This window comes from Paralichthys olivaceus, chromosome 2 (genome assembly GCF_024713975.1).
Source record: "Paralichthys olivaceus isolate ysfri-2021 chromosome 2, ASM2471397v2, whole genome shotgun sequence".
Lineage (NCBI taxonomy): Eukaryota > Metazoa > Chordata > Actinopteri > Pleuronectiformes > Paralichthyidae > Paralichthys > Paralichthys olivaceus.
In genome coordinates, this window is record NC_091094.1 from 212508 (window position 1) to 354248 (window position 141741).

The 141741-nt window shown below is 42.7% G+C and overlaps 11 protein-coding genes and 1 long non-coding RNA gene across 36 annotated transcripts in view; 6 read left to right on the top strand and 6 right to left on the bottom strand.

Moving 5' to 3' along the window:
* Positions 1-31728, top strand: part of grm7 (glutamate metabotropic receptor 7) — a 113872-nt gene extending 82144 nt beyond the window's left edge. For 3 of the 6 annotated variants that reach the window (XM_069531077.1, XM_069531092.1, XM_069531102.1), the window contains 3 exons: positions 9323-10258; positions 17701-17947; positions 20272-20916. In XM_069531077.1, coding sequence (XP_069387178.1) covers positions 9323-10258; positions 17701-17947; positions 20272-20312 — 1224 coding nt within the window. In that variant the 3' untranslated portion in view covers positions 20313-20916. Of the gene's footprint in view, positions 1-2140; positions 2526-9322; positions 10259-17700; positions 17948-19344; positions 19367-20271; positions 20917-31132 lie in introns of those variants that run through there. The other 3 variants (XM_069531086.1, XM_069531078.1, XM_069531107.1) reach the window with 3 other exon arrangements.
* Positions 31729-32552: 824 nt separating this feature from the next.
* On the bottom strand, positions 32553-87304 carry LOC109644829 (E3 ubiquitin-protein ligase RNF123). Of its 12 annotated transcripts, XM_069531007.1 has the most exons (42): positions 87171-87304; positions 85601-85710; positions 82772-82856; positions 80481-80560; positions 79479-79576; positions 79356-79410; positions 79116-79201; positions 78938-79024; positions 78719-78786; positions 78392-78517; positions 78124-78238; positions 77878-77982; positions 77121-77246; positions 76076-76168; positions 75263-75348; positions 75068-75191; positions 73283-73382; positions 73120-73181; positions 72850-72921; positions 72169-72289; positions 71832-71933; positions 69914-70014; positions 69574-69766; positions 69080-69225; positions 68441-68524; positions 68175-68318; positions 65703-65880; positions 65326-65400; positions 65135-65222; positions 64637-64724; positions 63427-63511; positions 61891-61917; positions 60559-60698; positions 60392-60448; positions 59784-59915; positions 59611-59686; positions 59435-59519; positions 44366-44589; positions 36675-36769; positions 35383-35468; positions 34718-34854; positions 34493-34537 (listed from the first exon to the last, which is right to left on the bottom strand). In XM_069531007.1, the coding sequence occupies exons 2-41, from the start codon at positions 85680-85682 to the stop codon at positions 34758-34760; spliced, it is 4074 nt and encodes a 1357-aa protein (XP_069387108.1). In that variant the 5' UTR covers positions 85683-85710; positions 87171-87304; the 3' UTR covers positions 34493-34537; positions 34718-34757. The 12 variants fall into 12 exon arrangements, with proteins under 12 accessions (XP_069387141.1, XP_069387162.1, XP_069387126.1 ...); XM_069531040.1 differs by having other exon boundaries at positions 32553-34854; positions 75296-75348; XM_069531061.1 differs by having other exon boundaries at positions 32553-34854; positions 68175-68282; positions 75068-75185; positions 75275-75348.
* LOC109645614 (amphoterin-induced protein 3-like) lies at positions 48632-54945 on the top strand. 2 transcript variants are annotated; one of them, XM_069531118.1, is made up of 2 exons: positions 48632-50195; positions 54761-54945. In XM_069531118.1, exons 1-2 carry the CDS (start codon positions 48765-48767, stop codon positions 54818-54820), a joined length of 1491 nt encoding a protein of 496 aa, XP_069387219.1. In that variant the 5' UTR covers positions 48632-48764; the 3' UTR covers positions 54821-54945. The 2 variants fall into 2 exon arrangements, with proteins under 2 accessions (XP_069387219.1, XP_019966795.2); XM_020111236.2 differs by lacking the exon at positions 54761-54945 and adding an exon at positions 54117-54287.
* A 1393-nt stretch (positions 87305-88697) lies between the features above and the next one.
* On the bottom strand, positions 88698-95892 carry aldh4a1 (aldehyde dehydrogenase 4 family, member A1). Its single transcript, XM_069531135.1, has 15 exons — positions 95582-95892; positions 93549-93642; positions 93309-93401; positions 93184-93231; positions 92256-92411; positions 91966-92115; positions 91784-91858; positions 91477-91664; positions 91286-91359; positions 90978-91174; positions 90789-90836; positions 90563-90715; positions 90338-90459; positions 89630-89748; positions 88698-89552 (listed from the first exon to the last, which is right to left on the bottom strand). Exons 1-15 carry the CDS (start codon positions 95620-95622, stop codon positions 89440-89442), a joined length of 1671 nt encoding a protein of 556 aa, XP_069387236.1. The 5' UTR covers positions 95623-95892; the 3' UTR covers positions 88698-89439.
* A 424-nt stretch (positions 95893-96316) lies between these two features.
* On the top strand, positions 96317-96887 carry LOC138411349 (uncharacterized). The gene is made up of 2 exons (XR_011243986.1): positions 96317-96452; positions 96663-96887. It is a non-coding gene; the product is annotated as an uncharacterized lncRNA (long non-coding RNA).
* A 3546-nt stretch (positions 96888-100433) lies between these two features.
* Positions 100434-104003, bottom strand: LOC109645585 (protein phosphatase 1 regulatory subunit 15B-like). Its single transcript, XM_020111203.2, has 2 exons — positions 101504-104003; positions 100434-101403 (listed from the first exon to the last, which is right to left on the bottom strand). Exons 1-2 carry the CDS (start codon positions 103265-103267, stop codon positions 101185-101187), a joined length of 1983 nt encoding a protein of 660 aa, XP_019966762.2. The 5' UTR covers positions 103268-104003; the 3' UTR covers positions 100434-101184.
* Positions 104004-114603: 10600 nt separating this feature from the next.
* snrpb (small nuclear ribonucleoprotein polypeptides B and B1) lies at positions 114604-118416 on the bottom strand. Its single transcript, XM_069514787.1, has 7 exons — positions 118255-118416; positions 117008-117159; positions 115585-115696; positions 115347-115499; positions 115144-115273; positions 114848-114973; positions 114604-114738 (listed from the first exon to the last, which is right to left on the bottom strand). The coding sequence occupies exons 1-7, from the start codon at positions 118255-118257 to the stop codon at positions 114698-114700; spliced, it is 717 nt and encodes a 238-aa protein (XP_069370888.1). The 5' UTR covers positions 118258-118416; the 3' UTR covers positions 114604-114697.
* Positions 117856-129676, top strand: LOC109647802 (E3 ubiquitin-protein ligase RNF182). 2 transcript variants are annotated; one of them, XM_069514767.1, is made up of 8 exons: positions 117856-117986; positions 122394-122667; positions 125826-125952; positions 127770-127923; positions 128126-128193; positions 128309-128423; positions 128552-128778; positions 128875-129676. In XM_069514767.1, exons 3-8 carry the CDS (start codon positions 125905-125907, stop codon positions 129055-129057), a joined length of 795 nt encoding a protein of 264 aa, XP_069370868.1. In that variant the 5' UTR covers positions 117856-117986; positions 122394-122667; positions 125826-125904; the 3' UTR covers positions 129058-129676. The 2 variants fall into 2 exon arrangements, with proteins under 2 accessions (XP_069370868.1, XP_069370872.1); XM_069514771.1 differs by having other exon boundaries at positions 128555-128778.
* Positions 129677-129823: 147 nt separating this feature from the next.
* LOC109646867 (regulator of G-protein signaling 9-binding protein) lies at positions 129824-133417 on the top strand. Its single transcript, XM_069514782.1, has 6 exons — positions 129824-130450; positions 130810-130879; positions 131027-131258; positions 131344-131541; positions 132415-132557; positions 132636-133417. Exons 3-6 carry the CDS (start codon positions 131057-131059, stop codon positions 132810-132812), a joined length of 720 nt encoding a protein of 239 aa, XP_069370883.1. The 5' UTR covers positions 129824-130450; positions 130810-130879; positions 131027-131056; the 3' UTR covers positions 132813-133417.
* A 505-nt stretch (positions 133418-133922) lies between these two features.
* ube2c (ubiquitin-conjugating enzyme E2C) lies at positions 133923-136705 on the bottom strand. 4 transcript variants are annotated; one of them, XM_069514796.1, is made up of 7 exons: positions 136574-136705; positions 135968-136092; positions 135280-135307; positions 135068-135154; positions 134678-134882; positions 134507-134566; positions 133923-134059 (listed from the first exon to the last, which is right to left on the bottom strand). In XM_069514796.1, exons 2-7 carry the CDS (start codon positions 136072-136074, stop codon positions 134022-134024), a joined length of 525 nt encoding a protein of 174 aa, XP_069370897.1. In that variant the 5' UTR covers positions 136075-136092; positions 136574-136705; the 3' UTR covers positions 133923-134021. The 4 variants fall into 4 exon arrangements, with proteins under 4 accessions (XP_069370897.1, XP_069370904.1, XP_069370911.1 ...); XM_069514803.1 differs by having other exon boundaries at positions 135968-136095; positions 136574-136699; XM_069514810.1 differs by having other exon boundaries at positions 136481-136633.
* Positions 136706-136754: 49 nt separating this feature from the next.
* On the top strand, positions 136755-138018 carry polr2j (RNA polymerase II subunit J). Of its 3 annotated transcripts, none has more exons than XM_069514822.1 (4): positions 136755-136894; positions 137013-137180; positions 137623-137731; positions 137849-138018. In XM_069514822.1, exons 2-4 carry the CDS (start codon positions 137038-137040, stop codon positions 137948-137950), a joined length of 354 nt encoding a protein of 117 aa, XP_069370923.1. In that variant the 5' UTR covers positions 136755-136894; positions 137013-137037; the 3' UTR covers positions 137951-138018. The 3 variants fall into 3 exon arrangements, with proteins under 3 accessions (XP_069370923.1, XP_069370931.1, XP_069370927.1); XM_069514830.1 differs by having other exon boundaries at positions 136796-136917; positions 137010-137180; XM_069514826.1 differs by having other exon boundaries at positions 136838-136940; positions 137010-137180.
* An 83-nt stretch (positions 138019-138101) lies between these two features.
* The window catches only part of LOC109648020 (deoxynucleotidyltransferase terminal-interacting protein 1), a 6133-nt gene continuing 2493 nt past the window's right edge, over positions 138102-141741 (bottom strand). For both annotated transcript variants that reach the window (XM_069514761.1, XM_069514752.1), the window contains 7 exons: positions 140492-140553; positions 140374-140416; positions 140144-140202; positions 139682-139742; positions 139434-139505; positions 138425-138480; positions 138102-138328 (listed from right to left, as the gene is read on the bottom strand). In XM_069514761.1, coding sequence (XP_069370862.1) covers positions 138220-138328; positions 138425-138480; positions 139434-139505; positions 139682-139742; positions 140144-140202; positions 140374-140416; positions 140492-140553 — 462 coding nt within the window. In that variant the 3' untranslated portion in view covers positions 138102-138219. The remainder of the gene's footprint in view (positions 138329-138424; positions 138481-139433; positions 139506-139681; positions 139743-140143; positions 140203-140373; positions 140417-140491; positions 140554-141741) is intronic.

A 141741-nucleotide genomic window follows, 5' to 3' on the forward strand; every position in this document is an offset into this window, starting at 1 on the left:
TGAGGTGGTCACGTCTGATGGTTTCTACATTTATTAAAGATCTGAGCCTCAGATGAAACCAACTTACCTGGACGGAGGAGAGTCGTCAGGCTGCTCGCTCTCTCTCTCTCTCTCTCTCTCTCTCGCTCTCTCCCTCACACACACACAGGCCACTGTTAGCTTAGCATTAGCCTCGGTGAGAGCTCCTCACGTGCACTGAAGCTTGTGCACTGTGTAGAGTTTTGTGTTGTCAAACACAGGAACAGAGAAACGTTGGATTATCTCTTCAAAGCTGCAGCAGGATCAAAGTGTTCATGTGATGATATGAGATTAAAGCTTCATCTAGAAAATGGTTCTTTGTCATGATGAGGTTTCATCTTCACACACGGACTGAAGCTGCTGCTTCATCATCCTGATGCTTTTCTGTCTCGTCATCTTCATTTAATGTCCAAAGTCTGGTCTCATCTGGTCTGGTTTGATCTGATCTGGTTTGATCTGGTCTGGTCTGGTTTGATCTGGTTTGATCTGGTTTGATCTGATCAGGTTTGATCTGATCTGATCTGGTCTGGTTTGATCTGGTTTGATCTGGTTTGATCTGATCTGGTCTGGTTTGATCTGATCAGGTTTGATCTGATCAGGTTTGATCTGATCAGGTTTGATCTGATCTGGTTTGATCTGGTTTGATCTGGTCTGATCTGATCTGATCATGTTTGATCTGGTTTGATCTGATCAGGTTTGATCTGGTTTGATCTGATCAGGTTTGATCTGATCTGGTCTGGTTTGATCTGGTTTGATCTGGTTTGACCTGATCAGGTTTGATCTGATCTGGTCTGGTTTGATCTGGTCTGGTTTGATCTGATCAGGTTTGATCTGATCTGGTCTGGTTTGATCTGATCAGGTTTGATCTGATCTGATCTGGTTTGATCTGGTTTGATCTGGTCTGATCTGATCAGGTCTGATCTGATCAGGTCTGATCTGATCTGATCATGTTTGATCTGGTTTGATCTGATCAGGTTTGATCTGATCTGGTCTGGTTTGATCTGATCTGGTCTGGTTTGATCTGGTTTGATCTGGTTTGATCTGATCTGGTCTGGTTTGATCTGATCAGGTTTGATCTGATCAGGTTTGATCTGATCTGATCAGGTTTGATCTGGTTTGATCTGATCTGGTCTGGTTTGATCTGATCAGGTTTGATCTGATCAGGTCTGATCTGATCAGGTCTGATCTGATCTGATCATGTTTGATCTGGTTTGATCTGATCAGGTTTGATCTGATCTGGTCTGGTTTGATCTGATCAGGTTTGATCTGATCTGGTCTGGTTTGATCTGATCAGGTTTGATCTGATCTGGTTTGATCTGATCTGGTTTGATCTGGTCTTTGTGCAGGTTCTCTTAAAAACTCCTTAAAAAGATATGAAAACACAGGTGTAGTCGGAAAATTGTGTTGTTTTCATTGTGTTTACAGAAGATTGTGTTGTTTTCATTGTGTTTACAGAAGATTGTGTTGTTTTCATTGTGTTTACAGAAGATTGTGTTGTTTTCATTGTGTTTACAGAAGGCTTCCCAAGGTGCACGGAAATATTTACAAAAATATAAAAACAGATCATTTTAAATCAAAACAGAAAAACCTCCTCTGTAAGCGGACTCAGACTCGGACTCGTACTCGTACTCGGACTCAGACTCAAACTCGTACTCGGACTCAGACTCCTACTCCTACTCCTACTCGTACTCGGACCCTAACCTTGACAAGGGCTTGAAGCTGCCCTTTTATACATTCAGCCCCTCCCACTGGGCTTAATTACCAATTTAAACAGTATCATGGGAAAAAACCAGCACATGGAAACGAAAACAACAAGTTCCAATGACTTTTATATGTCACAAAATATCTCACACTCTCACACACAAACACACACACACACACACACGCCAACATTCTCATGCTTCCTCTTTCAGTGCCTATCACTATTTAGTCTGGTCTGATTTTATCTCATCTCATCTTGTCACTGAGGAGAACTTTGGTTTTGTTGTTTGGTTAAAACAATGTTTCCTCCTGCTCCTCTTGCTCCTCCTCCTCCTGCTCATCCCATCCAGACCTCCTTTCATTCAGTATCTGTGCTTCTGGTTAATTCCAATCATCAGTTGTATTTTTATTTTTCTCGTAGTAAACGCCTCGTACATTATCCCGTCTCATTCCGGACGGTACGTGACCCCAGCTGGTTGAACCTGAGAGGACGTGTCCACACGTCTGTTGTTGTGATGACACCAGATACTTTAATAATGAGGGAAACTGAAGTCACATGATTCTCTGAGCATGTCAACCACATGTTCATTCACGTCACATGTGGTGACATCACATGTTCACTTGTGTTGTGGTTTTGTTTGTGTTTCATATATTTTGAGAAAACTCATTTTTTACAAATACACGGCCTGCACCATGTCATGTAACCGTGGTAGCACGATGGGTAACCCGCAAAAATGTTGTGTAACAGTTTAAAGACATCAAACGTAAAGTTAACGTGAAATAAACGGCAGCAGGTGAGAAGTTAAGTGTGTTTTTCTTTCTGGAGGAATCAGAAATTTAAATGATTGTTCAGTATTTCTAACATTTGATTGACCGAAAAGCAGCTGGACTGACTGTGATCAGCTCCTGTTCTTTCAAAATAAAAGCAGCTGGACTGACTGTGATCTGCTCCTGTTCTTTCAAAATAAAAGCAGCTGGACTGACTGTGATCAGCTCCTGTTCTTTCAAAGTAAAAGCAGCTGGACTGACTGTGATCACTGTGATACTGAAGAAACCTCAGAGAGAAGTTTTTTCTCCTGACAGACAGGATCTTCATATTTCCTGCACAGCTCAACATCTTCCTCACTTGAACATGAACGAATATGATTGTGAGGTATTGACTGAGGGATGTAAATACTGAGACAGACAGCTGGCGTCATAGTGGGACCGTGTCTGTCTTCAATCCACATGTCGGACTTTAGTGTAGGTAAACAAACAAGTTATCCCTGAACTTCGCTCAGAGAAGAGAGGGATGACAGAACAGATGAGAAGACAGAGACAGGATGTGACAGAGTCTCTAAATGTTAAAACTGAGAATATGAGTCGGCAGCAGGTGAAAGATGCACCACAGCTCAAAGACAAAGAGGAAGACAAAACAAAAACTCCAGGGATGCATCTGAACAGGTTTCATACATGAAGCTGGTTCATGTGAATATCTCACACCGTCATTAGTGTGAGTCTTAATTCAGCATTTAAATATTTACACACACTGTAGATCTCATGTTTAAAAAAACATTTTATAGTTAAAACATCAGTCCCATTTTTCAATACCTTTAAAAGCGTTGACGTCTTTTTTAAGATAATATCTCTGTGACCTTTCTGCAGAAACTGTCTCCTTATTCTGTCTCAGGGTTCAGATTTTGAAATGACAAATATTTCAAGTCTTCAAGTCTAAGTGGTGAAAGTCTCCAGAGGAATGAGGTGGACAGTGAAAGGTGAATGTGAGCCAGCGGCAGTGAAGGAGAAGATGGTTTCTCTCTTCTGCTGCAGCTACTTATCTGTAATGTCTCAGAAATCTGCAGCCGCTCGTCTTTCATGTGCCGGAGACACCGATGCTGATGGCTGCCGGGCCTCATTAGGAGTAATGAAATTTGACCTTGATCTCTGAGAGAGCGATCGCTCACAGCGGCTCGATGAGTCAGATGGAGAGAGGAGCAGCGATGGGTCATGTGACGGCGACGGTTCGACACCAGCAGCTCGTGAGCGGCAGCAGGTCCAGGATCAGCAGGAGAGTGAATGAAGAGTCTGTGTTCTACTGTGGCCTCAGCTTTAGATGATATACATTTTACATATTGTATTTATTTATAAATGTCTCACTTCATAGAAACTAACTGAACATGTTCAACTCCAGGTTGACAGATGGTCAGAGTCATGACTGCAGAGTGTAACTCTTTACCACCAGGGGGCATCTCTGTTATAACCAAAGACAGTGTGGTGCCGCAGTGAAGGATGATGGGAGTTGTAGTCTTATGTGTGTCATGTGAGACTTTGTGTTGAACGCAGCTTCATTAAATTCTCTTCATCAGAAGCAACTGTCCGACAGTGAAGAGGCAAAGTTTTCGGTCCCAGTCGAGCATGAGCTCTGGGTAGTGACCAAAGAACCACATCGCATACGTGGGATGAGGAGGTCGGAGGTGCTGCAGAAGGTCTGATCTGGATTCTCCTTCCATCTGAGGTGGTCTGGACTCAAAACTCTCTGGAGGGACTTCATATCCCATCAGGCCTGGAACCGACTCCTCAGCAGGAGGAGGTGGAAACGTTCCTGATCGAGCTGCTGCCGCCATTATCTGATGGATTTAAGTTGTGAGGTGTGATGTATCTGGAGTCGTTCTGCTCAGTCAGTTAACAAAGCGTCTGTAAACACAGATTCTTTCCTCTCCGACGATATACGAACAGAGACGGAACCATTTGTTTCAGAGACACATGGAGGATTGTTTGTCTTTCTGCAGTCTCACTGTGTCTCTGACAGGAGTTTGCGTTGTGTCTCAGGAATGCGACTGAAGAGGAATACAATTATTCAAATGGGGTTTTTTTCACCCACAACTGTAACTTTTCTTTGAAGGCAGATGAGAAGTGTGTTTTATTCAGATTTATTCAACACTGAAATGAGAGAACAAAGAAAGTCCATTGCTCACCTGTGGTGGGAAAACACTCGGCGCTGCCTCCCAGACAACGTACACAACCTTTTCATTATTTCCTTTTGAATAATCCTGAGTCACAGCAGGTCACGAACGACGCCAGCATTCAAGACTTAAATAAAGTTGGAATCAAAGAGCTGCTGTGAAGTATCGCTGATAAAACACAACTGAGGACACTTTGCTCTCAGCTTTAAATCAGTTTTAATCCTCGGTTCACAAAGACGTGAGTGTGTGTGTGTGTTTTATCTCTTCCTTTCAGAATGATCAGAGGGTTAAGAAGTCTGAAATTTAAACTCTCTTCTTGGTGCTGGTTTGTTGAATTGAACAGGCTTTAATATAAATGAATATAAATCCTGCATGAAGCCAAGTTTTATCATCATCATCTATTGTGTGTGTTAATCTGAGCTCAGCTGGCAGAAGGTACCTCAGACGTCTCCAGCCACACTGCTCAGCTCTCCCTGGGTAATCTTGAGTCGTTCCCAGGCCTGATGGGATATGTAGTCCCTCCAGCTCTTCCTGGTTCTTCCCTGTTGGATGTGAGCTCGAACCTCCTCAACTGGCCCCTGTCAGCAGGAAGGAGCTGCAGTTGTTCCCTGAGCTGCTGCAGATGAACTCCTCACGCTGTCTCTGAGGCTGAGCCCAGACACCCGATGGAGAAAACTTGTGTTTGTGATCTCATACGAGAGCTTCTACCCAGAGCTCGTGAGCACAGCTGAGGGTCAGAGCATTAGATCTACAGGTCTTACAGCTCAGCTCTGGCACAACGCCCACATGAACCTCCTGCATCTCACGCTGCATCTTAAAGTTAAACCCTTCACTTGGGGAAGAAACTCCCTAAACCACGAAGGATCAATCCACTGTTTGCTGACTCTCAAACTGCCCCAGTGCTCACTGGAGGTCACGGCCGGATGAAGCCAACAGCACGACATCAGCAGAAAACCAGGCTGAACGCTCTGCTTGCTGGTGCTGATGAGCAGGAACAGTGAACAACTAAAAACAAATCACACACTTCTATCCTCCAACAGAAAAACACTTTCATCAGGGCCACGAAGATAAAACCACAGATCGATAACACATAACAGTAAAACCAAGGTCAAATCAAACAGTATGAAATGAATAGCAACCAGCACTTTGACCTGAAACTGCTACTCAACCTATCGATACTGCTCAGACTCCAGAGAACACGTTCGTATCCAAGTTATTTCAGCTTCATTTCTGGAGGAATTCGTTTTCTAATAATCTTTATTTCGTCTTTATTTGCAGTCTATGAAAAATACACATTCACAGGTGGATTTAATTGTCCAATGAAAACTGAAGAGAAGACAAAGGTTGTTCACTGTGACATTTCAGAAATGTAACTTGGTTTCATAAGAAAACGTTTGTTTCTTGACCTTCGTGTTATTATTACATTTCATCAGATGATCGAGTCCAAACGAGTTGAAGGGAGATGATGCTGTTGCCATGGTGACGCTGTTGGTTCAGTGGGTTTTTCCTTCTGTTTCTCATTTGGTTCCCGTCACTTGAGCTGTTTTTTAATCTGCCGCCTTTCACTGCTTATTTCCTTTTTCTTTTAATGAATCAATTTAATCAGGGTCCACAGTCACTGAGTTAATGACCGAGACGACTCCGCGGAAAGAAGCTTTTATAATTAACAGAGTCGCTTAGTGGCGCTGCTGAACACGCTTTGATTCACATGTTACACACAGAACATGTTTGTGCTCCGTTAGCATTTAACCATAAACTCTTCAGCATTTGAATATGTATTAAACAGTTTCAGTGTTTAAGTTAAAGTTAAGTTAAGTTTAAGTTCTCCACCAGTTTCCTGCTGACATTTTAAAAACAAACCACTCGTTGATTAATTGTGAAAAAGAAGAATCAGTTATTAAAGTAGATGTGTGAATCAGCTGATGATGTCACTTCCTGGTGAAGAATGAAGATGGAGGAGAAAACCAGAAACAATTTGGACAAATGAAGCATGAAGCTTTTTTTTAGCTGTAAAATAATGAAGAAGCAGCTCCAGAGGCAGCGGAGGTGAAAACCCTGCATGGTAACCGTGGCAACAGAGCGTATATGCCACAGTTTCCTGTGAGTATTCATGTGGGGCTCCTGAAGGAGGAGGAGGAGCTAACTGAGAGAAAAACCCCCACACACCAAACTATCAATGAGATGAAACCTATTCCCACATGGGACCACGCAGAAATCCTGTTTCACAAAGAGGAAAACATGAGAGAAAACAAATGTGTGTCAGGACACTGGACACAACAAGAGAAGTGTTGTGTCTCTGCAGAGGGCGGATCAGAGGACATTGAAAGAGTCCACCTGAGACACATCACAGTGTGCGACACTTTATTGACAGTCTGGCAGCAGAGGAGGAGCAAAGGTCTGCACGGGACAGATAAGACAGAGAGGCTGACACAAACAGACAAAGAGAGAGGGATGAGGAGGAAGAGAAGCTTCTCCTCCTCCTCTCTCTGCTGCTCATCCTCTCCAAATAATCTGCTCTTCTTTACTTTGTCATCTCTGTTAATTCACTTCATCCTTTCTGTTGTCGAATCTGACGGCGATGATGGACACAAACATTCTATATCATCAATATCATTATTTTTAAATATGTCGACAGAAGAGAAGAACAAACTGCAACAACAGGCTCCGCCTCCGTGTTTGTTTTTATTCTGAAGTCACGATCATGTGAGTTTCTGTGAGTTCCTACGAGACGTCACCTCAGAAATCGTTAGGTTTGTGTTTCGTCCTTGATTGGACTGACTCGTTAGTTACAGTCAACAACACCAGCTCGTCCTCCGTCCTGCATCCTTTGTCCTTTTTTTATCTCCAGGGTGAAATATGCTTCACTGATATTTAATCAGTTTTAATATATTTAATATCTGTAATTATATAAAAACCAATTGAAACCTTTCCTGAATATTTTAACAGGAAAAAGATCATTTGGATTTTAACCCAGATCCTGATAATTAGAACTGAAAGGTCCCATTAAACTTGGATCTATATCTATCATGTGAACACACATTAACAGTTTTTCTTCTTGAATTGTTTGCGTGACGTCCGTCCTCATCTCAGCTGCAGCTGAGGAGGAAGATGTGGATTTAAGAGGAACCTGTTTTCTGAACTGTCCTCGAACACCTGAGTGAATTATTGAAGATGTTTCGTTTCCATCTGAATGATAAGTTGCATTCAACTTGATGCAGCTCTGTGCAGCGCCGCCCTAAAGTGATGCATGCTGGTCCTAACACAATGCATGCTGGTTAGAATCTGTGTCATCCTTCATGTCTGCGTTTAGCTGGGCTCAGTGTGAAGTGGACAGAAAGAGCGAGTGATGATGGATGTGTGGAAGCAGAGGCTGATGAATATGACGAGAAAAGAAATGAAGTAGAGGAAAGATATAGTCAGCCCTGATACTGATGGTGCCCAATTGTTCCCGGTCTCTCTCTCTCCATCTCATCTCTCTCTTCTCTCCCCCACTTTCCACCCATCTCTCCTTTCCTCCCCCCTTACTTTTCTTTCCTCACCCCAACCGGTCGAGGCAGATGACCGCCCACACTGAGCCTGGTTCTGCCAGAGGTGTCTCCCTGTTAATGAGGGAGTTTTTCCTCCACAGTCGCCTGTGCTTGCTCATTGTGGGAACTGTTGGGTTTCTCTATGTTAATATTGTTTTAAGGTCTTGACCTTTAAATGTAAAGTGCCTTGAGATAATGTAAATTATGAATTGGTGCTATATAAATAAAATTGAATTGAATTGAATTGAAAGAGTGGGCGGGGAAATGCTTCTCCTCTTCTTCAGAGTTGGCGTCCGGCCTGTCGGAGGAAGATCAGTCGACTGTGCAGAGTTAATGTTTTTGTTGAGGTTCTGAATTCTGGAGCGTTGGGCTGAGTCAGGCTGTTCACTGTGTGCAGCCCTTTATCCTCAGAGATCGCAGGTTATCTTCTTGGCTTGGTGGTGGCCTGCGTGGAGCCGGGGAGAGAGTGGCGATAACATCCTGATCAATCTGTGACTTTTCTCTGGAGCGCAGCCTCAAGCTCCTGCAGCCACAGACCGATGCAGGTCTTTGTAGATACTGTGTTTCAGGACGTCCTCTGGGTCACAGCAGCATTTTGAAATCCCTCCAGGTCCTTTAAAATCCTTCAAACACAAACCAGCTATCTGTCAAAATAATCAGCATCAATGCACAACTGGCTCTTTGGCTGCGGCTGCGCTCCGAGCTCTGAGCTTCGGGACGAGGAACTGTTGGCTCACACACTTTACAAATTCATATCATGTTTAAATACTCAGACTAATCAGAACAGTTCAATATACTTCAAATACTTTAACTCTATGTCATCTGTAATCTCTCCAGCTGCACTGTTCCAGATGTTTCTACAACATGTTCTTGAATCACTAAAGTCGAATCTTTCTGCTTTAAACCACATATGTAGTTTATATGTATATACACAACTACACACTAAATAAAGATGTAAAGGTAAACACACGTATGTTGCATCAGGTGTAAATGTGTTAATGTAGCTTTCACTGTCTTTGTTCTTTCTCTGCGTCGTTTACATGTGATCTTTGTTACATGTGGTAACTCCAGACTTTTTAATTCCCAGGTTGTCGTATAAATGAACCTTGGTTTGTGTCCATGTTGTCTCTGCAGATCGAGGACATGCAGTGGCCTCTGGGTGAGCAGGACGTCCCCAGCTCCGTCTGCAGCCTGCCCTGTAAAACCGGCGAGAGGAAGAAGGTGGTGAAGGGCATGGCGTGCTGCTGGCACTGCGAGCCCTGCGACGGTTACCAATACCAGTACAACGAGTTCACCTGTAAACTCTGCTCCTACAACACGAGGCCCAACGCCAACCGCACGTCCTGCCAGCCCATCCCCATCATCAAGCTGGAGTGGCACTCGCCCTGGGCGGTGATTCCAGTTTTCCTGGCGATGCTCGGCATCATTGCTACATTATTCGTCATGGCTACGTTCATACGGTACAACGACACGCCGATAGTCCGCGCATCGGGCCGGGAGCTGAGTTACGTTCTCCTCACCGGGATATTTCTGTGTTACATCATCACATTCCTCATGATCGCCAAGCCAGATGTTGGCGTGTGCTCGTTCAGAAGGATCTTTCTGGGTCTGGGGATGTGCATCAGCTACGCCGCCCTCCTCACCAAAACTAACCGCATCTACCGAATCTTCGAACAGGGGAAGAAGTCGGTGACGGCACCCAGGCTGATCAGCCCCACCTCACAGCTGGCGATCACCTCCAGTCTCATCTCCGTGCAGCTGCTGGGCGTGTTGATCTGGTTCGGGGTGGATCCGCCCAACATCATCATAGACTACGAAGAGCAGAAGACCATCAACCCAGATCTGGCTCGAGGCGTGCTGAAGTGTGACATCACAGATCTGCAGATCATCTGCTCGTTGGGTTACAGTATCTTACTGATGGTGACGTGTACTGTTTACGCCATAAAGACCCGCGGGGTCCCCGAGAACTTTAATGAGGCCAAGCCCATCGGCTTCACTATGTACACCACCTGCATCGTATGGTTGGCTTTTATACCCATCTTCTTTGGAACAGCACAGTCTGCAGAGAAGGTAAGACCTGAGGGATGGAGGATGGATGATGGAGGGATGATGGATGGTGGAGGATGGAGGAGAGATGATGGAGGATGGAGGGATGATGGATGGATGATGGAGGGATGATGGATGGATGATGGAGGAGAGATGATGGAGGATGGATGATGGAGGATGGAGGGATGATGGATGATGATGGATGATGGATGATGATGGATGATGGAGGGATGATGGATGATAGAAGATAGATGATAGATGATGGAGGATGGAGGGATGATGGATGATGATGGAGGGATGATGGATGATGATGGATGATAGAAGATAGATGATAGATGATGGATGATGGAGGGATGATGGATGATGATGGATGATGGATGATGATGGATGATGGAGGGATGATGGATGATAGAAGATAGATGATAGATGATGGAGGATGGAGGGATGATGGATGATGATGGATGATAGAAGATAGATGATAGATGATGGATGATGGAGGGATGATGGATGATGATGGATGATAGAAGATAGATGATAGATGATGGATGATGGAGGGATGATGGATGATAGAAGATAGATGATAGATGATAGATGATGGATGATGGAGGGATGATGGATGATAGAAGATAGATGATAGATGATGGATGATGGAGGGATGATGGATGATAGAAGATAGAAGATAGATGATAGATGATGGATGATGGAGGGATGATGGATGATGATGGATGATGGATGATGATGGATGATAGAAGATAGATGATAGATGATGGAGGATGGAGGGATGATGGATGATGATGGATGATAGAAGATAGATGATAGATGATGGATGATGGATGATGGATGATGGAGGGATGATGGATGATAGAAGATAGATGATAGATGATGGATGATGGATGATGGATGATGGAGGGATGATGGATGATGATGGATGATAGAAGATAGATGATAGATGATGGATGATAGATGATGGATGATGGAGGGATGATGGATGGATGATAGAAGATAGATGATAGATGATGGATGATGGAGGGATGATGGATGATGATGGATGATAGAAGATAGATGATAGATGATGGATGATGGAGGGATGATGGATGGATGATAGATGATGGATGATGGAGGGATGATGGATGATAGATGATGGAGGGATGATGCATGATAAATATTCAGTCGTGCAGTACTTATTCTCACCACAGCAGAGGAATAATGTTTTTAATGATGATTTCTTTCATCAGCTCTTTTCTCGCTCTGTGTTGTTTCCATGTGAATAATAATCACATTGACCGACACATGAACATGAGTCTGAGCTGCTGCCGGACTCCGTGTGTTCAGGTCAGTGAACACAGGTTCTTCATGTAGTCTCACAGTCGACCTGCAGCACTCGCATATTAAAATGAAAGAACCACGGCTGCGTTCATGCGAAGACTGCAGCTCCACTTTTCTAATGATGTCTGCAGGCGTCTCCGTGTTCAGAGCAGCGTGGACGCCACAGGAGGCTGATGAGAGAATCCTCATTATGTTCCTGTAAAACTCGGACGCCATGGTTACCATTTACACAAAACACAAATATTCACATGAGCCGATGAAGTATTTGATCATCTTCCTCGCCTCAAATGATTCAATTTAAAAATGACTGAGGTCTGCACAGAGCGTCTTCAGACTGAACTCCTCACGTCTCTGGATCTTCTCTGGAGGACAGTGAGACTCAGTTTGTCTGTCTCCTCCTTCACTCCTGTATAAAGTCTAAGTCCAGGAGAAGTGAGGACACAGCAGAGCGTCCTCCACTGATCCTCTGAGGGAGTGGGGGGGTGATGAGCTTCTAACACGTGACACAAACATGAAGAAACACAAACAAATGTCTCTGGAGACAAAGTGCTGACACACACGTAGAAGACAGACGAAGACGTGAAGACAGTTTGTGGTGATGAGAGCTGACGACGGTGTCAGGTGATGATCACATGATCACTTCCTGTCTGTCTGCTCCACCTCTCACCTGAAGAACGAGGAGGATCTGATGCTGAACGAGTCTGAGCAGAAACCTGCTGCTGAGTTGTTCAGCTGTGAAACATGAACTCTGGAGACGAGACTCTGGAGACGAGACTCTGGAGACGAGACTCTGGAGACAAGTCTCTGGAGACGAGACTCTGGAGACGAGACTCTGGAGACGAGACTCTGGAGACGAGACTCTGGAGACGAGACTCTGGATTCTACCTGGATCTCATGTGTGAAAACTGTCGTGACAACAGAGTCATGTGACACCAGGACGAGTCTGAGTTTGGAAGTCACGACTGAGACTCTGACTCAGATTCTGGTTCTGACGTGAAGACAGTGTTAACTCAGGTGTGTGTGTGTGTGTGTGTGTGTGTGTGTGTGTGTGAGGATGAGTACTCACATTAATTATTAATACTCAATAATATTTATTCCCCTTTACGTCCATGTTTACCTGCAGGCTCCTCCTCCTTCTAGCTCGTCCTCTCTGCCTTTGTTGGTGCGTCACTGCCCCCTGCAGGTCAGTGGAAGAGTTTCTGAGACGATCAACAGAATATAGATAGAAAATAAAAGAATTAAATCCAGATGTTGGATGTTGCTGTCGGACATTTTCTCTTTGTCCTCTCTCTCTTTTCTCCATCACACATGAGATGACACTGTCGCTCGACCACAGCTGTTTCCTTGATGCACATCTGTTTCCTCCCGAGCAGAAACATTTTCTCCTTCTGAGCAGATCTTGGATTTTCTCTTTAACTTAAATAAAAACACTGATGCTGTGAAAATACTCTGTTGTCAGCTGTGGCTCAGGAGAGAGCGGATAGAAGGTCGGTGGTTCGATCCCCAGGTCCTCTAGGTCACTGGTACATAGAGTCAGTGTTTGTCCTGCGAAGACTCGTTCACAACAACAGGAACATGTGGGGACGTTCAGGTGAGGGGTGGAGCCTGTAGAGCAGCAGGAGGCGGGACATGGCGTCTAAACTGTGTAAAGATCAGTGTTGTTGTTTACAGCTCGTCCACACGGCGTCGGCCCTCATCACCAAAACATCTGGAACCTCCTCGTCTTTCCAAGTGGACGTCTTCGTCTTCTACGTGTACGGCTCCTCTTCTTCATCCTGAGACATTTGTGTTCTTCAGAGACACGCCCACTCATTGAGAAGGTTCCAGATGTTTTCTCTCATGGACTCACTCTGACATACAGATGTTTTACTAGAGGCTGCAGGAGAAGATCCAGAACATGTCCAGAGACACTGACTCAGACATGTGTTCTCACATACAGAACATGTGAGGAACACGTCAGGAACACGTCTGTAACATGTCCTGACTTCAGTTCATGTCTGGAAACAGATAGTGTTTTTAGATGCACGTTGCTCTGACAGTTTCCTGTGACATCACTGAACAAACGGAACGCTTTGCTGCTCTTCATCAAAACACTCGTCTTCATCCAGACTCAAGTTGTTTCCCAGTGATGGTAAACAACAACTCCTGCACACCTTCCCAGCATGCATCTGACTAACCGCCGGCATCTTCTCCTCCCACTCTCTGTGGTTTGTGTCAACAGAGCAGAGTCATACTGAGCCCCCCCCCCCCCCCCCGCTCGGGGAACCCAGGGACGTCTAATTAATGGACTTTATTTACACCCACGTCCCGACGCCCACAGGGACGGTTTGAAACTCTTCAAACACACGAGAAGAAAAGACGAGAAGCTTTGAATCAGACGAACAGTTTGAAATCACATCAAACAGCTGATGGAAGTTTTACTGACGAGAAATCAACACATAGAAAAATAATAGAAAGAAATAATAGAAATAGATAAAAAATAGAAATAGATCATTAATAGAAATAGATCATGAATAGAAATAGATAAATAATAGAAATAGAAATAGATAAATAATAGAAATAGATAAATAATAGAAATAGATAAATAATAGAAATAGATCATGAATAGAAATAGATAAATAATAGAAATAGATAAATAATAGAAATAGATCATGAATAGAAATAGATAAATAATAGAAATAGAAATAGATAAATAATAGAAATAGATAAATAATAGAAATAGATCATGAATAGAAATAGATAAATAATAGAAATAGAAATAGATAAATAATGGAAATAGATAAATAATAGAAATAGATAAATCAAATCAAATCAAATCAAAGTTTATTGTCACATGCACCAAATAACTTAGCGTCATCAGAGCAGTGAAATTCTTGTGACCTGGCAGGCAACATCTACGCAGTAGACGGGAAATACAAGATAAAATAAAATAAAAAATATATATATATATAATAACATATGACATATAACATAGTAACATATAACATTTAACATAACATTTAACATATAACCTAGTGACATATAACATTTAACATAACATTTAACATTAACCTAGTAACATTTAACATTAACCTAGTAACATTTAACATAACATTTAACATTAACCTAGTAAATAACATTTAACATAACATTTAACATATAACATACAACATAGTAACATATAACTTTTAACATATAACATAGTACAACAGTTTAAATTTGAATTTAAATGAAGGGCTAGCAGCAGTTTACAGGGTGAAGGAGTGCGGGATATTAAATTAAGTATTAAATTAAATAATATATGTGTAGTAAGTGTAGTTGTATGAATGAATGAGTAATAGAAATAGATAATTAATAGAAATAGATAAATAATAGAAATAAATAAATAATAGAAATAGATAATTAATAGAAAAAGATCATTAATAGAAAATAGATAAAAAATATAAATAGATCATTAATAGAAAATAGATCAATAATAGAAATAGATAAATAATAGAAATAGAAATAGATAAATAATAGAAATAGAAATAGATAAATAATAGAAATAGAAATAGATAAATAATAGAAATAGAAATAGATAATTAATAGAAATAGAAAATAGATCATTAATAGAAATAGTTCATTAATAGAAAATAGATAAAAAATATAAATAGATCATAAATATAAATAGATCATTAACAGAAATAGATAAATAATAGAAATAAATAAATAATAGAAATAAATAAATAATAGAAATAAATAAATAACTCAGGGCCACGAGATCTGAATCTGTTGTTTACTAACAAGACGTGCTGACATACTCTGTCTCTGAGGACACAGACTGACTCTGAGGACGGACACTGTCTCTAAGGACACACTCTGTCTCTGAGGATACACACTGTCTCTAAGGACGTACTCTGTCTCTGAGGACACAGACTGACTCTGAGGACGGACACTGTCTCTAAGGACGTACTCTGTCTCTGAGGATACACACTGTCTCTAAGGACACTCTGTCTCTGAGGATACACTCTGTCTCTAAGGACACACTCTGTCTCTGAGGATACACTCTGTCTCTAAGGACAGACTCTGTCTCTGAGGATACACTGTCTCTAAGGACACACTCTGTCTCTGAGGATACACTCTGTCTCTAAGGACACACTCTGTCTCTGAGGACACACTCTGTCTCTGAGGACACAGACTGACTCTGAGGACGGACACTGTCTCTAAGGACACACTCTGTCTCTGAGGATACACTGTCTCTAAGGACACACTCTGTCTCTGAGGATACACTCTGTCTCTGAGGACAGACACTGTCTCTAAGGACACACTCTGTCTCTGAGGATACACACTGTCTCTAAGGACACACTCTGTCTCTGAGGATACACTCTGTCTCTGAGGATACACTCTGTCTCTGAGGACAGACACTGTCTCTAAGGACACACTCTGTCTCTGAGGATACACACTGTCTCTAAGGACACACTCTGTCTCTGAGGATACACACTGTCTCTAAGGACACACTCTGTCTCTGAGGATACACTCTGTCTCTAAGGACACACTCTGTCTCTGAGGATACACTCTGTCTCTAAGGACACACTCTGTCTCTGAGGATACACTCTGTCTCTGAGGACACACTCTGTCTCTGAGGACAGACACTGTCTCTAAGGACACACTCTGTCTCTGAGGATACACACTGTCTCTAAGGACACACTCTGTCTCTGAGGATACACTCTGTCTCTAAGGACACACTGTCTCTAAGGACACACTCTGTCTCTGAGGATACACTCTGTCTCTGAGGATACACGCTGTCTCTAAGGACACACTCTGTCTCTGAGGATACACTCTGTCTCTAAGGACACTCTGTCTCTAAGGACACACTCTGTCTCTGAGGATACACTCTGTCTCTGAGGACAGACACTGTCTCTGAGGATACACTCTGTCTCTAAGGACACACTCTGTCTCTTAGGATACACTCTGTCTCTAAGGACAGACTCTGTCTCTGAGGATACACTCTGTCTCTAAGGACAGACTCTGTCTCTGAGGACACACTCTGTCTCTGAGGACACACTCTGTCTCTGAGGACACACTCTGTCTCTGAGGACAGACACGGTCTCTGAGGACAGACACTGTCTCTGAGGATACACTCTGTCTCTGAGGACACACTCTGTCTCTGAGGACAGACACTGTCTCTGAGGATACACTCTGTCTCTAAGGACACACTCTGTCTCTAAGGACACTCTGTCTCTAAGGACACACTCTGTCTCTGAGGACACACTCTGTCTCTAAGGACAGACTCTGTCTCTGAGGACAGACTCTGTCTCTGAGGACAGACACTGTCTCTGAGGATACACTCTGTCTCTTAGGACACACTCTGTCTCTAAGGACACACTCTGTCTCTGAGGACACACTCTGTCTCTGAGGACAGACACTGTCTCTGAGGATACACTCTGTCTCTTAGGACACACTCTGTCTCTAGGACACTCTGTCTCTAAGGACACACTCTGTCTCTGAGGACACACTCTGTCTCTAAGGACACACTCTGTCTCTAAGGACACACTCTGTCTCTGAGGACAGACACTGTCTCTGAGGATACACTCTGTCTCTTAGGACACACTCTGTCTCTAAGGACACTCTGTCTCTAAGGACACACTCTGTCTCTGAGGACACACTCTGTCTCTAAGGACACACTCTGTCTCTAAGGACACACTCTGTCTCTGAGGACACACTCTGTCTCTAAGGACACACTCTGTCTCTGAGGACACACTCTGTCTCTGAGGACAGACACTGTCTCTTTATTTCACAGGATGAAGCTACTTAAAGGATCAAAGTACTAAAGTATGTGTGGTTCTCCTCCGCTAACACTCCCAGTACATCAGTATCAGTAAGTGAAGTACATGTAGACAGTCTGTGGTACTGTGAGTACTTTGCTCCTACGGGTCAGGTTGGTTCTGTTGAAGCTCCAGCAGCTGACAAAGGTTCATCCTCTGAGGAGAATCTAGATCTTTCAGAAACTCCTCAGAGGATCTTGTGGGTCTCTGAAGACCCTGGTCCTCCTCAGAGACTGGAACGATCCACTGAGAACATGGGATTGTGGAGTGGGCGGAGCTCTCCATCTCTCCTCCCTCTTTCCTCCCACCCTGTGTTGACTAATGGCCGGTGACAGTCTTGTCCTCTTCACGCTGCAGCTCTACATCCAGACAACCACGCTGACCATCTCCATGAACCTCAGTGCGTCCGTGGCCCTCGGGATGCTCTACGTGCCCAAAGTCTACGTCATCATCTTCCACCCAGAGCTCAACGTGCAGAAGAGGAAGCGCTCGTTTAAAGCCGTCGTCACGGTCGCCACCATGTCGTCCCGACTCTCCCATAAGGCGAGCGACCGGCCCAACGGTGAGGCCAAGACGGAGCTGTGTGAGAACGTGGACGCCAACAGTAAGTAGAGATCAAGCGTAATTAGTAATAATAAGTAATACAATTACTAATCATTGTAGTAAATACAATCTGTCCTATGGAGACATTTGTTTCCATGGTAACAACATTTAACCAGAACAAGACATTAATCTGAACCTTTCATTACATGATGACGTCACATGACCTGAGTTCAAGATTAAAAGTAACGGAGTTGAAGCTCTTGTTAAATAAAAAACACTTTGAAAAGTAAACGTTAGCTTCGTTTATTTAACGTTCAGGTTTCTGGGGTGAACGCTGGACGTAACGTCGACTCACCATCAGACTCTGTAACATGTAACATGTTTCCAATGTTTTATAACAACTCATCATCAGATTAGATTGATGCCATATTCAGATTATGGGTCTCCATGGAAACATAGCGACAGTGGAGGAGGTCGTGATGATGACATCATACAGACGCACGTAGTTTTTCACAAAAAGTTCCATAGTTCCAATCCATCATTTTTTTCTTGAACAGTTGGCTACACTGCCCCCCCCCCCAAAAAAAATGAACGCAGAGTATGGACAAAAGGTTCTGAGTGTTTCCATACATGTTGAATATAAATGAGATTTTGCCTGATGCTAACAGCTGTGTTAGCTCCAGGCTAATAAAGGTTCACTTTTCACACTGCAGCTAGCCGGCTGAGCTGTTAGCACTATGCTAAGTGCAGTGTGAATGACTGTGAGAGTCATAATTAATAACATTTTATTATATCATGTCTATTGACGATGAGAGGCTAGCTGTTTTAATGCTAAGCTAAGCTAACCACCTGCTGTGGCTTCATCTATCGAACACACATGAGAGGAGGAAAGATTTGAACGTTTCCTTTAAAAAAACAACTTTCCATGTTTCATTACTTGAACTGTTTATAACAAATATGTATGTTTGTGTTTAATCTATTTATTACGTTGCTCTTTAGAATGTGACTTTTCTTTAAACTCCTGAAGTGACTGTTCCGACAGACGTCAAACACACAAAGACTCTGGAGGCACGTTCACGTTCGAGAATTTAGTGACGTTCGTTTCCAGTCGAATTTGATTGTCGGGCTTGTGGACACGTGATGACATCACAGGAGCAGGATGGAGGCGTGTTTTATTTCGTCTGAAGAATCGTCTCCAGTTACTTCAGTTGTGTTGGATTCAATCCAGACTCTTTGATCACACCTCTTTGATCACACCTCTTTGATCACACTCAAACCCTCCATCGACATACATGATGAGTGAATTTTAATTTTTGGGTGAACTCTCGTTTATCTGAACTTCCCTGCGTGCTGAGTTTCCATGACAGGATTTTATAAAGCGTTCAAAAGGAAACAGATTCTACGTGAAAGTAGAAATAAGACGTTTATGATTCACTCAATCATGTTTTTCTCCGACAGGCTAATCTCATATTAATCTGAGGTAAGAAACATTAATCTTCTTCTGCTTCGTCGTCGCGAGTCCGACCTTCAATCCTCGTTCTGACGGGGGGGGGTATTAAATATAGTAAATATATAAAATATTCCTCCGCTGCTCTTTATCACCATCTTTCAAAAGGCTCATAACTTTTACATGAGGAGGAGGAGCTGTGTGAGAGAGAGCAAGCTGTTCCACTGTGGCGCTCCTACAGAGGGCGCTACAGTCAGACCAGATAATATGCTGGAAACATAACGGATGATCTGACTCCTCCACATCTGGAACTCACAGTTCTTTTTAAAGCTGCAGACGACTAAATGAATTCACCTGAAATTATTGGTTTTAATCTCAGTTATTTTAAGATGTTGGAACTTAAATCTTAAAACTGACGACAGTCATTTTGAATATCGTTGTTTTATATATACAAGAGATGACAACGCTTCTATCTTCTAATCTAATCTTCTTTCATCTTCGTTCACACAGTTTTTCATGTCCGATGATTAAATTCCAATTTTATAGGGGGACAGGGACGGGCTCAGGGGCGGGGACAAGGGTGGGGACAGGGACAGGGACGGGCTTGGGTCAGGGTCCGGGACCGGGGAGGTTACTCAGTTCCTCTGCGGTTCGGTCGGAGCGGTTTTCTTGAAAATATGAAGCTGATTCTGGGAATAAAATCAAAGTATTTAAAAATGTATTTTCCAACATATCTCAGGATTTCTTTCTGTTTCCTCCTCATTATGACGTCACATGACCTGCATGACGTCACATGACCTGCATGACGTCACATGACCTGCATGACGTCACATGACCTGCATGACATCACATCCTGTACTGCTTCTCCGTCCTCATTCAAACCTCATGGATAAACTGTCTTCTTCTTCTGTGACGCTGACGGTGTTTGTTCTGTTCAGGTCGAGCAGCGAAGACGAAGCCTAACGACCTCGTGATCTGACGACGTTCCTCCATCACAACCACGAACTGAGCGACAGGAGGAGGCGTCTGTTGAAGCAAAGGATCTTGTCAGTTATTTTCTTTTTCTGTCTCGTGTTTCACCACAGATGCTCAGACGCTGGAGCAAAGCATTGTGGGACACAGACGTTGACTTGATCATAAAAGCAGTGAGGGAGGAGGAGGAGTTTTTAAGAAGAGGAAGATGAGATGGTGGGAAATATTTGAGAAAGCATAAAATCAAACAGAATCTTTCTGTTTTGTTGCGACTGAGAACAACCGGCGGCGGACTCGTCTCATCACAGCATCGCTCACATGGCTCAGAATCGTCTGTGCGTCCTGACGTGACCTGACGTGACCTGACGTGACCTTCGTCCAGAGCCCGCCTCCTCTCGTTTCCTGACGTACTTCCAAACTGCAAGTTTTCCTACCCCCCCCCCGTCGACCCGTGTGCGTTCTTTTTGTTTTCTATGTCGTCTGACTTCAGTTGTTGATTTGAGTTGGTTTCGTTTTTTTATGATGTTGAAGATGAATCGATCGAGTTTCTTTCTTCTTGAATGCACATTTAGTTTGACTTATTTCATTAAAGCCATATTCTGAGATATCGAGGGCTTTGTTCACCTGTTGGAATCTGATTTTAATCACGTACACGTCATGTGACAAAAACATGAAAACACAGATTCTTAATCGCTTATATGTGATATGATATGATATGATATGATATGATATGATATGATATGATATGATATGATATGATATTCAATCAAAGAAAATATAGAAAGACCTCCTGATTGGTCCATCCTGCTTGCGATTGACTTTTACTCACATGTTGTTAAAAAGTATTATGTTGAATGGACGATGCTCGATATATGTATATATATATATATATATATATATATATATACGTGTGTATGTGTATAAACAAACAGATTCTTCATATATATATATATATACACACATACACACGAAACATCAGAGACTTGAATGGTCAGAAATCTTCATCTCAGTCACATGACGTGAAAAAAACAAACAGATTCTTCACGTGAACATGAATAAAAATTAAAAAAAATCAGTGTTTGTGTTTTAAAATCCTTTCGTTCAAATGTCTGTGGTCCCCACGTGTGTTCCTTCTCCACACACACACACACACACACACACACAGATGTCGACTCCTGCAGTGTTGTGTATGTGCCTGATGAAGATGATGAAGATGATGCTCGTTGTTGACGTCACTGATGTCACAGACACAACAGGAAGTGATGTGGAGGTTGTTGCATGCCTGATGTTTGATGTTGAAACAGAATCAGAAAAAAGTTTAAGAAACTGTCGCTTTGACTCGATTCCAGCGACAGTGTTTATTTCACATTTTCTTCCTCTTCTCTCGGCAGAATATGGCTTTGATTTGTTTTGTATTTTCCTGGAAACTACAGGAAATGGAGAAAAAGAAGAAGAATATATATTTAAAAAGAAAATACTTGTAAAAAAAGAAGCATGTATGTTTTCTACTGTTTGTACTCGGTATCTTCATGTTGCCCTTGCTGCTTCTGAGATTTCCATTTGGCCTCTCTTCTGTGGTGTCGTCCGAATGTATCCACATGAAATAAAAAGGTTTGGTTATTTTTTATATGTAAATCCTCTGCGGAAAAAGCTGTTTTATTATTTGTGGTATTTGTGTATTTGTGTCTTACTCATCGAAGCTTGAATGGCCTCGAGAATCATTTTATTTATTTCCTCCCTCGTTCCAACCATCAGTGTCTCTTTTGTACGAAATCATCATTTGCCTGAAAAAAACGTCTCGTCTCCGTTTTCTTTTTCCCAGTTTCTTTGCTCGAATCCAGATTTGACATGGTTTCTTTTGTGTTGGAATAAAAAATGCAAAAATGTGAAGTGGATGAGTGATTTCAGAAGATGAGGCTGTTTGATTGAATCTCATGAGGAAGGATCCTGAACGCAGCAAATCTAATATAATCAGCTGGATTATCTCAAACATCTGCTACAGGGAGACACGGTTCACGAGAGAAGACGGAGCTCGTCATCGAGGTGAAGAATTCACATGATCAGAGCGTGTGCACGGACATATGTGTAAAAGTAAAGTTCAAAACTTAAGGCTGTAAAGAAACATGATGGAGTCACAATGAAAGTACAAATACTTTAGTGTTACGTGTTTAAAATAGAAGTACATACAGAGTTGTGTTTGCAGGAAGATGGAGCCAGTTTGACTTTATCTTTTTATATTTTCATTAGTCTCAAACAGTAACACAGTCACTAACCAGTTCATAAATATAAAGAGTGGGGGGTTTGAATCTGAAGACGATGACTCAATGTCCAATCAGCGAAAAGTCGATTCAAATATTTGAAGGAGCTGCAGTTACCATGACAACACAATCATAATTATTATTGTTCTTGTTATTCTGCAATATGAAAGTTGCAGAATCAGTTTCCTGTTTTATTTACTTCTAAAAACACATCTTTATAAAAAATGTTTTATTATTTGTAATTTTCTTCCTCTTTTTCTCAGACTGATTTCAAACAGTTTGTTCTTAAACTTGAAAAGTATCAAACATATGAACTGCGTCTCAGTTCAGCAGATTAAAGATCAAACAACCTTCAGGTTCAACACACGTGTGTTTATATCGTCACGTGTCGTGTCGCTGTATGAAAGACGTGAATGATGAAATACTCTCAGGAAAGTCAAAATGCATCGAGGGACATGGAGTTAGTTTGTTTCAGACTTCGTGAGAATCCAGGAACATTTGAATCTTTACTGTCGCTCTCCCTCAGTCCTGCTGAGTCTATGTTGATGATGGAACATCCTCCGGGACACAGACTCTGCTCAAGGTTGATCGGGTCACGGTGTTTACCACGACGCCGCCTGAGGAGGGAAACTCACATTTACGCAGCGGCACCAGACTGGGAATCTGACATTCAACAGCCTGAAGCTGGTGATGAAGTTCAGTGAAGGACGACGACGCCACATCGACCGTCTCTTCTTCTGCAACATATAATCTGTCAGAGCTCATTCGGCTGTGTTCACGTCAGGATGGAGATGAGTTCCACCTCCTTCCTCCAGTGAAGTTAAAAAGTAAAAACCTGTGAAGCTCAGACAGCTTCGTTCAACAGAAACAATCTAGCGCCATCATCAGGTCAAATAACGAACTTACACCTGTAACTAAGATGTGATCAGTTTGATCACATGACTGTTTCTGCAAATTCAGTGAGGACGGATTGTGACGTGGATTTAAAACCAGACGTAAAGTAAAGCCTGAAACCTTCTGTGTAGTGACCAGCAGGGGGCGACTCCACTGGTAGTTGTTGTTGCTGTTGCTGCTGCTGCTGCTGCTGTTGTTGTTGTTGTTGTTGTTGTAGCTGTTGTTGTTGTTGTTGTTTTTGTTGTTGTTGTTCTTATTATTGTTGTTGTTGCTGTTGTTGTAATTGTAGTTGCTGCTGTTCTTGTAGCTGTTGTTGTTGTTGTTGTTGTTGTTGTTGTTGTTGTAGCTGTTGTTTTTGCTGTGGTTGTTGTTGTAGCTTTTGTTGTTATCGTGCTGTGGTTGCTCTAGTTATTGTTGTAGCTGTTGTTGTTGTTGTAGTTGCTGCTGTTCTTGCTGCTGCTGTTGTTGTTGTTGTTGTTATTGATGTTGTTTTTCTTATTATTGTTGTTGTTGCTGTTGTTGTAATTGTAGTTGCTGCTGTTGTTGTCGCTGTTGTTGTTGTTGTTGTTATTGTTGTTGTAGCTGTTGTTCTTGCTGTGGTTGTTGTTGCTGCTGTTGTTGTATCTTTTGTTGTTATCGTGCTGTTGTTGCTGTAGTTATTGTTGTTGCTGCTGTTGTTGTTGTTGTTGTTTTTGTTATTCTTGTTATTGTTCTTGCTGCTGTTTTTGTTGTTGTTGCTGTTGCTGTTGTAGCTGTTGTTGTTTTTGTTGTTCTTGCTGTGGTTGTTGTTGCTTCTGTTCTTGCTGCTGTTGTTGTTGTTATTGTTGTTATTGTTCTTGTTGCTGTTGTTTTTGTTATTCTTGTTATTGTTCTTGCTGCTGTTTTTGTTTTTGTTGTTGCTGCTGTTGCTGTTGTTGTTTTTGTTGTTCTTGCTGTGGTTGTTGTTGCTTCTGTTCTTGCTGCTGTTGTTGTTGTTATTGTTGTTATTGTTCTTGTTGCTGTTGTTATTGTTGTTGTTGTTTTTGTTGTTGTTGTTTTTGTTGTTCTTGCTGTGGTTGTTGTTGTTGTAGTTGCTTCTGTTCTTGCTGTTGTTGTTGTTGTTATTGTTGTTGTTATTGTTGTTGTTTTTGTTGCTGTTGTTGTTGTTTTTGTTGTTGCTTCTGTTCTTGTTGTTCTTGTTGTTGTTGCTGTTGTTCTTGTTGTTGTTTTTGTTATTGTTATTGTTCTTGTTGCTGTTGTTGTTGCTTTTATTCTTGTTATTGATGTTGCTGTTGTAGCTGTTGTTGTTGCTGTTGTTCTTGTTATTGATGTTGTTGTTGTTTTTGTTATTCTTGTTATTGTTCTTGCTTTTGTTGTTGTTGTTGTTGTTATTGTTGCTGTGGTTCTTGTTTTTGTTGCTGTTGATGTTGTTATTGTTTTTGTTGTTATTGTTGTTCTTATTCTTGTTATTGTTGTTGTTTTTGTTGTTCTTGTTGTTCTTGTTATTGTTCTTGTTGCTGTGGTTGTTGTTGTTCTTGTTGCTGTTGTTCTTGTTCTTGTTTTTGTTATTCTTGTTATTGTTCTTGCTGCTGTTGTTGTTGTTGTTGTTATTGTTATTGTTGCTGTGGTTCTTGTTCTTGTTGTTGTTATTGTTGTTCTTTTTATTGTTGCTTCTGTTCTCGTTATTCTTGTTATTGTTCTTGTTGCTGTTGTTCTTGTTATTGTTGTTGTTTTTGTTGTTCTTGTTGTTCTAGTTCTTGTTGTTGTTGTTCTTGTTGCTGTTGTTGTTCTTGTTGTTGTTGTTGTTTTTGTTGTTCTTGTTCTTGTTGCTGTTGTTCTTGTTGTAGTTGTTGTTGTTGTTATCGTTGTTGTTGTTCTTGTTGCTGTTGTTCTTGTTGTTGTTGTTGTTTTTGTTGTTCTTGTTATTGTTCTTGTTGCTGTTGTTCTTGTTGTTGTTTTTGTTGTTCTTGTTGTTCTTGTTATTGTTCTTGTTGCTGTGGTTGTTGTTGTTCTTGTTGCTGTTGTTCTTGTTCTTGTTTTTGTTATTCTTGTTATTGTTCTTGCTGCTGTTGTTGTTGTTGTTGTTATTGTTATTGTTGCTGTGGTTCTTGTTCTTGTTGTTGTTATTGTTGTTCTTTTTATTGTTGCTTCTGTTCTCGTTATTCTTGTTATTGTTCTTGTTGCTGTTGTTCTTGTTATTGTTGTTGTTTTTGTTGTTCTTGTTGTTCTAGTTCTTGTTGTTGTTGTTCTTGTTGCTGTTGTTGTTCTTGTTGTTGTTGTTGTTTTTGTTGTTCTTGTTCTTGTTGCTGTTGTTCTTGTTGTAGTTGTTGTTGTTGTTATCGTTGTTGTTGTTCTTGTTGCTGTTGTTCTTGTTGTTGTTGTTGTTTTTGTTGTTCTTGTTATTGTTCTTGTTGCTGTTGTTCTTGTTGTTGTTTTTGTTGTTCTTGTTATCGTTGTTGTTGTTCTTGTTGTTGTTTTTGTTGTTCTTGTTGTTCTAGTTCTTGTTGCTGTTGTTCTTGTTGTTATTGTTGTTGTTGTTTTTGTTGTTCTTGTTATCGTTGTTGTTGTTCTTGTTGTTGTTTTTGTTGTTCTTGTTGTTCTAGTTCTTGTTGCTGTTGTTCTTGTTATTCTTGTTATTGTTCTTGTTGCTGTTGTTCTTGTTGTTATTGTTTTTGTTGTTCTTGTTATCGTTGTTGTTGTTCTTGTTGTTGTTCTTGTTGTTCTAGTTCTTGTTGCTGTTGTTCTTGTTGTTGTTGTTCTTGTTGCTGTTGTTCTTGTTATTCTTGTTATTGTTCTTGTTGCTGTTGTTCTTGTTGTTGTTGTTGTTCTTGTTGCTGTTGTTGTTGTTGTTGTTGTTGTTGTTATCGTTGTTGTTGTTGTTGTTGTTGCTGTTGTTCTTCTTGTTGTTGTTGTTGTTGTTTTTGTTGTTCTTGTTATTGTTCTTGTTGTTCTTGTTGTTATTGTTGTTGTTGTTTTTGTTGTTCTTGTTATCGTTGTTGTTGTTCTTGTTGTTGTTTTTGTTGTTCTTGTTGTTCTAGTTCTTGTTGCTGTTGTTCTTGTTGTTGTTGTTCTTGTTATTCTTGTTATTGTTCTTGTTGCTGTTGTTCTTGTTGTTGTTGTTGTTCTTGTTGCTGTTGTTGTTGTTGTTGTTGTTATCGTTGTTGTTGTTGTTGTTCTTGTTATCGTTGTTGTTGTTCTTGTTGTTGTTCTTGTTGCTGTTGTTCTTGTTGTTGTTGTTGTTGTTGTTGTTCTTATTCTTGTTCTTGTTGTTGTTGCTGTTGTTCTTGTTATTGTTGTTGTTTTTGTTATTGTTATTGTTCTTGTTGCTGTTGTTGTTGCTTTTATTCTTGTTATTGATGTTGCTGTTGTAGCTGTTGTTGTTGCTGTTGTTCTTGTTATTGATGTTGTTGTTGTTTTTGTTATTCTTGTTATTGTTCTTGCTTTTGTTGTTGTTGTTGTTGTTATTGTTGCTGTGGTTCTTGTTTTTGTTGCTGTTGATGTTGTTATTGTTTTTGTTGTTCTTGTTGTTCTTATTCTTGTTATTGTTGTTGTTTTTGTTGTTCTTGTTGTTCTTGTTGTTCTTGTTATTGTTCTTGTTGCTGTGGTTGTTGTTGTTCTTGTTGCTGTTGTTCTTGTTCTTGTTTTTGTTATTCTTGTTATTGTTCTTGCTGCTGTTGTTGTTGTTGTTGTTATTGTTATTGTTGCTGTGGTTCTTGTTCTTGTTGTTGTTATTGTTGTTCTTTTTATTGTTGCTTCTGTTCTCGTTATTCTTGTTATTGTTCTTGTTGCTGTTGTTCTTGTTATTGTTGTTGTTTTTGTTGTTCTTGTTGTTCTAGTTCTTGTTGTTGTTGTTCTTGTTGCTGTTGTTGTTCTTGTTGTTGTTGTTGTTTTTGTTGTTCTTGTTCTTGTTGCTGTTGTTCTTGTTGTTGTTGTTGTTGTTATCGTTGTTGTTGTTCTTGTTGCTGTTGTTCTTGTTGTTGTTGTTGTTTTTGTTGTTCTTGTTATTGTTCTTGTTGCTGTTGTTCTTGTTGTTGTTTTTGTTGTTCTTGTTATCGTTGTTGTTGTTCTTGTTGTTGTTTTTGTTGTTCTTGTTGTTCTAGTTCTTGTTGCTGTTGTTCTTGTTGCTGTTGTTCTTGTTGTTATTGTTGTTGTTGTTTTTGTTGTTCTTGTTATCGTTGTTGTTGTTCTTGTTGTTGTTTTTGTTGTTCTTGTTGTTCTAGTTCTTGTTGCTGTTGTTCTTGTTGTTCTTGTTCTTGTTGCTGTTGTTCTTGTTATTCTTGTTATTGTTCTTGTTGCTGTTGTTCTTGTTGCTGTTGTTGTTGTAGTTGTTGTTGTTATCGTTGTTGTTGTTGTTGTTCTTGTTGTTGTTGCTGTTGTTCTTCTTGTTGTTGTTGTTGTTGTTTTTGCTGTTCTTGTTATTGTTCTTGTTGCTGTTGTTCTTGTTGTTATTGTTGTTGTTGTTTTTGTTGTTTTTGTTATCGTTGTTGTTGTTCTTGTTGTTGTTTTTGTTGTTCTTGTTGTTCTAGTTCTTGTTGCTGTTGTTCTTGTTGTTGTTGTTGTTGTTGTTGCTGTTGTTGTTGTTGTTGTTGTTGTTATCGTTGTTGTTGTTGTTCTTGTTCTTGTTATCGTTGTTGTTGTTCTTGTTGTTGTTGTTCTTGTTGTTGTTGTTGTTGTTGTTGCTGTTGTTGTTGTTGTTGTTGTTGTTATCGTTGTTGTTGTTGTTCTTGTTCTTGTTATCGTTGTTATTGTTCTTGTTGCTGTTGTTCTTGTTGTTGTTGTTGTTGTTGTTGCTGTTGTTGTTGTTGTTGTTGTTGTTATCGTTGTTGTTGTTGTTCTTGTTCTTGTTATCGTTGTTGTTGTTCTTGTTGTTGTTCTTGTTGCTGTTGTTCTTGTTGTTGTTGTTCTTGTTGTTGTTGTTGTTCTTGTTGCTGTTGTTCTTGTTGTTGTTGTTGTTCTTGTTATCGTTGTTGTTGTTCTTGTTGCTGTTGTTGTTTTTGTTGTTCTTGTTATTCTTGTTGCTGTTGTTAGGGTTAGGGTTATTGTTGTTCTTGTTGTTGTTGTTCTTGTTGTTCTTGTTGTTCTTGTTGTTGTTGTTCTTGTTGTTGTTGTTGTTGTTATTGTTGTTCTTGTTGTTGTTGTTGTTGTAGCTGTTGTTTTTGCTGTGGTTGTTGTTGTAGCTTTTGTTGTTATCGTGCTGTGGTTGCTCTAGTTATTGTTGTAGCTGTTGTTGTTGTTGTAGTTGCTGCTGTTCTTGCTGCTGCTGTTGTTGTTGTTGTTGTTATTGATGTTGTTTTTCTTATTATTGTTGTTGTTGCTGTTGTTGTAATTGTAGTTGCTGCTGTTGTTGTCGCTGTTGTTGTTGTTGTTGTTGTTGTTATTGTTGTTGTAGCTGTTGTTCTTGCTGTGGTTGTTGTTGCTGCTGTTGTTGTATCTTTTGTTGTTATCGTGCTGTTGTTGCTGTAGTTATTGTTGTTGCTGCTGTTGTTGTTGTTGTTGTTTTTGTTATTCTTGTTATTGTTCTTGCTGCTGTTTTTGTTGTTGTTGCTGTTGCTGTTGTTGTTTTTGTTGTTGTTGTAGCTGTTGTTTTTGCTGTGGTTGTTGTTGTAGCTTTTGTTGTTATCGTGCTGTGGTTGCTCTAGTTATTGTTGTAGCTGTTGTTGTTGTTGTAGTTGCTGCTGTTCTTGCTGCTGCTGTTGTTGTTGTTGTTGTTATTGATGTTGTTTTTCTTATTATTGTTGTTGTTGCTGTTGTTGTAATTGTAGTTGCTGCTGTTGTTGTCGCTGTTGTTGTTGTTGTTGTTGTTGTTATTGTTGTTGTAGCTGTTGTTCTTGCTGTGGTTGTTGTTGCTGCTGTTGTTGTATCTTTTGTTGTTATCGTGCTGTTGTTGCTGTAGTTATTGTTGTTGCTGCTGTTGTTGTTGTTGTTGTTTTTGTTATTCTTGTTATTGTTCTTGCTGCTGTTTTTGTTGTTGTTGCTGTTGCTGTTGTTGTTTTTGTTGTTCTTGCTGTGGTTGTTGTTGCTTCTGTTCTTGCTGCTGTTGTTGTTGTTATTGTTGTTCTTGTTGCTGTTGTTATTGTTATTCTTGTTATTGTTCTTGCTGCTGTTTTTGTTGTTGTTGCTGTTGCTGTTGTTGTTTTTGTTGTTCTTGCTGTGGTTGTTGTTGCTTCTGTTCTTGCTGCTGTTGTTGTTGTTATTGTTGTTATTGTTCTTGTTGCTGTTGTTATTGTTGTTGTTGTTTTTGTTGTTCTTGCTGTGGTTGTTGTTGTTGTAGTTGCTTCTGTTCTTGCTGCTGTTGTTGTTGTTATTGTTGTTGTTATTGTTGTTTTTGTTGCTGTTGTTGTTGTTTTTGTTGTTGTTGTTATTGTTGTTCTTTTTATTGTTGCTTCTGTTCTTGTTGTTATTGTTGTTCTTGTTATTGTTGTTGTTATTCTTGTTATTCTTGATATTCTTGTTGCTGTTGTTCTTGTTCTTGTTGTTCTTATTCTTGTTCTTGTTGTTCTTTTATTGTTCTTGTTGTTGTTGCTGTTGTTCTTGTTATTGTTGTTGTTTTTGTTCTTGTTATTGTTCTTGTTGCTGTTGTTGTTGCTTTTGTTCTTGTTATTGATGTTGCTGTTGTAGCTGTTGTTGTTGCTGTTGTTCTTGTTATTGATGTTGTTGTTGTTTTTGTTATTCTTGTTATTGTTCTTGCTTTTGTTGTTGTTGTTATTGTTGTTGTTGTTGTTATTGTTGCTGTGGTTCTTGTTTTTGTTGCTGTTGATGTTGTTATTGTTTTTGTTGTTATTGTTGTTCTTATTCTTGTTATTGTTGTTGTTTTTGTTGTTCTTGTTGTTCTTGTTATTGTTCTTGTTGCTGTGGTTGTTGTTGTTCTTGTTGCTGTTGTTCTTGTTCTTGTTGTTGTTTTTGTTATTCTTGTTATTGTTCTTGCTGCTGTTGTTGTTGTTGTTGTTGTTATTGTTATTGTTGCTGTGGTTCTTGTTCTTGTTGTTGTTATTGTTGTTCTTTTTATTGTTGCTTCTGTTCTCGTTATTCTTGTTATTGTTCTTGTTGCTGTTGTTCTTGTTGTTGTTTTTGTTGTTCTTGTTATTGTTCTTGTTATTCTTGTTGCTGTTGTTCTTGTTATTGTTGTTGTTTTTGTTGTTCTTGTTGTTCTAGTTCTTGTTGTTGTTGTTCTTGTTGCTGTTGTTGTTCTTGTTGTTGTTGTTGTTGTTTTTGTTGTTCTTGTTGCTGTTGTTCTTGTTGTTGTTATCGTTGTTGTTGTTCTTGTTGTTGTTCTTGTTGCTGTTGTTCTTGTTGTTGTTGTTGTTTTTGTTGTTCTTGTTATTGTTCTTGTTGCTGTTGTTCTTGTTGTTGTTTTTGTTGTTCTTGTTGTTCTAGTTCTTGTTGCTGTTGTTCTTGTTGTTCTTGTTGCTGTTGTTCTTGTTGTTGTTGTTCTTGTTGCTGTTGTTCTTGTTGTTGTTGTTTTTGTTGTTGTTGTTGTTGTTATTGTTGTTCTTGTTGTTGTTCAGACTGGATCGCGCTGCTGATAAACTACACACTGATGATCCAGACTCTTGTGTTTCGTTAAAAATGTTTAGATGTTTTCTCCTTCATCTTCTTCAGTCCATCCTTCTCTCTCTCTTTCTCTCTCAATCTTGTCTCCAACTTTCGTCTCATTTTTCTCTCTCTCTGCCCCCCCCACATCCCTTTGTCCTCTCAGGGTGTTTTGTCCAGACGCAGTAATGGGACGTCTCAGTGGGTCAATGACCCGGAGCAGAGGACGACAGAGACAGACGAGGTTTTCAGGAGACTCTTCATCTCAACTACAGGCCAAGGACAGGCTGCTGGGGGGGTGAAGGACAAACAGTCATCTGCTCATGAGGATTTGTCTCCAGTCAGTTTTGTTTCCAGGCCAACAGCAGCTGTTTGTTAATGTTATTTGGACTTTTTACTTTCAACAAACAGTAAAATGTACGTTTCCCACATTTACGTCGTCTTGAGTTTATTAGTGTAAACGTTCTGATGAGTAACAAACGTGTCATTAGCATTCCTCAACTTTAATTCACACCAACAGTGACATGCTCTTGTGATTTCTCACGACTTCTGTCTCTTTTTCTTCTTCTACTGCACTTGTGTCCGTCCTGGGAGACGTGTCTCTCTGAGGTTTCTACGTTCTTTGTCCCCTGTTGTTTTTGTAATTTTACTCTTGTTCAGTTAAGAACAGAGGATTTCACACCGTGTTCAACCCTATGAGACAAATTGTGATTTGTGAATATGGGTTATACAAATAAAACTTGATTGATTCTTCCTGACAAAGAGGAGAGAAATTCAAATGTCAATAAGTGAGAGATTTAAAGAATAAATAAAGGAGAGAGAGAGAGAGAGAGAGAGAGAGAGAGAGAGAGAGAGAGAGAGAGAGCAAATATCACCTGAGATGGATGTTTAGGTCAATGAAGTCTGCAGAGCCTCAACACACACATACGCACTCTCTCTCTCTCACACACACACACACACACACTGTCTATGCAGTTGCGTCATTCTGCCACCAGGTGGCTCTGAATTCCACGTTTTTCACAGAAACGTGAATCTCGTTAAAAAAAAACGAAACGTGGAGATAAAATGTGAAAGTAAAACATGAACACAATAGCTTCAAGTGTAAGAACATAAAAAACATCTTTTTGATGGTTCCAGTTTCAGATTTGATCAAAAGTATATTATTATTTAATCATTGATTGAATTTGTGAAACTGAAAATGTTCCTTAAGGTGTATGAGCAGCTTGTGGCCACGAGGTGGAGACACAGTCCAGTTAGAAACCTTCTTTTCCTCCTTCACTGGTCTTCTGTTTGTTTCCTTCTTCAAAATGTTTCATTCCTTCACATCTTGATGGATTTAATTTCTCAGCCGAAGGAAAAGTTTTAGCAGCTTCTTTATTTACATGAACATTGATTCTTAATTCTATTCTATTGACGAATGAGCTTTAAAACCAACCAGTGCAGTTCCTGACTCATATTTCTACGTACGTTTCTAGATTCATGTGAGGTCACCATGACGGGGTGGAGACATAATGAAACTTAGAAAGAGGAAATACTTTGAATACTACAAATATTCATGTGAAAGAACGAATCAGCAGACGCATCGATTCAGGATAAATAATTTAATACAGATACATCGTTGATATATGTGAACTCAACTAGAAGAAATGAAAAGCAAGTGCTTTCTCCTTCTCTGAAATTCTGTGTTCATCCCTTGTTTCCCGAAACACGGTGGAACAGAAACAAGAATATTTCTCAGTACTAGCACTAATGCTAACCCGACATATACTCACATACATGCTTTAAATACTGTATGAGTACCACCATCACTTCATAGTCAGAAAAACAATCACACACGTTAAGTCAACCCAGAGTCAACGGTTCAAATGAAAAACTGCAGCTACGTGTTTTATAACCTCGTAAAAAAAGGAGGATTTCATCGTTTAAATACATTCACTCAATTTTACCCAGAAATAAAAAGTAATGGGAAACTCAGGATAATGAGCTCATAACTAAATGTGAAAAGAAAAAAGGAAACTGAAATTTAAATGGGATAATAAACTGAGTTAAAAAGTTAAATAAATATTCATCATTTCAATTTCTTTGATATTTAAACTTTTCTTTTTTTCATTTAAGGATTTAAAATCTACTTGAAACTCATCAAAAGATTATTTCAATGTTTTCATTTTCAGTTTCCTTCGTTTTCTTTTTTTCTCATTTTAATTTGTCAAACAAACAGAATCAAACACAACAAACTTTTAAAATCTACAGAAACAAAAACACAAGTTTAAAAATTCATCGTCCGACACCAACGTTAGAAACGGACTCTTCAGGGACGTTCAGTGTTTCTGTGTTAAAATCACAGACTGTTAATAAAGATGGACGACATGACGGCTCCTAAATCATCAGGATCGCCCCCTGTTGGCTGACTGCAGTACAGTCATAAACCCTCTTCCATGTTAGCAGATGGGACATGGACCAAACTAAAACATTAAAGTAGACGTTGTCGTTTCAGCTCGTTCTTCTCTCTGACGTTTGTTCAAGTTTCTCATCAGTTTGGTTTGAATCAGTTATTTGAAGATATAGAAACAGGCGGAGACGACATTATGATTGACAGCTGAAACTGACTCAGGATTGGTTTGTGTGTGGGCGGGACCTTGATACTGCAAATGATGCCATCTCCACAAGATGGCAGCGTTGGTATGGGTCGTCACCGATCGTCGTTATTTAAAGTCCGAAGGTTTGAATTAAATGTGAAAAAAAGAGGAACATTCCTGAAGATCAGATCAGTTCAATAAGAACTTTACGATAAACAGTCACATGATTTGTTTTAGAACTCGATCACATCAGTTTGCAGAAATCTACTCGATGAAATTATTTTGTTACCGTGACAACGTGAAAATACGCCAGGAAGAAAAGTGTCGGGTTTGTTTTAGTGACGTTACAGTTGAAGGTTCGTCCGACGTTCTCGAGAACAATCGATTCTGTCGTTTAAATGGACGTGAAGTCAAATATTCATTCACTTAAAGGAAAAGTTCGACAGAGATTTGAGATTCATCTGTTTTAGTATTAAAGTTTTTAGAGTCTGTTTTTCAGTCACAGTCACAAACTCCACATATTTTAATCAGGTTTGTTTCTGTGAAATATTCTTCATGAAAAAACGACCAAGACAAAAAGTGACTGAGTCTGTGATTCGTCCAGAGAATGAGGGACGACTGTCTGTGTCTCTGTCTCTGTGTGTGTGTGTGTGTGTGTCTCTGTCTCTGTCTGTGTGTGTCTCTGACTGTCTGTCTGTCTGTCTGTGTGTCTCTGTCTCTGTGTGTGTCTGTCTGTGTGTGTCTCTGTCTCTGTGTGTGTCTGTCTGTCTGTGTGTGTCTCTGTGTCTTTGTCTCTGTCTGTGTGTGTCTCTGACTGTCTGTCTGTCTGTGTGTGTCTCTGTCTCTGTGTGTCTCTGTCTGTCTGTCTGTGTGTGTCTCTGTCTGTGTGTGTCTCTGTCTGTCTGTGTGTGTCTGTCTGTCTCTGTCTGTCTGTGTGTCTCTGTCTGTCTGTGTGTGTCTGTCTGTGTGTGTCTCTGTCTGTGTGTGTCTCTGTCTGTGTGTGTCTCTGTCTGTCTGTCTGTCTGTGTGTGTCTCTGTCTGTGTGTGTCTCTGTCTCTGTCTGTGTGTGTCTGTCTCTGTCTGTGTGTCTCTGTCTCTGTCTGTCTGTGTGTCTCTGTCTGTCTGTGTGTGTCTCTGTCTCTGTGTGTCTCTGTGTGTCTGTCTGTGTGTCTCTGTGTGTCTGTCTCTGTCTGTGTGTGTCTCTGTGTGTCTCTGTTAGCAGGCAGGCTTGTTGTAGTCGTCCACTCCAGTGATTGTGGCTTTGCAGAAGAAACAGTCCTTGTTGTTCATCAGGTGTTGGTTGATACAGGCTCTGAACACAGAGACAAACATCTGGTCAACATCTGTGTCGTCCTCACACAAACACAACACAACACATAGACATGCTCCACAAAGTGACGCGACATCGCCCCCTGGTGTCCGGCTGCAGTATAGTTGATAAACCCAGCCTCCTCCATGTTAACAGATGCGACGTGGACCTGATCGGCTGAGGCTGATTTTGTTTTCATTATCGTCGCTGTGACAGGAAGTGGACTTTTATTGTGAAAATGCTTTTATCTACTGTTTTTGTGAAGAGGATGAATTCTGTTCATCACAGGAAGTAACTTGTTCATGATCAGCTGATCAGGTCCTGGTGTGTGTCCGTCTGTTACCATGGCGATAAAAGATCACTGTCAATCCATTTAAATGTCTCCATGTTGAGTCCTCAGGGGACATGGGACAGACATGTGGTACAAATGACCCTCAGTTTGGTCTTACAGGTAATTAGCAGCAGCTCCAGGAAACATGAAGTGTGTGTGTGTGTGTGTGTGTGTGTGTGTGTGTGTGTGTAGTGACTCACTTGCAGGACTTGTGTGAACAGGGTTTGAACACAGCAGAGATGGAGTGAGCGTAGCAGATCGGACAAAGATCTTCTTCACTCGTCGGCTGAGAGACACAAAACAGTCACGGTCACATGGTCGTGAATAATTGATGTGATTTAACCCCCCCCCCCCACACACACACGCACACACACACACATGCACTGAATATTAATATGAATGTTTATAAAGTGCAGGTGGGAGTTAATGCAGAAATATTCAGGATTTATCACTGAAGCAGAAACAAAGTGTGAAATGTGACATCTAAGAAAAATCACAGTTGCAGAGTCGTTTGTTCTCGGAGGACGTTGAGCTGAAGACAGCAGAAAATATAACTGAAGCATAAATAGTTTTACAGTGTAGTTCTTACACTCTTTCATCAATGAGGATTGAGTGATCGGTCATTTTAACTTCAGGCTCTGCTCTGCTCATCAAAAGAAAGAAGAGGAGGACGAGAGGAGATGTGTACAGTTGTTCATAGATGTGTACAGTTGTGTAGTGTTGTGTACGGCCTGGTTGTCGCCTCACTCACACTCTGATTAGCTGAGGTTGAGTGTGGTCGGTCAGCGTCAGACACAGCAGGAAGTTTCCCGTCATTAGAGCGAGACTCCATTAGTGGGTTTGTGGAAACGAACCTCAGACTGTGTGTTTTCTCTTTCACACAGTCTGACGACAACAACACAATCTGACGTCCATTACAACAGCAAACGCTGCTGCTCTGTGTGTGTGTGTGTGTGTGTGTGTGTGTCTCCCTCATGCATAATGAATGTCTGTGTGGTGAGTGGACGAGGAGGATCAGGTTTCCTCTGCAGAGGAGGAGCAGGAAGTGGTTTCTCTGTCGAGCTGAAGGACGATCGGTCAAACTGCTGATTCAACGGCTCAGTGAAGTTTGTCCCTGAACAGGACGACGTGTCCTTCACCAACTCACTTTGGACAGAGACTGAAGCCTCCACAGGGGGCGCTGCAGAGTTGCGGAGGGACAAAGGCATGGTGACGTGGTCCTCCACCTCCGCATCAAACTTGAGTCACATTTTGATATGACTATGTGACATCACTTCCTGATGATGTCATCATCTCTGATGTCTTCCACAACAAACCAGAGAAACCAACACAGATCCCGCCCCTTCTGCCCAATAAGCCAATCATCATATTGACTGACATGTTTTAAACTTGATGAAGTTTCAGTGTAACCTGCGTTAAAGTGTCGGACCGGCAGTGCTGCCAAGATGGCTGCCCCAAGGGACCTGTCTGTAGAGACGGTGTTTCAACTTACAGCTGTGCTCGCCGCCGCCTGTTTGGACTCCTCAGTGAGAAACACCAACATCAGCTCCACCTTGTGTTTCTCCTCCTCGCTGATGTAGTCGGTGTCTACCGGAGAAAACAAAGAGACGCATTAACACACGCTACTTCCTGCTCTGACGTGTTTTTATCCATGTTCCTGGACATGTGAGCAACCTGATGAGTGTATGTAATCACTTCCTGTAGTGTCGCTCGTTGTTAGCCTTGTCTGACGACCACAATTCAGACTGACACTGACGTCTAACAGCTAAAACTCGAAAACTAACCTTTCTTTATTTGACTTAAGTTTGTTTTCCCATTAGAAGCTGAACAAAAGAGAAGAGTCACTGCTCTGTAAACTGATCTGAGTCTGAATCTGGACACACGACATCTGGGAAACAGATCCTGTTACAGCTGAAGCTCCAAATATAAACCACAGAGGAATAAAATATACGACAGTCAGATCGGGTGACGACAATCAGCCCCAGAGCGACATAAATAATCCGACCGTCTTTTCAGGGGCCACGACTGCATCCAGAGACATCTCATTACTGGAGCTGCTAATTTTAAAACTAAAGCCACCTCCGTGCACACGTTACATGACCGTTACAACATACACTGGTCATGTGGTGTAAACAGGAAGTAGATTGTCATGGCAGAACTGTTACTGTCAATAAATGTTAGTAACTCTTTGTATTCACCGCTGGTAGTCAAGTCATGTGACTGATAAGACCCAATCAGGAAGAGAAGGTGGGCGTAATCGTTTATGAGTCTCAGATTCTGTCGAGACTAAAACACAACCCCAGAGTTTCAAACTACAACGAGACCATATTACACAAGTCTCTGATTTAAGGCTGGAGAACTCCAGCCTCAGACTGTCGACAACAGAGCTGTGGATGTGCTGACCTACGCTAGTTGTGAGGACAGGAAGTAGAGTGACAACGAGCCTGAAGTGAGGACACTGGAATGGAGGACATCGCTTGTCTCAAACACCGTGAGACACTGAGCTTCATTTACTGTTCAGTGAAAAACAGATCAGGTTGTTTCAATTTGACTTTTAGCAGCTCGTCTCCTCCCTGTCTTCCCTCCGTCCCTCTCTGAGGTGCTGCAAAGAATAAGATGATGCTGCCATGGGACAGGACCTGTCCTGATTACAGAGACATTTCACCTATCAGGCAAGGCACAGGAGGACAGGAGTCTCCAGAGAGGAGCTGCTGCATGAGACAAATGTTTCCCTGTGGAAGTTTTCTGGACACATCCAACAGAGATGAGACCCTGAGGAAGACGCATCACAACCAGCCTGGGGAGGAATCTGGTCCCTCAAGACAAGATGGAGGACACGACTGTGAAGGAGATCCAGTCTGAAGAATTCAACATGTTTGATATGAGAGAATTAGAGAACTAGAAGGAGAGATCATATCACTTATGTCTTAGCTTCCTTACATTGGCTCCCGGTAAAATTTAGAATAGAATTCAAGATCCTGCTCCTCACTTTTAAAGCCCTCAACAATCACGCCCCCTCATATATCAAAGAGCTGAAAACACCTTATTATCCAAGTAGATCACTTCGTTCCCAAAACACAGGCTCTCTAGTGGTTCCAAGAGTCTGTAAGAGTAGAGCAGGAGGTAGAACATTTAGCTATCAGGCTCCTCTCCTGTGGAACCAGCTCCCACTCTGGGTTCGGGAGGTAGACACTGTCTCAGCATTTAAAGTAAAACTAAAAACCTCCCTCTTTGACAAAGCCTATAGTTAGTTCTGGATCAGGTGAGTCCTGAACCATCCCTTAGTTGTGCTGCTATAGGTTTAGACTGCTGGGGGAACGCCCATCATGCACTGAGCACTTCTTCACTTCCCTCTGTCTCTCTGTCTCTCTGCCCCCCCACACCTCTTTATTTATTTATTTATTTATTCATTAGTTTTAACATGTCATCATGTCAAAGTGTCACTTTGTCCTCCCATAGTCCCTCTGGCTCTTCTCTCTCTCTCGTTTCAGATAACTCCGGCACCGGGACTACAGGACCACAACGACCACCATCACCATTGTCTTCATTATTTATTTAGTTATTGTTATAGTCAGCCTTGATACTGATGCTGCCCAATTGTTACCGGTCTCTCTCTCTCCATCTCATCTCTCTCTTCTCTCCCCCGCTTTCCACCCATCTCTCCTTTCCTCCCCCCTTACTTTTCTTTCCTCACCCCAACCAGTCGAGGCAGATGACCGCCCACACTGAGCCTGGTTCTGCCAGAGGTGTCTCCCTGTTAATGAGGGAGTTTTTCCTCCACAGTCGCCTGTGCTTGCTCATTGTGGGAACTGTTGGGTTTCTCTATGTTAATATTGTTTTAAGGTCTTGACCTTTAAATGTAAAGTGCCTTGAGATAATGTAAATTATGAATTGGTGCTATATAAATAAAATTGAATTGAATTGAATTGAATTAAAATTAGTTGAACCTCCGACACAGATTCATGGTCCAAACTATTCAAGTTTACAGCTGTTGAAACTGGGACGTTTGGAAACGATGACGCTCACAACCTCTTGCTGATTGGTTCATTCAGTTTAGAAGTAGCTTTCTCTGATTGGTCTCCTGTCACATGACCTCCTTCAGGAATGAAACCAGTGAATCACAACGTGGAGAATCAAGTGTTACTGTGTTCTTTGTGAACAGCTGGTAGTTCAATTCAGTACTTTACATGATACAGCTGTTTACATGTGCAGGGGAACAGATGTTATTCTGTTTACACTGACAGGTGCATGCCCAGTGCACGTGAAGTCATGTGATCTGTGATATCAGATGTGTTGTGTGGACGAGGATTCAGATGGACAGAGATGGACAGAAGGTTTAGTGTGAAAATAAAAAGCCTCAGTCTGGATTTGACTTTTCACTCACAAGTGAGAATCTGCTTCAGGTAATTAAAGTTCAAATCAGGAGAGGTTTAAAGTCCCCACACACACACACACACACACACACACACACACACACACACACACACACACACACACACACACACTCCTGCTGTATCATGAGCAGTGATTGAAATCTCTCTGCAGAGCAACATGGCAAGAGTCCAACGGGCCAATATCACAGGGTGAGGTGTTTCCACTCCTCCGCTGAAAGAGGATCTGTCTGAGTGCAGGAGAGGGGGGAGCAGAGGGAGAGAGGGGGGAGTAAATGGAAAGACAAATCGAAAGCCATCAAGTGAGAGGGTGAGAGAGAGAGAGAGAGATGAATAAATGAACGGGAACATTCTTCTCAGCACTTAGAGATGAACGGCTGATGAGGCCCAGTCCTCGCTGTTTCTTTTGCTCATGTACAAACATCTTCACTCAACACTTCAAAACACCAGGACACAGAAAGAAGGAGATTCTAAAAAATGGAAATCTCCAGATGTCGGAGCTTCTCTGTGACGCTGCAGATGTTTTCAGGAAGTTGATCACATTCCCCGTCCAACAAGTCGTCAACATAAACGAGTGAAGAGGAGCTTGGGATACGACCTGAGTCCACAGATAAATCACTGAGCGGAGCTGAGGGACAGGTTCAGTCGTGTTCAGGGAGAAATGTTCAGGTCTGAGTTGAGATAAGTGAAGGTTACAGGAGCTTGATCGATGATCGAGGTTAAACAGCTTCAGACACGTCAGCGTGTTCTCACCAGATAATGAAGTCGTGACCTCAGTGGACAGATTCTCTGCAGCTTCACTCTGCAGCTTCAATGATTTTTCTCATTAATGGCTCATGGTCTCATTCATCTCATGATCTGAACATGTTACTCTCATAAGAACATGAAACATCTGTAACACGTGTGTGTCGTCAGTGTTCCTAACTAACATGTCCTCCTGGTCATGTGACCTGCAGCTCTGTGATTCAACTCCATTATCGAGAGGAAACGCTGACTCAGCAGAAACACAAACTGTGTAATGAAAGAATCCAGTGGATCAATAAAGTTTCTCTGGAGTCTGAAGCAGCTGGAAGTTAAAACACAGGTCGTCTGTAATGAGTCTGAAAGTTTCCACAAACTGAAAAACAGTAGTTAACAACCTCCTGTACACTGCTACACTGCTAACAACCACAGCAACAACTACAGTCAGCTAACACTGCTAACACTGCTAACAACCACAGAAACAACTACAGTCAGCTAACACTGCTAACACTGCTAACAACCACAGAAACAACTACAGTCTGCTAACACTGCTAACAACCACAGAAACAACAACAGTCAGCTAACACTGCTAACAACCACAGAAACAACTACAGTCAGCTAACACTGCTAACAACCACAGAAACAACAACAGTCAGCTAACACTGCTAACAACCACAGAAACAACAACAGTCAGCTAACACTGCTAACAACCACAGAAACAACTACAGTCAGCTAACACTGCTAACACTGCTAACACTGCTAACAACCACAGAAACAACAACAGTCAGCTAACTGCTAACAACCACAGAAACAACAACAGTCAGCTAACTGCTAACAACCACAGAAACAACTACAGTTAGCTAACACTGCTACACTGCTAACAACCACAGAAACAACAACAGTCAGCTAACACTGCTAACACTGCTAACAACCACAGAAACAACTACAGTCAGCTAACACTGCTAACACTGCTAACAACCACAGAAACAACAACAGTCAGCTAACTGCTAACAACCACAGAAACAACAACAGTCAGCTAACTGCTAACAACCACAGAAACAACTACAGTCAGCTAACACTGCTACACTGCTAACAACCACAGAAACAACAACAGTCAGCTAACACTGCTAACAACCACAGAAACAACTACAGTCAGCTAACACTACTAACAACCAAGGAAACAACAACAGTCAGCTAACACTGCTAACAACCACAGAAACAACAACAGTCAGCTAACACTGCGAACACTGCTAACAACCACAGAAACAACTACAGTCAGCTAACACTGCTACACTGCTAACAACCACAGAAACAACAACAGTCAGCTAACACTGCTACACTGCTAACAACCACAGAAACAACAACAGTCAGCTAACACTGCTACACTGCTAACAACCACAGAAACAACAACAGTCAGCTAACACTGCTAACAACCACAGAAACAACTACAGTCAGCTAACACTACTAACAACCACAGAAACAACAACAGTCAGCTAACACTGCTAACAACCACAGAAACAACAACAGTCAGCTAACACTGCTAACAACCACAGAAACAACAACAGTCAGCTAACACTGCTAACAACCACAGAAACAACAACAGTCAGCTAACACTGCTAACAACCACAGAAACAACAACAGTCAGCTAACACTGCTAACAACCACAGAAACAACAACAGTCAGCTAACACTGCTAACACCCACAGAAACAACTACAGTCAGCTAACACTGCTAACAACCACAGAAACAACTACAGTCAGCTAACACTGCTAACAACCACAGAAACAACAACAGTCAGCTAACACTGCTACACTGCTAACAACCACAGAAACAACAACAGTCAGCTAACACTGCTAACAACCACAGAAACAACAACAGTCAGCTAACACTGCTACACTGCTAACAACCACAGAAACAACAACAGTCAGCTAACACTGCTACACTGCTAACAACCACAGAAACAACAACAGTCAGCTAACACTGCTACACTGCTAACAACCACAGAAACAACAACAGTCAGCTAACACTGCTAATAACCACAGAAACAACAACAGTCAGCTAACACTGCTAACAACCACAGAAACAACTACAGTCAGCTAACACTGCTAACAACCACAGAAACAACAACAGTCAGCTAACACTGCTACACTGCTAACAACCACAGAAACAACAACAGTCAGCTAACACTGCTACACTGCTAACAACCACAGAAACAACAACAGTCAGCTAACACTGCTACACTGCTAACAACCACAGAAACAACAACAGTCAGCTAACACTGCTAATAACCACAGAAACAACAACAGTCAGCTAACACTGCTACACTGCTAACAACCACAATCCATAAAACATTCAGGACTGAAGATCTGAGTGCTACCAACACAACACAACACACACACACACACACACAATAAGCAGCAGCATCATTAATCTTCTGTTTCTCATCAGACAGCAGTTGTGTGCGTGCGTGCGTGTGTGTGTTGTTGTGTGTGCGTGCGTGTGTGTGTTGTTGTGTGTGCTGTGTGTGTTGTGTTGTGTTGTTGTGTGTGCGCTGTGTGTGCTGTGTGTGTTTTGTGTGTGTTGTGTGTGCTGTGTGTGTTGTGTGTGTTGTGTTGTTGTGTGTGCTGTGTGTGTTGTGTTGTTGTGTGTGCTGTGTGTGTTGTGTTGTTGTGTGTGCGCTGTGTGTGCTGTGTGTGTTGTTGTGTGTGCTGTGTGTTTTGTGTGTGTTGTGTGTGTTGTGTTGTTGTGTGTGCTGTGTGTGTTGTGTTGTTGTGTGTGCTGTGTGTGTTGTGTTGTTGTGTGTGTTGTTGTGTGTGTTGTTGTGTGTGTTGTTGTGTGTGCTGTGTGTGTTGTGTTGTTGTGTGTGCTGTGTGTGTTGTGTTGTGTTGTTGTGTGTGTGCTGTGTGTGTTGTGTGTGCTGTGTGTTTTGTGTGTGTTGTGTGCGCTGTGTGTGCTGTGTGTGTTGTGTGTGCTGTGTGTTTTGTGTGTGTTGTGTGCGCTGTGTGTGCTGTTTGTTTTGTGTGTGTTGTGTGTGCTGTGTGTGTTGTGTTGTTGTGTGTGCTGTGTGTGTTGTGTTGTGTTGTTGTGTGTGTGCTGTGTGTGTTGTGTGTGCTGTGTGTTTTGTGTGTGCTGTGTGTGTTGTGTGTGCTGTGTGTGTTGTGTGTGCTGTGTGTGTTGTGTGTGCTGTGTTGTTGTGTTGTTGTGTGTGCTGTGTGTGTTACAGCCATAATGACTTCCTGTTTCTCTGTCAACTGGTCTTTCAATCCAGAGACTCAGTCAGACTGTCAAAATAAGAGCAGCTGAATTGACTGATGACTTCCTGTTCTTTCATAAATAAAAGCAGCTAAACTGATGTGATGTCCCTGTTTGCAGTGAATTTAAAAACCGTTCACCGTTATGTTCAAATCAGTCATTTGTTTCTGTTTGATCCTCTTTATATACAGTCTATGGTTTGACACACACACACACACACACACACACCCTCCAGATGATGCCATGCATGGTGGTCATGGAAACATCCTGTGTTTCCACGACAACAGAGGAGGATGCCGCTGCTTTGAGGTGCTTTAAGTCCACATTGTCTTCCTGTAGACAGCAGCTTTAACCATGTTTGTCTCCTGTGGTCACATCTCGTGTGAGACGTCTCGGTGACGAACACTATTAAATCTTCACACACTTGGGTAACAGAGGTTAATGAAAGACAAACACACATTCACACTTTTTATCACATGGTTCATGTCCTGGATCTGATCATCTGACGAACTGTCTCTGTATAAATGTCACTGCTCTGAGGTCAGTGGTTAAAGCTAATGAATTTAAATGAAGCAGCAGCTCAGAGGCTCCTTCAACACTTCATGTAGAATCTTGATGTTTTCTATAAAATAGTTTCCTTCAGTGTCCACAGACAGTTCATCACTGAGTTCACTGCAAACAGGAGGCCATCACATTCAATTCAGATGCTTTTACTTTGACAGTCTGATAATATATCTGTGACCTGCCGTCTCAGCTGATGTATGTTACGTGTATGTTCGGGTGTCTGTGCTGTTACTCACATGAGTGCAGGGAGAAGTGTTTTCGCTCTGTTGATCCTGTGTTTCCTGCGGCTGAGGGGATGGGAGGGGCCACAGACGACCCCAGAGACCCGACTATTGGACGAGCAGAGGAGGCGGCGGCAGGTAAGGTGCTGGAGGGCTCCGCCCCCTCTCCCAACAGGTGTTGAATGGAGTGGAGCTGGAAGCAGGGGTCGGACAGCAGGACGGACGCAGCGCGAGATATCCTGAGAGGGAGGAGGGGAAACTGTCATTAAACACCTGAGGTCATGACGAGAAACATTTCACTTGAATCTACAAACATCTGATCCAGATGAAAAGTCTGTATTTATTTCGAGTACTTTAGTACTGTGAAATACTGTAGTATTGTGGAGTACCGTAGTACTGTGGAATACTGTAGTATTGTGGAGTACCGTAGCACTGTGGAATACTGTAGTATTGTGGCGTACTGTGAAATACTGTAGTATTGTGGAGTACCGTAGTACTGTGGAATACTGTAGTATTGTGGAGTACTGTAGTACTGTGGAATTCTGTAGTATTGTGGTGTACTGTGACATACTGTAGTATTGTGGTGTACTGTGACGTACTGTAGTATTGTGGAGTACTGTAGTACTGTGGAATACTGTAGTACTGTGGTGTACTGTGACGTACTGTAGTATTGTAGTATTGTGGTGTACTGTGACATACTGTAGTATTGTAGTGTACTGTGACGTACTGTAGTATTGTAGTGTACTGTGACGTACTGTAGTATTGTAGTGTACTGTGACGTACTGTAGTATTGTAGTGTACTGTGACGTACTGTAGTATTGTAGTGTACTGTGACGTACTGTAGTATTGTGCCTGAAGGTGCTGATGCTGCTAGTAAAACCATCATGATGTTACCATGGAAACCGAATGAAGCTTCATTCATGTCCTCCATTCAAACAGAAACACCCCCCCCCCCAACTGACAACACGCCCACGTCAGACTCCGTCTACAAACCAATCAGAGTCAAGTATAGGTAGACCCCGCCCACGTAGATGATGACAACAGGACGTACGTACGTGAGACAAAACTCTTTAGTCCCTGAATCACAACGTGAAACTAAAACTAACAGATCAGATGAAACATGAACAAACATGAAGCTTCAGATCAGAAACAAAGAGTCAAAACTTCATGTTGAATCTGTAGTTGGTCAGTTTGTAGTCAGCTGCTCAGTGGTTGGTGCCGTTGTCTCTTGGTGTCCAGAGGGACGGATGTGGGGTCGACATTTCCCTGCAACATCTCCTGTGACCTTATCACTACAGCAGCCATGACACTTCACACTGAGCCCCTCCAGGAACAATGAAGCGAGCTCAGGGAATAAAGGACAGAGAGGATTGTAAAGAGGAGCAGAGTGAGTCACAGCGTTCGGCCTGGAAATGTCACCGACTGTGTTTCTTTAATTATAAACCAACAAAGAGCAAATTACACTGCGGACAAATGAACTTCACTTCATCATGGATGAACAGTAATGAAAAATTAATCTGCAGAGAAAAGACAGAAGACGATCTCTGTCCACTGTTTCACCGCAGGACGGACGACCTCCTGATGATGTGAACCAGCACCGGCTGTTAGTTAGCGCTCGCCACTCATCAGGGTCAAAGGTCGCGCACTCTTTTTTTATAATTAAACCAAACAGATTAGATTTATTTCAAAATGACGTCTGTTCCCATTGAAGCAGGTGACTGAGCTGAGTCAGTGAACAGCGTCAGTCATGTGATCAACGTCATGTGACCCACAGACACACAGGGACAGGAAGTATCTTTTAGATCAGTGGTCACCAACCTTTTAAAGCACGAGATCACTTCAATTCAAAACGTGAGCCGAGATCTACCACCCCGATGTCTTGCAAAAAAAAAAAACACACAGGAGGGTCATATTTATTATTTCAGTATGAATTCGTGCATCTTCAGCTCCTGCAAATATTTCACAATAAAAAACTTTTTAAACAGAAGAATGGATTTGGTCAACAGAAACGCTGGAGTGCTTTTCTTTTGTGTTTGTGACATAAATTCAACAGATAAACATTCAAACTCTGGTGAAAGATCATTTTATTCTGCAGTGAAACACAAAGTTGATCTGTCTATGTCACAAACATATTTACAACACTTCTTGAACCCGTTTCAAAGTAAAAGCACTCCAGCGTTTCACTTCTGAATCCATTCATTTGTTCTAACAGGGCCGGTAGATCGCGATCGACGGGTTGGCGACCACTGTTTTAGAGACAAGAAGACCAGACCATGAACTGCTCGTCTTTTTCTTCACCATTCATGGGTTGTACTGCGTTATTTCGTCCTCCAGGGTCAGACCGACAGCGTCGATTCGTCTGTTGAAGCACGTTTAGCGAAGACAGACGTCAAGTTTATTGGCCCGTGTGAGAGACAGAAAGAGACAGACAGAGAGAGAGAAAGAAACAGAGACAGACAGACAGACAGACAGTCAGAGAGAGAGAGAGAGAGAGACAGAGAGAGAGACAGTTGAGCTGAATTGGGATAATTTTCCCTTTTAATTCGGATCCAAAAAAGAGCCATCAAATTCTACCAACACCTCAGAGCCAGCGAGCCCAGCTCCTACCACTACAAAGAGGACAGCAAAGACAGGAGTCCCCTCAGCCAGCTGGTCCACCGGCTCAGCTCCAACAGCACAGGGCACCAAGACCGTCCTCACACATCCGGCCCCACCAAATTATAACTAAAGAAAAAGATAATTACATAAACTATTGGACATCTGCAACCAAAACCCAAAGCAAACTCCAATGCTATTTGTCCCTAAACAGAAAATACTCCATGGCAGATTATCTGAGCTCTGTCACCGACCCCAGACTGAGGAATACGTTGACTATGTCCAGACTCAGCAACCACAGCCTGAGAGAGAGGCCGGCACAGACAGACGTGGCTGTGTCTGCTCTGACATAACAGCGAAGAGGAAGTAGTTATTTAAAAAAGCAACTTTCACTTTAACAGTCACAAAGTGCTTCACAAAAGAAAAAAATATTGAGCCAAAACTAAATTAAGCTAAATCACAAGCACGAGACATCACAAGATGACACAACGACGAGAGAGAGAGAGAGAGAGAGAGAGACATAACAGGAAAGAGGAGGGGGTGTGAGGGAGAGAAATAAAGAGAGGGTTAAAGAGAGAGAGAGTGGGAGAGAGAGAAATGTATTTGAGCCTGAACCAGAAATAGACATAAAACCAAGCGGAGCAGTGAAAAGAGAAGAAGAGGAAGAGGAGGAGGTGGAGGAGGACAGGGAGGAGAGGTAGGAGGTCTGAGATGGATGGAAGATGCTGAGAGGGGAGGGAGACAGAGAGACAGAAAGAGAGAGAGAGAGAGAGAGAGAGAGGGGAGGAAGGTTAAGCTGTAGTGAAGGAGGGGGAGCTGGTAAAGCACCAGAATCGAAAGACTGACAGGAAGAGAGAGTGAGAGACGGAGAGAGAAATAGAGAGCGCAAGAGAGAGAGAGAGCAACCCGCTTGGCTCACACATCTGGAAACAACCTGCACTCTCACATCTGGAGGGACGGACAATAACTTTCCTCCTTCATGTGTTTTCTCAGAACGACAGAATGAGGAGGAGAGAGAGTCTGCTGAAGAACCAACACAAAGAAGAAAAGGTCTGATTGAAAGAGCCGCAGGATGAAAAGCTCCGAGCTCACACTCAGCTTCCTGTGTGAAGTCGAGCGGACAGGATGCTGACTGCTCTGAAAATCTGATCCGCCACTCGGGGCGAGCTGTGGGCGGTGTGCAGCCGGGGGCCGTGATTCACAAAAGCCTACTTGGCGTGAAAAGAAAAAAAGAGATGCTACAACTGAGACGACTGAAGACGGAGTGAAAGTTGCTTTAAAAAGAGGAGTCAAACGTTTCTGCAGGAGGAGACAACCTAGAGCTGAAGTCATGGACTGGTTCAGGAGATAACGGAGTCAGATCTGCAGCGATGGGATAAACCAGGATGCTCTGCTGAACTTCTCTCTGACAGAACCTCGTTTTCTTCTCATGGATCAGGCTGCAGTTCCTGCACTTTGACTTTCTTTCTTTCATCCCTTTCTTCCTCCACACTTCTCTTCTTCCTCCTGGTTTGTTTCACCTGCTCTCTCTCCTGACGGCTGCCACGTTGGCTTCATTTTACATGATCCAGGTTTGACAAAGTAAACAATCACAGTGTTTGTGTCCTGGCTTCAGAGACTCCATGACGATGAGTTTTCAATTTTCATGCGTTGGTTTGTTTATCTATGTTCAGTGTAATCACATCAAGATGAGATAAATCACACAGGATTACAGATGTGAAACAAGATGAATCGTTTACTGGCATTGTTCTAACGTAGCAAGGAAACATTCGATTCAGAGGACGCTGTAAGCTCATGCCTCCCGCCTGCTGCTGGCATCATGTGTGTTGATGGTAGAGCAGGTTTCCTGCAGGGTGCGGTGACACCAGCGCTCACAGCAGCGTCGCCATCATGGTGGTCTGTTGTGTTGGTAGTTTGTCTGCAGCTCCTCCAGCTGAGCCCTGTCCAGGCCACCGTCTGCTGGTCGCAGGTCTCCTCCCCGGTGAACACATGCCTCTGTGCCTCGGACATTGTCAGCTGCACCGCCCTGGGTCTGGAGCAGGTCCCCGCAGAAATCCCAGTGTCAGCCATTACTTTGGATCTCAGCCACAACCGGATTGATCAGTTAACAGAGGCCGTCTTCGAAGGACTTTCTCGACTGGAGATGGTACGGTTGGCTCACAACCAGCTGAGCACTATTCACCTAGGGGCGTTTCAAAACACCTCTGGAGCACTGCTCCGACACCTGGACCTGTCGTCCAATCAGCTACATGTTTTGAAGCAGCATTACTTCCAGGAGTTGTCGGGATTGGAGGAGCTGCTGCTGTTTGACAACAGGATCGTTCGGGTGGAGAGCAATGCTCTTGCTGGGCTGGGTAACCTGCGTAAGGCCTACCTCAGTCATAACCGTCTCACTCACTTTCCCTTCTTCACCATCCAAGAGCACAGCCACCCTAACCTGATCATGCTGGACTTGTCCTCAAACCACCTCCTCAAACTGCCCCTGGATGAAATAGCCAATTTACCCATTCCTGTCCAGAAAGGACTGTACCTCCACAACAACTCTCTGGAGTGTGAGTGTTCGATGTATGGACTGTTCAGGCGCTGGGAGCAGAGAGGATACGCCTCCGTGAGACACTTCAGACAAGAGCACACCTGTCGGGTCTATGGAATCCAAAAAGGTACCGTCCGCTTCTTCCAGCACGACCGATACTTTGAAAAATGCAACCTGACAGCGATGAGTCAGCCGCTCAGTGACCAGGAGAGCATCATCTCAGTGAGGGTGGGAAAGGCGGTGCTGCTGCACTGTGTGACCACGCTCAGTGGACACAGTGTCACCTTTCTCTGGGTGTCACCAAATCAGGAGTACGTGGCTCCGCCGGGGAACAACGGATCGTTAAAGATGTTCACCAATGGGAGCTTGGAGATCGTGGCTGCGCGTGCAGAGGATTCTGGTGTGTACTGGTGTATGGCCCTGGACCAGCAGCAGCAGCGAAACGAAACCCGCGAGATCAACGTTACAGTGGTGCTGCACCGTGGGAGCGAGTCTCATGAGTCCTTCAACACTGGGTTCACCACCCTGCTGGGCTGCGTGGTGAGCCTGGTGCTCGTTCTCATGTACCTCTACCTGACACCCTGCCGCTGCCCTCCCTGCACGAAAGCCCTGACCCCAGCTGGCCAGAAGACCGGGAACGAGGCTGTGGCAGGAAGTGGCCAATCCTCCATCCTCACCCCAACTCCACCAACAACCACCGAGGGCCCAGGCCACAAGGTCAGTACCAACAAGCATGTGGTCTTTCTGGAGCCTATCAGAGAGCAGCAGAATGGCAGACTAAGGGTGGGGCCAGGATCTGGGGCGGGGCAAGGACACGTGGGTCCAGGTTTACTTCTAGGGCCAGAGCCACATCCAAAGCTCCACGGCCAATCACAGCAGAGGGCGCAGGAGACGGACTCCATCATGTCCGTGTTCTCAGACACGCCCATCATGTTGCCATAGAAACGGGACAAACAATCACCACTTCTCACCATCCTCTGCCTCACTCCCTCCCCCCACTGCACCACCACTTCACCTGAGCAGGAAACTAGATGACAGCTGTCGCTGCAAGTGCAATTTGAACACCTTGAACAGTGTTGACCAAATGTGCACGTTATTGTTTGACCAGGTCTGTGGCCCCTGATGACCAACAACACACTGTGATGGGACAGACTCTCAGGCAGAAGGAAACGATACCAAAGACAGTAAAAGGATTTTTAAGTCGGGGCTGAGAGACGGAGAGCAGACACTCATTATGGGTGAGGGGGGTGAGGAGCACCTTTAGCATGGACTGCTAGTGAAAAGCAGAGGGCTGTCCCTTTACGCACGGCTTTACCTTTAACAAACATTCGCTACAGATGCCTTCTAGTCTCACAAAGACAAGTAGAGAATTCTTTTTCTAGAGCTTTTTAGCATCTCCTGGTTTTTCCGTTTTAGTTGATTAGAGCTGATGTGAGCGCCAGCTGTCACAGTGTCAAACGTTTCAGAGCAGACGACCTCCAGAACAAGAGCTTTTAGTCATAAAAATAGAAACAGTTTGAAAGGGTAGGTTTGATTCTGTCTCCCCCCCGTAGCTTGATCATCAGGAGAACAAACAGGAAGGAAAGGGATAAATAAATAAAGCTGCGGAGCATCAGTTGAAGTTATTAATGTAGGAGGAGAAGAGTCTGTGTTCGGTGAGTTCATGTGAAGTTTATCTGTTGGATGTTTTTGTTTCTGAGTCTGAGACGATTAAAGTGAAAGTAAATGGACAGACGGGACAATCGTGGCCGACGTGATCTTTTTGTTTTCACTGTCTTCACTGTGCTCACTGCATCCTGTCGTCCTCTCACTCTATATGTGTCTGAATAAAACTCTGTATCTGCAGAACGTCAGCTTGTTCTTATTAATACTCACATCAAGTGTGTGTGTTCACAAAGCACTTCGCACTTATTCACCATTTACTATCATAGAGTCTCTTAGTAAAACTCTAATGAATGTTTTATTCTTACTGATCATTTTCTATAATCACTGGATCATGAGCCATGAGAGCCAATCAGAAGAGAACGTCTGCGTCGCTGTTTACTGAAGTCTCAGTTTCTGTTCAGACAAAAACACAAACCCAGAGTTTTCAAACTAAAACGAGATCAATTCACACAAGTGTCTGATTCAGAGGCTAGAGAACTCCACCAGGCGTAACCATAGCAACAGTGATGGGTTTTAAAACGAACTGTCAATGTGGGCGGAGCCTCAGACTGTGTGATTGAAGTATCCCAGCTTTATAGCAAACTGGTTGTTCTGAGAACTTTCTGACAGAATCGATGCAGAAACATCAACACAAAGAAACTCGTCCAAACACATCTGCATTATCATCAGTATTAACATCTGGAGCACGTTAGTGTTCTTCACTGTGAGACTCGTCCGCTCACATCAGTTCTCTGCTTCTGACTGACTCAGCATCCTGATGTCAGGTTTTAACTTCAGGAGGAACCTGAATGCCTCACTTCTCTCATTCCTGTACATGAACGCATCACTGCGGCTGCTTTACACCGTAACACAATCAATGAACCTGCAGCAGAGCTACACTGTTATATACCATCATATATTATACATATACATGATCGTATACTAACTATGGTCAAACATTAATTCAGCCTGGAGAAGTCATTATAATCAATCTTTACTAATGTACTTTCCTCAGTCTGCTGAGAGATCATTTCATCACTGTGTGTGTGTGTGTGTGTGTGTGTGTGTGTGTCACCACACAACTCAAATGAAGTCATGTGATCAAACTGATCAACACGTGTGATTTTGTTAAACATTATTCAGTGATGAATCTCAGTTCAGTCATAAACCAGAAGGACGTTCACAAGGTTAACAACCGTGTCTCGTCATGTTAAAGAACGTGATAAAACATTTCTGGATCTGCTCCAGAATCTAATGAGGTCTTCTCTGGGTCGTGACTCATGAAGAGAAAACACACACACACACATTCAGGTATAAAAACAAAGGAACGCTGCACACAAACTCACTTCCTGTGTTGGCTTCATGCTATAAATCAAATGAACATGATGCCAGTGAACACAACACAAGCAGTGTTACCAGCAGATCATTAGGAAGATCATCCAATCAGAGAGGGACGTCCCAGTGGGGGGGGCTTCTGAACGTTAAACTCTTAAAGGTTCAGTGTGTGAGATTTAGGTGAAAGGGATCTATTGGCAGAAACTGAATCTAAAATAATCCTTGTGATGTTTTCACTGTTGTGTTTCATCTAAATTGTATGAATTGTAGTTTTCTTTACCATCGAACGGATGTTTATATTCCACCACAGGTTCTCTGTCATGTTGGGAAGGGGGGGGGGGGTGAGATGAGGGGTGTTCAGCTGCAACATGAAACTTCACCTCTAGGTGTCACTAAATTAGACACACTGAACCTTCAAATCAGATTCTGCAGAACTCCAAGTCGAATGTTTTCAAGTTTCCTTCAGTATCACAGAGATTCAACGACTGTTCATCACTGAGTTCACTGCAAACAGCAGCCAATCACAGTTCAGCTGCTTTTATTTTGAAAGTCTGACTGAGTGTGAACAGAATCAGGTTGAAATAAAAATCTGATTCTGTAACTGAACAAAACAACGAGTCACACAATCATCATGACTGCAGCCAGTCGGTCTCAATTCCCATCATGCCTCTGTGACTGTGTGAGTATATGGCTCTACCCTGCAAACTACCTTCTGCACAGTGTGTGGGTGAGTGTGTGAGATCCACTTATATGAAATGGAGGGCAGAGCTGACATTAAATATTTACGAGTTTTTCCCTCATGCTCAGTGTTTTGGTGCAAATTACACACACTTACACACTTACAATTACACACACACACACACAAACACACACACACACACACACACACACAGAGACACGGAGACACAAAAGACTATCAGATTTAAATCACACACATCATCTGTTTTCAAATAAATAATTATTATTAATCATTCATGTAGAAAACAACAACTTCCTCTAGTTTTACTTTTAGCTTTGAGGCAAAATATTTTACATTATATAAACGGTCTGTCAAAATAAAAGATTGTTGTTTCCTGTTTGCAGTGAACTCAGTGAAGAATCACGTTGATACTGAAGGAAACGTTAAAACATCATGGATATCCATGTTCTGAAGAATCTGATCGTGGGGAAATCATGAGAATAATTACTAAATACTATGATTATAATAATAACAACTTTCATCTCTGGTTTTAACATCAGGTTTAAATCAACGATTTCACGTCTTCCTGGTTATTTTGCGGCCGTTCTCACTGAATCACATTGATGTTGATTAAAATTAATTAGTATTATGTAAATGAGCACATTAATGGCAGCAGTAGCCATTAGTTTAGCGTGTTAGCTTGTTTTCTGTGCCAGACTCATGATCAGATCGACTGATCAGCACACACACACTCGTCTTATTCACTGAACTGTAGAAAGGTGTGTGTGTTCAGAGGGTCCAGATGTGTAACTGACTTCAGTAGAGAATCTAGAACCACATCAGAGCAACCGGAGCACTTCCATCCACTTTATGTCCAGTCATGAGGTCACAGTGACCTTTGACCCTGATGAAATCAATTCATACGTTGTTTTGTTGATGATGAGTCAAGATCAGCTGATTGAACAACTTCCTCTTCACAGGTCTGCGATTTATCTGGAAATCAACACAACCTTTCACCTGGTCGCCTGTGGGGGGCGTCTTAACCCCACAACGACATCAGATGATTTATGTTAATGAGTTAACGATGCAGCTGAAGTCATGTGACGTGATGACAAACAGCTGATTTAAAGAAAATCAGGATCTGAACCAAGATGGAGTCAAATGTTTCTATCACTGAAATATTATTTGTTTTCTCTCCTCCCTCCATCCTCTCTTCCTCCATCCTCTCCTCCTACCTGTTTTCTCCTCCCTCCTCTATCCTCTACTCCCTCCATCCTCTCTTCCTCCTGTTTTCTCTCCTCCCTCCTCTATCCTCTCTTCCTCCTGTTTTCTCTCCTTCCTCTCTTCCTCCTGTTTTCTCTCCTCTATCCTCTCCTCCCTCCATCCTCTCTTCCTTCTGTTTTTTCTCCTTCCTCTCTTCCTCCTGTTTTCTCTCCTCTATCCTCTCCTCCCTCCATCCTCTCTTCCTCTTGTTTTTTCTCCTTCCTCTCTTCCTCCTGTTTTCTCTCCTCTATCCTCTCCTCCCTCCATCCTCTCTTCCTCTTGTTTTCTCTCCTCCCTCCTCTATCCTCTCCTCCCTCCATTCTCTCTTCACTCCTCTGTTTTAACCCTCTCCTCCCCTCAGACCTCTCTGTCTCATCTCTACTCTCTCCTTCCTCCTGAATCCTCTCATCTGTCTTTGTGAATCTCTCTCCCCTCGTCTGGCTACCTGAACTCTGACCCTTCACGCCTCCATCTCTCCTCTCCTCCGTCTCATTTTCCTTCTACTTTGTTCAGAGCGTCGCCGTCTCCCACCCTCCACATCCAGACTCCAATTTATACTCTGCTCTGTCGTTTCCACGGTAACAGAAGACCAGAATGATGGGAGATCTGCTGCGGAGCCGACAGCGACGCACAAACACACACACACACAGTTATGCAAACATTGATCTGTTTGTGTGACTGAAGTGAGATGATATCGTCCAATCAGAGAAGAAAACAGTAAACTGTGTTTCAGCTGACTGACTCTAACTGCCCCCCCCACCGTCACATGACTGAAAATGTTTGTGTAGAACATGTCACAGCTCTGTGTGAATCAATCAGACACGAGGCGGCAAGCAACAAACACAATGAACGAGTGAAATCAATAAAACCAATTAGAAGTCGATAAATAGCTGCTGTCATGTGACAGAAGGTTAAAGGTCGTTTCATTAACCACGTGAAGAGGTGGGGTCTGAAGTACTGATTCAACGCCTTTACTCAAGTAAAAGTAAGAAAGTACAGAAAGAAATGTACTTAAAGGTCCAGTCCATGTCCTCCATGTAAATACTCGAGTATTTAAACATTAAGTATTTAAACATAAAGTATGTAAATATAAAGGGTCTTTTCTGGGGTAAAGAAAACTACAATTCAAACAATTTAGATGAAATAAACTAGTGAAATCATCATGAGGATTATTCTACATTAAATTTCTGCCAATAGATCCTTTCACCTGAATCTGACTCACTGGAGCTTTAAGTACAAAGTAAAAATACATTTTTAACTTCAATGATACACGAAGCCTCTTCTGATAACTTGTGAACAACCTGCACAGAGCTGGACCAGAGAAAATCACTCAGACAGAATGACAAAGACTGTGAACGAGGTCCTGCACCTGGATCAGTCTGAACAAGGAATACATGGAGAGAATGTGCTGGCCTTGATTAAGTCCCTGTCCTCTGTACACACGAACCAGTTTTGACAATGTAAGAAGTAGAAAGTACAGATATTTGTGTTCAAATGAAGCGAGTAAAAGTAAAAAGTCATCAGGAAAATAAATATTCAAGTAAAGTACAGAAACCTGTAATGTATTAATGTTGACTAAAATAAATGGGTATTATGTAAATGAGCACATTAATGGCAGCAGTAACCCTTAGTTCAGTGTGTTAGCTTGTTTTCTGGCTCCGTCAGTGTACAGACGTCCTACAACTTCATCATGTGACTGCTGACCAATCACATCAGAGTGGAGCAGCTGACCAATCAGTAAAGCCTTCATGAGGAGGGGGGACTTAAAGAGACAGGAGCTAAAACCAAGGGTTTGAGACAGAGGCTGAAAAGAGGAGCTGCAGCGATGGACAGTCTGAGGACAGTGATGTGTTTTCTGACTGGGACAATGTCCTGCTGCTTCTAGGACTAACACGCGGTTTTCAGGTGTGTCTGCCTACGTGAACGGCCTCCGAGCAGGATATCAGAGACATTTAGACTGAAAACTTGGCTCGCGGTTACTTGATGACACTCCGGGGGCAGAATGATGGGCACAGTGCCCATCATTCATTGTGGTGAGTAGATAGAGGGAAGTTTCATGAAGTTTGTCGTGTAGCTGAATGTGTCAGATTTGTGTATGTGTTGCTTTTTGTTGCTGCTCAGCTCCATGCACTGACCTGTGGAGATGTCATTGTGTGTTTCCTTGCTGCGTCTCGGAGGATGATTATTTGTGTTGCTGTTCTTCTCTTTGTGGCGTCTTACTGTTTCACAAACATCTCTCCGTGCTAACACAAACACTGAATAATGTGAAAATCTGCCTCTGTTCTTATCAACAAATCAATCATCTAAATGTTTTCATTCAATGTAACTGACTCATCTTTCATCAACCTCATCATCCTTCCTGTTAAATAAAATGTGTTATTATCCCGTCTCCTGCTGATCAACATGAACACGTCTGATCTCAGAGTTAACGTCGTGACCACGGAGGGAAACCTTCGTCTCACTATTCTCCAGCTGAGGGACGACAATAAACCTGCAGGAGGTCGAGCAACAACATCCCAGAGCCGAGGCCTTCGTGCTCCAACACTGCTAAGCTAATTAGCCTCAGTCTCAATCTAATCTGTGAGAGGCTTCAAGCTGCTGCTCCTGTCGTTCAGCCCGAGGTAATGGACAATAATTAGCATCATTGATTTTCTACAGTGCAGAGGGTGGGGGAGGGGTGGTAACAGCACCATTGTGAATGGGGGGAGGTGAAAATAACACTACCCAAATAAAGAAGTGAGGCACAGAGAGCAGAGTGATGGAGGAAACAGAAGCACTGACTCCACGTCGGACAGTGACCCCTGCTGGAGACGGTGGATGTCTGTTTGTTGAGATGTTAATGAACGAACCCACAGGTCGTCAAGGTCAGAGGTCGCTCATTCAACCGAGTTGTGTCTACGATTGTTATGCAGCTGCCCACCACTAGGTGGGGTTTGAGACAGTTGTGCATGGATCCAGTGGGTTGTGTTAATGATTTCCTGACAATACTACATACTCCCACTATGAAACATTATCAGGACACACTGTAAATTTCCACTGACACCCAGTTATACTTATCAATAAAACCAGAACAGTGTCATCAACGAACTAAACTTCATGTCTCGAGGACATAAAAACCTGGATGAGCTGCAGTTTGCTCTTATTAAACTCAGATAAGACAGAGGTTCTAATACTCGGCCCTCAACACCTTAGAGATACATTATCTAATGATGAAGCTGCACTTTACCCTCGCTTCCAATGAAACATCAGGAATTAGTGAGTGATCTTTGATCCCGATTTGTCCCTTGATTCTCACTTAAAACTCATTTCTAGGACTTGTTTCACGTAATATACATATACGTAATATACATATACGTAATATACATATACGTAATATCTCTAAAATCAGACATGTCTCACAAACATGCAGAAACACTCGTCCAGGTCTTTGTCACATCCAGACTTGATTATTGTAATTCCTTGTTATCAGGCTCCAGCAGTGAGTCGTTGAAGACTCTGCACTTTTTTTAAAATGCTGCAGCACGTGTCCTGACAAGAACCAGGGACAGAGACCACATGTCTCCTGTATTAGCTTCACTACACTGGCTTCCTGTTAAACTGAGAATAGAATTTAAAATCCTCCTCCTCACCTACATTAATAATATGACACCATCATACCTTAAAGAGCTCAAAGTACCATATCACCACTAGAGCCCTGAGCTCCCAGAATTCAGACTTACTTGTTGTCTCTCAAGTCTCTAAAAGTAGAGGAGGAGCCAGAGCTTTCAGCACCAGGCTCCTCTCCTGTGGAATCATCTCAGGTTCAGTTCAGGAGGCAGACCTCCTCTCAGTGTTTAAGAGTCGGCTTTAAACCTTCCTTAATGATAAAGCTTATAGTTAGAGCTGGTCCAGACTCGTCTTAGATCAGCTCTGGGTTCTGCTGCTGTAGCTTTAGAATGTGGAGGAACACATGACACATGGAGCTTCTCTCAGCTCCTCCTCTCTCCTTATCACATCAAATAACTTAATGTCTCATCAACAAATGTTATTGGCTTGACTTCTTCCCCGGAGTCCCTGTGCCTTATCGTTCACAGATCCAGGGCAGCGACTGCAGCCACATCATGGATCATGATGGTGGATCACGAATCAGAGATCAGGATGGTAATGGCAGATCCTGTATCGTGCTGGGATCTGATCTTAGTGGTGGATCCTGATCGAGGTGGCAGCTGATGGTGGATCCTGATGGTGGATCATGATGATGGATTCTAATGGTGGATCCTGATCGTGGACTATGATCACAACAAGACTGCTTGATAAACAATATGTCTCCTCAGATTCTCGACCATTACTGACAATGATTCCTCTCTTCATTCACCTTCCATCCAGCTTCAAACTGTTTACTCTAACCAGCGCTGTAACTACTCGACTATTTCTCTGACGTTCTCAGTTACATGTGGCATCTACTGCACTTCTGTCCGTCCTGGGAGACGGATCCACACGTGTCTCACTGAGGTTTCTACGTTCTTTTTCTCTCTTAAAAGATTTTTCTTGTTGTGTTAAGAACAGATGATGTCACAGCTTGTTAAAGCCTATGAGACAAATTGTGATTAGTGAATATGGGCTAAACAAATAAAATTAGATTGATTGATTGATTGAAACACCTGAGCACCCTCCAGTGGTTGAGGTTAATATTGCAGGCGGCAGTGCGTTAACATGAAACAAGCTGAGAGCTGGAGGCTGCCGATTGGATGCCTGGTCTCATTCAGCTAATGAGTGAGAGCATCTGCAGCCGGAGACACGTGAAAAATTAATGAATTAATTAATTCCACAACTGAAAACTCATGAACATCAGAGCGCTGCTGTGCATACAGGATACATGGAAATGTAGCTGAGCACATAAGTGTGTTCTCAACAACACAGCACAGCCATGGACGCACTAACACCAGAATCACTACCTTCTGCTTTTACACCCTCACCAACCAATCACGTTTCAGTTTACATTTAGGTCTGACTGCACTCAGGTGTATCATGGGTAAAAACATCAGCTCAAACTCACCCCTGTCTGTCTCCGTCAACCAGGATCCGAACCAGGATCCCTGTGACAGCAACGAGGATCGGATAATGATCGACACTCTCCAGACCTGCAGCAAAGACGGAGACACACACAACATGTTTCATACTGACACACTTTATGTGTGTGATGTGTGTGTGTGTGTGTGTGTGTGTTTCTACCTGGAAGTCTTAAGTTGACAACACGATCGAACAGGTTCTTCTCTGCCGTCACTCTGTTCAAAACCTGGTTCAACAACTGCAGAGAAAACACACAAGTTTATCATCTCACTCACTGTCTCACAAACACACTCACACACACACACACACAACACTTATATTATTATTATTATTACCTGAGCCAGTCGTCTGAGCAGCAGCTCTGCTGAGGGGCGGGACCAGTCGAGGAAGATCTCAGGAACCAGAGTGACGGTCATCTCCAAGACTCGCAGCAGACTGACGGACAGGTCGAAGCAGGTCGCACACACCTAAACAACGACACATCAGGTGAGTGTGTGGAAACGAAACATAATAATAACAATACATTTTATATATAGGCGCCTTTCAGAGATCTCAAGGTCAACTTAGATGGCAGAGAAAAAAACACAACAGAAAACATCAATAAAATAAATAAAATGAACAGTGAAAAAAACATGTCATTTGCAAAATGGAAGATGATTTAAAAATGTCAATGTTACGAATGAAACAGAGTTCCAGAGGCTCCGGATCCCATGGTTGGAGAGAAACAGCAGGTGGCACTGATTCTCAAGTCTGTATGTTAACTCTAGTTTCCTGATTGGTTGACATAATGATGGTAAAGTCATGTGACTTCTTTGCGCCACTGCAGTCATTTAGCTTTTATTGATGAGTCAATGTTTTCACCTCAATCAAGAAAACTAACTTTTCATTATAAGATAAGATTTGAAAATCTGGATGGAAACAAACCGACTAACAGATATTTTACCTTCAGCTGCCTGGTGTCAACGAAGTTTCTCTCTGGACGCTCTGCGGCCTGTTGGATCTGAGAGAGCAGAGGAGGAGAAGGAACAATCAATCAATCAATCAATCTATCAAATTTGTTATTTTAATCTTTTCTTTCCCACAGTCCCTGAAGGCGTCAGAATAACAAACCTCCTGGATCATCCCGATGAACTCAGAGAACGCCCAGTTCAGCTGGTTCAGGACGCTGTTGAGGAACGAGGCGGCCATGTCTTTGTCGACACTCAGCAGCTCTGCCATGTGTCTCTGCAGCAGCAGCGACGGACACGGCTCTAAACACAAAGAGAAGAGGAGGAACAGAGGAGCAGATGGACCGAGAAGAAGAAGAGGAACAGAGGAGAAGAGGAACAGAGGAGAAGAAGAGGAACAGAGAAGAAGAGGAGGAACAGAGGAGAAGGAGATGAACAGAGAAGAAGAGGAGGAACAGAGGAGAAGAAGATGAACAGAGAAGAAGAGGAGGAACAGAGGAGAAGAAGATGAACAGAGAAGAAGAGGAGGAACAGAGGAAAAGAAGATGAACAGAGAAGAAGAAGAGGAACAGAGGAGAAGAAGAGGAACAGAGAAGAAGAGGAGGAACAGAGGAGAAGGAGATGAACAGAGAAGAAGAGGAGGAACAGAGGAAAAGAAGATGAACAGAGAAGAAGAGGAGGAACAGAGGAAAAGAAGATGAACAGAGGACAAATATATGAACAGAAGAGAAGAACAATTACCTGCATGGATCAAAGTGTTTCCCTTTAAATAATAAATATTCACTGTTTCACTTTGTCGACATCCCATAATAACAAACTTAATGAACATCACATATTCACACACTCTTCTTTTAGATGAAGAACCTCTGGTATACACACACACACACACACACACACACACACACACACACACACACACACACACACACACACACGTGTCGAACAAACAGGACTCGTTCTGAGACTAAACTGACCAATCGGGGAGAGGTGACCACGACTGTAAATTAAGATCAGAGACTCGTCTCCACTTCCTCCAGAAAAGAAGCTCAAAATACAAACGCTGCCATCTTGTGGTGATGATGTCATTTGCAGTCAGAGACTGTGCAGCAGTGATCATGGAGTGGAGGCGTGATATCGAGGTTCCGCCAATACATGCTCTCAACCAATCCTGAGTCAGTCTCAGCTGTCAATCATGACGTCTCAGCCTGTTTCTATATCATAAATAACTCATTCAACCAAACTGATCAGAGACACTTGAACAAACATCAGTGAGAGAAGAACGAGCTGAAATGACAGAAACATCTTTGACAAACATTTATTTAACGTCTGCTTTGAGTTTTAGTTTGGTTCATGTCCCGTCTGCTAACATGCAGGAGGTTTAGCCACCAGGGGGCAAATCAGGGCTTAAATTTCTGGGAGCTGTCATGTCATCCATCTTTATTTACAGTCTGTGGAGTTGATGAACAGACTCAAGAACACACGGTGAAAAACTTACTCTGGAAACTAGCAACAGACAGATCTCCTGAAAGACATGCAGACGAAAAGGTACAGACACACGTCAGTCATCATGCAGGTGGAGAAAGAGAGAGAGAGAGAGAGAAAAAGGAGATGAAGAAGAAGAGTGAAACATGCTGACAAACAAAAATCAAAGTTAAAAGAAACATGAACATGCTGAACACATGGACTCTGTGTTCGTTTGTGTGGCTGCTGGTTCATGAAAACTTCACTGACTCCCATCTTGAGAAAATTGATCCACACACACACACACACACACACACACACACACACACACACACACACGGTCAGTCATAAATCAAACAACAGTAAAGATAAATCTGCTATCGTCAGCAGCTCAGACTGAATTCATTTAAATTCATGAAGGAGATTGGCTCTGACCTGAAGAAACGCTGACAAGCTGATTAACAATGCCATGTATCTACCACAGGGAACCACAGGCTACTACAGGGAACCACAGGCTACTACAGGGAACCACAGGCTACTACAGGAAAACCACAGGGAACCACAGGCTACTACAGGAAAACCACAGGCTACTATGGGGAACCACAGGCTACTATGGGGAACCACAGGCTACTACGGGAAAACCACAGGGAACCACAGGCTATCACGGGGAACCACAGGCTACTACAGGGAACCACAGACTACTACAGGGAACCACAGGCTACCACAGGGAACCACAGGCTACTACAGGGAACCACAGACTACTACAGGGAACCACAGGCTACCACGGGGAACCACAGGCTACTACAGGGAACCACAGACTACTACAGGGAACCACAGGCTACCACAGGGAACCACAGGCTACTAGGGGAACCACAGGCTACCAAGGGGAACCAAAGGCTACTACAGGGAACCAAAGACTACTACAGGGAACAACAGGCTACTACGGGGAACCACAGGCTACCACAGGGAACAACAGGCTACTAGGGGAACCACAGGCTACCAAGGGGAACCAAAGGCTACTACAGGGAACCAAAGACTACTACAGGGAACAACAGGCTACTACAGGGAACCAAAGGCTACTACGGGGAACCACAGGCTACTACCGTTATCTTATCTTATCTCAAGTACTCACACGTCAACACCAAACATGTGCACGTGACACGAGGAGAAACAATCAATAACGAGCTGTGACTCTCTCAACTCTCCAACAGACGTCTGTGAATTAGGAGGCGGGGTCAGTGGCTGACCTGCCAGGTGTTTTGATTGGTCACTGACTGTAACCTCTGATTGGCTGTTTCAATATTCACAACAATGTCAAATATGAAACATGTGACTTTAAATGTCCAACATACATGATGAGAAGAGATACACATCACTGATCAGCCAGCGGCCTCTTAAGTCTCAGGAGTCAACATGATGAGCGAGCGAGCGCAAACGGAAGGTGGAGTGAGTCGGAGCCTCGTGCACATGCAGCAGTGATGCTCTCTCGTTATGTTTTCTGCTTGTGTCATGTGTGTTTGTGTGTGTTTGTGTTTAGACATCACAGCTGATGGTCACAGGTGTCACTTACTCTGCAGACTGGGCAGGTTGGCGTCCTCAGGTTTGGTTTTCAGGAGGTGAGGAAGACGAGTGTATCTGTATCCAAAACCACAGCCCTGAAAAAACACAGATGTTTATGACAGTCAACACACACACACACACACACACACACACTGAGCAGCAGTGTGATAATCACACTGTCTCTGATGATCTCACACGTTCGACAGAACAGTTAAAACTAATTTATGCTCAGTGTTGGTACATGTTTGAAAACAGACGGAGGCTTCAGTCCGAACTCTGAGTTTATTTTGTTGTTCATGTCTTCTGAAAGCTTACAGATACAGACGAAACAGAGCAGTACCACTGGAAATCATGGTGGGGCAGTGTCCCCAATAGTTCAAGTGAGACAACTATAAAGAGACGAGGAAGAAACTTTAACAATGGTGGAAGTTTGAGGAGAAACTTAAAGAAGTCCTCTAGTGGATGTATTGCTTAACAACCATGACACTGTAAAGGACACGTTAGAAGAATGTGCCAGTTACATGGTGTACGTGTGTGTGTGTGTGTGTGTGTCTGTGTGTGTGTGTGTGGGTATATGTGTGTGTGTGTGTGTGTGTGTGGTTGTGTGTGTGTATATGTGTGTGTGTGTGTGTGTGGTTGTGTGTGTGTGTGTGTGTGTGTGTGTGTGTGTGGTTGTGTGTAGGTGTGTGTGGTTGTGTGTATGTATGTGTGTGTGTGTGTGTGTGTGTGTGGTTGTGTGTGTGGTTGTGTGTATGTGTGTGTGTGTGGTTGTGTGTATGTGTGTGTGTGTGTGTGTGTGTGTATGTGTGTGGTTGTGTATGTGTGTGTGTGTGTGGTTGTGTGTATGTGGTTGGTTGTGTGTGTGTGTGTGTGTGTGTGTGTGTGTGTGCGGTTGTGTGTGTGTGTGTGTGTGTGTGTGTGTGTGGTTGTGTCTGTGTGTGGTTGAGTGTGTGTTGTATGTGTGAGTGTTTGTGTGTGTTTTGTGTGTGTGTGTGTGTGTGTGTGTGTGTGTGGTTGTGTGTGTGTGTGTGTGTGTGGTTGTGTCTGTGTGTGGTTGAGTGTGTGTTGTGTGTGTGTGTGTGTGTGTGTGTGTGTGTGTGTGTGTGTGTGTGTGTGTGTGTGTGGTTGTGTCTGTGTGTGGTTGAGTGTGTGTTGTATGTGTGAGTGTTTGTGTGTGTTGTGTGTGTGTGTGTGTGTGTGTGTGGTTGTGTGTGTCTCACCCTCCACAGTCTGACCAGGATCCAGTTGGTCTGAGCCCAGGGTCTCTGTTCATATGGAGCCAGGAGGTTCCTCATCATGGCGACTCGTCTATGATCAGATCAGATGGTGGATGTTGATTGGTCGTTTACAGCAGCCAATAGCCCCCCCTCGACAGTAACCATCAGTTTAACAATGAATGTGACGGTGTAGCTCTCTGATTACCACTAACTGTCAGGATTTAGTCACAGGGAGGAAGTTCAAAATACAGAAAAAGTTCTGATTGGACACAGAATGAGTCAAACAGTGTGACGTGTTGTAGAAGAAGAGAAAACACAGATTCAGGTGTAAAAATACCAGGATGTTGGTTTTACAGAGAAATGAAGAGTGAACAGAGAGATGCAGGATTCAACCTGGAACATGATTCATGTGCTTTAAAGGAGCTGGACGTAGTTTTCTGTAAAACAAAAAGTTTTCTGAAAACTAGCAGCTGAAACTGTGACCGTCAAACAAACACTCACTGCTCCTCTGGGATCCTCTCCACTGCCCTGAGGGATTGTGGGTAGCAGACGTAGCTGGCGAGGGCCTGCATCAGAGAATCTTTAATATCTGACAGAATAGACATTAAATACATCACGTTAGAGTCGATACAGACGGTAATGCACCATGAATACAGTGTGTGTGTGTGTGTGTGTGTGTGTGTGTGTGTAACCTGTTCCGACGATGCGTGGATCAGCAAAATGTTTGGCGAGGATGGCAGCTAGTTGAGTTAGTGTTTCTTCATAACCTAAAGAGAAGAAGATGATAAGCTGACAAACATTCAATCTGTCGTCATGGAGATAAGCTCAAACAGGAAGGCGAGTGTGACACACAGGAAGTGATGTCACTTGAACTTCACAGTGTTTGATACCTGATGATACAGGATGACGAAGCTGCTGCTGTTACAGTCTGTCCTCAATGATTTGAACAGTCAGAATATTAGGAACAGCAGCAGCCCGGTCTTGTGTGATGACTCGACTGAGAGTCACATGATATTTTACCATCACCTAGGAAACAGGTGACTTTGCAAACATGCGACCCATGTGTCACCTGGTAGCTCCTCCATGTTGTTGGCGGGGCTGAAGTAGTTCTTCAGGGCGCTGTAAGCGTTCATGGCCACGTTGAGGTAGAATTCTGGAGTGAAGGCGAACAAGGAGCCCGTGTTGTCGGCATGTTCGATGGTGCGAATGCAAACGCACAGCAGCCAGTACACATCCAGCATCTTCTCCTGCACACACACACACACACACACAGTGAGATCAAACCATAGAAAAGTGTGTGCAGTGTGAGCATTGTGAGAAGTGTGAGGAGTGTGAGCAGTGTGAGGAGTGTGAGTGTGAGGAGTGTGAGAAGTGTGAGCAGTGTGAGGAGTGTGAGCAGTGTGAGAAGTGTGAGCAGTGTGAGGAGTGTGAGAAGTGTGAGCAGTGTGAGGAGTGTGAGAAGTGTGAGCAGTGTGAGGAGTGTGAGGAGTGTGAGAAGTGTGAGCAGTGTGAGCAGTGTGAGGAGTGTGAGAAGTGTGAGCAGTGTGAGCAGTGTGAGCAGTGTGAGAAGTGTGAGCAGTGTGAGGAGTGTGAGAAGTGTGAGCAGTGTGAGGAGTGTGAGCAGTGTGAGAAGTGTGAGCAGTGTGAGGAATGTGAGGAGTGTGAGGAGTGTGAGGAGTGTGAGCAGTGTGAGCAGTGTGAGGAGTGTGAGGAGTGTGAGCAGTGTGAGGAGTGTGAGCAGTGTGAGGAGCGTGAGAAGTTTGAGCAGTGTAAGGAGTGTGAGCAGTGTGAGGAGTGTGATGAGTGTGAGCAGTGTGAGGAGTGTGATGAGTGTGAGGAGTGTGAGGAGTGTGAGCAGTGTGAGGAGTGTGATGAGTGTGAGGAGTGTGAGCAGTGTGAGCAGTGTGAGGAGTGTGATGAGTGTGAGCAGTGTGAGCAGTGTGAGGAGTGTGAGCAGTGTGAGCAGTGTGAGGAGTGTGATGAGTGTGAGCAGTGTGAGGAGTGTGATGAGTGTGAGGAGTGTGAGGAGTGTGAGCAGTGTGAGCAGTGTGAGGAGTGTGATGAGTGTGATGAGTGTGAGCAGTGTGAGGAGTGTGATGAGTGTGAGGAGTGTGAGGAGAGTGAGAAGTGTGAGCAGTGTGAGGAGTGTGAGAAGTGTGAGCAGTGTGAGGAGTGTGAGAAGTGTGAGCAGTGTGAGGAGTGTGAGAAGTGTGAGCAGTGTGAGGAGTGTGAGCAGTGTGAGCAGTGTGAGAAGTGTGAGCAGTGTGAGGAGTGTGAGGAGTGTGAGCAGTGTGAGGAGTGTGAGAAGTGTGAGCAGTGTGAGGAGTGTGAGCAGTGTGAGCAGTGTGAGAAGTGTGAGCAGTGTGAGGAGTGTGAGCAGTGTGAGCAGTGTGAGAAGTGTGAGCAGTGTGAGGAATGTGAGGAGTGTGAGGAGTGTGAGAAGTGTGAGCAGTGTGAGGAGTGTGAGAAGTGTGAGCAGTGTGAGGAGTGTGAGCAGTGTGAGCAGTGTGAGGAGTGTGAGAAGTGTGAGCAGTGTGAGGAGTGTGAGAAGTGTGAGCAGTGTGAGGAGTGTGAGCAGTGTGAGAAGTGTGAGCAGTGTGAGGAGTGTGAGCAGTGTGAGCAGTGTGAGAAGTGTGAGCAGTGTGAGGAATGTGAGGAGTGTGAGCAGTGTGAGGAGTGTGAGCAGTGTGAGCAGTGTGAGGAGTGTGAGGAGTGTGAGCAGTGTGAGGAGTGTGAGCAGTGTGAGCAGTGTGAGGAGCGTGAGAAGTTTGAGCAGTGTAAGGAGTGTGAGCAGTGTGAGGAGTGTGATGAGTGTGAGCAGTGTGAGGAGTGTGATGAGTGTGAGGAGTGTGAGGAGTGTGAGGAGTGTGATGAGTGTGAGCAGTGTGAGGAGTGTGATGAGTGTGAGGAGTGTGAGGAGTGTGAGCAGTGTGAGGAGTGTGAGGAGTGTGAGGAGTGTGAGCAGTGTGAGGAGTGTGATGAGTGTGAGCAGTGTGAGGAGTGTGATGAGTGTGAGGAGTGTGAGCAGTGTGAGCAGTGTGAGGAGTGTGAGGAGTGTGAGGAGTGTGATGAGTGTGAGCAGTGTGAGGAGTGTGATGAGTGTGAGGAGTGTGATGAGTGTGAGGAGTGTGATGAGTGTGAGGAGTGTGAGAAGTGTGAGCAGTGTGAGGAGAGTGAGCAGTGTGAGGAGTGTGAGAAGTTTGAGCAGTGTAAGGAGTGTGATGAGTGTGATGAGTGTGAGCAGTGTGAGGAGTGTGATGAGTGTGAGGAGAGTGAGCAGTGTAAGGAGTGTGAGCAGTGTGAGGAGTGTGAGGAGTGTGAGCAGTGTGAGGAGAGTGAGCAGTGTGAGGAGTGTGAGAAGTTTGAGCAGTGTGAGGAGAGTGAGCAGTGTGAGGAGTGTGAGCAGTGTGAGGAGTGTGATGAGTGTGAGGAGAGTGAGCAGTGTAAGGAGTGTGAGCAGTGTGAGGAGTGTGAGGAGTGTGAGCAGTGTGAGCAGTGTGAGGAGAGTGAGCAGTGTGAGGAGTGTGAGCAGTGTGAGCACCTTGGAGTAGATGGTGGCGTTGATCCAGGCCAGTCTCCTGCTGAGGTGATTCAGCTTCTCTGAGAAAACCTTCTGACTCTTCTGCAGCTCGTCCAGGATGTCTGATCTCTGAAGGACACAACCAGCAGGACGACATTTACCAGACTGACACAGAAAAGAGGTCACAAGACACAGGACGATGGTCACAGGTCAAAGGTCACAGGACACATGTCACAGGTCTGTCTCCCACCTGTTCTATGTTCACAAATAAAATAAACAGGACTCACTCGTGCGGGGCAGCGAGCGATCTTCTCTTCTGTGTCCTTCAGTGCCACAGCGTATTCATGGACGTCGTCTGAAACCACCACCATCTGCAGGAAACAGAAAGAACGTCATGAGGATCGAACTCCACAGACTCAGTTCTACATCTGTAGATTCATGATAAATCTCTTGCCATGTCATTTTCCCATCGATCGAACGTCTTCAAACTTAAAAGCGAAAGGTCTGATTATTTAATGTCTTCCATATTTCAGAGATTCATTAGAAAGAAGAAAAGAAGAGAAATGTATTAATCCCTCAAGGGGAAATTCTTTTTTCACTCATTTTAACCCCGAAACAACCACACACACACACAAAGGGCTCATAGACATGCAATGTGGAGAGAGATGGTAGGTGATGGGCAGCTCTGGAGGAGCGCCCTGCGAGCAATTTGGGGGGTTTGGTGCCTTGCTCAAGGGCACCTCGACAGTGCCCAGGAGGTGAACTGGCACCTCTCCAGCTACCAGTCCATCTTCCATACTTTGGTCCATGCTGGACTTGAACCATCCTGTATCTGCCAATCATCCCCCTGACGACCCTGTCTTCGAGCTGTAACGTCTCTGTATCTGCAGACGACGAGCTCAGTTCGTGAAGCTGACGTCCCTCACCTTCCCCAGCTGCTGGTGAACGCTCAGGTTGTACATCATCACGATCCCGTCTACGATCTCCAGCAGCGACTTATCTGCCACTGGCTGCTCGGGTTCCTCCACTGGTCGCCCCAGCAACAGGCCGTCGTTACCATGGCTACCCTCAACTACAGGACAGAAACAAACAGAATGGAGACTTCAGGTGGATGCTAATCTGAACGCTGCCATCGTGATAATGTCCAAAATTCAAATCAGTGCTCCAATGCTGCTGTTTTTTTAAAATTATGGATCACTATCTGCTGCAAGAATGGATGAAACTTGGCGAATGTGTCGGTGGTGAAGCTACATTAGTTATGAAAACTATACCTAATTATAAGCTATAAACATATCTGAGTCATATAAACATGATGGACTCAGTTTCATATCGACACACACCAGTCATCACAAAAGGCTTGAGAACCACGTGATAAACCTTGTTGTTACTGCTGGTTTATGAACGTGCTTCAGTTACTCACTGTCCTCCTCCGTCCTCTGCTCCACAGTCAGCGTGCGAACCTTCACTTTCTCAGGCTGAGTCAGGGGTCGTCTGGGTGTCATCAGACTGACAGCGGCCGTGCTCAGGAACCGGTTGGCCCGTCCCAAAGTGGGAGAACTCAACCAACTGGGCCTCGCCAGAGCTCCGCCCATCGCTGCTGCACCGAACGGCCTCTGATGACAAAAGTGACCAGACAACACAAACTGAGGAAAACGCCACTTGGTGCTGACGTCTGAGATATAACAGAAACGTATATACGTCATCTTATTTTTGAATTCAGTAGAATATAATAATAATGATAAATCTGCCCGTGGACAAACCTGTGCTGCTCCGCTCTCCTCGTCCTCGTCCAGGTCGTCCATGGATGTGGCCTGAATCTCTGCAGGGTCGATGATGATGTTGGCTTTACTCGCCAAATCATCTGGTGGATAAAAGTTACGATCAATAAATTATCAATTTAGTAATTTGTAAAAACTCTATAACTATGACTAATTGTTGCAGCTATAAATCAATCAGAATATATGTATAATTTATGTAAATATAAAGAAACACTGATGTAAATACAGAGTAAAGCTGATGAAGCTTCCTACTCTCACAGGTTCAACTTTTTCCAGATAATCTTCAATCAAACAGATCAGTGAACTAATCAATACACAAGGTCACGTTTACTGAACAACAGACGGCATCAGAGCAGCAGCTCAACTGATTTACTGATGACGGCATTGATCAAACCTTAATTACATTTAGAGAGAAGAGAAGGATGGAAACAAATACTGATGAGAGGAGGGAGGGAACGAGAGAGGGAGGGAGGAAATGAGGGGCTGAGTATCTTTTTGTAGATGACACTATAGTATTTATTACAATCATGCTGGCACATGTATGTACACATGTACAGATGTATGACATATGCATGTTACACAGACTGATCATCAGTGTGATCACTCAGTCTTCAGACTGAGTATAAACCTATTTAGTTGTGAATCAGGATAAAAAAATTTTTTTTGAACAAACCACTTGAGAGGATGCGAAGAGAAAGTCCGACAGTGAGGACGCTTCATCTTTCAGTGGACTCAGATTCTGAGTCACGATCGATCTGAATTAAATACTTTACATGGACTCTAAACACAATAAAGACAAAAAGACAAGTCTCGGAACCTCGAGAGCAGCTTCAGACTGAACTCCTCTTTTCTCTCGATCTTCTCTGGAGGATGAGACTCAGTTTGTCTGTTTCCTCCTTCACTCCTGTATAAAGTCTAAATCCTGCTGACGACGGTGTCAGGTGATGTAAACATGATCACATGATCACTCCCTGTCTGTCTGCTCCACCTCTCACCTGAAGAACGAGGAGGATCTGAAGCTGGTGTGAACGAGTCTGAGGAGACGAGTCTCTGGAGATGAGTCTCTGGATTTTATTTTACCTGGAGCTCATGTCTGAAAACAGCTTCTGGTTCACAGACACCATTCTACATGCAAGACACACGTCAGTGACACATGAACCTTTTTAAACCTGACCCTAACCCTGTGAGATTGGACAGACTGAACAACGTCACAGTGATGGTGCTTTACACTAATATTTCATAAACATGAACATTAAAAGGCGCCTGAACACACCACAGATGATTTACTTTAGAAAGGTTCGACTTCGTTCTGCTTGATTTGATCTCAGTGAAAAAAACAACACAAAGCAACAGCTCCCTCTGGTGGAGGAAACACTACAGTGTTTCATCATCATCATCATCTGTTCTTCTCTGAGGTCAGAGGTGACAACGCCTCTTCATTCCAATCAGAACACAGATACTGATCGACCAGCCAATCAGAACACAGATACGGATCGACCAGCCAATCAGAAGACAGATACGGATCGACCAGCCAATCAGAACACAGATACGGATCGACCAGCCAATCAGAAGACAGATACGGATCGACCAGCCAATCAGAACACAGATACGGATCGACCAGCCAATCAGAAGACAGATACGGATCGACCAGCCAATCAGAAGACAGATATGGATCGACCAGCCAATCAGAAGACAGATACGGATCGACCAGCCAATCAGAAGACAGATACTGATCGACCAGCCAATCAGAACACAGATACGGATCCACCAGCCAATCAGAACACAGATACGGATCCACCAGCCAATCAGAACACAGATACGGATCCACCAGCCAATCAGAACACAGATACGGATCCACCAGCCAATCAAAAGACCACCACAGAGCGGTGTGTGTACGAACCTTTGAATGTTTTCTTGAGGTGGGAGAGGAGCCCCCCCAGCCTCTGCAGGTCAAAGTAATCCACCTTCCCATTGTAGAAGAGCTGAGGGGGGACGTACGCCTCTGGAAGAACAGCAGAGAGAGAGAGAGAGCGGATGTGAAATAAAAAAGAGAGAGAGGACGAAAAGAAACTTCACATGAAGCTATAAGACACAGAAATACAACTATTTACTCAAATGTATTTCCTGGTTGACGACAAGTCTTTCAATGAAAGAAGTTTTTTAGCAGATTTTTTAAAGTTGAAATAAATCAAATAAAAACCTCACCACTGGTCACATGATCATCACTGTCATCATACCTTCGCTCCTGATGCTGCTCTGATTCTTCCTGTTCCCGTCATCCCAGCAGGATCTTACCGCCGTGATGAGGCGGTGAAGGAAACACACCATGTACTCAGGAGGACACAGAGCTGTGGGGTGCTGCTCTCACACACACACACACACACACACACACACACACACACACACACACACACACACACAAAGTTCCATCATGGTGCTCTTGAGATATTATGTTCACAAAAATGAGACAAACAACCTGACAACATAAAACCCTAAATAACACAAGAGGAAATGAAACCCTGAGGAATCACAGTCTGAATTCACTGACACCCACTTCACTAGATATCGTTGAATGTAGAGGACTAAAGTGTAAATTTAAAATGTTTATTTTACTCTTTGAATAAAAACCACAGTGAATGATCATCTCTAAATATGTTTGTGTTGCTCTGCTCTTATTTATATTTTACGACACCTCACTATATATTATATAGTGATGAGTGATTTCAGACCATGTCTCCTGAGACACTGTTCAAAGTGCAGGATGTCCATCTGTAGGCCTAGAGCAAAGTACTGGGCTTTTAGTTTGAAGGCAGCGCAGGTGGATCACTCGCTGCAGCTCGACGTCTGTTTTGGTTTTTGTTTACATGGTGTGTTGTTAAGTTGCAGCTGTGTGTTGTTGTGTTGTTAGTGTGGCTCACCCCTCGGTTACTGGCGTTCTCCTGCAAGAACTTCCTGAACTTGTTGAGGAAAATATAACGAGACGCTTCTCCCTGAAAGAGAGAGAGAGAGAAGTGACGTCTGCAAATAACACACACAGACACACACTCACACACACAGACACATTACACACACAACACACACTCACACAGACACATTACACACACACAACACACACATACAACACAGACACAACACTCACTCACTCACTCACTCACTCACTCACTCACACTCAGAGATGAAGAACATACCGTCGTCTTGTCTTTGTTATTGAGCAGCAGCCTCAGGATTTGAACCTGCAACTCTTCCACCACTGCAGCAGACACACACACACACACACACACACACATGAAGTGAGTTCAGCTGAGGTCACGTCATCAAACCAACACGTCGACATAAAACTTGACCTCTGACCTTCTATCCTCTTCTTCAGTCTCTGGCAGCCTCGCTCATAAGCTCGACGCCTCAGACGCTCGTCTGCACTCTCATCTTTACACTCACGCTCGTCTTTACCCTGAACATGTACATGTATATACCATAATACATAATCAATACATCAATAAATATACAGTCAGTGATCGTCTTTATACACAGTCAGTGTCTTTATATACAGTCAGTGATCGTCTTTATATACTGTCAGTGATGGTCTTTATATACAGTCAGTGATCGTCTTTATATACAGTCAGTGATCATCTTTATATACAGTCAGTGATCGTCTTTATACACAGTCAGTGTCTTTATATACAGTCAGTGATCGTCTTTATATACTGTCAGTGATCATCTTTATATACAGTCAGTGATCATCTTTATATACAGTCAGTGTCTTTATATACAGTCAGTGTCTTTATATACAGTCAGTGTCTTTATATACAGTCAGTGATGGTCTTTATATACAGTCAGTGATCATCTTTATACACAGTCAGTGATTGTCTTTATACACAGTCAGTGATCATCTTTATATACAGTCAGTGTCTTTATATACAGTCAGTGTCTTTATATACAGTCAGTGATGGTCTTTATATACAGTCAGTGATCATCTTTATACACAGTCAGTGATTGTCTTTATACACAGTCAGTGATCATCTTTATATACAGTCAGTGTCTTTATATACAGTCAGTGTCTTTATATACAGTCAGTGATGGTCTTTATATACAGTCAGTGATCATCTTTATACACAGTCAGTGATTGTCTTTATACACAGTCAGTGATCATCTTTATATACAGTCAGTGTCTTTATATACAGTCAGTGTCTTTATATACAGTCAGTGATGGTCTTTATATACAGTCAGTGATCATCTTTATATACAGTCAGTGTCTTTATATACAGTCAGTGATCATCTTTATATACAGTCAGTGATGGTCTTTATATACAGTCAGTGTCTTTATATACAGTCAGTGATCGTCTTTATATACAGTCAGTGATCGTCTTTATATACAGTCAGTGTCTTTATATACAGTCAGTGTCTTTATATACAGTCAGTGTCTTTATATACAGTCAGTGATGGTCTTTATATACAGTCAGTGATCATCTTTATATACAGTCAGTGTCTTTATATACAGTCAGTGATGGTCTTTATAAATAGTCAGTGATCTTCTTTATATACAGTCAGTGTCTTTATATACAGTCAGTGATCGTCTTTATATACAGTCAGTGATCGTCTTTATACACAGTCAGTGTCTTTATATACAGTCAGTGATCATCTTTATATACAGTCAGTGATGGTCTTTATATACAGTCAGTGTCTTTATATACAGTCAGTGATCGTCTTTATATACAGTCAGTGATCGTCTTTATATACAGTCAGTGATCATCTTTATATACAGTCAGTGATCATCTTTATATACAGTCAGTGATCGTCTTTATATACTGTCAGTGATCATCTTTATATACAGTCAGTGATCATCTTTATATACAGTCAGTGATCGTCTTTATATACTGTCAGTGATCATCTTTATATACAGTCAGTGATGGTCTTTATATACAGTCAGTGTCTTTATATACAGTCAGTGATCATCTTTATATACAGTCAGTGTCTTTATATACAGTCAGTGATCATCTTTATATACAGTCAGTGATCATCTTTATATACAGTCAGTGATCATCTTTATATACAGTCAGTGTCTTTATATACTGTCAGTGATCATCTTTATATACAGTCAGTGATCGTGTTTATATAAAATGTATAGTTTGGTTTTACCTCCTTGTCGAAATGCGTCGGCCACCAGGTTGTGGGGATGAGCTCTTCAAGCCCCGCCTCCTTCACCCTCAGAGGAGTCTTGATGTAGAAGAAGACGACAGATCGCAGGACGTCGAACGTGATTCTGTGTTAAAGAAAAACTCTGTGATGTAGAATCGTCTAATGGAGAATTTAAGGTTATATAAGTAAAGTTACATAAGAGGATATAAGACGTTGTTGAGCAGGTACTTCCTGGACTTCTCGTGATGCAGGACGGCCGTGGTCAGACGCAGGTAGTGGATCTGAAACACAGTGACATCATCAATCACATTCTGATACTATCAGTAATCACCTGTCACAGACTACAGCTCACAGGTCCACACCTGTCCTCTGACCACACCTGTCCCCTGACCACACCTGTCCCCTGACCACACCTGTCCTGTGACCACACCTGTCCTCTGACCACACCTGTCCTCTGACCACACCTGTCCCCTGACCACACCTGTCCTCTGACCACCCCTGTCCTCTGACCACACCTGTCCCCTGACCACACCTGTCCTGTGACCACACCTGTCCCCTGACCACACCTGTCCTCTGACCACACCTGTCCTCTGGCCACACCTGTCCTCTGACCACACCTGTCCCCTGACCACACCTGTCCTCTGACCACACCTGTCCTGTGACCACACCTGTCCCCTGACCACACCTGTCCTCTGACCACACCTGTCCCCTGACCACACCTGTCCCGTGACCACACCTGTCCTCTGACCACACCTGTCCTGTGACCACACCTGTCCTCTGACCACACCTGTCCTGTGACCACACCTGTCCTCTGACCACACCTGTCCCCTGACCACCCCTGTCCTCTGACCACACCTGTCCTCTGACCACACCTGTCCTCTGACCACACCTGTCTTCTGACCACACCTGTCCCCCTGACCACCCCTGTCCCCTGACCACCCCTGTCCCCTGACCACACCTGTCCTCTGTCCACCACTCAGGTTTGGTCCTGGACATGCTTGTTCTTACCTGGAAGCCGAGGTCAGGGATGATGGGAGAGAACCGATAGGCTCGGAGAAGTGACATCATCAACTGCTTCAGACACTCGTTCACTTCATAATCCTTTAGAGAGACAGAGAGGGACGGACAGAGAGAGAGAGAGAGAGAGAGACAGACAAAGACAGAGTGACAGAAATGTATTCAATCATCTTTCAATGAGGAATTTACAAAAAACAATCATTCTTAAAGCACGAATCAATAAATCAATTGATCAATTAATTGATAAATACATAAAACCTCCATCAGTTCAACTCCACTGAAAACAGAGTTGCTTCTTCTTTATTAGAGTTTTCTGTACGATTAAAATCACCGCCTACGTCTCGTCCGCTCCCCAGCCTCAGGACGAGCCCCAATAAATAAATGGTCAATGCAAAGCACCTCATGAATATTAAATTCTCCTGCTGACCAATGGGTCTCCACAATGAGTCATGACAGAGTCACGACATCAAGCTGTGACATCGAGGTGTCTGTTAGTGAGGCGGAGCTGAAGAGAGATTCACTGTGACAGCAGTGATGTCACTCATACAGGAAACACACCGATACTCTGCTGCTGTTCATACAGCGAGTGAGAGGGAGGACGACAGAGAGAACAGAAACTAAGAAAGATCCAATTCAGAGGTGAAGGTAAAACAAGAATCGCTCCACACTGAATGTGGGAATGGTTTTATCACCTGTTCATATTTTAATCATCCAAACTGCAGGATTCTTAAATTCAGAGACAGCTGTGATGTCCCGAATACAGAGTTTAACAGAATTATTATTTTGTGCTTGTGTTAGTACTGGGATGGTTCGGTTCCGTCAGTCGATCTAATACTGGACTCAGTTCAGCACGAAGATCCCAGATCTATAGAGTCTATATCAGCTGATCAGTCATCGCTGGACCCTCGTTTCCTCCTCATCCTTCCAATCGCGTGCATCCATCACGCAGCGTCATGCACGAGTCACCGCAGTATTTATATATTCAGAGCGCGCGCGTGCGTGCGTGTGTGTGTGTGTGTGTGTGTGTGTGTGTTACCTCCATCAGTAGCCAGAACAGATCCAGTAGTTGTTGTATCAGTGGATGTTCATCAACTGAACCTCCTCCCTCCAGAATTCCCAACAGGAAATTCATCAACACGTCCTCCACCAGGTACACCTTACACTGAAGACAGGTATAAACAAAAAACACCTTAACACTGAAGACAGGTATAAACAAAAAACACCTTAACACTGAAGACAGGTATAAACAAAAAACACCTTAACACTGAAGACAGGTATAAACAAAAAACACCTTAACACTGAAGACAGGTATCAACAAAAAACACCTTAACACTGAAGACAGGTATAGACAAAAAACACCTTAACACTGAAGACAGGTATAAACAAAAAACACCTTAACACTGAAGACAGGTATAAACAAAAAACACCTTAACACTGAAGACAGGTATAAACAAAAAACACCTTAACACTGAAGACAGGTATAAACAAAAAACACCTTAACACTGAAGACAGGTATAAACAAAAAACACCTTAACACTGAAGACAGGTATCAACAAAAAACACCTTAACACTGAAGACAGGTATAAACAAAAAACTTAAACAGTGAAGAGTGAATCGTGAGCATCAGTCAGAGACGTCATGTCTGATGAGATCATGATGAAATCACTGGGACACCAGACACAGTTTGTCCCTGTTCTGGTGAGGTGGTCTCAGAGTCTCAGAGACATTCAGCAGAGTCCTGCTTCACGTCTCATCACAAACAACACGTTAAATAAAAGATGAAGGTTTTTCACCATGAGAGGAGCGAAGTAGTTGAAGATGTGAGCCAGAGTGACGAGGACCGTCGGTTCTCCATGAAGACTCCACATTGCACAATCCGTCTCCAGCAGCCTGTCCTCCTGCAGAAAGGACAAAGAGATGTCAGGGTCAAAGGTCAAGGAGACATTAAGGTCAGATGGACAAAGAAACAGAAGGAGACACAGAGATTTGAACTGGTTTAATCTGGTTTACAGGGGGGACAAGTCGTCAAGGAGACGTACCTGAGTGTCGATGGCGGTGCAGAGGACGTTCTTGATGTATCCAAGCAGCTTGTGAGCTTTCAGCAGGTCAGAGGTCGGAGGGTTCTGCAGCGGCAGGTAACCGTCCACAGGATACGTGCACATGTGTACGTTAAGGACAAACACACAGAGCTGATGCACATGCATGAGGGTCAGAGGACACACACACACACACACACACACACACACACACACACACACACACACACACACACACACACACACACACACGCACACACACGTAGGATATCGTAGCGGTCTGCTGCCAAAGTTAAACGCCACCGACTCTTTAAACGACAAACTGATGGAGGGAAAGTAGGCGATGCCCGGACCCATCTTTATGTTGGTGAAGGCTGTGCCCAGAGACTGTCCATTCCTGAGGACAGGAAACTGTTAACTTGGCTTAGCATAAAGAGCGGAAACAAGACAAACAGTTAGCTTAGCATAATCAGATCACAGATTAATCTCATTTATCAACAAATAAACATGTAAACAAAGACATATTTATGAAATAAATACTTTTTTGATGGTTAATTTTAGTTTTGGTCACAAATAAATGAATGAAATGTTTTCTTACAAACAGAATGTGATGGTTCCTTCGTCCAGGTCGATCAGACAGCTGACGATGTCTCCTGCCGCCCACGACTGAGAGGGAACCAATCAGTGATCAATAACCAATGTGTGTATGTGTGTGTGTGTGTGTGTGTGTGTGTGTGTGTGTGTGTGTGTGTGTGTGTGTGTTTGTATGATTGTACGTAGGATCATTGTGTATTCAGACCCTCAGGTGTGATCTCACCTTCCCGTAGTTTGTGGTCGTCACATTCCACTTCCTCACTCTGTTTCCATCGTACGCATAAGAATCAGGTGTGTCACCAACCCCCTCCTGACAGAAACACACACAGTTATACACACATGCACAGTTAAATACACACACACACACACACACACACACACACAGTGTATTGTTTGTGTACCTCCTGGTTAAAGCGACAGTTCAGAGTACACCAGCCGATCTGCATCAGACCCTGTGACGAGATCAGAACCTCGTACGCCCACTTCCCTGCAGAGAGAGTCACATTTGATATGTGTACATTTAATATACGTAAGTATGTATGTATACATATTTTATATACGTTATGTTATGTATGTTTTCACATATGGAACTTTGTATGAATCATGTGATGGTCACGTGACCACAGAATAGAGCGTGTTACCTTTATAAACACAGGTGGTGGCTCTGATGGAGCTGAAGTTGCTGTGACCTATGACCTGAGGGAGACACGTGACGTTAAAAACACAGTTCATGCAGAAAGAACAGAGGATCCTCATCATCTCACCCCGAGCAGGTCGTCATCGACAAACAGGAGACCTTCAAATCCACTGGTGTGATCGAGGACGACCGGCTGAGGTCCCAGACGACCCTCCGCAGGCTGATCTGATCACACACAACACAGAGGAACATGTGAGAACACATGTTAGAACGAGCTGTTACAGCAACATGTTAGAACACATGTGAGAACACATGTGAGAACACATGTTAGAACAACATGTTAGAACACCATGTTAGAACACCATGTTAGAACGAGCTGTTAGAGCAACATGTTAGAACACCATGTTAGAACAACATGTTAGAACACATGTTAGAACAAGCTGTTAGAACAACATGTTAGAACACATGTTAGAACAAGCTGTTAGAACAACATGTTAGAACATGTTGGAACATGTTAGAACGAGCTGTGGATCAACATGTTAGAACATGTTAGAACACATGTCAGAACATGTTGGAACATGTTGGAACATGTTAGAACATGTTAGAATGAGCTGTGGATTAACATGTTGGAACAACGTGTTAGAACACATGTTAGAACATGTTAGAACATGTTAGAACATGTTAGAACGAGCTGTGGATCAACATGTTGGAACAACGTGTTAGAACACATGTTAGAACATGTTAGAACATGTTAGAACATGTTAGAACGAGCTGTGGATCAACATGTTGGAACAACGTGTTAGAACACATGTTAGAACATGTTAGAACATGTTAGAACGAGCTGTGGATCAACATGTTGGAACAACGTGTTAGAACACATGTTAGAACATGTTAGAACATGTTAGAACGAGCTGTGGATCAACATGTTGGAACAACGTGTTAGAACACATGTTAGAACACATGTTAGAACATGTTAGAACATGTTAGAACGAGCTGTGGATCAACATGTTGGAACACTCTTTGTTGTCCTGTGTACTTTCAGACTTCATCCACATTAAGCTCATTTTTAAAAACAGTGGATCTGAATCATGTTGATGAAGAAGAAGAGATTCACCTGTTTCCTACTTACCTTTGATCTCCTCCGAAGGTTCTCCTTCTGACAGGAGGTTCTCCAGGTGAGAACCAAGATCCTGGAAACCAAGAGGCTTCCTAAGAGGAGGGGAGGAAGTAGAGAGGAGGAGAGGAGAGGAGGAGAGGAGAGGAGAGGAGAGGAGAGGAGAGGAGGTAGAGGAGGATGAAGAGGAGAGGAGAGGAGGAGGGGAGTGAGGTAAAGAGGAGGAGAGGAGAGGAGAGGAGAGGAGGAAGGGAGGAGAGGTAGAGAGGAGGAGACGAGAGGAGAGGAGAGGAGAGGAGAGGAGGAAGGGAGGAGAGGTAGAGAGGAGGAGAGGAGAGGAGAGGAGAGGAGAGGAGAGGAGAGGAGAGGAGAGGAGAGGAGGTAGAGGAGGATGAAGAGGAGAGGAGAGGAGGAGGGGAGTGAGGTAAAGAGGAGGAGAGGAGAGGAGAGGAGAGGAGGAAGGGAGGAGAGGTAGAGAGGAGGAGAGGAGAGGAGAGGAGAGGAGAGGAGAGGAGAGGAGAGGAGGAAGGGAGGAGAGGTAGAGAGGAGGAGAGGAGAGGAGGAGAGGAGAGGAGAGGAGGTAGAGGAGGATGAAGAGGAGAGGAGAGGAGGAGGGGAGTGAGGTAAAGAGGAGGAGAGGAGAGGAGAGGAGAGGAGGAAGGGAGGAGAGGTAGAGAGGAGGAGAGGAGAGGAGAGGAGAGGAGGAAGGGAGGAGAGGTAGAGAGGAGGAGACGAGAGGAGAGGAGAGGAGAGGAGGAAGGGAGGAGAGGTAGAGAGGAGGAGAGGAGAGGAGAGGAGAGGAGAGGAGAGGAGAGGAGAGGAGAGGAGGTAGAGGAGGATGAAGAGGAGAGGAGAGGAGGAGGGGAGTGAGGTAAAGAGGAGGAGAGGAGAGGAGAGGAGAGGAGGAAGGGAGGAGAGGTAGAGAGGAGGAGAGGAGAGGAGAGGAGAGGAGAGGAGAGGAGAGGAGGAAGGGAGGAGAGGTAGAGAGGAGGAGAGGAGAGGAGGAGAGGAGAGGAGAGGAGGTAGAGGAGGATGAAGAGGAGAGGAGAGGAGGAGGGGAGTGAGGTAAAGAGGAGGAGAGGAGAGGAGAGGAGAGGAGGAAGGGAGGAGAGGTAGAGAGGAGGAGAGGAGAGGAGAGGAGAGGAGGAAGGGAGGAGAGGTAGAGAGGAGGAGACGAGAGGAGAGGAGAGGAGAGGAGGAAGGGAGGAGAGGTAGAGAGGAGGAGACGAGAGGAGGTAGAGGAGGATGAAGAGGAGAGGAAGACAAAGAGGAGAAGAGGAGAGAAGGAGGTCAAATACACTTGCTTCATACATTTGTTGTCAGTAAACCATGGTTTCCATGGGAACAGGGTCTCTCTGATGAACATGAGCCACTTACAAAAAAAAATCACAGACCAACCACTGACCCGTCACATGACGATGATCCCTTGTGTTTATTTGTGTGCTGACACAAGTCTGAAGAAGCAGAGTCACACACATGCTCCACAACCACGAGTGAAACACAACCTGCTCAACTGTGTGTGTGTGTGTCTATGTATAGAGCTGTAACATGAATCTGTCCGGCTTAAGGGAAAAGGCCACTGAAACACTAGTCTCTAGTCTCTCACAGCTCAGTTGTTTACAGTGAATGCACGGAGGTGGAACATGCAGGATATGAAGTGTGTAGTGATCAGTGTGTGTGGGTCATGAATGAACATGTGTGTGAGAACAATGTTGTATGAAGCAACAACACAGACCGTGTGTGTGTCTCAGAGTTCCCAGGCTCCACCCACACGCGTATGCTTTAAAACTTTTTCCACCTTTTTCCAGACGAGCGTTTACGCTCCACATCAGTAATAACCTCCGTCCACACTAACACAACTGAACACACACATCACATGACTGCTCACGTCCTCTGGTCATGTGTAGTAAACAGGAAGTAGAGTGTCTCCTGCGCAGTTGGTTGCTTAGCAACAGAAACTCCTCTGAAGGAGGAGCAGTGATGGTGAAAAATCAGAGCAGAGATTTATTTTCTATGAGTGACGAAGAGTTGGAACTGTTCCTGACAGGAAGTGTTAGCGACGCTTTGTCTTCACCGCTGGTAGTCGAGTCATGTGACTGATGAGAACCAATCAGAAGAGAACGTGTGTCAGTTTCTGTTCAGACTAAAACACAAACCAGAGTATTCAAACTGAAACGAGATCAGTTTACACAAGTCTCTGATGTAACCATGGCAACAGTGCTGAGATTTAAAACTGATACGTCGCTCTGTTGTTCACGGCAACAACAAGCTGTTCCTCTCCAGGACGGGTGATTGATGGATGTTACCTGAGCGAGGCGACTGCTGGTCCATGTTTGGTTGAAGGAAACACATGATGTAGATAATCACTGAGCAGCTTCTCATTCACGATACCTGACAACAGAGATACACACAGTTTACTATTAACACACACACACACACACAACATAAACACACAACAAACACACTCACAGTGCTAGTGTGGCTCTGTCTATTTCAAAGAGTGTGTGAGAGTGAGAGTGTTAGTGAGTGTGTTAGTGAGTGAGTGTTAGTGAGTGTGTGTGTCTGTTAGTGAGAGTGTGTGTTAGTGAGTGAGAGTGAGAGTGTTAGTGAGTGTGTGTTAGTGAGTGAGAGTGTTAGTGAGTGTGTGTTAGTGAGTGAGTGTGTTAGTGAGTGAGTGTGAGAGTGTTAGTGAGTGTGTGTTAGTGAGTGAGAGTGTTAGTGAGTGTGTGTTAGTGAGTGTTAGTGAGTGAGTGTTAGTGAGTGAGTGTTAGTGAGTGTGTTAGTGAGTGAGTGTTAGTGAGTGTGTTAGTGAGTGAGTGTTAGTGAGTGTGTTAGTGAGTGAGTGTGTTAGTGAGTGTGTTAGTGAGTGTGTGTGTCTGTTAGTGAGAGTGAGTGAGTGTTAGTGAGTGAGAGTGTTAGTGAGTGTGTGTTAGTGAGTGTTAGTGAGTGAGTGTTAGTGAGTGAGTGTTAGTGAGTGTGTGTGTCTGTTAGTGAGAGTGAGTGTGTGTTAGTGAGTGAGAGTGTTAGTGAGTGTGTGTTAGTGAGTGTTAGTGAGTGAGTGTTAGTGAGTGAGTGTTAGTGAGTGTGTTAGTGAGTGAGTGTTAGTGAGTGTGTTAGTGAGTGAGTGTGTTAGTGAGTGTGTTAGTGAGTGTGTGTGTGTGTGTTAGTGAGTGTGTTAGTGAGTGTGTGTGTCTGTTAGTGAGAGTGAGTGAGTGTTAGTGAGTGAGAGTGAGAGTGAGTGTGTTAGTGAGTGTGTTAGTGAGTGTGTGTGTCTGTTAGTGAGAGTGAGTGAGTGTTAGTGAGTGAGAGTGAGAGTGTGTGTCTGTTAGTGAGTGTGTGTGTTAGTGAGTGAGTGTTAGTGAGTGTGTTAGTGAGTGTGTGTGTCTGTTAGTGAGAGTGTGTGTTAGTGAGTGAGTGTTAGTGAGTGTGTTAGTGAGTGTGTGTGTCTGTTAGTGAGAGTGTGTGTTAGTGAGTGAGTGTTAGTGAGTGTGTTAGTGAGTGTGTGTGTCTGTTAGTGAGTGTGTGTGTTAGTGAGTGAGTGTTAGTGAGTGTGTTAGTGAGTGTGTGTGTCTGTTAGTGAGAGTGTGTGTTAGTGAGTGAGTGTTAGTGAGTGTGTTAGTGAGTGTGTGTGTGTGTTAGTGAGTGTGTTAGTGAGTGTGTTAGTGAGTGTGTTAGTGAGTGTGTTAGTGAGTGTGTGTGTCTGTTAGTGAGAGTGTGTGTTAGTGAGTGAGTGTTAGTGAGTGTGTTAGTGAGTGTGTGTGTGTGTTAGTGAGTGTGTTAGTGAGTGTGTTAGTGAGTGTGTGTGTCTGTTAGTGAGAGTGTTAGTGAGTGAGTGTTAGTGAGTGAGTGTTAGTGAGTGAGTGTTAGTGAGTGAGTGTGTTAGTGAGTGTGTGTGTCTGTTAGTGAGAGTGAGTGAGTGTTAGTGAGTGAGAGTGTTAGTGAGTGTGTGTTAGTGAGTGTTAGTGAGTGAGTGTTAGTGAGTGAGTGTTAGTGAGTGTGTGTGTCTGTTAGTGAGAGTGAGTGTGTGTTAGTGAGTGAGAGTGTTAGTGAGTGTGTGTTAGTGAGTGTTAGTGAGTGAGTGTTAGTGAGTGAGTGTTAGTGAGTGTGTTAGTGAGTGAGTGTGTTAGTGAGTGTGTTAGTGAGTGTGTTAGTGAGTGTGTGTGTGTGTGTTAGTGAGTGTGTTAGTGAGTGTGTGTGTCTGTTAGTGAGAGTGAGTGAGTGTTAGTGAGTGAGAGTGAGAGTGAGTGTGTTAGTGAGTGTGTTAGTGAGTGTGTGTGTCTGTTAGTGAGAGTGAGTGAGTGTTAGTGAGTGAGAGTGAGAGTGTGTGTCTGTTAGTGAGTGTGTGTGTTAGTGAGTGAGTGTTAGTGAGTGTGTTAGTGAGTGTGTGTGTCTGTTAGTGAGAGTGTGTGTTAGTGAGTGAGTGTTAGTGAGTGTGTTAGTGAGTGTGTGTGTCTGTTAGTGAGAGTGTGTGTTAGTGAGTGAGTGTTAGTGAGTGTGTTAGTGAGTGTGTGTGTCTGTTAGTGAGTGTGTGTGTTAGTGAGTGAGTGTTAGTGAGTGTGTTAGTGAGTGTGTGTGTCTGTTAGTGAGAGTGTGTGTTAGTGAGTGAGTGTTAGTGAGTGTGTTAGTGAGTGTGTGTGTGTGTTAGTGAGTGTGTTAGTGAGTGTGTTAGTGAGTGTGTTAGTGAGTGTGTTAGTGAGTGTGTGTGTCTGTTAGTGAGAGTGTGTGTTAGTGAGTGAGTGTTAGTGAGTGTGTTAGTGAGTGTGTGTGTGTGTTAGTGAGTGTGTTAGTGAGTGTGTTAGTGAGTGTGTGTGTCTGTTAGTGAGAGTGTTAGTGAGTGAGTGTTAGTGAGTGAGTGTTAGTGAGTGAGTGTTAGTGAGTGAGTGTGTTAGTGAGTGTGTGTGTCTGTTAGTGAGAGTGTGTGTTAGTGAGTGAGTTTGTTAGTTAGTGAGTGAGAGTGTTAGTGTGTTAGTGAGTGAGTGTGTTAGTGAGTGAGTGTGTTAGTGAGTGAGTGTGTGTTAGTGAGTGTGTGTTAGTGAGTGTGAGTGTTAGTGAGTGAGAGTGTGTGTTAGTGAGTGTGTGTTAGTGAGTGTGTGTTAGTGTGAGTGTGTTAGTGAGTGTGTGTGAGTGTGTGTTACCTGTAGCTCTGGCCTTGTCACTGTCTGATGACAGTCTGTAGTTACGGCGAGTCAGAGCGGTGCCTCCTCCTTTAGAGCTCATCCTGTCTGACAGGGGTCAGCTGCCCCCCCTACAGAGAGAGTACTGTTAATACTGTACTACACACAGTACTACAATCATACTGTACTACACACAGTACTACAATCATACTGTACTACACACAGTACTACAATCATACTGCATCACACACAGTACTACAATCATACTGTACTACACACAGTACTACAATCATACTGTACTACACACAGTACTACAATCATACTGCATTACACACAGTATTACAATCATACTGCATCACACACAGTACTACAATCATACTGTACTACACTCAGTACTACAATCATACTGCATCACACACACTACTACAATCATACTGCATCAAACACAGTACTACAATCATACTGCATTACACACAGTACTACAATCATACTGTACTACACACAGTACTACAATCATACTGCATTAGACACAGTACTACAATCATACTGCATCACACACAGTACTACAATCATACTGCATTACACACAGTACTACAATCATACTGTACTACACACAGTACTACAATCATACTGTACTACACACAGTACTACAATCATACTGCATTAGACACAGTACTACAATCATACTGCATCACACACAGTACTACAATCATACTGCATTACACACAGTACTACAATCATACTGTACTACACACAGTACTACAATCATACTGCATCACACACAGTACTACAATCATACTGCATTACACACAGTACTACAATCATACTGCATCACACACAGTACTACAATCATACTGCATTACACACAGTACTACAATCATACTGCATTACACACAGTACTACAATCATACTGCATTACACACAGTACTACAATCATACTGCATCACACACAGTACTACAATCATACTGTACTACACACAGTACTACAATCATACTGCATCACACACAGTACTACAATCATACTGTACTACACACAGTACTACAATCATACTGCATCACACACAGTACTACAATCATACTGTACTACACACAGTACTACAATCATACTGCATCACACACAGTACTACAATCATACTGTACTACACACAGTACTACAATCATACTGCATCACACACAGTACTACAATCATACTGTACTACACACAGTACTACAATCATACTGCATCACACACAGTACTACAATCATACTGTACTACACACAGTACTACAATCATACTGCATCACACACAGTACTACAATCATACTGTACTACACACAGTACTACAATCATACTGTACTACACACCCACAGGACTACAGTTAGTAACTATAGTAACTGTGAGGACACCAGCTCTCACGGTATCTTATGAAGCTAACACAGCTGTTAGCATGTTAGCTCCCAGTTAAACCAGTTACACCCGGTTCATCTAGCACCGTCCCCCCGGTCACTGTGGGTCGAGTCCGGCTGATCTGGACCGTGTCCCCGGACTGTCCCGGCCCTCGGCATTAGCCGTTAGCTAACAGCAGCTACATGTAGCTAAGGTTAGCACGCACCGTTGGCTTCAGGTCACCGGGCCTCTGCTGCAGCTTTAGCCGGTCACAGTGTCTGTCCTCCGGGCTGACAGCTGAGAGGAGTCCCGCTGATGTCCACAGGAAGAGACACAACATGGGAACGCCTATAAGTACGGAGCCACGGTTGGTTCAAAACTCCTGGAAAACCGCAAAGCGAAAATGAGTCAGGTTTGTTTGGAACATTAACAATAGTTCATATATATTATATTATATTATATTATATTATATTAAATTATATTATATTATATTATATTATATTATATTATATTATATTATATTATATTATATTAAATTATATTATATTATATTATATTATATTATATTATATTATATAAATTATATTATATTATATTATATTAAATTATATTATATTATATTATATTATATTATATTATATTAAATTATATTATATTATATTATATTATATTATATTAAATTATATTATATTATATAAATTATATTATATTATATTATATTAAATTATATTATATTATATTATATTATATTATATAAATTATATTATATTATATTATATTATATTAAATTAAATTAAATTATAACCCTAAAAGAAAATATCGTGGACGAGTTTCCTTCTCATCACTGAACCTGCACTTACTGAAACTATCACCTCAGACTAAACTCGGATGGAACTAAGGTTTTAATTCTCCTCCTGGACTTGAGCTTTTGATACGATTTGATCACGACGTCCTTTTCACTTGTCGTGAGAAGGTGGTTTGTCTGACTGAGTCCTGAACAAAACGTACATTAAAGGGAAAAAGTTCTAAGCCAGCGTTGGAGATCACGTCTGACAAACAGCTGTTTTGAGGTTCCACAGGGCAGCTGCCTTGGACCAGTATAATTCTCACTGTACATGCTGCCACAGGGTGACACAGTGCACAATGTTCCCACAGTTACGCAGATGAAACACAACTGTACATCGCTGTTGAGCCGAATTATAACACTCTTTTCGTTCCATCACTAAATGTCTGTCAGCAATAAATACATGGATGAGCAATAATTTCCTGAAGCTTCATGAGGATAAACACAAAACCTTTAGTTGGCCCCAAATCAAAAAGAGAAATACTGGAAAATAATGTGAATCCTTGGAATAAATCAGAGACAAGTGGATATTGTAGACGCTGATCTGAGTTTCACAATAACAAGGAAACCAAAACCTTTTTCCCACCTTAGAAACATAGCAAAGGTAGCAGACGTCTTCTACGTGTAGGGCTCCTCTTCTTCATCCTAAGATATTTGTGTTCTTACAGTTTCACGTCCATCACGTGTTAGAAACCTCGTCAACACGTCCACTCGCTTACTTGGAAGGTTCCACACATTTTACCAGGAAGCTGCAGGAGAAGATCCAGAAAAATGTCCAGAGACACTGACTCAGACATTTCTTCTCACATACAGAACCACCAGAACATGTGAGGAACATGTGAGGAACATGTCTGAAAACAGCTTCAGTCACAACACATGTTGAAAAAGTTCACCAATAAAACACGGCAGTTTTATTAATAATTTAATATTTATTGTCAAAAAACGATCTGTGTGTAATTACAGTTGTTAAGGCATCAGAGTAATGAAAATATGATAAATCTTTTGTTTGAGCTCAAGATTCAAGTGCAACATGAAAAATAACCTTTGACCTCGTTTTTGTACGTTATCAGAATATTTTCAGCAGGTTTCAAACGTAAGTGGAAGAAAAATGGTTTAAAGACGTCGTCACATCATGAAAATAAAGTCACAAACTGAAGCTGCAGTTTTTGGTTTCGAAACAAGTCGACGTCACTGGAGCTTCTTTAACATTTAAACCAACAAATATTACACAATCAAATCTTCAGTTTCATATGTAAAATAAACTATAAATTCTAACTTTATTTAATTCAGGACAGAATTAGTCTGATATTGATTCAGTTTCATGTCAAGCTCCACAATTAAAAGACAAACTGATCACATGAAAAAACTATTAATAGATTAGTTTTCTGATATTTAACAGTCTAACGATCTATCAATGATCAGTTGTTTCAGATGAGGACATCTTCCAACAGGACAATGTGACAGAGGATGAAGACATTAATCATTCAATCGTTTCAGCTGTAACTTTGCAGGATGATTCTGTGGGTTGATGATGTGGACGTAGACGTGACCTCTCATTCACCTCCAGGTTCAGTGCAAAGAGGGACATGATGGAGACAACCTGTTTGTGTGGTTGAAGCTGATTGGACGGAGGTCTCGGATTGGACAGCTCTCAACCCATGTAGGGATACCTCCAGTCACGGAGGGGGATGTTTGTCTGTTTCACCACCTGCGGAGACGTCCACCTCAGGACGTAGTGAGAACCTCCAGGTTTGTCGTTGGTCCCTTGATGAAGACAGGAAGAAGAGTTTAGATGACAGAGCAGCAGCAGCATCACTGTGACTCCAGATCACGACTCTCACCTGAAGCTCTGGCGCCACCAAATGGCTGCTGGGCAACGACGGAGCCGGTGGATTTATCGTTGACGTAGTAGTTTCCTGCAGCATTTCTCAAAGCGACTGCAGCTTCATCGATCACAGACCTGCCACACAAAACCTCAGTGATGAAAACTGGCTCAGCTGTTTCACTATTATTGCATTTGCTTTTATTTTGTAGTTACTTCAGGTGATTTGCTTCCTGTAACCGATACAGGCTGTGACTCTGTCTCTGTTCTTACCTGTGTTATAAATAAAGTTGGTTTGGTTTGAGTGACAGAATCATCTCTTCACTCTCTTGTCTGGACCTCCAGTGACCTCAGACTGACCTCACTGTGACCTCACTCTGACCTCCAGTGACCTCACTGTGACCTCACTGTGACCTCAATCTGACCTCCAGTGACCTCACTCTGACCTCACTCTGACCTCAATCTGACCTCACTCTGACCTCAGGCTGACCTCACTCTGACCTCAGACTGACCTCACTGTGACCTCACTCTGACCTCACTCTGACCTCACTCTGACCTCAGACTGACCTCACACTGACCTCACTCTGACCTCACTCTGACCTCAATCTGACCTCAGACTGACCTCACTCTGACCTCACTCTGACCTCACTCTGACCTCACTGTGACCTCACTGTGACCTCACTGGTTAGATGACGGGCTCGTCTTCAGTGTGTGTGGATGAACTTACTGATCCTGAGCGAACACGGCTCCTGTCAGAGCGTAGGGTGACGTGTTGTCAATCAGACGCAGAACTTCCTTGTACTCGTCGTCAGGATAAACGTAAACCGTCAGAACCGGCCCAAAGATTTCCTGCACAACACAAACTGCGTTACATCAGCTTGAGCTCACACATCACAGACATCACAGACAACGGCCTTAAAACACCCTGATAATGGTCCGATGGCGTCTGCACCTCATTCATGATGGCGTCCTGCGGGTCCGTGGTCTCGATGATGGTCGGCTCCACAAAATATCCCTTCCTTTTGTCACACTTTCCTCCGGCGATGACCTTCAGGCTCGGAGACGACTCGGCGTGATCGAGCCACTTCTTAATGCGACTGAACGACTGCAGGAGGAAGAGAGAGACGTCAGGAATAAAAAGACAAAAAGAGAGAAGTGAAGTGAAGAGGAAACTGAACCTTGTCGTCGATGACGGCGGAGAAGAAGCTGCTGAAGTCTTCAACAGGCTGATGAAGATAAACAACATTAACCTTTAACTGAAGCTGAAAACATTCTGCAGAAAACTGTTTGTGTTCATTCAACAGGTTTTAAAGGAGGATGAAGTCCATGCAGCTGAGTGAGAGCTGACGGTGTTTAAATGAACTCACGTCTCCTACGCTGATGTCTCTATGAATGTCCAGGAGTCCCTGTTTGATCTGCGGCCACACGCTCTCAGCCACATACATCCTCGAGCACGCCGAACACTTCTGTCCTCCGTACTCGAACGCAGAGCGAATTGTCCCCGTCACCACGCTCTGGACATCGGCAGAGCTGTGGACGAAGTGGAAGTTCTTCCCGCCACACTCTGAAAGCACCAGGAGACACGTTCAGTGAGCGAGGACTCACAGGACGCTGAGAGCAAGACAAATGTGGACTGATGATGGTCTGACCACCACTCGTTAGAGGTCGTTCTCACCTCCTGCCAGTCGAGGGAACGTCCTATACCTGTCCAGGTTCTGTCCCACTTGTCTCCAGAGATGCTTGAACGTTCTGAGGAACAAGCTCAGTTACAGTCACTGTGATGACGTCATTCATTCAGTCAGTTTTCACTGATTCATCAACAGTGAAATAAAAAATAGTGATGTATTAAAAACAGTGACGTCTTACGGGACGCTGCCGGTGAAGTTGATTCCTGCAAGGTGCTCAGAGGAGGTGACGGAGTCTCCGAACACGGGGCCATCAGCTGGGAGGAACTGGATGATGTTTGGCGGAAGACCACACTCCCTCAAGACTCTGTAGACGGCGTAGCTCGCAGAGATGGCGGCGTCACTGGGCTTCCACAGAACCACGTTACCCTGAGAAAAGATCAGTCTGTTGATCCTCAGACACTCGTCATTCCTTCAGTGATAATGTTGTGTATCAATAATCACAAACACATCACCACAGCTGACAGAGACCATGAGTCCACACTCACCATCAGAGTCGGGGTTCCCGCCAGGTTTCCACCAATAGCAGTGAAGTTAAATGGAGCCACAGCTGCTACAAAGCCCTGAGCAAGAGAAGAAGAGATGAGACCAGCACCAGAGGCTCAATCATCCCTCAGGACAAACTCTGCGACCTGCAGAAGAAACTGTCGCTGTAATGACACCTCCTCACCTCCAGGCCGCGGTACAGCATCGTGTTAGTGCTTCCCTCTGCGTCGATCGGCTGCTGACTCTCCAGCTCGACGGCGTGTTTGGCGTTGAACCTGAAGAAGTCGATGAGCTCTGCAGCGGCGTCGATCTCGGCCTGGATGACCGTCTTCCCCTGCAGCGAAGAGGTCAGAGGTTAACGAGGTTAACGCAGAGCGAGCGTCTGTGAGAACGACACGTTCCTTAAACGCAGCGTCTGTCTGACCTCGTCACTGACTCTGATCAAACTGACTCCGCTGGTCTCGTCTCACGTACCTGTCCGATCATGGTCTTGGCGAGGATCTCTGCTCTCCTCGGTCCACTGATGACATCAGCAGCTTTGAACAGGACCTGAGCTCGGTCCTGAACCGGTTTCAGGTCCCACTCTCTCCTCGCCGCCATGGACGCCAGGATGGCTTTGTTGATGAGCTCCTGAGGAGGAGGAGAGCTGTGAGAGTGTGCAGAAAATACAATAGCTCCCCCTGCTGGTCGGAGTCAGATCCACTGATTCGAGCAGCTTCATGTGACTCAGACAATAAAAAAAGATTTGTTCTAAAACCACTTTGACCTCTGACCTCTGCAGTAGAAACGGTGAACCTCAGACAAAGTTAGTAAAAGATAAAGTTAATAAACCATAACAGATGATAAAAGTACTGAAACTATGCTACATGAACTTTTATCATTTAAACCGTGTGTCCGTCCTAAACAAGATTCTCTGTCACACCTGATCCTTTTTCTTTGCTCAGAGTCAAGTATAGGTAGACTCCGCCCACGTATGTGATGACGACAGGACGTACGTGAGACAAAATTCTTTCGTCCCTGAATCAGCAGACTCAGAGTCATGGCACCAACACAAACCACAGCTTCTTCCCCATGGCTGTGAAGAGACTGCTGCAGGAATCATCATCACGACCCCCCCCTCACTCCTGATACTGACTACTACTCTTTTTAAACTTTCTACATTGCACTTTATTTTTTTTACTATTTATATTACCTTTTAATATATTTTATGCCCATTGTAGCTGCTAAAGTACAAGAGATGCGACCGAACAAAATGTCGCTGCACTTATTGCAATGACAATAAAGCTTCTTTATTCTAACAGATGAAACATGAACAAACATGAACAAACATGAACAAACATGAACAAACATGAACAGATGCTCTGACAGAATGTGTTCTAGGTGCGTTCAACACGATTCTTACCTTGTCAGCGTAGCAGAACTTCGCCACCTTGTGTGAGTGGTTGAACGGCTGTGAACACAGACAGAATCAGTTACTCATGGATTCGTCTCTTCAGTGTGTGAACTGTGTCTCTATCACTGACTCACTGATAACTGATATCTGACGTCTGACGTCCACACATGTTCGTCTCCCACCACACACGGGATCTCCTCTGTCGCCCCCTTCAGGCCATCCAGGGCCTGAAACACCAGAGGTCAGGATGAAGCAGGTGTTCGCACGGAGTTTTCTCCAGATCAACTTTTCTTTAGTGTGGACGGGGATTCAAACTGATACAGAGACAAGACACTTGTGTGACAGTTTGACAATATCAAAAACCTCAGATTCACCTTCAGCAGCTCGACTCTCTCTGAACTCCCTTCAGTGAACGACAGGATGGGCTCGTTCTTCACCTGTACCCCCGCACATGCACTCGTCCTCAACCTACACACACACACACACACACACACACACACACACAGTGAGAGAGAGAGGCAACAGGTTAAAGTTTATCCAGATGACAAACTTGTGATGTGACGCTGCGACCAGGTGAAGGTCGTCTGTCTCGCAGCTTCAGGACTGAAGCCAAATGTGTGTTTGATCAGCACTTGTCAGTTCCATGTGTGAACTCTTCAAAGACGTGATTCCAGAGGCTCGACACGTCATCCCCTCCGACTAGATTTCTAGCAGCTAAATATCCAGACTACAGCCAATCAGAGAGCAGGACAGGGTGAAGGTGCTATAAAGTTAAAGCTCCTCCTGGTAAAAGATGGTAAAGTGTCAGACCACCTGTCGTCAGTCAGTCCTGAAGCATGAACTCACAGACTGTAAAACTCCTGGAGTGTGAACCAGTCTGTTTGTTTTCTCACTGCTTCAGTTCAGTTTGATCCAGTTTGAAAACAAACCTCAGCGGCTCGGAGCGTCGTCTGCTCCGCATTTATGATTAACTGAAGGTCGGGGGGGTCAAGCTGTAACAGCCTGTTTCTACATGTGAGTCGCCAGCAGAGACGCCAGCAGAGACACATCTGGAGCAAGTTCAGTTTCTCCTGTTCTTACAGACGTCACAGAAAAACAAACGCTTGTTCTTTCCGAGAATCGGATTCTCAGAACTCGGAGGGAGAACGTGCAGAGAAGTTGAACCTGACTCCAGCTGATATCTGATCTGAGTACAGCACATGTACCACACATAACTACACACACTAACACACAACTACACACAATCTTTCAGCTTTCAGATCTGCACAGAACATTTTCTGCATCTCAGTAAAATGTCCAGAAAATGACCCAATGAGAGAAAATGTCTCCTCTTCTCACTTTATAACGTCAGTAAACTTTGTCCTCAGGAGTTTGTCTCAGTCTCTAGTTTACAGCTGATGTTCATTTATCAATTATGTCCTTCAGCTCCCAGTCAGGCTCCACCCCCCCGCTCCTCCAAATATGGTTACTTCTGGTTTCAGAAGACCAAGTTGGAGCTGAACACAATGTGAAACTGGTTTATTAGTACACGTCACTCTGACAGTCCGCGGCTGACACGCCTGTTCACGATGCTCCTGCTGCAGCTCCGAGATGGAGACCGTGATGGAAGAACCAAGATGGCCACGGACTTTTATTTATATTTGTACCTGCACAAACACACCAGAGCAAATTCTTAGTATGTGTGAACCTACTTGGCAATAAACCCAGATTGTGATTTTTGTTTTGAATGGAGACGCCACAAGTTCAAGTTAAGCCTTTTTCAATTTCATCATGAGTTTAACACTCTTAACCAGAAACAGCCCAATGACACTGAACTAATCTAAATAGAAAACAGAAAAAGAATTCTCCAGTCACGAGTTTAAAATGTTAATGAGCCGTGTCCCCTGTGACAACTGGAACAGGGACCTGGATTCGAGCTGTGCAGGGCCCTCAGAGTCCCTTAGAACGCCCCTGTGTGTCACCAGGAACCAAACACTGCTACGATCATTTCAGTTATATAACAGAACGTTTCACAGCCTCCATTTTGAGGTGAAGCTCAGGTTAACGAGCTGTGACTCTGCACCTGAACACAACACCTCCATGTGATTGACAACATTCAACATGTGATCACTGATCGATCACATCGGTCATCGATTAACTGTCTCATCAGAGCGACGGAAGAGCTTCAACCTGTCAATCACCCGCGGACACGGTACAAAGCATGTGGTGCAGAAACACGTCTCACCGGGGGGACAGGGGACAGGTGGGGGACAGGGGACAGGCTAACTTTAGCTTTAATCAGCTAACAAGAGCTAGCAGGAGCTAACTTTAGCTAACTTTAGCTAACTTTAGCTAACATGCTGGAGACGTCACCCCGGGGTGAGGCGGTCTCGTGTCCGCTCATGTGAGCCTGTCTCTGGGTACCTACCCCCGCCAGGACCGAGCCACCGCCGCCCTCACACGGAGCATGTTCCCCCGCTGGCTGGAAAGCAGAACCGACAGAAAGCAGCGGACAGACCGTGACACTGAGCCGCAGGACAGACACCGACACACGGATCGGTCACTGACCGGGAGTCGATCCAGATCCAGACTCCACCACCGACTGAGGGGGCGTCACCGCGACTGAGGGCTGAAGCTCAAACACTTCCGATGCAATGACGTCAATGATCAGTGATCAGTGATTGGAACTGATCGGTGATCAGATCAGACCACTGATCAGTGACCGAACCAAGATGTTCTATTGATTCTAATCTGACACATCCGTTCATCACCCCCCTCTCTGTCAGTTGGAACGTTCCACAGGCGGGTGTGTTTCCGGCCAATCAGAGAACAGTAAAATATCCTCAGCCAATCACAGACCGCAGCTCCACGTGATGTCTTTTTTATGTAAACTGCTTTATTGACAAACAGCAGTGACGTCAGGATCACGAACGTTTTCACACGTGTTGTTCTGACGTCACTAAACAGGATGTTTATCATTCAAACATTTCAGTTAAGAAGGTTTAATGGGGGGGGGGGGGGCTCTGTCTCCACTGGGACTCCTCAGGACACAGATCTCAGATGGTCCTGGATTGGTCCTGGATCTTCTCCAGATCCTCTTCCCGCCCCTGGTGTTTCTCCAGCATGTTCCTCCCTGCAGATGTTTCCGTTCCTGAGTGTCGTGCTGAACTCCAGCTGCTGCGGATCCTCAGGGTTCTCCAGGTTTTCTGGAAGCTGGTGAAGAAAGGAGAACTCAGGCAGCAGATGATGTCTCAGCAGAAGATTCGAGTGTAGACTTGATGCATCAAAGAGACCAGAAGGTGGATCAACATACCAACGCTAACAGAAACATGAGTAACTGCCCCCCCCCCCCAAGTCTGCAGACCACAGCCTCCCCATATACCCCCCCACCCTGCATCACCCATTCTAACAGCACATCCATGAATGACTACAGTTCTCACTCTCTATGTGACATGTAGGTGTTTGCTTCCTATTGGACAGTTAAATCTAGATGTTTGTCCTTTATCCAGCTCCCTGCGTCCTCTCAGGGTTCGGTCTCAGGATGTTGGACGTGGGGTTGAACCCTTCATGCTTTGTGAGGAGCTTCCTTGTCTCGACATCAGGAGGAGGAAGATGTGTCGATGGCTCGGTCCGACCTTGTTCTTTATATTATTATCATCTGCTCCGTCATGAGATGGTTCTGCTTTTGTTCTTTGGACCATGAATCTTCTCTGTGGACAAATAAAATCTCTTTGACTTGATTCTTTTATTCAACATCTGTTTTCTCTTCAGAGTCTCCATCTGTGGTGTGATTGGTCGAGGATAATGTCAAGAAATGTCCTCGGCACTGAAGCGTGTGAGACGCTCAGGTGTGTCTCAGGTTACAGGTGTGTGAGTGTGTGTAAACAGTCATCAGTGTGTGTTGTGTGATGAGTTGTGCGATGACAGGAAGGGTGTGTGTCGCTGAGGCCTTTTCATCCTCAACCTGAGGATTTATCAGGAGGAAACTGCAAACACTCATTTATACGTTTGATGTTTCTGAGGCTGAGCGGCAACATCACAGTGATCTGACCAATCAGTGAGCAGCGTTCTGTTACTGTCGTCACCGCTGTGACACACTGCTGCAGACAAATCCACACAAAACATCAAATCTGTGTTTTTCACTTTGTTGTCTGACCCATGATGCACCACTAAAGACCCAGGATGCAGCATGGTGGAGGACTCTCTCTCTCTCTCTCTCTCTCTCTCTCTCTCATTACCTGGCGTCCCATCACACACCTGGAAGGGCGGAGCCTCGGCAGGCAAGAGCAGGTAAATCCTCAGCTCCTCATCTGAGCGTCAGTCGAGGAAACGCTGCAGCTGAAGGTGAGACACAAAGACTTTATATCATTTACACTGAGCTTCACTAATAATCACTTATTCAATAATCGTTCATTTGATAACATCTGTATATAGATAATAATCTAACATCTGTATTTGAAATGGCTGGTTTATTTATATTTGATCCAACAAACTCGAACATGTTTCATCCTGTTACACTGTTTATTTTCTGTTATTTATATTTGATTGTGTTTATATTCATAATTTACTTTGACTGATGTTTCTCATTTTAATTTCACTTAAAACACGTTAACGTTCTGTGAGACTGAAGAAACATTTATTTTTTTAAATAACGTATTTTTAGTTTTTTATTGTTTGATGTTGAAAATTCTCATGTTTGCAGATGTTGTTGATATTTATACGATTATTAGAGGATCAAACCTGAACAACTAATCAGTGAATTACCAAGCGACGCCGCTCTACTGTGTCATTTTAATATTGTTTAACTTCACCCTTTTTTTTTTTATCCTGACGATCTCGTCCTTTCTCTGTCCCTAAAATGAATTCAGTAACACTACAGCTCCCATGAGCCTCGGCTGCTGTTGCTATGGAGAAGATGAGGCTGTAAATTGAGAAGACATTGTCATGGTTACTGAATGGACTGAAACATTAGTCTTTAAAAGCTTTAATAAGCTTCAGCTCATTGTTGATGTGAAGCTCTGTGATTGGCTGACTGTTCATGAAATGCATCCTGGGAGTCGTATTTCTTCTGATCCAATGACACCTGAATATTTACATGTTTTTACTTTTCAATAAAGTTTTATGTCGGGTTCATATTTGATACAAAGATGAAACAAAAACTACACATGTACTTCCTGCACACAATCCCATGATGCACTCTGTTCTACCTGAAGAGTGCAGGTAATGATCTGTCATCACTTCCTGTTGCAGCCTGAACAGGAAACAACAGGTGAAACACTCGGGGGTCCCTCAGGAGGTTTGTGTCTCAGGTGTGTCTGTCTCTGTCCTCAGGTCTAATGACGTCCTGAAAAAACCTGATCAGATGTGAGTGCGTCCAGATCACATGATGAGCTCGTCATTCTCTCATCCAATCACAGATCAACATTCTTCTCACTTGAGCTTCAGTCTGTCTCCCTCTGCTGGACGCTGTGAGGACCGCGTCGTCTCTCAACCCTCGGATGCTCTGCCCTTCTTGGTCTACCCCTCCAGAATGGACGCCGCTGGCCTCGGACTCTACAAAGGCCCTCTGAGCGGCCCCGGGCTCCTGCCGTACCTGACCCCCTTCCACCACCATGGACACTTCAGCGTGTACGAGTGTCCCTTCGAGCCGGCATTCATCCAGAAACGAAACGAACGCGAGCGTCAGAGAGTAAAGTGCGTGAACCAGGGATACGCCAAACTGAGGGACCACCTGCCGGGTCAGAGCGCTGACAAACGCCTCAGCAAGGTGGAGACGCTGCGCGCCGCCATCAGGTACATCAAGTATCTGCAGGGACTGGTGGAGCTTGAAGATGGGGGCCACAACGGGGCCGGGTCCCCCAACACTTCAGCCCCTGGACCAGACTGAGGGGGTCACAGGTTACTGTCCACCACCGGGGGCGCTCATAGGTTTAATACAGCTCTGTCCAACAAACATCATAGAAGCAGAACTCGGCCACAAGAACAAGAACAGAACCAGACCATGAAACAAGAACCAGAACAGAACAGAGCCAGAACCTGAACCTGAACAGAGAACGAGACCAGAACCAGCATCTCAGAGGATGAATTAGATTCAGTTCCTGATCCAGGTCGAAACACTGCTGCAGTGACACTCACTGACTTGCAGGGGGCGCTGTATGATGCCAGGTCTGAGAGTAGAGCTCCCCCTGCTGGACAAACTAAGTAAAATCTCAGAGAAGAAAAACATTGTCATCATTAAAAACTGGTTTCACTTCATATTCTTTAAATCAGCTCCTGATCAACGAGCTCATGAAACTTTAGACAAATAAAAGATTTTTTTACCAAAATAAAATCCAGTTTTCTTTTTTCTGATCTTCATTGATCAGCTGATTCAAACGTCACTTGTTTGTTCTGCAGGACGAAGGATCAGATCGTCATCATTGTCCCACACACTGAAACACAGAGCCCCCTGGTGTCTGGCTGCAGTATAGGTCATAAACCCCTCCTCCTCCACGTTAGCTGATGGGACATAAACCAAACTAAGTTTGTCAAAGATGGTTTATAGACAGCAGCAACAGATACTGAAGTATGAATTAAAGCTGCTATAAACAGCAACAGGTCAGCGCAGGTATTAGCAGAGTTAATTTACATCACCTGGGATTAGAACTCACAACCTTAGTCATGACCTCATGACCTCAATGAGACTGACCCACTCCCCCACTCTAACAGTGTCATGACAGTTTCTGACGTTTATTTTCATGAGTGAGAAACAGATGTTTGAAGATGATGTATTTCCACTGAGTGCAAAAGGTGACATCATAAAAATGTCAAAACAGTTTCTAAATATCTGTTTGTTATAAAATTCTGAAACGACCAAGACATGAAAATATTGTCACTAACTTTTGTTGCTTATTTAGTGAAGATTTCCAGTAAAACATTTAGACGCACTGTGGATAAATCAAACATCTGGCAGGATGAAGCAGGTTTGGTGTCAGCTGATCAGAAACTGTGGGAGGAGACTGAATTAGTTTTAACATTAAGAAAAACAAGAGGGACCAGCAGCCCGACTATTATGATAATAATATTATAATAACAATAATATAAGTATAATACTATGAATTATAATAATAATTATAATAATATAATATTTATTCTAATTATTATTACAAGAATAATTATTATAGTGATTAATAAAATAATAACAATAGTAAAATAACATTAATATAATGATAATCATTTAATAATAACATGTGGGGCCTCAGAGGGCCCCAGGTTGAGTGAGGACAGAGACGACGACTGAGGATTCTTTACTTTTTATTCCACAGTGGTGAACATCACACCAATCAGGTGTATTGATTGATTATCAGTGATTAGTGAGTCTGATAAATCCTCAATGAAGTTCATGCAGATTAAACTTCCTGTCACATGACAACTCTTCATCTTTGGCTTCAGAGATGAAACTAAAACAAACTGAGCAGCAACGATTAAAAGACTCAGAGTCCAGCTGCAGTTTGACTCCTGAGTCAGAGACGTGGATTCTACCTGATCGATTCATCTCTAATCAATGACCGATTGAGAATCTGCTGCTTTTCTCCATCTCTTAAAAACTTGAAGTTTTTGTGTTGGACAAATCGAGACGTTTGAAGACGTCACGTTAAAAACACTGATCAGAAGTTAAATCCATCAATAAAGAGATCAATGATTCTGTGTCTCAGATTAATCCTGAATCTGTTTCTCAGTTTCTCTTCGTTCATGATGAAAACAGCAGAAATACTCACGTCTGAAACTAAACACTGATCAGGACACAGTCACAAACCTTCCAATTCACCAAATCCTCACCAATACCTCATCAATACCTCACAGGTTTATTGAATACGTTTGTCAGAAAGTTTCGCTGAATCTCATGAAGCTGCAGAAAAACAGACGAGGACTCGAGTCAGTGAAGAGATCAACAGATCTGAGTCTGTTTCTGTGTCTCTCTATGTTTCTGTGTCTTTGTCTCTCGTCAGTATGATGACAACTTGTTTTTAATCAACAAGTGCAGCTTTTCATTTAATCAGTTTGAGGTGTGTTTTCCTCCCGGACATGGAGGACAACGAGGCGGTGGTAAACCAGCCGGCGGTGTTGCGGCTGCAGGCAGTAGCTGATGCTCTGCTCCACCTCCTGGCAGCGTCGCAGGAATCGGCAGCGGTCCCGAGCCAACTGCTCCCAGGGGCTCCGGCGGTCCTCACATCCGAGGAAGAACTCCTCCACATGGTCACAGAAACGAACCTGAGAGGAAGAGAGAAGAAACTTTCAGCCGATTGATGACTTTAACTTAACTTTATCATCACAGAGAATAAAAACAGAGGCTGAGACATGAGACACGGACCTTTTTGGTTGAAGCAGCGCTCTGAGATGAGGAGGAGGAGGAAGAGGAGGAGGAAGAGGAGGTGGCCGCGGGGGGGGCAGTCAGCTCAGAGAAGCCGCTGTCCAGACGCTCCTCGGCCTCGTCCTTCCTGTATTTAGGAGGAGAAGCTGTTTTTTGGTGGGGGGAGTGTGGGGGGGTCTGGGGGGCCCTCTTGGCCTTTGGAGACACCTTGTCGGACCCTTTTGTCCTGATTGGGGCCTGGAAGTTAAAGGGGCTGTAGGGGTCGGACGAGCAGCTGAACAAGCTCAACAGACGGATGCTCTCAACATCGTCAGCCTCGCTCGCCGAAGTCAAGTCGTCCCAGACGTCGAGGCTGGACAGAGGGGAGGGGAGGGGAGGGGAGGCAGTGGGGGCGGTGGAGGGTGGTGTGGCGGTCCTGGGCTGCTCGCTGTGTAGCTGGGCGCTGAAGCTTCGGGGGTTGTACGGGTCCAGACTTTGGCACAACGAGTTCCAGAGATGCTCGGACTCTGAGTCTACGCTGTCAGAGTCCGACAGATCAGATGACCCCTCACTGTCAAATCCATCATCATCATCATCGTCATCGTCATCGTCACTGGACTCTGATAGGCTGCTGCTGCTGTCGTCATCACTGCAGGGGCAGCCCATGATGAAGGCGATGGCTTTGTTCTGGCACAGGGGGGCGGAGAGCACCTTATTGTCCGCGGACTGACCCTCATCAGCTGAGTGCTGTTGGTCCTCGTCTGTGTTCTCTGATGCTCCCTCAGACAACTCGTCCTGCATCGTGGTCACACAGTTTTCCGTCGGTTGCGTCTCTTCACTCAAGGTCTTCACCAGGAAGTGTTCCTCCTCCAGACTGGAGTAACCATTGTCCTGATCAGGGGTCAGAAGTGGTGACTGGCTGAAGGCGCCGCCTCGTGGGCTGCTACTGATGCTGAGGTCTGGAGTGGACCCCTCTGTGTTCTGGACTGTGTGAAGACCTCCATTGTCAGCCAGCTCCTCTTTGTGCTCAGTAGCTCCAGTGTTTTCTCCCAGAGTCGGTTCCTCGCCACCGCTCTGAACAAACACATGGGTTGTTTCTGCAGGGGGGGGATTTGTCCCTGGCTGTTGTGGACAGAGTTGGTTTGTCTCCATCTGGTCCTCAGTCCAGGACAAAGCTCTCTGTGAACTGTCCTCACCCCCCCACAAACTGCCCCACCACGTCCCCCCGTGACTGCCCCTCCACCAGTCCGCCCCCCCCCTGGGTTGGACTTCCTGAGCTGGGTTCATCAGAACATGGTTCACAAAGGTTCTGAAAGAGGACAAATATCCGACCCGGGTGTGCGGACACAGGTTCCTCTCCTCTGTGTCTGTGATGCCCAAGTCCCGCAGGGACCCGGCGGTGAGCCACGGTGGAGCGGAGCCGTGTCCGGGCTCCAGCGGCCCCGCGGCCCCGTCCTGCTGACACCGCATGTCGGTCAGGTGTGCGGCCGCGTGCTGCGTTAACGGCATCACGTGCTCCAGCTGTTTCAAAAAGTCTCTTTCTTCGTCAGTGAAGCTTCTCTGTTCACCTGCTCCGCTCCACCGGGGGCCCCCGTCGGCCGTGGCCCGGCCCGGGGCCCGAACCGGGAGGTATTTCTGCACAAATGACAGCGCGGGCCTTGACACCAGGCCGATCCACGAGCTTTCCTGACTGACAAGGCCGGCAGACATGACACCGAGCCCGGCCGGAGAGGACGAGCTCTGCCCGCCGGATAAATGACCGTCATCCGTCATATTGTTGAACATGTCGCTGACGTTCAAAGTGTCAGATATAAAGCATGAAGGGACGGTCTGGAGCTGGTTCCGGTCCGGGGCTCAGCGGCAGCTTCACGGGGCTCTGGAACACTTTAAACTGGAACACTTTAAACTGGAACACATTAAACTGGAACACATTAAACTGGAACACTTTAAACTGGAACACTTTAAACTGGAACACATTAAAAGTCCTTCGTGGATCTTTACTCTTGATTCTTCACTGACTCTCACTCACACCGACTCCACGACCACCGAGAACCCAGGAAACATGAGCCGTCAGCCGGGCGGGCTCCGCGGTGTCGGCGCCTGTTGGCCCGCGGTGGTTGGACATCTTCCTCGTGGACAGTTTGGAACAGAAATTAAAGCTGAACACGGTCGAGTCCAGATCCGAGGACAGAACCAGGTCTGAGGACGGAACCGAATCCATCGAGTCTGATGCGGATCTCCGGGAGACGAGCCGGTGCAGTTAGCGGGTTAGCTTAGCAGCAGCAGCTAGCTGACGGTTAGTTCCGCACACAGCGACAGATCTCAGAGGTTGAACCCGGAGGACGTGACTCTGGATGAGGGTTAAAGTCTCCGTGGTCCCGGTTCGGATCCTCTTGACCGTCTTGTCTCGGTTCGGTTCTTCTTCGGATATTTCATCAGAAAGTTAAGGGACCGTCAACTCTAACACGTCTTTCCGGTGACGTAAGGTGGAGCTGCGCTAAGGGATCGTCGCAGTTTTACTGAAGCGGAGGGAGCGAACAAAGATCACGTGGCCTCGAGAAACGTACTTGACTTCCGGTCACCGGAAGCTTCAGTCTTTATATATCTATGATCAGTCTGGTCTGATTATAGATATATAAAGAGGGTCTGATCCTGTTTAAACCATAGATATATAAAGAGGGTCTGATCCTGTTTAAACCATAGACTGTATATAAAGAGGGTCTGATCCTGTTTAAACCATAGACTGTATATAAAGAGGGTCTGATCCTGTTTAAATCATAGATATATAAAGAGGGTCTGATCCTGTTTAAACCATAGACTGTATATAAAGAGGGCCTGATCCTGTTTAAACCATAGATATATAAAGAGGGTCTGATCCTGTTTAAACCATAGATATATAAAGAGGGTCTGATCCTGTTTAAACCATAGATATATAAAGAGGGTCTGATCCTGTTTAAACCATAGACTGTATATAAAGAGGGTCTGATCCTGTTTAAACCATAGACTGTATATAAAGAGGGTCTGATCCTGTTTAAACCATAGATATATAAAGAGGGTCTGATCCTGTTTAAACCATAGACTGTATATAAAGAGGGTCTGATCCTGTTTAAACCATAGACTGTATATAAAGAGGGTCTGATCCTGTTTAAACCATAGATATATAAAGAGGGTCTGATCCTGTTTAAATCATAGACTGTATATAAAGAGGGTCTGATCCTGTTTAAACCATAGACTGTATATAAAGAGGGTCTGATCCTGTTTAAACCATAGACTGTATATAAAGAGGGTCTGATCCTGTTTAAACCATAGACTGTATATAAAGAGGGTCTGATCCTGTTTAAACCATAGACTGTATATAAAGAGGGTCTGATCCTGTTTAAACCATAGATATATAAAGAGGGTCTGATCCTGTTTAAACCATAGACTGTATATAAAGAGGGTCTGATCCTGTTTAAACCATAGACTGTATATAAAGAGGGTCTGATCCTGTTTAAACCATAGACTGTATATAAAGAGGGTCTGATCCTGTTTAAACCATAGATATATAAAGAGGGTCTGATCCTGTTTAAACCATAGATATATAAAGAGGGTCTGATCCTGTTTAAACCATAGATATATAAAGAGGGTCTGATCCTGTTTAAACCATAGATATATAAAGAGGGTCTGATCCTGTTTAAACCATAGATATATAAAGAGGGTCTGATCCTGTTTAAACCATAGATATATAAAGAGGGTCTGATCCTGTTTAAACCATAGACTGTATATAAAGAGGGTCTGATCCTGTTTAAACCATAGACTGTATATAAAGAGGGTCTGATCCTGTTTAAATCATAGACTGTATATAAAGAGGGTCTGATCCTGTTTAAACCATAGATATATAAAGAGGGTCTGATCCTGTTTAAACCATAGATATATAAAGAGGGTCTGATCCTGTTTAAACCATAGACTGTATATAAAGAGGGTCTGATCCTGTTTAAACCATAGACTGTATATAAAGAGGGTCTGATCCTGTTTAAACCATAGACTGTATATAAAGAGGGTCTGATCCTGTTTAAACCATAGACTGTATATAAAGAGGGTCTGATCCTGTTTAAACCATAGATATATAAAGAGGGTCTGATCCTGTTTAAACCATAGACTGTATATAAAGAGGGTCTGATCCTGTTTAAACCATAGACTGTATATAAAGAGGGTCTGATCCTGTTTAAATCATAGATATATAAAGAGGGTCTGATCCTGTTTAAACCATAGATATATAAAGAGGGTCTGATCCTGTTTAAACCACAGACTGTATATAAAGAGGGTCTGATCCTGTTTAAACCACAGACTGTATATAAAGAGGGTCTGATCCTGTTTAAACCATAGATATATAAAGAGGGTCTGATCCTGTTTAAACCATAGACTGTATATAAAGAGGGTCTGATCCTGTTTAAACCACAGACTGTATATAAAGAGGGTCTGATCCTGTTTAAACCATAGACTGTATATAAAGAGGGTCTGATCCTGTTTAAACCATAGACTGTATATAAAGAGGGTCTGATCCTGTTTAAACCATAGACTGTATATAAAGAGGGTCTGATCCTGTTTAAACCACAGACTGTATATAAAGAGGGTCTGATCCTGTTTAAATCATAGATATATAAAGAGGGTCTGATCCTGTTTAAACCATAGACTGTATATAAAGAGGGTCTGATCCTGTTTAAATCATAGATATATAAAGAGGGTCTGATCCTGTTTAAACCATAGACTGTATATAAAGAGGGTCTGATCCTGTTTAAACCATAGACTGTATATAAAGAGGGTCTGATCCTGTTTAAATCATAGATATATAAAGAGGGTCTGATCCTGTTTAAATCATAGACTGTATATAAAGAGGGTCTGATCCTGTTTAAACCATAGATATATAAAGAGGGTCTGATCCTGTTTAAATCATAGACTGTATATAAAGAGGGTCTGATCCTGTTTAAACCATAGACTGTATATAAAGAGGGTCTGATCCTGTTTAAACCATAGACTGTATATAAAGAGGGTCTGATCCTGTTTAAACCACAGACTGTATATAAAGAGGGTCTGATCCTGTTTAAACCATAGACTGTATATAAAGAGGGTCTGATCCTGTTTAAACCATAGACTGTATATAAAGAGGGTCTGATCCTGTTTAAACCATAGATATATAAAGAGGGTCTGATCCTGTTTAAACCATAGATATATAAAGAGGGTCTGATCCTGTTTAAACCATAGACTGTATATAAAGAGGGTCTGATCCTGTTTAAACCATAGACTGTATATAAAGAGGGTCTGATCCTGTTTAAACCATAGATATATAAAGAGGGTCTGATCCTGTTTAAATCATAGACTGTATATAAAGAGGGTCTGATCCTGTTTAAACCATAGACTGTATATAAAGAGGGTCTGATCCTGTTTAAACCATAGACTGTATATAAAGAGGGTCTGATCCTGTTTAAACCATAGATATATAAAGAGGGTCTGATCCTGTTTAAACCATAGACTGTATATAAAGAGGGTCTGATCCTGTTTAAACCATAGATATATAAAGAGGGTCTGATCCTGTTTAAACCATAGATATATAAAGAGGGTCTGATCCTGTTTAAACCATAGACTGTATATAAAGAGGGTCTGATCCTGTTTAAACCACAGACTGTATATAAAGAGGGTCTGATCCTGTTTAAACCATAGACTGTATATAAAGAGGGTCTGATCCTGTTTAAACCATAGACTGTATATAAAGAGGGTCTGATCCTGTTTAAACCATAGATATATAAAGAGGGTCTGATCCTGTTTAAACCATAGATATATAAAGAGGGTCTGATCCTGTTTAAACCATAGACTGTATATAAAGAGGGTCTGATCCTGTTTAAACCACAGACTGTATATAAAGAGGGTCTGATCCTGTTTAAACCATAGATATATAAAGAGGGTCTGATCCTGTTTAAATCATAGACTGTATATAAAGAGGGTCTGATCCTGTTTAAACCACAGACTGTATATAAAGAGGGTCTGATCCTGTTTAAATCATAGACTGTATATAAAGAGGGTCTGATCCTGTTTAAACCATAGACTGTATATAAAGAGGGTCTGATCCTGTTTAAACCATAGACTGTATATAAAGAGGGTCTGATCCTGTTTAAACCATAGATATATAAAGAGGGTCTGATCCTGTTTAAACCATAGACTGTATATAAAGAGGGTCTGATCCTGTTTAAACCACAGACTGTATATAAAGAGGGTCTGATCCTGTTTAAACCACAGACTGTATATAAAGAGGGTCTGATCCTGTTTAAATCATAGATATATAAAGAGGGTCTGATCCTGTTTAAACCATAGACTGTATATAAAGAGGGTCTGATCCTGTTTAAACCATAGACTGTATATAAAGAGGGTCTGATCCTGTTTAAACCATAGACTGTATATAAAGAGGGTCTGATCCTGTTTAAACCACAGACTGTATATAAAGAGGGTCTGATCCTGTTTAAATCATAGATATATAAAGAGGGTCTGATCCTGTTTAAACCATAGACTGTATATAAAGAGGGTCTGATCCTGTTTAAACCATAGACTGTATATAAAGAGGGTCTGATCCTGTTTAAATCATAGATATATAAAGAGGGTCTGATCCTGTTTAAATCATAGACTGTATATAAAGAGGGTCTGATCCTGTTTAAACCATAGATATATAAAGAGGGTCTGATCCTGTTTAAATCATAGACTGTATATAAAGAGGGTCTGATCCTGTTTAAACCATAGACTGTATATAAAGAGGGTCTGATCCTGTTTAAATCATAGACTGTATATAAAGAGGGTCTGATCCTGTTTAAATCATAGATATATAAAGAGGGTCTGATCCTGTTTAAACCATAGACTGTATATAAAGAGGGTCTGATCCTGTTTAAACCATAGACTGTATATAAAGAGGGTCTGATCCTGTTTAAATCATAGATATATAAAGAGGGTCTGATCCTGTTTAAATCATAGACTGTATATAAAGAGGGTCTGATCCTGTTTAAACCATAGATATATAAAGAGGGTCTGATCCTGTTTAAATCATAGACTGTATATAAAGAGGGTCTGATCCTGTTTAAACCATAGACTGTATATAAAGAGGGTCTGATCCTGTTTGAACCATAGACTGTATATAAAGAGGGTCTGATCCTGTTTAAACCATAGACTGTATATAAAGAGGGTCTGATCCTGTTTAAACCATAGACTGTATATAAAGAGGGTCTGATCCTGTTTAAACCATAGATATATAAAGAGGGTCTGATCCTGTTTAAACCATAGATATATAAAGAGGGTCTGATCCTGTTTAAATCATAGACTGTATATAAAGAGGGTCTGATCCTGTTTAAACCATAGACTGTATATAAAGAGGGTCTGATCCTGTTTAAACCATAGACTGTATATAAAGAGGGTCTGATCCTGTTTAAACCATAGATATATAAAGAGGGTCTGATCCTGTTTAAACCATAGACTGTATATAAAGAGGGTCTGATCCTGTTTAAACCACAGACTGTATATAAAGAGGGTCTGATCCTGTTTAAACCATAGACTGTATATAAAGAGGGTCTGATCCTGTTTAAATCATAGACTGTATATAAAGAGGGTCTGATCCTGTTTAAACCACAGACTGTATATAAAGAGGGTCTGATCCTGTTTAAATCATAGACTGTATATAAAGAGGGTCTGATCCTGTTTAAACCATAGACTGTATATAAAGAGGGTCTGATCCTGTTTAAACCATAGACTGTATATAAAGAGGGTCTGATCCTGTTTAAACCATAGATATATAAAGAGGGTCTGATCCTGTTTAAACCATAGACTGTATATAAAGAGGGTCTGATCCTGTTTAAACCATAGATATATAAAGAGGGTCTGATCCTGTTTAAACCATAGATATATAAAGAGGGTCTGATCCTGTTTAAACCATAGACTGTATATAAAGAGGGTCTGATCCTGTTTAAACCATAGACTGTATATAAAGAGGGTCTGATCCTGTTTAAACCATAGATATATAAAGAGGGTCTGATCCTGTTTAAACCATAGACTGTATATAAAGAGGGTCTGATCCTGTTTAAACCATAGACTGTATATAAAGAGGGTCTGATCCTGTTTAAACCATAGACTGTATATAAAGAGGGTCTGATCCTGTTTAAATCATAGACTGTATATAAAGAGGGTCTGATCCTGTTTAAACCATAGATATATAAAGAGGGTCTGATCCTGTTTAAATCATAGACTGTATATAAAGAGGGTCTGATCCTGTTTAAACCATAGACTGTATATAAAGAGGGTCTGATCCTGTTTAAACCACAGACTGTATATAAAGAGGGTCTGATCCTGTTTAAACCATAGATATATAAAGAGGGTCTGATCCTGTTTAAATCATAGACTGTATATAAAGAGGGTCTGATCCTGTTTAAACCACAGACTGTATATAAAGAGGGTCTGATCCTGTTTAAATCATAGACTGTATATAAAGAGGGTCTGATCCTGTTTAAACCATAGACTGTATATAAAGAGGGTCTGATCCTGTTTAAACCATAGACTGTATATAAAGAGGGTCTGATCCTGTTTAAACCATAGATATATAAAGAGGGTCTGATCCTGTTTAAACCATAGATATATAAAGAGGGTCTGATCCTGTTTAAACCATAGACTGTATATAAAGAGGGTCTGATCCTGTTTAAACCATAGATATATAAAGAGGGTCTGATCCTGTTTAAACCATAGACTGTATATAAAGAGGGTCTGATCCTGTTTAAACCATAGACTGTATATAAAGAGGGTCTGATCCTGTTTAAACCATAGACTGTATATAAAGAGGGTCTGATCCTGTTTAAACCATAGACTGTATATAAAGAGGGTCTGATCCTGTTTAAACCATAGACTGTATATAAAGAGGGTCTGATCCTGTTTAAATCATAGATATATAAAGAGGGTCTGATCCTGTTTAAATCATAGATATATAAAGAGGGTCTGATCCTGTTTAAATCATAGATATATAAAGAGGGTCTGATCCTGTTTAAACCATAGACTGTATATAAAGAGGGTCTGATCCTGTTTAAACCATAGACTGTATATAAAGAGGGTCTGATCCTGTTTAAATCATAGATATATAAAGAGGGTCTGATCCTGTTTAAATCATAGATATATAAAGAGGGTCTGATCCTGTTTAAACCATAGACTGTATATAAAGAGGGTCTGATCCTGTTTAAACCATAGACTGTATATAAAGAGGGTCTGATCCTGTTTAAATCATAGACTGTATATAAAGAGGGTCTGATCCTGTTTAAACCATAGACTGTATATAAAGAGGGTCTGATCCTGTTTAAACCATAGACTGTATATAAAGAGGGTCTGATCCTGTTTAAACCATAGACTGTATATAAAGAGGGTCTGATCCTGTTTAAACCATAGATATATAAAGAGGGTCTGATCCTGTTTAAACCATAGACTGTATATAAAGAGGGTCTGATCCTGTTTAAACCATAGATATATAAAGAGGGTCTGATCCTGTTTAAACCATAGACTGTATATAAAGAGGGTCTGATCCTGTTTAAACCATAGATATATAAAGAGGGTCTGATCCTGTTTAAATCATAGACTGTATATAAAGAGGGTCTGATCCTGTTTAAACCATAGACTGTATATAAAGAGGGTCTGATCCTGTTTAAACGTGTTGGTGGTAAAAAGAACGAAAGTAAATGAGGACATCACGCTCGTCTCCTCTTTACTCACGATGTCCTGAAATCACCGGTGGTTAAAACTCTTTATATACAGTCTATGGGTTCAACTGTGGCTTCAACTCGGAGTCACTGTTCATTCAGCTGCTGAGAAGCTCAAACGTAAACAATGTGCTGACCTGAACTTATGGATTCATCTTTATATCTATATATCTAATATTTTTGTTCCCACCCATGTCACCGGATGGGCACCGTACGTCACAGCTGAACACGGAGAATAAACCTTTAGTTTAATTTAGTTTTATTTATTTAATATAGTTTTATTTATTTAATATAGTTTTATTTATTTAATTTATCTTATTTAATATAGTTTTATTTATTTAATATATCTTATTTAATTTAGTTTTATTTATTTAATTTATCTTATTTAATATAGTTTTATTTATTTAATATATCTTATTTAATTTAGTTTTATTTGCTTTATTTGTTTATTTATCATATTTAATTTAGTTTTTTTATTTATTTATTGTATTATATTTAGTTTTATTTATTTGAATCAAGGGTCTGAATTGATGACGTCATGTTAAACGTTGGATGATGATTATTTGGTGACGATGTTTTATTTATTATTTTATTTTAAATTACGCAGTTTACAAAAAGGATCCTTGTCCCCGGTCTGTCTCATTAACAGGATCCTTGTCCCCGGTCTGTCTCATTAACAGGATCCTTGTCCCCGGTCTGTCTCATTAACAGGATCCTTGTCCCCGGTCTGTCTCATTAACAGGATCCTTGTCCCCGGTCTGTCTCATTAATCATTCAGTTTGTTTCTTATTTAGTCGTGTTGCTGTGTCCTGTGTTCAAAATAGTTTCAAGGAGAAAACTTGTCTGTTTCTGTTTCATCAATGAAATAAAATATCCAGACAAGTCTTGACAGGGACATTAAAACAAAATTTAATATATTTATATACAATTAAAATGTATTTTTAACATAATGACGGCGAATAACGATGCATGTTGTGAAATTAACGAAAGATTGGATTAAAAAAACACTTGAGACAAAAGAAAACAGGAAGATTTTATAAAAAACAAATCTTCAATCTGATGAGATTCATTTCATTATATTATGAGATTCAAGTCAGAAAGTCCGAACTAAATCTTTTGTTGGAACCTGATCTTTTTAAATTCAATCGGGACAAAGACTCTGGAGAAGAGAACATTTTGCGTTTCGACACAGAAATTTGAAGTTTTGAAGAGAGAAGATAATTTTCTTCACTTTAACGTTAGAAGGAGATTTACCTTTAGTCCAACAGGTGATTGTTTGTCAGTGAAGTTTAAGTGAATGAAGAAAGAGAAAGAAGAAAAAAAGAACAGGAGAAATATTGTTTTTCAATTCAAGTTTATTTTTTAGTGCAAATGATACAAAAGAAGATGAAAATGAAAGTTAATTAAAAACAGCTTCTTTCTCTGAGAATCTGAACCTGAACGACTTCACTGCAGCAGAAAATATTCACATTTTATATATCGTCAGTTTGTCCATTAAAAACAAAGATCAGGTTTATTTAGAATCTACATTGTGTGTTCTCAGGGTCAGAGGTCAGACTGTACTGTTCACCACTCGTCTTCTCCACCAGGGTTCTTTCAGTTACAGTTCAAACTCTTCACGTTTCACCAGACTCCGTGAAAAAATATACAGATTTTCAAAAATCATTTCTACTGGTAAAAAAAAACATCAATCCACTTTGTGAGTCGTCACAATCATTCATCATACGAGACACAAGTTATCGTACAAACGTTAGAACGATGTACAAACATGCTAATGATCGTACAATCACAACGACTGTACAAACATGCTAATGATCGTACAATCACAACGACTGTACAAACATGCTAATGATTGTACAATCACAACGACTGTACAAACATGCTAATGATTGTACAATCACAACGACTGTACAAACATGCTAATGACAGAAACATCTGGAGCAGAGCAGAAACATCTGGAGCAGAGCAGAAACACCCCGGTCACAAACTCTTTGAGACCCTCCCTCTGGCAGGAGGCTGCGGTCCATCAGGACCAAAACCTCACACCACAAGAACAATTTTTCTCATCCACTACTAGTCTCATCAACAAGGCCCCGCACCCACCCTGACACTCCTTCACACTCCACCTCTGCCTCCATATGTCACACTGACACTGCATTCACTACTCTATGCGTTACATTAACGCTCAGCTTTATGCTTTCATATTGGAAATACTCTGCATACTGTGAACACTATAATTACCCAGCTGTACTGCTCTTCTTATTTTTTTTACCTTTAAAAATATACTGTGTATATATTTGTATTGTCAAATTTAAATTTTCTTATCTTCTTATGTTTAGAGATGCCTGACATGCACCAACAAAACCAAAACAAATTCCATGTATGTGTAAAAAACTAACTTGGCAATAAAACCCTTTCTGATTCTAAAGAGTCTTGAGATCATGTATAGTAGGATTTGGCACATTTCAAATAAAACTGAATAATATGATTTAAAAACATGAAGTTCACTCTAATTTGTAAAATGATTTGTTCAGTTCAACATTCACAGTTTGAACAACACTGTGCAACATGTTTGAATGTTAATGAGTCCAGGGCTGCGTTCAAATAGTCCATTTAGGAACCTTAACTGAGTGAGCTGTCTGAATTCTCTACATGAGGAAAACAGATTCAATAGTTCCAAACTTATCTCCTTTAACAAAGGACACACTGGATCATCCTTTAGGAAAGGAAATAAGGAATTATCTTCCAACAATTCATTCAGCAACATTTAAAGTGATCCTACATCTTAGATGCACCAGGACACGCCCACATAAATACAAAATAAACAGCTACTGACCGGATCCACAACTGACGTGAATCCTCGTCTGTCTGAGCTCATGAAATCATCTTCGCAACTAAAAGAATGTCAGCAAAATGTTTTCTCCATTTCTCTTCCTCATGTAATTATATACATAATTACACGTTTCACCAGTTGTATTTTCATTTTCAATAGAATCTATCTTTGCTGTTATTTCTTTGAGTAATTGTTTCCTATGAACTGAAAACATCTTTTATCAAGATGTGTCAATCGGCTAAAGAATTTACTATAACTATAATTTGACTGTAAAGTTTCTGTCTCAGTTTCAAACTTCACTGAAAAGGAACAGTGGTCAGATCGATATTTGAACACACCAAAATATGTATTCGACTGTACGACTGTCCCTGAACATATCGCTGTTATTTAGTATTTTGAACAATGAAATGTTCAAACTCTTCAGATGTTTAACACCTAACTCCGCCTCCTGCATGTATATAAATGAGGTAACCTGAGCTGTGATTGGCTGTTCCTCACGGCCTTTATTGAACTGATTACCATAGAAACTGAAAACACAGTCAAGATTAAATCAAACATCCTGAGGAAACTTTATTTAAAAAAAACAAACAAGATTTAAAAAAAGTCTATACAATAGGTGAGTGAGGGGGCGGAGCCTCTTCAGGGACGGGGCGGTGGTCTCATTCCAGGAGGGGGCGGCCCTAAAACATCAGAGCAGAGAGGTCACATGATCAGTTTCAGCTGAATGACGATTGTGTTTCAATCTGATTGGCTGTTCAGAGCCAATCAAACTCAGCTCCGACTGTTTACCTCTCATGCCGGGGGGCGGGGGCCTCATGCCTGGGGGCGGCATCCCCATAGGAGCCCCTCGACCTGGAGGCATCCCCATGGGAGGACCCATCGGGGGTCGCATGCCAGGGGGTGGACCCATCATACCTGCAGGGGGAGGAGCCAGTTTAAATCCAATAGCGTTTGGGGTGGTTTCACAAATGTCACATACATCAAGTGGGGGCGTGGCCTGTGATTTCCTACATGAACACAGCAGCACCTGAGGTGTGTCCGAGCTGCTGCAGGTAATAAACATGCAACGGTTCACTACATCTCACCTGGAGGCGGAGCTCCCCTGCCCATTGGTGGCGGGGCTCCTCGTCCTGGTGGATACTGTGTGGGGGCCCCAGCGATGCTTGCACCTGCTGCTGCCGCAGCAACTGTCCCTCTGCCCTGTGGCGTCATCACCTGGAAACACAGGAAGTCGTCATCACCTGAACAAACACACCTGAGCATATGAGGATATTGTTGCTATAGTCACCTGCTGGGAGGGACCACCCACTCCTCTGACGGGCCCAGCGAGTCCGGCCGGAGCCTGAGGCATCGGCGCTCCTGCAGGAACCCCACGACCAGCGGCCCGACCCACACCTGGTCCCCCTGCCACACCTGCCAACGGGACTCGGGCTATACCAGTCTGAAAGGGGGGGGGGTCAGAGGTTAAAGTTTACAGACTGTTACCTTGGTTACTCAGGACAACACTGACCCCAGGTAATACTCACGTCTTTAGGGGGAGGGCCCTCTACCGTCATGGAAACAAGGTTCTCTCCCCTCAGCAGAACCAATCCCAGAACCCTCTTCTCCTCCCGCTCAGGCTGCTTTGAGTTCTTCGGCCTGAAAATCAACACTTGTTACCCACAATGCCCTAGAAACATACCTACATTCTCAAATATAATCTGACAGTGACGGATCAGATCAATGAAGTTGTTTCACACATGAACTCTGGTCATGTTGTGTGGGACATGTGTGTAGTCATGGTGTGTAGTCATGGTGTGTAGTCATGTTGTGTAGTCATGTTGTGTAGTCATGTTGTCGACTCGTTCACAACAACGGGAACATTCAGGTTCGGGGTGGAGCCTGTAGAGCAGCAGGAGGCGGGACATGACGTCTAATCCCTGCTGTGTAAAGCCTAGTTTATGACGCAGTCGTTGAGCATTCGAAGTTCTGCGTCGAGGGAACGCGTTGCTCTGCAATTCACCGCCATGCCGCTAGGGGGTGTGGCTGTGTGTTTGTGTGGTTTTAGCCGAATCCTCGCTTTTTCTTTCGTAAAGTAAACAACAGTAAACAATGGCGACCGAGGTGGAGCAGCTGTATTTGTTGTTGGAGCTCATCAATATTGAAGAACAAATGCTTATATTGCAACTGTTGAAGCGCAGGCGACAGAGAAGACGTTTGCGGAGGCAATCTGTACGACGAGGAAGAAAGACCGGAAAAAGACTCTGCCGGAACTTACGTTCTGAGCGGACCAATCACAGCCCTTGCGGTCCGCGTCAACGCGACACGTAGTTAGGATTTTTTGGAGTTGCGCTTCGGGCTATGGCGTCGGGGTCCACGCCGACGCGACGCAGAAGCATAAACTAAGCTTAAAGATCAGTGTTGTTGTTTACAGCTCGTCCACACGGCGTCAGCCCTCATCACCAAAACATCTGGAACCTCCTCGTCTTTCCAAGTGGACGTCTTCGTCTTGTACGTGTACGGCTCCTCTTCTTCATCCTGAGACATTTGTGTTCTTCAGTTTCACGTCCGTCACGTGTTAGAACCCTCAGAGACACGCCCACTCGCTCACTGAGAAGGTTCCAGATGTTTTCTCTCATGGACTCACTCTGACATTTTACAGATGTTTTACTAGAGGCTGCAGGAGAAGATCCAGAACATGTCCAGAGACACTGACTCAGACATTTGTTCTCACATACAGAACATGTGAGGAACACGTCAGGAACATGTGAGAACTTCAGTTCATGTCTGATGCAACACATTTAAACACCTTTATAATGATGCTAATGGTCATGTGATCAAATGCCTCCGACATCATGTGATTAATCATGTATAACCGTGTGAAGACACTTTACCAAAATACATATTTATAATATTTCATGTTATGTAAAATAAACAAATTCATATTGATTGGCTGGCGGTCAAACCTACTTGATCTTCCTGAACTCGTCGCAGTCACACAGGATCAGGTTCATGTGCTTGTCGAAGGCTTTAAAGGTTCCGATGAAGATGCGTCCGTCCTGCAGGATGCATCTCATCCTGAAGTCGATGTGCTGCAGCATCTTGCTGCTCTTTCCCACCGTCTAAAAAAACCAATCAGACAGGCTATGACATCATCACCTTCACACAACAAAGCAGCCACTCAAACTGATCTGACGTTTATAAAAGTGATGAGAATGTTCTGGTTATTAAATATTTACTGACTTCATGTCATATGATCAGGAGAAGAACTTGCATTGAAAACTTCATTTGATTGCTCAGTGCAGTGACTTAACATAATCGTTTCATGTCTTCTGCTGCGTTCATAGTTTCAGCAGGTTTCCTCCACTGAATAATTGTAACACCGCTGCTTCAGGACGGACGTCCATTAAAGCTCTGTTTCCTCCTCTGACCTGTTGCTCACTGATGTTTCATTAGTGTTTGTTTGATTCTCCTGCAGACAGAAGTTCTTCAGACTACGACGTAACAGTGTTTGAACTTCATTGTTGCAGAAGAAGCGACGCCATGTTTATCCAAGAACCAAAATTCAGGTTTTTACGCAGAGCGTAAGCTAGTGGAGCTTTACTGGAACAGGCTATACCTGTGCATAACAGACCCCCCCACTATGAAGTCACCTTGGTAGTGCTCCACTTACAGCCTCTTGGTGCTTTCATGGAGTTTGTTAATGGCTGAATTTTCTGAATGACTTCCACAGTAGTTCTGTGAGATCAGGACGTTCTGATGTCTTACACACGGCAGAACAAAGAACCAGGTCATCACGTGACGCAGCTTCACCTGAACAAGCTGCAAACAAACTCCTCCGCCTCGTGTCCGAGGATCAAAGGCTGCGATGGTTCAACTGCATTCATGGAGGAGATCAAAGGAATACAATCATTCATAAACGGCTGTGACTGAACCGGGCAGCTAGCAGGTGAGCTAACGGCTAACCGAACAAACGCCGGTGCGTCGCTCTGTCGCTCAGAACGTCGTTAACTGACCGGAAACCTGACGATGACCGATAATCGATCCGGTCGATCAGTTTAACGCGCGTGCAGCTGCAACTGTTCACCGACGTTCACTTGACGTTCACTTGACGTTCATTCAAACTCCCGCCACCGGCCCATTAAACCATTAACCGGTGAAATGCGACGGTTCCCGCGGCGGGCAGTGTGTAGACTGTGTGTCCGGTAAACACTCACCATGTCTGCGGCTCTGATGGCGCCGATATCCGCAGGATTCACCGAACTGACCCGCAAATGAATCTGCGGGATTCTCCAGGCCCGTCTTTACCGGCAGCTACAGGATGTGACGTACGGGAATTGTGTCACAGCGGAACCACTCCCCCGAAACGGAGAGCAGATAACAGGTTCCTGTAGCACCAGTGGTTCAAAGTAACTGAGTACTTTTACTCCACTACTGGACACTAACAGTTACAGCACAGACACTGAACTGAAAAAGTACACCCGAAAGTACTCTGAATACTTTAAATAATCCCCCAATACTGTCAAAACATAAAACACTGATTCTAATGTACTCTGAATACTTTAAATAAAACCCCAACTACTGTCAAAACATAAGACACTGATTCTAATGTACTCTGAATACTTTAAATAATCCCCCAATACTGTCAAAACATAAGACACTGATTCTAATGTACTCTGAATACTTTAAATAATCCCCCAATACTGTCAAAACATAAGACACTGATTCTAATGTACTCTGAATACTTTAAATAAAACCCCAACTACTGTCAATACATAACACACTGATTCTAATGTACTCTGAATACTTTAGATAATACCCCAACTACTGTCAAAACATAAAACACTGATTCTAATGTACTCTGAATACTTTAAATAAAACCCCAACTACTGTCAAAACATAAAACACTGATTCTAATGTACTCTGAATACTTTAAATAAAACCCCAACTACTGTCAATACATAAAGAATACTTTCATTGATCATCTTATTGATCATGTTATTAATCATGTTATTAATCATGGTATTGATGATGTTATTAATCATGTTGTTGATCAATAGATCATGTTATTGATCATGTTATTAATGATGTTATTAATCATGTTATGTTATTGATCATGTTATTGATCATGTTATTAATCATGTTATTGATCAATAGATCATGTTATTAATCATGTTATTAATCATGTTATTAATCATGTTATTGATCAATAGATCATGTTATTAATCATGTTATGTTATTAATCATGTTATTGATCATGATATTAATCATGTTATTGATCATGTTATTAATCATGTTATTAATCATGTTATTGATCATGTTATTGATCATGTTATTAATCATGTTATTGATCATTTTATTAATCATGTTATTAATCATGTTATTGATCAATAGATCATGTTGTTGATCATGTTATTAATCATGTTATTGATCATTTTATTAATCATGTTATTAATCATGTTGTTGATCAATAGATCATGTTGTTGATCAATAGATCATGTTATTGATCATGTTATTAATCATGTTATTGATCAATAGATCATGTTATTAATCATGTCATTAATCATGTTATTAATCATGTTGTTGATCAATAGATCATGTTATTGATCATGTTATTAATCATGTTATTGATCAATAGATCATGTTATTGATCATGTTATTGATCAATAGATCATGTTATTAATCATGTTATTAATCATGTTATTGATCATGTTATTGATCAATAGATCATGTTATTAATCATGTTATTAATCATGTTATTGATCATGTTATTAATCATGTTATTAATCATGTTATTGATCAATAGATCATGTTGTTGATCAATAGATCATGTTATTGATCATGTTATTAATCATGTTATTGATCAATAGATCATGTTATTGATCATGTTATTGATCATGTTATTAATCATGTTATTGATCAATAGATCATGTTATTAATCATGTTATTGATCAATAGATCATGTAATTAATCATGTTATTGATCATGTTATTGATCAATAGATCATGTTATTGATCATGTTATTAATCATGTTATTGATCAATAGATCATGTTATTAATCATGTTATTGATCATGTTATTGATCAATAGATCATGTTATTGATCATGTTATTAATCATGTTATTAATCATGTTATTGATCATGTTATTAATCATGTTATTGATCAATAGATCATGTTATTAATCATGTTATTAATCATGTTATTGATCAATAGATCATGTTATTGATCATGTTATTAATCATGTTATTAATCATGTTATTGATCATGTTATTAATCATGTTATTGATCATGTTATTGATCAATAGATCATGTTATTAATCATGTTATTAATCATGTTATTAATCATGTTATTGATCATGTTATTGATCAATAGATCATGTTATTAATCATGTTATTAATCATGTTATTGATCAATAGATCATGTTATTAATCATGTTATTGATCAATAGATCATGTTATTGATCATGTTATTGATCAATAGATCATGTTATTGATCATGTTATTGATCATGTTATTGATCAATAGATCATGTTATTGATCATGTTATTAATCATGTTATTGATCAATAGATCATGTTATTGATCATGTTATTAATCATGTTATTGATCAATAGATCATGTTATTGATCATGTTATTAATCATGTTATTAATCATGTTATTGATCAATAGATCATGTTATTGATCATGTTATTGATCAATAGATCATGTCATTAATCATGTTATTGATCAATAGATCATGTTATTGATCATGTTATTGATCAATAGATCATGTTATTAATCATGTTATTAATCATGTTATTGATCATGTTATTGATCATGTTATTGATCAATAGATCATGTTATTGATCAATAGATCATGTTATTGATCATGTTATTAATCATGTTATTGATCAATAGATCATGTTATTGATCATGTTATTGATCAATAGATCATGTTATTGATCATGTTATTGATCATGTTATTAATCATGTTATTGATCATGTTATTGATCATGTTATTGATCAATAGATCATGTTATTAATCATGTTATTAATCATGTTATTAATCATGTTATTGATCATGTTATTGATCAATAGATCATGTTATTAATCATGTTATTAATCATGTTATTGATCAATAGATCATGTTATTAATCATGTTATTGATCAATAGATCATGTTATTGATCATGTTATTGATCAATAGATCATGTTATTGATCATGTTATTGATCATGTTATTGATCAATAGATCATGTTATTGATCATGTTATTAATCATGTTATTAATCATGTTATTGATCAATAGATCATGTTATTGATCATGTTATTAATCATGTTATTGATCAATAGATCATGTTATTGATCATGTTATTAATCATGTTATTAATCATGTTATTAATCATGTTATTAATCATGTTATTGATCAATAGATCATGTTATTGATCATGTTATTGATCAATAGATCATGTCATTAATCATGTTATTAATCATGTTATTGATCAATAGATCATGTTATTGATCATGTTATTGATCAATAGATCATGTTATTAATCATGTTATTAATCATGTTATTGATCATGTTATTGATCATGTTATTGATCAATAGATCATGTTATTGATCAATAGATCATGTTATTGATCATGTTATTAATCATGTTATTGATCAATAGATCATGTTATTGATCATGTTATTGATCAATAGATCATGTTATTGATCATGTTATTGATCATGTTATTAATCATGTTATTGATCAATAGATCATGTTATTGATCATGTTATTAATCATGTTATTAATCATGTTATTGATCATGTTATTGATCAATAGATCATGTTATTAATCATGTTATTGATCATGTTATTGATCAATAGATCATGTTATTAATCATGTTATTAATCATGTTATTGATCAATAGATCATGTTATTGATCATGTTATTAATCATGTTATTGATCAATAGATCATGTTATTGATCATGTTATTAATCATGTTATTGATCATGTTATTGATCAATAGATCATGTTATTGATCAATAGATCATGTTATTGATCATGTTATTAATCATGTTATTAATCATGTTATTGATCATGTTATTAATCATGTTATTGATCAATAGATCATCATATTAATCATGTTATTGATCATGTTATTAATCATGTTATTAATCATGTTATTGATCATGTTATTGATCAATAGATCATGTTATTAATCATGTTATTAATCATGTTATTGATCATGTTATTAATCATGTTATTGATCATGTTATTGATCAATAGATCATGTTATTAATCATGTTATTGATCATGTTATTAATCATGTTATTGATCATGTTATTGATCATGTTATTGATCATCTCTGCTCTCCATCATCACTCGGAGATTTCCCGTCATCCCGCTGCAGGCTGGTTTCCATAGTAACCCAGCTCCCGCCGCCGGCCGCGCGCCGCAGTGAGACGGAGGAGAGACATGAGTCACCGACATCAGCACGGCAGCGACCGACCACCGACATCCCGACAACCGACAACCGACAGACCAGACTCCGCTTATACGTTAGCATGTTAGCATGTTAGCTTCCCGCTGCTGTCAGCCACAGGAGGCGCGAGACGACGATGGACTGTTAATGAGGCTGGAGACGATGCACGAGCTGCACAGGGTGACTGCAACACACAGACACACACATATACACACAGACACACACAGACACACAGACACACACAGACACACACAGACACACACAGACACACAGACACACACAGACACACACATATATACACACAGACACACACATATACACACAGACACACACATATATACACACAGACACACACATATACACACAGACACACACAGACACACAGACACACACAGACACACACATATATACACACAGACACACACATATACACACAGACACACACATATACACACACAGACACACACAGACACACACAGACACACACATATACACACAGACACACACATATATACACACAGACACACACATATACACACAGACACACACAGACACACACATATACACACAGACACACACATATACACACAGACACACACACACACACACACACATATATACACACAGACACACACACACACACACATATATACACACAGACACACACAGACACACACATATATACACACAGACACACACATATACACACATATACACACACAGACACACACAGACACACACATATATACACACAGACACACACATATACACACACAGACACACACAGACACACACATATATACACACAGACACACACAGACACACACATATACACACACAGACACACACATATATACACACAGACACACACATATATACACACAGACACACACATATACACACACAGACACACACAGACACACACATATACACACAGAAACACACACATGTACACACAGACACACACACATATACACACAGACACAAACATATATACACACAGACACAGACACACAGATACACACACAGACAAACACACACAGATACACACACACAGACACACAGATACACACACAGACAAACACACACAGATACACACACACAGACACACAGATACACACATACAGACACACACTGTATATAAAGACCATCACTGACTGTATATAAAGACACTGACTGTATATAAAGACACTGACTGTATATAAAGACGATCACTGACTGTATATAAAGATGATCACTGACTGTATATAAAGATGATCACTGACTGTATATAAAGACACTGACTGTATATAAAGATGATCACTGACTGTATATAAAGACGATCACTGACTGTATATAAAGATGATCACTGACTGTATATAAAGACACTGACTGTATATAAAGATGATCACTGACTGTATATAAAGACGATCACTGACTGTATATAAAGACGATCACTGACTGTATATAAAGACGATCACTGACTGTATATAAAGATGATCACTGACTGTATATAAAGACACTGACTGTATATAAAGACCATCACTGACTGTATATAAAGACACTGACTGTATATAAAGACGATCACTGACTGTATATAAAGACACTGACTGTATATAAAGACCATCACTGACTGTATATAAAGACGATCACTGACTGTATATAAAGACGATTACTGACTGTATATAAAGACGATCACTGACTGTATATAAAGACCATCACTGACTGTATATAAAGACGATCACTGACTGTATATAAAGACACTGACTGTATATAAAGACGATCACTGACTGTATATAAAGATGATCACTGACTGTATATAAAGACGATCACTGACTGTATATAAAGACACTGACTGTATATAAAGACACTGACTGTATATAAAGATGATCACTGACTGTATATAAAGACCATCACTGACTGTATATAAAGACGATCACTGACTGTATATAAAGACACTGACTGTATATAAAGATGATCACTGACTGTATATAAAGACCATCACTGACTGTATATAAAGATGATCACTGACTGTATATAAAGACACTGACTGTATATAAAGATGATCACTGACTGTATATAAAGACCATCACTGACTGTATATAAACACACTGACTGTATATAAAGATGATCACTGACTGTATATAAAGATGATCACTGACTGTATATAAAGATGATCACTGACTGTATATAAAGATGATCACTGACTGTATATAAAGACGATCACTGACTGTATATAAAGACGATCACTGACTGTATATAAAGACGATCACTGACTGTATATAAAGATGATCACTGACTGTATATAAAGACGATCACTGACTGTATATAAAGACGATCACTAACTTTATATAAAGACCATCACTGACTGTATATAAAGATGATCACTGACTGTATATAAAGATGATCACTGACTGTATATAAAGACGATCACTGACTGTATATAAAGACGATCACTAACTTTATATAAAGACCATCACTGACTGTATATAAACACACTGACTGTATATAAAGATGATCACTGACTGTATATAAAGATGATCACTGACTGTATATAAAGACACTGACTGTATATAAAGATGATCACTGACTGTATATAAAGACGATCACTGACTGTATATAAAGATGACTCCTCTAATTGGCCCATCTGAAGTTCAGGCACAGGTTAAGCTGTTGCCGTAGCAACATTAGCATCCTGAATACGTTTAGGTTAGCTTAGTTTAGCTAAGGTTAGCTTATCTTAGGTTATCTTAGCTAAGGTTAGGTTAGGCATTCAGTGTGGATGGTTGTTACCCTTATTGTTGAGGTAAGGGGTTGGGAAATGTATTATGTCAATAAGAGTCACTAAGATAGAAACACAAACGTGTGTGTGCTCAATAAATTGAAAGTTATGAATCTAACTTTATCAATAAAAAACAAACCTTTCTCTCTCTCTGTGATTAGCAGAAACCAACCAATCAGGTGATTTTGAAACAGGCCTCAGTTGTAATAACGTTTATTTTTGTATTTTATCTTTAAGCCTCAGCCAGTTGCTGGATGTTGAATGGTTTCGGGTTGTCAGTCCGTCCGTCCCACTCTCGTTTACACAGTATCTCAAGGGTTAGGGTGAGAATGCTTTGAGGGAATTTCTTCACATCTGTCACAAACATTCACTTTGACCCGAGGATGAGCTGAATAGAATTTGGTGACCAGAGGTCCAGGTCACGGTGACCTCAGGTCCCTGTGACCTCAGGTCCCTGTGAATGGGATATTTAAGGACTGCAAGTAGGGAATTTCGTTACATCTGGCACAAGTCACTTGGACTCATGGATGTGATTAGAATTTATATTTATCTGTTTGTTTCTATTATTGTCCGTCAGGTGACGGACTCAGATTGAGTTAAGCTCCACCCACTCTGGCCCCTCCCTCTTGCTTAAGGTGAAGACGACAGCCAACAGAATGAGCCAGCTGAAGGAGGCGGAGCCTTGTCGGGAGCTGGAGGGCAAGGTGAGATTTCCCATCATCCTTCACTGCAGCATTACCTCTTACAGAATATCTCCCCCTGCTGCTTCTGTGCAAACTGACAGTTTCAATCAATCATCACATTTGATTTGTCTCATATTCAGTTTGTCTCATCGGTGTCAACAAGCAGCAACGTCCTCTGTCCTTAACTGAAATAGAGTCAAACTACAGAGACACTTTCTGAGCAGTAACTGAAGCTCAGAGTCTCATGTGAGGATCCGTCTCCAGGACACGAGGACAATAGATGCTGATGAACTGAAGACATCAACACAACAACAGATTCACTACATTAGAAGAAACAGTTTGTGACTTCCTGTTTAAAGTATTTGTACATGAGGACATGTCTGATAGAGATGAAGGAGCAGACACATGAACTGTGGAGTTACTGATGAAGATGAGGAGACATGTTGTGTATCCACAAGTCTGGTTGTGATCATGGTCCAGGATCATCTGACACCATCAGGATCCACCATTACGATCGCTTATCTGCCGTCCACCATCATGATCTATGGTCCATGATCAAACGATGAAGCAGCAGAACTCTGGTGAAGAAGTCACGTCAGTAACGTGTTGATGAGACATTAATGTGATGAAGAGGGAGAGAAGGAAAGAGAAGCTCCATGTGTCCTCAACATTCTAGACGTCCAGCAGCAGAACTAAGAGCAGATCCAAGACTTCATCATGGAGGAAGGTTTGAATCTTAAACGTAGAGAGGGAGTCTGCCTCTAGAACTGAACCTGAGATGATTCCACAGGAGAGGAGCTTGTGCTTTAAGCTCTGGCTCCTCCTCTACTTGTAGACTTTGAGGGAGAACAGACTGAATTCTGGGAGCTCAGAGCTCGAGTAAACGTCTCACTGCTGGAGCCTGATAATAAGGAAATACAATAATCAAGTCTGGATGTTTCAAAGACCTGGACTAGTTTTTCTGCATGTTTTAGAGACATGTCTGATTTTGGATGTTACTTAAGTGAAAGTACGCAGTCCTAGAAATGTGTTTTAAATAACACATTCCTGATGTTTCGTTGGAAGCGAGGGTAAAGTCATCAAGTGCAGCTTCTTCATTAGAGAATGTATCTCTAAGGTGTTGAGGGCCGAGTATTAGAACCTCTGTCTTATCTGAGTTTAATCATCCAGGTTTTTATGTCCTTGAGACATGAAGTTTACTTCATTGATTAACAGGACGAGGACAGACACAAACATCTGAAGCTTTGAGAAGGTCAGTAGTGACTTTAACCAGACTGTCTCTGTGGTGAGTTCTAAACCTCAACTGAAAGTCTTCAGATTACTTTCCTGGAGAAACTCACACGCTGATTGATAACAACCTTCTCGAGGATTTTAGACAGGAAGGGGCGGTTGGATGTTCTGTTATTTGGTGCGTTCGACTTGATGCAGCTCTGCGTAGCGTTGACTTAACGTGATGCATGCTGGACTAAACACAATTGGAATTAGACTTTTTGTCCGCCTCCATCCAGGGCTGCAAAATGTCACCAGGTCAGGTGACTTTAAAACATGTTGGGAGTGAGCCAGCTGCAGTCAGACAGATGTTCTCCTCCAGCTGCAGCACCTTGGGACCAACTCTGGGACGACACAACTCTGCTCTGATTGGCTGAAGGCTTCACTGACATGCATGACATATATTGTTTTTATTTGAACAATTCAGATAAGTTTCCTGCTCCATATATTCATAAATGTACGGTGTAAAACCTAAACCCTCTTTTTGTACCTATAGGAACATCCTCTTACCTTGTGATAAAAAATTAAAAAAAAAAAAAATATATATATATATATATGTATATAAACAGGTGCAGAGCTGGGCTCAGTCACTGGTTTACACTTTGGAGGAGCTCGAGTGTAAAATCTGTTACAACCGTTACGACACTCGCAGCAGGAAACCGAAGCTCCTGGGATGTTTGCATCGAGTCTGCGCCAAGTGTTTGAAGAAGATGGTCGACATGGGTGAGTGGAGCTAAAGGTGAACAACACTGACGCTCGCAGGTGAATTATTAGGCTCATGTTCTCATGACGTGTCTGACACTGACCAATCAGAGGTCACAGAGCACCTGACCAATAACTGTCCAGTATGATGCAGCCAATTAGATGCAACATTAACCCTCTGATTATAAAACCATCATATTACTCCTTTCTGATTGGTTATCAGGAGAGTCGTCACCCTCTGTCATCAGCTGTCCATTCTGTCGCCATGAGACGCACGTCCCCGAGGAAGAGGTGAGCTGACCTTTCTGATGAGGTGAAAGACCCCTCCCCTTTTCTTCTAACCCCTAGTCTGACTCCACCTCTTCTTCTTCCTCCTCCTCCTCTTCTTTTTGTTTTTCTTTCTCAGGTGTGGTTAATGGAGGATGACCGACACATTCTGGCCGTTTTGTCGTGTCAGGACCGAGCTCGGCGTGGGGGAGGAGGAGGGGGAGAGGTGGTGTTGAGTCCGTCTAGTCTCACCGGTGAAAAAACTTCTGTTAATTAATGAAGCATTTTATTTGTTTGTTTGTTTATGAAGTTTATGTTTTTTGTTTGTCTGTCATGTTTCTACGTCTGTGATGAGTTAACGTGAGTGAATGTGTTGTGTCAGCAGGGGGCAGCGTGGAGGCGTCGCACCGCTCCTCAGACTGTCTGGTCATCACCATCATGGAACTTCCTGAGTCATCGCCATCGTCGGACTCACTGAGCACGCTCAACGTGGTGGGCGTGTACCGCCCCCCCAGCCTCGACTCGCTGCCCTGTCACCTGCCCCCCCACAAGTGTCACAGCTGGACGTCCCGCAGTTTCCCTCGCTGCCTGCTGGGGGCACTTTGTCTGGTCAGTACGAGAGCAGCGGCAGTCATAGCAGAGAGTGTTTGTGTGTGTCTGTCTGTGTGTGTTTGTGTGTGTGACCTTGTCGTTGGATGTGTACAGGTGTTCTTCAGCTCGCTGCCTCTGGGGATTTATCTGCTGATGATTGGTCAGCTGTGGTTGGGCGTCGTCCTCGTCAGTTTGGTTCCGTCGACGCTGCTGCTCCTGGTCGTCTACGGCTTCTGTCAGTGTCTCTGCCACGAGGTGATGGAGGCACTCGCCACACGCACACACACGCTGCCATGACTACACCAACCATGAATTCAACACACGCCGCCATGACGATGACAACACAACATGCCGCAATGACGATGCAAGAACAATTACATTGCACACTAACAGTGTTGCCATAGCAACAACCACACGACACTGTCACACGATCACCTGTTGACCCACCTCTGACACCGCCCCATCTAAAAACCAGCATTACTACAGCCAATCACAGAAAGGAGGCGGAGTCTGAAGATCAGGACTGAATTATGAATCGTCCTCCGGAGTGACCTGATCAATGTCTGAGATCAGGACTGAAACATCCAAGGCTGTTAGCTTAGCTTAGCACAAAGTCTGGAAGCATGGGCAAACATTAGCCTAGCTTAACAGGAAGACTGAAAGCATGGGAAACTGTTAGCCTAGCTTAGCACAAATACATAAGCATTGGAAACTGTTAGCCTAGCTTAGCAAAAAGACTGGAAGAAAAGTCAACAGGTTACCTAGCTTAGCAGGAAGATTAAAAGCAGGGGAAACTGTTAACCTTGAGCTACTTGTGCTAAGCTAGGCTAACATTCCTGGATTGGACTCTGGAGAGTTGGATTTCGTTTACGGTTTATGTCTCTATAAAGTGCCATCATTTGATTTAATGTTTGAATTATGAATCTTGTGATGATGATTTTGGTAATGATGATGATGATGATGATGATAGTCAGCTGATCATAAGGGCACACTGATGGTCAGCTGACCTGTTTTATCACTTCCTGTCTGTGAATCAGATTAGTTTCCTTAAAAAAGTCAAAACAACTACAGACATGACCGTTCACAGTTTAACTTTGAATAAAGTTAAAATCCCTAACATGACATTTTAGCTTAGCTTTAGCTTTCACGGTGTTTAATCTTCGAAGCTAACGCCTGTAAAACTAACAGTTAGCATTATGTATCATTATAGCTTAGCTACAAGTGGAGAGTTAGGGGCATATTGGTGTTTAGCTTAGCTTTAGCATTAGCTAATCAATATTAGTTTAGTATTGATTGTATGATTATGAAAATTATCATTATTTTTATTATCATCATTATTACAGCTCGTTGATGTTAGCACTGTTAGCATCATAGAGGCAGACTATTAAGAGTCTGAAGGTTTAATTATCTTTATTTCATTAAACATGAGAACATGAACTCTCTGACCTCTGACCCGGGTCAGTCTATATTTAACCTGACGTGACGCTGTCGACCTGCACAGCTGAGACGGAGGTGTTTACCTGTGAGGCAGAACTGAGGGTAAAATAAAGAGTCTTGTGGGAGAGGTTCAGGTGTCAGCTGTTAATTAAAAACACTGATGATCCCTGGAGTCGAAGAGGAAGAAGACGAGTGTTGATAGAAACCTGAACGATTGTCGTTCACACAAACAGACTCAGCTGATCGACAGCAGGTGAGTTTTATTCTTTATTCTACAATTTACTTTAGTCAAATGACTTGAAAAGAGATTTAATCTTATCTTTTAATTAGTAGAGTTAAATATATATATGTACATATATATACATATATATATATATATATATATATATACATATATATACATATATGATAACAATTGATGAACTACTATCTATATGATATATTATAATATAATAAATAATACTATAATTTGACATCATATGAGTCATGAAGCAGGATCTACAGACAGGTCCTCACCTGTCTGTCCTGCAGGACATTTATTTCAGGCTGTTTTTGATTTTGTCTGTGACTCATCGGCTTGTGTTGTTTGGTTTATGTTGTTGAATGTTTCAGGATCAGAAAGTCTGAGAGCAAACGAGTCGTCATGTCTGTCGACTGATGCTGATCCTTGTTCTGACGTCAGGTATGATCACATTTATAATTCAGATAAAACACTGATACTATATTTTGTGTATTATTATTATATGAGTTATTGAACAAATTTAGTTGTTTGATGGAACAAAAAATGAGTTGAATCAACCGTCATATTTTACATGTCGGGTTCAAACAGCTGTAACTGATCCACACACCTGATGACATCATGAGCCGGTGGCGTCATTCAGTGGACGAGCTGGCAGCGCGGCGCCGACAGCAGAGCGAGTGTGAGCGCGCTCAGGAGGCTTTCAGTCGGGTCACTTCCTGTTTCCAACAGCTGGCAGCGTCGCTTGGCAGCTCAGCTGACTGCAGCTTCCTGAGAGACGAGATGGACGAGACGAGAGCGCTCGCTCACCGGATCTGCTGCGGTAACCACGCCCCCTAAGCCCCCCAACACCACACCTACATACACACCCACACAAACCTGTTCACTACACACCTGTCTGTGTCCAGGTCTGTCACAGCGTCTGATGCGTCTGTTGTCAGGCAGTGACTCCACCCCCTCAGATGACAGACAGGTGTCGGAGCGTCTCTGGGTTCTCTTTCTATCTGCGCTGGAGAACTTCTTGTCTGACCTCCGTAAAGCGCGTGATCTGATTGGACAGTTCCCTCTGACTCAGCGCTACGACAGACGCATGTTGGTTAACACAGGTCAGCTGATCATCTGTGATTGGTTCAATCATTTGACACTTCTTTACTTCCTGTCTGAATCTCTGATCAAATCACCTGAAGCTCAAGTTACACGTTTCTTTAAGGAACTTCACCTCTCTCTCTCTCTCTCTCTCTCTGTCTCACACCTGTCTGACCTCTCTCTCTCTCTCTGTCTCACCTCCCTGACCTCTCTCTCTCTCTCTCTCTCTCTCACACCTGTCTGACCTCTCTCTCTCTCTCTGTCTCACCTCTCTGACTCTCTCTCTCTCACACCTGTCTGACCGCTCTCTCTCTCTCTCTCTCTCTCACACCTGTCTGACCTCTCTCTCTCTCTCTGTCTCACCTGTCTGACCTCTCTCTCTCTCACACCTGTCTCACCTCCCTGACCTCTCTCTCTCTCTCTCTCTCTCTCACACCTGTCTGACCTCTCTCTCTCTCTCTGTCTCACCTCTCTGACTCTCTCTCTCTCACACCTGTCTGACCGCTCTCTCTCTTCTCTCTCTCTCTCACACCTGTCTGACCTCTCTCTCTCTCTCTCACACCTGTCTGACCTCTCTCTCTCTCTCTCTGTCTCACCTCCCTGACCTCTCTGACTCTCTCTCTCTCTGTCTCACCTATTTGACCTCTCTCTCTCTCTCTCTCTCACACCTGTCTGACCGCTCTCTCTCTCTCTCACACCTGTCTGACCTCTCTTTCTCTCTCTCTCACCTGTCTGACCTCTCTCTTTCTCTCTCTCTCTCACACCTGTCTGACCTCTCTCTCTCTTTCTCTCTCTCTCTCTCACACCTGTCTGACCTCTCTGACTCTCTCTCACTCACACCTGTCTCACCTGTCTGACTCTCTCTCTCTCTCTCTTTTCTCTCTCCTGTCCAGGGTGCATGGATGGTGTGGTGGGCGTGGCCGCCCGGGTGGCATTAGTCCAGGTGCCATGGCTCACCTTAGAGGAGGAGTCAAGTCCTGATCTAACCAATCACATCTCTGGACTGGAGTCGATGCTGAGTGAGATGCAACTGAGGGTGAGAGAGAACCAATAGATCGTTTTGCTTTACAATGAGAATCTGACCGTCCATATTTAAACGTGTGGCGTTCTACAGGTGCCTGTTGCGTTCTGGTCTGTGGAGGCGACTCAGCCGGCCTGGGTCGAAGGTCGCGGGGAAGTGGATGAGCCAGATGACACCCTGGAGGATCTGATGGAGGTCGAGGTTGTTGCTAACAACAACATTGCCGCCTGCTGCCACCCGCCGTGCTGCGGACTGGGCTGTGTTGGGTAGAGGGGGTAGTTCAACTCATCTTTATTCATAGAAACAGGAAGCAGAATTAATATCAATCAACAAATCGTTGCCAATGACCACTGACATCATCATCATGACATCGCTGACGAGGAATCATTCTCATGTCTGTTCAAACTAAATGTTCAATATTTTAAACCAAGTAATAAAATGAAGTTATAACAGAAGGTATGAAGTTATTTCCAACAAAGGTTGTAAAATGTTTCATATAAACATCAGCGATGACAATCCTGACATGAGAGGAAATATTTTTTAGATAAAACTTTAAACGTGATATTTATGTGAATGAAGAGGAAGTAAAAACTGTCAGTGACTGCAGAAATATTGCTTCATGGCAAGAACAGCTGATCAGAGTTTGTCGGAACTGTCCCAACTAAAGGTTCTTGAGCTTTTGACGGTTTGACATGAGATGCGTTCGAGGTGGACTTGATCTGACTGAGTCTCGATCCTCTGACGCCGGCAGAGTTAAAAACACAGATGTCAAGTCAGACACTTTCAACTTCTCGTATCGTCAGTGAGACGAGATGAACAACGAAGTTGACTGAGAACTTTGTTTCAGATGAAAATTAAACTACAGTGTAAAGTGACCCTGTGTGGAGAGAAATAATTCTTCTGTATTAATCAGCACATAAGAAAATAAGACAAGAAATAACAGAAACACTGCCAGTGGTTGTATAGCTCCACACAATATGTTTATATATATATATCTTATAGCACTGTACATGGATATACGGAGCGTCATGAAGCCTTCAGCCAATCAGAGCAGAGTTGTGATGTCACCGGTGCAGCAGCTTGAGATCAGGTTTTTTTTTAGTCATGTGAGCTGGTGATGTTTTGCAGCGCTGGATGAAATCTGATAAAATATTAACCAGCATGCATTGTGCTCAGAGCAGCATGCATCATATTAAGTCATTGCTGCATCAACGCACCTGACGTCTTCATCTGAACACCTGATCCAGCTACTTCACTTCACTAGAGGGCTGATGGGAGATGTAGTTCTTTTGCCCATGAATTTTTTTTCTTCTGGTACATAAATGTCTTATTTTATCACTTTAAGACACTGGAAATTCAAACAAAAGAGCCGTCACAGTGTTGAATTAAGAACTTTATTTAACATAAAAATATTGTACAAACAGACGTTACACAGACAGAAAGAGATGAAGAAGAAGAAGAAGAAAATGTGGAGCTGCTTCACTTCTGGAAGGTCGAATGTAGATGAGCTTTAAAGGCTGAAAGAGACAAACAGAGTTAGAACTACAATTCCCATCAGCCCCTGTTGCCAGAGCTTTAACAGTAAATCAATCTGCTGATCAAAAATAAATAAGCAAAGACTGAGCATAAGATGATCAATGTTCTGAACTGAACCAGAAAGCTGCAGATTATTGACTGTTCATCTTGATTGAAAAACGAAAAATGATTTGATCAAAGAACAATAAAACTAATTAATAAGAATTTAACAAGAAACGGATCAATTCTGACAAAGGGTCAGATAATCAATGATTTTTATGATTTTCCTTCTTGATGTGAACATTATTATTTATCATATACCGTTATAATTGATCATACTTATTGATCATTAGTATGAGATGACTCCTCCCTCTGAACCTTCTCCACAGGAACACAAACGTCACTGAAAAGTGGGTCATTATTGTGAAGTGTGTGTGTGTCTCTCTCACCTTCTTGATCGTCCCACAGTTCGGCTGCTGTTGTGTTTAGAGGAGACTCGTTGTTTGGTTCTGAAAGATCACACACACACACGATGGTGAGTCAGTGTGACATCACTTCCTGAAGTCATCAGCTCAGTATAATGTTGATCAGTCAATCAAGCTGCTTTATTTTGACAGTACCTCCCAGCAGACTCTGGATGGACAGGAGAATGGAGCGGACATCGTACAGCGCCGACCACTTGTCCTTCAGGATGTCGAGACAGATGAATCCGTTCTCGTCCACGTTGGGATGAAAACACGGCGTCACAAACTTTACTCGAGGAGCCTGGTACGGATAACCAGCGGGAAAATCCAGAGACAGACGGTACCTGAGGCCCTCGTACACCTGAGACACAGACAGGTGTTCAGAGAGAGACAGACAGGTGGATTTGTGTGAGGATGTGTGTTTTTCTACCTGAGTGTCTGCTCTAGCTGTGACATAATGAATCGGTCAGTGATGTCTGTCTGTGTGTCTGTCTGTCTGTCTGTGTGTGTGATTGTGTGTGTGTGTCTGTCTGTGTGTAAACGTACCGTCCCCTGAGCTCCGTCGATGGTTCCGACCCATTTAAAAAGATTATCTGATTCTGGAAACGCTGAGACCCCCTTATCACCTGACATCTGTCAGACAGAACATGATGTCAGAGAGACGGATCGCTTGACAATGATGACATCATCACAAAGACAAGTCACGTGATGTCAGAGAGGTTAATGTTTGTGATGTAATAAATGAAAGAAGAACTCACCATTAGAGTCATGAGCTCCTGCTGCAGCCTACACACACACACACACACACACACACACACACACACACACACACACACACACACACACACACACACACACACACACACACACACACACACACACACACACACACACACGTTAAAGATCAGACCTTACTGAAGTGACCTAAATGACCAGGTTCTGTTCTGACCCAGGACCTGGTCCAGACCTGAGTCAGAACAGAACCAAGGGGAGAGTTAAGCAGTACGTTAGAGTGACTTCAAAATAAAAGCGACCTTCCTGTAGGACCACACATTTGTACAGACTGAAGAAATGAACTAACGAGTCTATTTAATCAACTGATCAATGAAAACACAGAAAACCAGTGAAGCTGAGGTGTGAACTTATTATTATATATTATAGAACTGGTCGTTTCTCTGGGTTTTTTTTAAATAAGTTTTTCTTCATTACAAACTTTATTCACAGTTGTTTTGAGAAGTCATTAATTTAACAGTTTAACGCTCAGTCATAATGTTTTTATCATTCATTTATTCTTCATTACTTCAACTCATTTAATCAATTAGTTCCCTCGTGCATTCACAGACTAATCAAATGTCGCATCACCGGAAGCTCGCTTTTGTTTTGAAACCTCTGGTACCGTAATGCTTAGAGAAGTTCTGCCTTGACCCGGTGTCAGTTCGGTCTCACCGTTTGGACACCGAGCTTCTGGCCGCGCTGCCGCCGCTCTCGCTGCCCTTCAGAGCGGCTGTGGAGGAAGCTGCACCCGCTGCGGGGTCCATGTTCTGTGAGGCCATGACTGAGTGATCCGGGTCCTGCTGGACAGAGACAAAGACCGGGTCAGAAACCGGGACAGAGTCGGAAGCACCGCGCTCACGGCTCCGGTCCCCGGTAGTCAGCAGCTAAACGTTAGTGATATAGCAGTGAACAATATCCCCAGAACTGTCCATCTGAGCCCGGTGTCTCTCCACGGACAGCCCGGTGTCTCTCCACGGACAGCCCGGTGTCTCTCCACGGACAGCCCGGTGTCTCTCGACGGAAAGCCCGGTGTCTCGTAACGGACAGTGCTAACGGATCCGGTTAAGTCGCTTGTTAGCATCTGATTTCAGCTTTAGCTTTAAGCTAAAGACGGTGAGCTAGCGGCAGGCTAACGTTAGCCCCGCTATTAGCCTGTTCACGACTGACGCCACTCAGCGGACTCACGTGCCACTTCCTGGCGGATACACCGGCACAGATCCCGGGTGATCCCGGTGCTTGAACCCGGCGTTTAAACCCACTGGAACCGGCGGTACTCACCGTGTCCGGGAGTCCGAGTCCGAGCTGCGTCTGTCGGATTCAAACCGAGCACTCTGCCGCCCCCCAGTTTAAACTGACACTCCGTCACAGGCGCAGCCAATCAGCGCCAGACTTTTAAAAACAAACCACCTCCTACTGACCAATGAGAAGAGGGAGAACGGTGGGAACCGCGCTGTTATTGGACAGGAAGAACTTCCGTAACGTGACATCACAGAGTGGAAACAAGCAATGATTGGCTCCTGCCCGCATGGGGGCGCTCCTCGTCTGGACTCTGACAACAGAAGAAGACGAAGGCGCCGGAAGTCGTGATGTTATTTTGAAGTCTGTGCTCGTTTCTTTATTTACAGTCTGCTCGTTTCTTTATTTACAGTCTGCTCGTTTCTTTATTTACAGTCTGCTCGTTTCTTTATTTACAGTCTGCTCGTTTCTTTATTTGCAGTCTGCTCGTTTCTACCTGAGACAAGATGAACGCGCCTCCCGCCTTCGAGTCGTTTCTGCTGTTTGAAGGAGAGAAGAAGATCAGCATCAGTAAAGACACGAAGGTTCCCAACGCGTGTCTGTTCACCCTGAACAAAGAGGACCACACACTGGGCAACATCATCCGAGCGTAAGAGGCTATACGTGATGCTAACACATGCTACAGTCACAGCTAATCAGGGGCCATACGTGATGCTAACACATGCTACAGTCACAGCTAATCAGAGGCTATACGTGATGCTAACACATGCTACAGTCACAGCTAATCAGAGGCTATACGTGATGCTAACACATGCTACAGTCACAGCTAATCAGAGGCTACACACGATGCTACAGTCAAAATGATTCCGAGGCTACACAAATGCTACAAGATGCTACAGTCTAAGCTAGCAGGATGCTACGCACAGAGGTTACAGCCTCAAAAGAGAGGACTCTACTAGTTTTCAGGTTCTAGTTGAGTCCTGACAGGAAGTGCTCTAAAGCTAGTTGAAGAATAAAACATTAGATTTGAAGTGAAGCTGTTTTTATACATTTGATGCAGAGTTCTGAACCTGCTCTTGTTTGTTTGTCAGTCAGCTGTTGAAGGATCCTCAGGTTCTGTTCGCTGGTTATAAGGTTCCTCATCCTCTAGAACATAAGATCGTCATCAGAGTCCAGACCACACCTGACTACAGTCCACAGGTAACACACACACACACACACACACACACACACTTGACTACAGTCCACGGGTCACACACATATTTTGATAAGACAAGATGTTTTTTTAACAGGAAATGATTTTTGTTGTTTTGACAGGAAGCATTTACAAACGCCATCACAGATCTGATCAGCGAGCTGTCTCTTCTGGAGGAACGCTTCAGAGTCGCTATCAAAGATAAACAGGAAGGGATTGAGTGACCACACCCCCTCACAATGCCACTATCTGCTTCTGTTAATTTTTTTTAATAAAGTCTGTGATGTCACAACCTTGTGAGTGAGATTCTTCAGGAATCAGATGTTGTTTTAAAAACAGCATCCCACCTGGTCATGAACTAATGAAAAACACACCTTCTGGTCACAAACGGTTTTAATAATTTTTGTTAGAAAACAGTATAAATGAAAATATAGAAGGAGCCAATCAGGTCAGAGTGTGTGAATCACATGATTGCTCTCTGATGGGGAGGAGGTCAGAGGTCAGCGTCTCTCTGCGCCTCCATGGCTCTCTTCATCTTGTCAATCATCCACGAAGGAACCGAGAACGGCTTCATCTCGTCCATCCTGACATCAGGACAGTCCCTGCACACACACGCACACAGTTACCATGGTAACAACAGGGGTGGGGGCATACCTGTAGAGCTGGTTACCATGGAGACAGATGACTGTCAGACTCACTTGTACTCGTCGCTGCGGGACAGATCCTGGATGTCTTCTTCAATCAGCAGGTAGGCCTGAACACAGGAGCACAAACATCAGTGGTGCCTTCAGGTACAGTTGGAAACTAAAGCTGCTTTCAGACCTGCACTGAACTGGATGATCTGGTATTCTCCAGAGAGGCTGTATGTGAGAACGCAAATGTTCAAGTCAGAGGCATCAGACTTTGTCAAGAGTTTCATGTCAGCCTCCAAGTAAAATCTCTACATCATGTCCGAATGAGCCGATGTGAGGACAGCAGGAAATCCTCCGCCGGTCTCAATGTGAGCTGTGTAAAATAACATCATCTACCTCTACAAGGGGAGGAGTCATGGTTTCCAGGTCCTGCCCATATGCTCAATCAATCCTGAGTCAGTGTCAGCTGTCAATCATCACGTTTGTTTTGATATTATCAATAACTGTTTAAACCAAACTGATCAGAAACACTTGAACAAACATCAGAGAGATGAGAACGAGCTGAAACGACAGAAACATCTTTACAAACATTTATTTAACGTCTACTTTGAGTTTTAGTTTGGTTCATGTCCCATCTGCTAACATAGAGGAGGGGTTAATGACCTATACTGCAGCCAGACACCAGGGGGCAATCAAGATAATTTGGGACCTGTTGTGTCCTCCATCTTTATTAAAAGAGTGAACCTCTCACTCATGGATAGTTCACCGAAAAATGTAACTTCTCTCATTATCTCCTCAGCACTATGATGGAGGGGGGGGGGTGAACGTTTGAGTCCACCAAAAACTTCTGGAGTCTGAGAGTTGAACAGCGTTAGAGCAGAATCCAAAACAACTGAAGTAAACGACGTCATTTACACAAAGTTTTTAGCCTAAATGTCTCTGATATCTATCTACGAGGTGCGTTCATGGACCCTCTGACGCACCATCAAGTCGCTATGCCGGCTAGCATTGCCACTTTAATAAAACTTATCCTGAACCGACTCTGACCTGAAGATTTAACGTTTCACTTTCTCACCATCTTTCCTCCTGTCGCTCTCATGTGATGTCGCTCCGCCAACCACTGCTTATCCTGTGCATCTGCAGCAAACTGACACACACACACACACACACACACACACACACACACACACACACACACACACACACACACACACACACACACACACACACACACACACACACACTTCTCTGCTCAGATTAGATTTCTTGAGATGTAACAACGCTGGAGGTGTGTGTGTGTGTGTGTGTGTGTGTGTGTGTTACCTTGAACAGGTCAGCGTGTTTGATATAGATTCGTCCTCTGGTCCCGCCCATCCCCAGCGCCCTGCACAGTGACATCACAGGTTCAGGTGACCTTTAACCTCTTGATCAGCTGATAAAGCTTTTTTTACGACATGTTTATTATTGTAAAGCAAGAACAGACATTAAAAACCTTCAGTAATTCTTCGATAAAAGCAGAAGTAGTAATTAAGTTTATCTTCCTCATTCATCAACAGGAAGCTCAACTACACAATATCTCAACACAGAGCACTTTTAATTTGTAAAGACATATACAGGATATACAGTCACACATCAACCCACTGAGGTCAGAGGAAACACAAATAGAAGACAGAGGTGATCAACGGCTCCACCTGGTGTCTGGACTGACCACCACACATACTAGGACCTCTCCAGTGCCGTGTTCTTAATGTGTTTTTAACATGTATTTGACATCATGTGACTCACTTGTTTGCTCTGGAGCCAAGAACAAACGTGCTGCTGTCATTGAGTCTGGAAGGATCCCACTGAAACACAAAGACACGGGATCATTACACAACGATGATGACACATGTGATCCAGGTCCCGTCTGCTAACCTGGAGAATGCCCTGTTTATGACCTATACTGCAGCCAGCCACCAGAGGGCGATCCTGTGGACCACGTGTATTTTCAGAGCTGATGTCAGGTGTGATCTCACCTTCGGTCCTTCTCTCTTGATGGAATCAGACTTCGGCTTCGCTCTGAGGACAAAGGTTAAAGGTCGTCAGGTGAGACAATCTACTTGGACACTGATGATGTCACTGTCAGGTACTCACTGAGATGTAAAGGTCAGAGGTCGATCAGACGAGACGAGCGCAGCAGTGGGACGAGTTTTTCTCTGAGGACACAAAATAATCAGTTATTCACACAATTGACTCCTTCACCTGTCTCACACCTGTCCACCTGTACCTACTACAACTGTCTCACACCTGTCCACATGTACCTCATACAACTGTCTCACACCTGTCCACATGTACCTCATACAACTGTCTCACACCTGTCCACCTGTACCTCATACAACTGTCTCACACCTGTCCACCTGTACCTACTACAACTGTCTCACACCTGTCCACCTGTACCTCATACAACTGTCTCACACCTGTCCACCTGTACCTCATACAACTGTCTCACACCTGTCCACCTGTACCTACTACAACTGTCTCACACCTGTCCACCTGTACCTACTACAACTGTCTCACACCTGTCCACCTGTACCTCATACAACTGTCTCACACCTGTCAACCTGTACCTCATACAACTGTCTCACACCTGTCCACATGTACCTCATACAACTGTCTCACACCTGTCCACCTGTACCTACTACAACGTCTCACACCTGTCCACCTGTACTTACTACAACTGCCTCACACCTGTCCACCTGTACCTCATACAACTGTCTCACACCTGTCCACCTGTACCTCATACAACTGTCTCACACCTGTCCACCTGTACCTCATACAACTGTCTCACACCTGTCCACCTGTACCTACTACAACTGTCTCACACCTGTCCACCTGTACCTACTACAACTGTCTCACACCTGTCCACCTGTACCTCATACAACTGTCTCACACCTGTCAACCTGTACCTCATACAACTGTCTCACACCTGTCCACATGTACCTCATACAACTGTCTCACACCTGTCCACCTGTACCTACTACAACGTCTCACACCTGTCCACCTGTACTTACTACAACTGCCTCACACCTGTCCACCTGTACCTCATACAACTGTCTCACACCTGTCCACCTGTACCTCATACAACTGTCTCACACCTGTCCACCTGTACTTACTACAACTGTCTCACACCTGTCCATCTGTACTTACTACAACTGTCTCACACCTGTCCACCTGTACTTACTACAACTGTCTCACACCTGTCCACCTGTACCTACTACAACGTCTCACACCTGTCCACCTGTACCTACTACAACTGTCTCACACCTGTCCACCTGTACCTACTACAACTGTCTCACACCTGTCCACCTGTACCTACTACAACGTCTCACACCTGTCCACCTGTA

Bases quoted from the DNA above. Each gene is read 5' to 3' on its own strand.
- LOC109645614 (XM_020111236.2), top strand. From the start codon at position 48,765: ATGTGTGTTGATGGTAGAGCAGGTTTCCTGCAGGGTGCGGTGACACCA. The intron at 50,196-54,116 runs GTCAGTACCAAC...TCCTCTTCACAG, and splicing joins CCGAGGGCCCAGGCCACAAG to GTCTGCGATTTATCTGGAAA.
- LOC109644829 (XM_069531006.1), bottom strand. From the start codon at position 85,682: ATGAGCTCTAAAGGAGGAGGCACCGCTCTGACTCGCCGTAACTACAGA. The intron at 63,512-64,636 runs GTGAGACACACA...GTGTTTTTTCAG, and splicing joins TCCTGGTCAGACTGTGGAGG to GGCTGTGGTTTTGGATACAG. The intron at 59,520-59,610 runs GTAGAAACACAC...TCTTTGCTGCAG, and splicing joins TGTCAACTTAAGACTTCCAG to GTCTGGAGAGTGTCGATCAT.
- aldh4a1 (XM_069531135.1), bottom strand. From the start codon at position 95,622: ATGCTCCGTGTGAGGGCGGCGGTGGCTCGGTCCTGGCGGGG. The intron at 91,360-91,476 runs GTAAGACGTCAC...CTTGTTCCTCAG, and splicing joins AACTTCACCGGCAGCGTCCC to AACGTTCAAGCATCTCTGGA. The intron at 91,175-91,285 runs GTGAGAACGACC...TGGTGCTTTCAG, and splicing joins GTTCCCTCGACTGGCAGGAG to AGTGTGGCGGGAAGAACTTC.
- LOC109645585 (XM_020111203.2), bottom strand. From the start codon at position 103,267: ATGTTCAACAATATGACGGATGACGGTCATTTATCCGGCGGGCAGAGC. The intron at 101,404-101,503 runs GTCCGTGTCTCA...TCTTCCTCTCAG, and splicing joins GCGCTGCTTCAACCAAAAAG to GTTCGTTTCTGTGACCATGT.
- snrpb (XM_069514787.1), bottom strand. The intron at 115,697-117,007 runs GTAGGTTTGACC...GTTGATTTTCAG, and splicing joins GACGAGTTCAGGAAGATCAA to GCCGAAGAACTCAAAGCAGC. The intron at 115,500-115,584 runs GTGAGTATTACC...CCCCCCTTTCAG, and splicing joins AGGGCCCTCCCCCTAAAGAC to ACTGGTATAGCCCGAGTCCC.
- LOC109647802 (XM_069514767.1), top strand. From the start codon at position 125,905: ATGAGCCAGCTGAAGGAGGCGGAGCCTTGTCGGGAGCTGGAGGGCAAG. The intron at 127,924-128,125 runs GTGAGTGGAGCT...ATTGGTTATCAG, and splicing joins GAAGAAGATGGTCGACATGG to GAGAGTCGTCACCCTCTGTC. The intron at 128,194-128,308 runs GTGAGCTGACCT...TTTCTTTCTCAG, and splicing joins CGCACGTCCCCGAGGAAGAG to GTGTGGTTAATGGAGGATGA.
- LOC109646867 (XM_069514782.1), top strand. From the start codon at position 131,057: ATGAGCCGGTGGCGTCATTCAGTGGACGAGCTGGCAGCGCGGCGCCGA. The intron at 131,259-131,343 runs GTAACCACGCCC...GTCTGTGTCCAG, and splicing joins CGCTCACCGGATCTGCTGCG to GTCTGTCACAGCGTCTGATG. The intron at 131,542-132,414 runs GTCAGCTGATCA...TCTCCTGTCCAG, and splicing joins ACGCATGTTGGTTAACACAG to GGTGCATGGATGGTGTGGTG.
- ube2c (XM_069514796.1), bottom strand. From the start codon at position 136,074: ATGGCCTCACAGAACATGGACCCCGCAGCGGGTGCAGCTTCCTCCACA. The intron at 135,155-135,279 runs GTGAGTTCTTCT...TCTGTCTGACAG, and splicing joins AGGAGCTCATGACTCTAATG to ATGTCAGGTGATAAGGGGGT. The intron at 134,567-134,677 runs GTACTGTCAAAA...GTGATCTTTCAG, and splicing joins CATCCAGAGTCTGCTGGGAG to AACCAAACAACGAGTCTCCT.
- polr2j (XM_069514822.1), top strand. From the start codon at position 137,038: ATGAACGCGCCTCCCGCCTTCGAGTCGTTTCTGCTGTTTGAAGGAGAG. The intron at 137,181-137,622 runs GTAAGAGGCTAT...TTTGTTTGTCAG, and splicing joins CTGGGCAACATCATCCGAGC to TCAGCTGTTGAAGGATCCTC. The intron at 137,732-137,848 runs GTAACACACACA...TTGTTTTGACAG, and splicing joins CACCTGACTACAGTCCACAG to GAAGCATTTACAAACGCCAT.